General features: G+C 39.5%; 1 protein-coding gene and 1 long non-coding RNA gene across 6 annotated transcripts; both read right to left on the bottom strand.

The window, feature by feature from the left end:
* Window positions 1-21822: 21822 nt before the first annotated feature.
* Window positions 21823-70890, bottom strand: LOC134137991 (uncharacterized). Of its 5 annotated transcripts, XR_009957791.1 has the most exons (10): window positions 67846-68184; window positions 54498-54582; window positions 53952-54005; window positions 53362-53698; window positions 47073-47195; window positions 46216-46321; window positions 40768-40859; window positions 31436-31532; window positions 26348-26501; window positions 21823-21993 (listed from the first exon to the last, which is right to left on the bottom strand). It is a non-coding gene; the product is annotated as an uncharacterized LOC134137991 (long non-coding RNA). The 5 variants fall into 5 exon arrangements; XR_009957790.1 differs by lacking the exon at window positions 21823-21993 and having other exon boundaries at window positions 25341-26501; XR_009957793.1 differs by lacking the exons at window positions 21823-21993; window positions 26348-26501 and adding an exon at window positions 30018-30069.
* Window positions 70891-72549: 1659 nt separating this feature from the next.
* On the bottom strand, window positions 72550-81112 carry OSR1 (odd-skipped related transcription factor 1). Its single transcript, XM_062571174.1, has 3 exons — window positions 80737-81112; window positions 74283-74975; window positions 72550-73722 (listed from the first exon to the last, which is right to left on the bottom strand). The coding sequence occupies exons 2-3, from the start codon at window positions 74927-74929 to the stop codon at window positions 73587-73589; spliced, it is 783 nt and encodes a 260-aa protein (XP_062427158.1). The 5' UTR covers window positions 74930-74975; window positions 80737-81112; the 3' UTR covers window positions 72550-73586.
* Between the last annotated feature and the right edge of the window lie 63067 nt (window positions 81113-144179).

Raw genomic sequence — 144179 nt, forward strand, 5'->3', positions numbered from 1 at the left:
TGTTTCAATGATCTTTGTTTCCAAGAGACTTTTTCTTAAAATGTGTGAATCAGCAGATGTATTGGAGGACATGAACTTTATACCAGTGGACTCCTTCCCCTTAGGACCCAGTTCTCTTTCTGTGATGGTTAGTCAAAACATTCCCTCTGGGTAGTGAGTAACTTCCACAGCTGTGCAGACCAAATGGCACAGATGCATCCCTGGGCTCTGCATCCATAGAAACAATAATGAACCAGATATGCTAGAAGATTAGATGTTAGCATCGTGTATTGGATATAAAACATACAGTTTGACTGTCATTCACATACTGCCTCTCTAAAGAAAACCTCAATTTATTGTCAGTGGTTGGTTGGTTTCTTCACTTTTCAGCTGACTAAACACAATAATTTACTATTTCAAATGGAAAAAGAAAATCATTATTTTGATCACCTGATTTGTATTTTCCTTTCTTTAGATTTGGGCTCCAGCAGGAAGCAAATTTAAAGCTACTGTCTGAATTTATTTACTTTAGAGTAAATTCAATAGGACAAAGACCAGAAAATAATCCTTGTTCTATGAAGGGAAATGATTGCCAAATAAAGTGATAATTTATTTGCAGTGAGGCCCAGGTGCCAGAGTTATAAGGTGACAGAGGGTATACACATTATACATTGAAGCAGTTGGGCAGATAGAGCACTGGAAAGCTGTCTTGAATGGATTCAGCCACAATCATGTCAAGAGATCAAAATCCTTGCACGGCTATTGGAGAGGTTTATAACCTCCTGCATTCACTCTCTTCCTATGAAATCATTTATGGACTATCACATTCAAATATCACGTCCAAACTAATATGTAATCAGATGTTACAACAAGCCCTCAGCCCTATTCACTGAGATTTTGTTTGGTGTCTTCTCCTTTTCTGTCCTTCTTGCCACAAGATTATGAGTGTCAGTGCCCCAGATGATTAATCCAGGCTTAATTCTGCCCCCAGAACAAAATTAGGCATATTTTGAAGAAAATGGCCTTAAAATCCAAAATGCAAAGAGAACCTAAGAGGAGATGCTCTAACACATTCTTGCACATATTTAGCCTACATAATATCCTGTGATCATGTTTCATCATTTTTAACCTGTTTTATTGTCCAGATTACACATTCACTCTACAATGTGTTAATATGATGTTCACTTGGTCAGCACAAACAATGTCCCTGTAATTGGCTGAGGTAAGAGGATTTGAAAATCATAGATCCACTTCAACAATTTGGAAAAACAGAAGTCAATTTAGCAGAAATGTATTATCATAAAAAGAATCAAAGGCATGTCAGTGACACATCTCAGCCAGGAAACTGTAAGAATAACTGAAAAATGTAAGGTTAAAATTATGTTTAATACAAGTATTGAAACCAAGGTTCAGCTTTAAACACTATTGCCAATATTATACTCTCCACCTGAGTATTAACCAAAGAGCAATGCAAATAGGTAACAATTTCCAAAATGTTTAAATGCCTTAGAACCTTTTGTAAATGTTATCCAGAGTCCAAGAACTGAAGCAGGTCAGAAATACAAGATGAGTGTGACATTTTGGAGGGCATTCACAAAGACTCACTTTATCCTCACAAGTTTTATCTCTGTAGACATCCTCTATAGTGAGTGGAGCAAGATGGGCTTCCCCAGAGGGCCTTTGGGAGTGACTTTATTAGACTAAGCTAACCTTTTTGAATACTCCCTTTCAGTATAAAACAAATACCTTATTTGGATTACCTACCCTCCTTTTCAGACCAGCTCCAGCCATAAATATGAATGCAATTCACAATGCAAGTTGTGTCACAGTACCTCTGTCTTGGCTTGAGCCCAGCAGCTCCATCCTAAGCAGTTGTTTAAGTGCTTTGCTGGAGCAGAGCCATATTGCTCAGCACCTTACAGGATGCAGCCTCAGATGGGTACGTATATATCTGCACATACAGGCACATCTCTGAGGTTAACAAGGAGTTAAAATTAGACTGTCCACCTACCACAGCCTTTTGAGCTGTGATACTACCAAATTTTACAAGCTAAACAGAATCAGGTTAATCAAGAAAAACCCTAGGCACCAGGAGAAGCTGGGGGCTGACCTGCTGGAGAGCAGCTCTGCAGAGAAGGACTTGGGAGTGCTGGTGGGTGACAAGTTGACCATGAGCCAGCAATGTGCCCTTGTGGCCAAGAAAGCCAATGGTATCCTTGAATGCATTAGGAAGAGTGTTGCCAGCAGGTGGAGGGAGGTGATCCTGCCCCTCTCCTCAGCCCTGGGGAGGCCTCATCTCGAGTCCTGTGTTCAGTTCTGGGCTCCCCAGGACAACAGAGACATGGAGCTACTGGGGAGAGTCCAGCGTAGGGCTACAAAGATGATCAGAGGGCTGGAGCACCTGCCCTATGAGGAACAACTGCGAGAGCTGGGCCTCTTCAGCCTGGGGAAGAGAAGCCTGAGGGGGGATCTTATCAAAGTGTACAAGTACCTGAAGGGAGGGTGTCAAGGGGACGTGGACAAACTCTTTTCAGTTGTCGTGTGTGACAGGACAAGAGGCAATGGGCATAAATTGAAGCACAGGAAGTTCCACCTGAACATGAGGGGGAATTTCTTTGTGAGAGTGACAGAGCACTGGCACAGGTTTCTCAGAGAGGTTTTGGAGTCTGCTTCTCCGGAGATCTTCAAGGCCCGCCTGTCTCCCATGCTCTAGGTGACCCTACCTGAGCAGGGAGGTTGGACTAGATGATCTCCAGAGGTCCCTTCCAACCTTACTGATTCTAGGATTCTATGATTCTAAGTTTGTTCCTGTACAAATCAGAGATATTTATGGATCCATAGAGGCAGCAGGAAATTATATTAATAATTCAAGAGGTGGCACTTTTTCTCAGTGCACTAACATTGAACCACAAGTCAGATCCCCCAACTACTTGTAATCAGAAAAAAACCCACTAAACTCTTGAGGGAGTGGGAAAAGAGAGAACAAAAATATGTCGGTTTTCATGTCCTAGCAGAATTCTGTTATAGGTAATTACTACAGCTAGCCAAAAAAAAAAAAAAAAAAAAAAAAAAAGTAAAGATTTGCTATCAAAATTTAAAAATAATTGAATGCCTTTCATTTTTTTTTCAAAAGAAAGAAAAAGAGGATGCTTTCTAATTTCTCTATGATCTTTCCAAAATTATGCTGTCTTTAAACAAAAAAAAATCAGAAAGCTATGTTTTTAGTTGAAGATCTGAAAAATATAAGCAAAATGAAATGTCCTCATTCATTCGTTTCAGGGAGGAGGAAAAGTCGATACTCATTCATGCATTTTTCAATAACTCCTGTGATGGTGATACACACCTATACTGCCAAATAGCTTCAATGAAACAAACATAATCAAACCTTTTGTCCCCAAGTAGTTTGCACGATTCTGTTGTGCTCTCTTCAATTATTGAGTTTTTGGTGGGAATGAGGAGGAGAACTGGGTTTTTTTTGAAACTGACTGCCTTTCAGTTTTTAGGAGCATGAGTGTCCCACATAATTTAGCAGGCTGCAAGATGTCTGGGCATAGTACCTCCTGAAAAACACTCATGCAGAGAGCTTTGTTGTAATACAGTACAATTCAATGTAGCTATACATTTGATCAGAATTTATTCCGCCACAAGAGACCTGATATTTTGTGCTATTTATATTTATTTTTTAGGCAAGCAGAACAGCAAGATGAGCAAAACTGACAGGTCTAAGGGACGGACCCAAAGGTTCATTAGCCAACACAGAGCCATTTGATTCGTGTAGGAGAACAGCACCACCAGCATAGGAGAACAGCAGGTTTCCTAACCCAGGTCTTGACCACAGGAAGCGTGCAGATCACCCAGGCAAAGCATGTGCTCCAAAATTTCAACTCAAACCCAAACGACCAGGAAGCTGATATCACAGCAGGGAGGCAACTTGTATGCTCCTCCTGACATCTCTTCCAACAACAGCCTTCAATTGGAGACAAGAGCAGAGCAGTGCTCAAAATGTGTGCAACCGAGACCGTAGGTACCAGCGCCATCTGGTGATGTCTGCCACCTCTCTCCTCCCTGCTGTATCGCCCAGTCCACAGCTTCTGGACTGTTTTTCTCCATGGATATGACAGAATTGAGAATAGATTTTATTACATTAAGTTCTACTCCTAGAGCAGACCTAAATGAATGAAGCTGGCTGGGTGTCAGATCTGCTGCTACTATTTTCTTTGGTACTACTTTTCACAATATTTTGCACCAGGAAAATAGTGTTGACAATGTATTACCTGCAAACTAGCAAAAGGAATAGATGATGGAAATGCATTAATGTCAAAAAGAAGCCTGGCATAAATTAATAGCAGCTTCCTTTTTCCTTTGACTGGGAAAAAAAGAAACCCAAATGGTTGCCTAATTCACTCTTTAACATGGGAAGAAAGAGAAAGAAAAAAGAAAAAAAAATCAAAGACATTTATAGTTGACTGTCAAGCAACAGATGAGAAGGCCAAATATATCATCACCCTGGGACTAGATCAGGCACCCACTGCAAAGGAAAACATCCAGCCACTGATGTCAGTGGGAGTTCCTTGCATTCAATCTCTGCCTATCTGATCAGTTGGTGTTTGCCACAACACAGGATGGATGGAGCTGGGCATGAACATCCATGTCTCCCTACAGGAAAAAGAAAGCAAGATTTGACTTTGCAGAAAAATTGGGTGATGAATTGAATGAGGATTATATTATATTAACAGTAAGAGTTGAATTTCATAAAATCATCAGTTCATAAGTTCATGGTTTAAAACAAGGCTGTTCAGTGTACCCCTGATACAAATCCAAAATGAGCACTAAGAAAAGGGCAGGATCTTTATATCTCTGCATTTTTGTCTCTCCATTAATAAAGATTGGTATGTGAAACATAAATCCAGGAGGAAAACAATCGCAAAAACACAACTGCAAAAGTAGTTTCTTAAAAGCATTTATCCACCTGGTATACACATAATAAAATTCAACTCAGTAGAGTAAATGCATTTTAAAACAATCTTTCTGTACATTCAGATGTATTACAAGCTGCCTCAGATACATGAAGGAAGAGATCTGGAATGAGGAGATGAAGACTTGCTACTTGAAAAAAATCAAAAGATATCATGGAAAAGAAAATAATCCTCTTTAATTAATTCAAGAAGCCATAAGAGTAATTATATTTATCAGTGGGATTTTGTTACAGAAACAGACACTAAAACCAAAAACAATCACTGGAGTATTGCCTAAATAAGTCCACTCAGGTCTTCTAACATTTTAGTGCATTTAGTGCATTTTAGTGACATTCAAAGTCAAGCAACTCCCCAAAAAATTTACAGAGAGAACTGAAAAGTATAGGTCTTTAACATTTAACGAACATATAAACCAGGTCCTAGTGTAGAACTGAAAGTTGGAAATCTAAGTCAGTTCACCTAAAATAAGCCCTGAACTTCTATCTAAATTTTCTGGGTCTAGTAAGCCAGTCTTCCAAGAGTAAAGTCTTATTTTTCTTGTGGGTACCTAAGTCACACAGGCAGGATCTCCCTCTAGAGGCATTCAAATGCAACCACTGACTGTACTGAGAACTTAGGCATTTCTGTTAAGAGGATTAGCTATCTCAAATTTAGGAACAAGTTAGCTGACAGAGTTAAGAAAACCATGTAGAGCAGTGGCAGAAGCTTCCCATAGAGATAAACCCTCACTTTATTGTGTATTCTGTAGTTTTGTTACTGTGCTCTCATCCCACGGTGTTGGACAAACAGTGGTTCATCTGCTTTGCCCTCTCACTGCAAAGATATCTCCTCTGTAACCTCATGCAACACATGGGAGTGAGGATTTTACACAGTTGCACGGGACTATGGGGCATGCATGGCGGTAGGTGTTACTGTACATTCCCTCATGAACGCATCCTAACTCTTTTTAAAGATCTTTTGAAGAAGGTGAGATGACAAAAGCAAAGTATTAATTTCATTCCTTTAGTTTTGGCTGAGGTTGTTCTACTGGAGTGAAGTTGATTTTGACTTCATATAAAATTTGTGTAGCTGGTTTGTGGAAAATCAAAGACTCTAGTTGCTTCCCAGTCTGACCTTTGACGTTAGTGCTTCTCCAGTCCTGGCTTTCTCCAGTTTTCTAAGGCATCCAGGAATATTTCTGCCTGCCTTTCTCAGTTAAATACAAAGAAAATTAGATTCTTGCTCTTGCCTGTTTTAGCAGAAAACAATTACCGCTCATAATAATAAATATTTAACTTTAAAATATTTTTTCTGTGTATCAAATATTTTCTAAAAGTTTTTCACTTATCTTAGTATTGATTTGATATTTTATTCTATCAAATTTCTATCAATTTTATTCTATCAAATACCATAAGTGTATCTCTCCCAGGCTTCTCCTCATCATTGAACTAGTCATCTTGGAGAAGAAGAAGGGTAGTCATGGAAGAAAACCTATGAGACATCTAAGATGCATGAAAATCCACAATCGCCCTTCCACCTTCTTCTGCATCTCTGTGTGACTGCAACCTATAGATTGTGTAGAACTGTCCTGCATTACCACCATAACATGGATGAATCTACACATGTGAGTGGATCTACTTCAATCCAATCTATATGGGAAAAAAAGATACAATGAATATCCCAATGTGAGAAAAAATACATTGTTAGACATCACAGGCTCCTCAGAGAAAAGAATACTGCATTTTCTAGCAACTAATTAAGAGCACACCTCAAATAAAGCTTTCATCTGGCGTCTCATCAAAGTCGAGTTGCACCACATGCTTTCCTTCAGCAGGCATTAATATGGCCTCTTTCCTTTACTGTCTTTTTTCACAGTACATACTAGAATTTAATATCTGAAAGAGATATAAAGTGTGGTTGAAACTAGTCAGTAGATTACCAGAGGGGATCAACAGTTATGCACAGAGGCATTTGGTTCTAGGTTTAGGCAAACCTAAAGTAGTTGCTTAGCTTACCTAGGCTGTTAATGGAGAAAAGCAGGAGTCACCAAGACTTTCAAGGAAGACCTAATCTGTGCAACCTTCTTGCTTTGCTCTATCACTCCACTGACTAGACAGGGAACTCAGATTTTGACTTTTTTTCTTAGACCTTGTAAAATTCAGTAACCTTCCTGTCTCCATCCAAGGTGTTAGTTACAATTCTAACCACTGTCCTGGACCTGAAACTGGATCAGTGCATAGAGAATCACTAAGTAACATCTCCTAGCAGCAGACATCTCTGGCCATGCATGAGCAATAAAACTTGCAAAGTTACTATGGAACTTTTCAGTAATGAAGAAAAGCACCTACTATTTTTAGATGCCTGAGATGTAAGCAAGAGTTAAATAGACTGAATTCAGCCCTAATCCCCAAAGGAAATCTGGGGCTAAAAGTAACATTGAAATCCATATTTTCCATGCATAAACAGCATTTATCTGTCAAATGAAAAACTACCAAGAAATGAAGGATTTTTTTAGAACAGGAATTACAAGTACAGAGACTAATCTGACACTAGCTAAGGCCACATCTATGCTATTGTAGATCAGCATGGTTCATAGGATAATTAACAGACTGCTAAATCCAGTTGGCATCTAGAACTGGATTTCCCTTCAAGTGCTGAATGAATTCATTGCACAAAAGAAATTAAGTGACAGAGGTCCAGTGACAAAACATAAATACAGGCTAAGTATTTTGGCTTAAGTATTTTGACATTTAAGAACCCAGAGAGAGATTATTTTTTATGATTCCCAAATTTCTGTTGTACAGTTGCACTTAGGTAATCTCTTTCTAAATGTACACCTTTTGTTTAAAATGGTCTATGCCTAATTCATATTGATTCACAGAAGATTTGACTGAAGAGAGTGAGTAAAGCTGGAGAAATCTTACAGATTCAATGGCTGGAGTTATTTTTTTCCTTTCCTTTCCTTTCCTTTCCTTTCCTTTCCTTTCCTTTCCTTTCCTTTCCTTTCCTTTCCTTTCCTTTCCTTTCCTTTCCTTTCCTTTCCTTTCCTTTCCTTTCCTTTCCTTTCCTTCTGGTTTCCAGGGCAAAGGTTTCCATTATTTGTTTGTATGATAATCTATCTGGAACAGCAGAAAGTGTTTCCAATGAATGAACCACCTGTACAATGTTATAGGAAACCGAAGGAAGGTAGCTTTCAGCATTAACTATTTGTATAGATGCAAAAACAAACAAACAAAAAAGCCTGCTTATCTCTTAGGTCATTTTATGAATTTGTGGCCTTTCTATGAATCATTTGGGAATACTGAACAGAGCTATAGTACATCGTTTGCCTCTCCATGTGCACACAAAATATCAGTAAGCAAATTTAATTAGATGTTCTGTGAGAAAATGTTGAGTCTTCAAGCAATCACACTGTCCCTACCACTGAAAGCTCTGGTGATTTAATGCTCTTGTTTGTATACTCTGTTAGATCACTGTTACAGCCCAGCATAAACACATTCCAAAAGCCTAAAGATTTAATTGCTCCCTTTTTCCTCTGTAACTTCCTTTCTCACCTTCTGTTCCTCTTTCTCTTCAGTTCTGCCCTTACATTGATGGGAAGAAATAATTCAAATCTTCTGATGATTCCTTTAAATGAGTAAGCAGGCATATCATCAGTAGAATTCTATGTAGAGTGGAGAGGGGGACTCAGGGGAATTGGATCAGTCACTTTAGAACAAGCCAAAATGAAACTTTTCAGGAATTTGGTAAAAAGATAATTTTTAAAACTTGTATGTGACTTTTTCCCTTAAAAAACAAACAAATTTAAAATGAAAATGTAATTTAAGAGTAAAAAGTCGGCACTTTTTAAAAACACAAAAAATAAAAGAAATTAAATGTGTAATCCCTGTCATACCTGAAAGTGTATTAAAAAACTCAGTTTTGCAAATAGTTTTAGTTATCCACAATTTTTTATGAATTTATTCCCATGTCTACCCTCTCCCCAACATCAGGTGCTTACTTGTGGCTTACTCATCCCTTAATACATCTATCACGTGGGGTTTTATTCCTACTATAACTTAGTGAAGTCCTGAGCCTCCTGAAGTCAAAACAGAGTTCTGTTGCTTTTAATATACCCAGGAGCTGACATGTCATATCTAAATCTTTGAAAAAAATCTGACTGTTGTAACTCTACTCCTTTTCCTTCAAAAATAAATAATGTATAAAGCACTTGCGAGTCCTATGCAAGGTGAAAAAGTTGTCCATTGCTCTGTTACATTCCTCCCTTTTTAGGCAGAGTGCATATAGTGGTATCATTTCCACGGAGTCGTTACTGTAATGCAGTCATTTCTGGTGAAGCATTCAGGTCGTGAGCTCCAGTCAGTGTTACTACTGCTATGTATTGGTCTAGCGGCCAGCGCTTGTGCTGGAGAAATGAAGGGAGGAGACAAGAAACCATGGTACATATCCCCCAGTAGTATATGACTATGCTCCTCTGAGTGCTTAAGTATGTCAAAGATGAAAACAGCAAGGGAGTGGAGCATAAAGCTCATCTCAAATGCAACCAGGAAGGTTGCAGTTGACTTTTTTGCAGTTACTTCTGATTTGCTCAAGTGTCAACTGGAGAAGGACCACAGCCCATGCTTTAAAATGTTTTTATATGCTCCTCTGAGTACAAAACTTGGAAAACTTTGTGAAAACAAGCTACTGTTGCTAGTTTGCCAGGTAGGCAACCTCTCTGAGCTCTGGTTGAGAGCTGGTCCAAATAAAATGTTTCTCACAGCTATGACTGCATTGCACTAATTCAACTTGTATCAACAATTACATCAGAAGAATGTGTTTACTTTGGTTCTGGGCCACAGAAACTGGGCCCAAATGTGATGTAGAACATATGCCTGTTATTGCTTATAGGGACAAATAATTTTACAGGTGGACCTCAACTTTCCCTTCTTTTGCTAAATCTGCTGCTCCTGGCAAAGAACCTGGAATGCAGCACTTATTATTTGTGGAATTATATTTAAACTTATTTACTTAAGTAGACAATATAAACATTAACTCTGAGATTAAAAGCGATCAGACTAAGATTTTATTTCTGTCTTTATTTAGAGGTACACAACCTTGATCCTCTCATTAAAATTGTGTCTGTTTATACCAGCAAGAATTGAGATCCTGGCTTCTGGGTAATTTTGCTTACATACATGTAAATCAGAAGTAAAGTGACTGAAGTCAATAGAATTACACTCATGTAAAATTAGCGTGATGAAGATTACAATCAGTCTTGTTCTTTGTTAGTTAACTCATCAAAGAATTTATCTACAGAGCCAAAAGTGAAGGAAAAGACTCTATTTAGCCAGACTGTTGGTTCAGATGTCATACAATATCATTTCAGTCTAGAAATTTCATCTTTACTGCCAAGGAAATTAAACAGAAATGTTACATGATTTTTATTTGCCATCTTTTTCCAGTATAGAGGTAGAGGAATTGCAAGTTGGAGTTTCATTTAAAAATGCTTGATTTAAACTATCTGAGAGTGCAGGTCCTTGGTTTATTGGTAAACTTTCTGTCATTAACAGAGGTGAATATAAACCATCTGTAAGGGATACATTTTACCGAATGAATATAAATGATAAATAAATAATAAATCGTAAATCGTAAATAAATAAAAAGAGGATACATCTGAATAAGGTATAACATGCACTTAAGCTGTTATAGTACAGCAGCTTTTATTCATACAAAATAACAAACTGCATGATCTCTGAAGCTGCAACTTAGAAAATGGAATCAATGATTTAACACTGAGCAAAAGTGAATCTGCCCATGTTTCTCCAAGCTTGAGGTTTATTCTCACCCAGAGTGTGCTGTTTCATACATCAAGCAGACATAATAAGAAGTGTGCAAATTTAAGCCATATCAAAATTGCATTTGCCTTTTAGTTTGGGAGTACCTCCGTTATAGAGCAACAACTACAAATGTTACCAGCCAATATAATGAAGCAATAAGTGGACATTTAAGTGAGAGAGCTTATCAGGCCAAACTGGATGAAATAGGTGCACTTCTGAACTTTCTTCTAGAGTCTTAAGTTTAAACCAGAATCTTTCTTGAAGTTCCAAAATTGCCAGTAGAGCAGCTGGAAGCAGAATTATGAAATGTTGAGAGAGTAGCTCCTTACATTTCCTTCTACCCATCTGACCTCTTATGAGAACACTGTCAAGAGGTTGCAATCCAACTGTACAGGGAAAGGCAAATAATTCACATAAGCATTTATGCTTTTGAGATTTACTCACCTCTGCCACATTTGTAGATCCCTTATGTTTAATTCACTTACAGCACACAGTAAGATCTTAATGAAGTCACTATCATCATGAAGGCAAAAGGAGAAAGTCATTAAAGATCTCAGAGTGAATTTTGTAATAGTAGAGATATTTACCCTTCTTCTGCCCAGGCTGAATTTTAATTTGGGTCATTAAACTGTACCTATCCTTCATTCCCCAAGCAGTTGCATTTCTCTATGGCATGCTTTTAAAATTCTTTCCACAAACTGCTGTGCAGCATTTCAGTGCTTGTTGAAACTGGTGAGGCAATGGTGAGGGTTTTGTAGATCTGATAACCAGCTAACATAACAGGAATATGAATTTTCCATTAATTTTGAATGCTCTGATTTCTGTTTACTTAATTTTGAGATGGACAGGACTGATTTTTCAGCGAAAAAGAGCTGAATGCTTCATGAGAACATAAAAGTTTTGAGTCTCTTGCTATGAAAATCAGAAATGTGCAGTCTCCAGGTGTGGAGTAAAATAAGTCCTAGCATGAATGGACGCTTCTGAGAATGTTTTTCTTCCCAACAGAAAGTGGATGGAGATGTTTCAATGTAAAGCACCAGAGAAATCCAATGTTTTTATACTTCGTCTGCCACCTAAACTACCCTTTTTTTAATTTTACTAATGGCAAAATAACTAAAGGTATTACTGATAGCCTTTTCATTTTATACACTCAGGATAAAATTATAGTAAATTGTATTCATTTGTTTTTATTAACCCTTGAACTGCTGCTGAGCAATGTATGTATTTGAACAAATGTTGAAAAGCTATTAAAATATTTGCTTAAATACTCTACTACAGTCTAAGGATTGAGCTCTAAAGCCTCTGGGATTTGGAAATGCATAGGCAGGTTAGCTGAAGGAGGCCTGGGAGAGGTAAATGAGCTCAAGCACACTCCTGCAAAATCTTCCCTCTGTTTTATCAGTTTTAATAAACTTGACTCCTACCTTCCACTCTTTAAATTCAAGGACACACACAAAGAATTCACAACTATGTAGGCTGTGTTCAAAGTAATCTCATCTTTGCCATATAAACGTAGAATCAGTTAAATTTCTAAACAGTTTTGAGCTTATTTGTCATTGATTTACTCTAGTTTTACAGTTTCAGAGTCTGCTGCTTTCTCTGCTGCTTTCTTTCTCTGTTCGTACTACACAAAAAGCAAGTCACCTACAATATTGTGTTAAAACCATATTAACTAGGAAGATACATTATCTCTGTTTAATTATATTCAAGTGAAATTTTTTTCCTCCTATGAGACATATATTTTCCCTTCTTTCTTTTTTATTTTTGTGTTTCATACATTTCATACATGATTTCTCTCATACAAAATAGTTAAACATTCTCAGAGAACTGACTGTAATCCAGTTCACCCAGCTCTCCATTTTCCTATGGTATAATGTCCTTAATCGCTGTTGTTCAAATGTCAGAGTCCTAGCTGGTTTCTCTTTCTGGTTCAATAAATATTTTATTCTTTTGGCCTGGCAGAGCATCTACAGCAAGAGGGACAGGGTCCGTTCTCCGCCTTCGGCAGTCAAGATCAGGATTCTCCAATGGAAGGTAAGAGATATGCTTTCAGAAGCCCACAGGTGGAAGGGGAACCTGACCCCCATCTGCCGGGGGGGACAGTGCCTGCTGTATACCAGGTAGGGGCCTTTGTTGGGGGTTTTGGAAGAAGGCAGCCACAGTAATACATTGCGAAGAGCCTTCACTTGTTGGAGCACGTTGGGGTCCTCTAGAGGCCATCAGCATTACAATTCCCAAAGGATTTAAGGAGAGGAACACTTTGCTTCTGGAGCCTAGTTGAGCAGGGTTGGCACAAGCTGCTCAATATTGTCAAAACTCAGCTAGATCTCTGTGTAAAACCAGCCGTAACACAAGCAGTGGGATTCAATTCGCCCAAATTTAGACCTCTGCAATGCAGAAATCAGCGCATCAGCCAATCTCCCTCAGAATCCCTCTATTGCCAATAGAGACTGCTCTGGCCTTGTTCAGACATTTACTTCAGGATGAGATGCCAGTCACCAGATGGACTGTTTCCCTCCGTGGACTAAAAAGGGAGTGTAGGCATTGAGCTCAGCTATAGATTTATGCACTGCAGATGACTATATTTGGTCAGATGAACCCCACTTCTGTGCCTAGAGAATGTTCATGTAAATAATGAATGTATTTGGGGGCTACATGCCAGCCACTTTTTGAATCCTACTTGTGGACTTCAGGTTTTAATCCTCTATGGAACATAAAACCTGACTTTCACTAAAGTCAGAAAATCTTAAGCACCTTTGAAAATATTAACTTTCTTTTGTTATGGTAGGAGTCACCAGGTGGTTATGTTAAATATAATCTTACACATTCCTTTTCTTATTCTATGAGGAATACATGCACTTTCAAGGAATGCTGTATTGTTAGTTTTCTGGTGATTCTGGTTTATGAGGGACCTTTTGTAAACAACCAGAGAGTTCACTCTATCGTATGCTCTCTGATTAGATTCAATTCTTGGTGAGAATTACTTCCTGAGAACTGGAAAGTGACTTTTGGGTTAAGATTTCTAAATAAGGTTTTGCCTGCATGTAGTCAATGACCACCTATGTTCAGTGGCTGTTGTACACAGTATAAATAAATGATTCTAAGATATTCTGTGTTGCTGATTTCTCCCCTGATAGGAAGCTGACTTGCAAGCCTTCCAAATCCATCACAGACAAGCAATAGTATTACATTTTGGGGTCTATCCTTCCTTTTGCAAATGTGCACAACTGCCATTAATTTTCATTGGAATTACTTGCACTCAGATACAAAGTAGATGTTACTTTGGGATACAGTCATTTAATATATGAGAACTTTCTGAGTCTTAGAATGAATTTGGGTTGTGGGTGGGTTACTTGTTTGTTTATTTAATCTTTAATTTATAAAAGGGATGACGGTCCACCCAGTGGAATTTTCCCATCAAAAATAGTATGAAACAGAATAATGGAATGCAAGATTGATTAGATGGTGTGCTTGTTGGCAATGGGTACACGTACTTCTTAATCTTAATGGATCATAAAAAAAATCCTTTCATACTTACCATAATGCATGTGCTAAATTATGGGTTCTTGGCCAATGCAAAGAAATATTCTATGATTTCCAGAGATGCAAAGTGAGAATTTCATACAGTGCATAAGTGGGGATCCTGTTTAAATGCTTAAAGATAATTTCTTAATTATGACAGTGATACTCATTAAAAAGCTTTCCAACAGTACATGGAGTTCCCACACTGGTCTCTCTCCCACTGTCTGATAGACAGACAGCTTGGTTACACATGCTCAGAAAGGAGGGTGGAGACCCAGATTCTTGGCCGTCTTGAAGTAGCCACATCCTGCCATCTGCAGAATCCTTATCCTGTTGGCTAACCCAAGGAAGAATGTTTCTGAGGTGTCTTAAAGGATTCTGCACCTCTGCAAGAATGTTTTATGTAAGGAGAAGTATCTAAATGTTTTTAAGAAGATAGAAATCAATTGAAAATAAAAAAAAAAAATGAAAACGTGAAAAGATGTGCCATGAAGTCTCATCCTGATGGAAAGCCAATGACTAGACTTTATCACATTGTGGTTGATCGGAGGAATATATAAAAGGAAATTAACTCTTTGGGATCCTTATAAAATTCGTAATACAAGAAAATTTCATAATTTTCATGGTTAAAAAAAGAACTCCTCCTTGGCTCACTTTTTACTACCGCAATCAAAATAACTGTATAAATTTTGAGAGACATTTGGTTACCTGTATATTTAACTGAGAATTTCACAATATTGCCTCATTTTCCTACATTCTTTCTTTGGCTCTTAAAAAAAAAAAAAAAAAAAAAAAAAAAAAAAAGAAAAGGTCTCTTCAATAAACTTGTTAATTAAGAATTCATGTGTATGTTTAATACAGCTTCATCTCACCTGCCCATCTCACCCTCTTCTTCTTTTATTGTCTCTTAGTATAAAGATTTTTGCTCTCTGTAGCAAAATGCTCATGATAGTCTGTAAGTGGCCAGATAATGGACAGGAGAAAATAAAAATAGATGCCTTTTTTGGCAGCTGAATATCTTGCTTTTGCAATCCACTCAGTCTTAGGCCTGAATCTGTTAGCTGATGTCTCTTACCTGAAGAATGTCTGGGAAACAGCAGTGTAAAGAATTTAAATTTGCCTGACCAAAAATCTATAGATAATTTTGGCCTCCAAATTAAAGTTTGTGTGCCATTTTTTCCTGGGAAAGATTTCTTCAGAGAACAGTCCTTCATCATTTCAAAAGCTAGTCTGCAACATTTTTTTAAATTCAGAGCTAAAGTTCTAACTATGTAAAATTTGAGCATTTCATTTTGATCAAGCAAAATATCTTCTGAAATAAATGATAGCTTTGCTTCAATAAATACTTTCAAACTAGGCCCTTAATTAATCATTACTGACATTTACAAGAATCACTGGTGTCTGGTATACCAAAGAGCTTGAGTTCACTACCCAAGGGGAGAAGACATAAACCTATTTCATAGATTTTTGCCTTTTAGTTTTAGTTTTGCCTTTTGCCATAAGGACTTATGATGGAAACTATTCTCTGTAATTTTTATGGAAAAATACCATGGAGCAAGGAAATGGGCTACAACTAGTAGAAAATGCAACCTTTAACAATTATTCTCTCTCTCTATGGAGCATTAAAGTTCACAGAGCTATTTTCCATTTTTTTAAATGTGTGCACCTATTTTGGACTTCCGTCACCGCTGCTGGTGTAACATCTGTTTTAATGATGTCCAATCAGACAACCTGGGGTCCTTTTTGCAATTCTTTTACTGAATTACAGTATTTTTTCTTTTAGTACTAAGATGTTTCTGTGAGAATAAAAGCATGTACAGATTCCCTTATGTTGGTGAAAGGGAAGTAAATAAAAGCTGCCTCATCCAAAGTGCTTAGTTTGAAATGATCTCTGGTCTGTGCTGAGCTTCAGACTGTATTTAGGCATCTCTTAGAATAGTGCTAGCTGGTCTCATCCAAAACTATGCCAGGGAGTACGCTAACAATTTCATAGTAAAAAGTAAAGCCAGTGATTGTCATAGCAAATGGACAAGGCCAAGCAGAACGTTTGCTCTTCAATTCTAGTTTTGAAAAGAAATATAGCCTTGTCTATAGGGAAGAAAATGGGTTGATTCATGTCATTAACTTTCTCTTCTACAACTGCATGGGGAGGGTCATAGACAGCCTCCATGACCTGGGCTATCGAAGAACTAGAGAACCCCAAAGGGACAATCTCTCTGCAGATTAGGAGATTGGAGCCTGGATTTTTCTCGGTCTTGACTTTCACATCTCTCTGTAGTTCCATCAGCTGCCAAAACTTCATTCCCATCAGGAGGATTCTTATAAACTGCAGGCTGTTCAGGCTGCCAAATTCTGGGACAAATTGTTCCCTTCAGAGAACTTACGGACAGGACAGAAACATAGGAACCATGATGTATAATTATATTATGAAATAATAAGAACAGTTTCTTAGTTTTTCAGGCCAATAGGGGGAAAATGAGACTACTGGAAAAGTGTACAAAATCTGAATTACACCTTTTTCAAGAATCGTCAGCGAAAAGTTAGGTGCATTGCAAAGGGCTGTGAAAAGAATTAAAAACCTTTGGGATTAAGGAACATCTTTCTTTCTCACTCATACTCCAGTGTATAGTTCAAAATCCAGTGATATTGTGGATGCTTCTTTGTTTGCAGCTGCCGATACGCTGTCAGCCAGACAATATATCCTGTGGGGTCCTGTAGTCTGTGTGAATTGCACTCCAGCTGCAAAGTTCATCCCTTTTCATCTAGATGGATTTTTAACAATGATCTCTGCTATCCCCATTGCCCAAACAGAAATATCTGTAAATGGCAAACTCCTTTCCTCTCCCTCCAAAACCCTGAGGTAGCTGAATGAGTGCAGCACACATGGTGCTAAGTGTTTTAGAGCAAAAACATGCCTAATACATGCAAATACCAACATTAACCATTATGAACAGACATGATTTATGTGCCTGTCAGCAAGACATCAATCATGACAACAGAGAGTCAGCAGCAATATCAACAACAGTAGCAGGAGTGGAGGGTCAGAGCCAAGATGGGATGGTCCTTCTCAGCCACCCAGGGGGAAGAGAAAGAGATGGATGAAATAGTAGGAATCCCCATACGTTGTCTTTTATAGAAAGCGATGCTAAATTTTAAAACATCCCTCGAGTCCAGTTAATGTCCGGCACTGTTTCTTTGCTAGGTGTGTAAGAAAAAGATAACCAGTAGGGACATTTGGAAATGCCATCAGACAAGGGATCTGGACATAACAAAAAGAACATAGAGTTTTACAAATATGATATCAAAAGTATTTAAAGGGATCTTCACAGGAGACATTTTGAACAATAGGATCTATGATTTACTCTACAGTACACATGGCAAGTGTATTTAACTGTTAAACTATTCTTTACCACTGACATAGAAACTGGAGCCAAGAAAAAAACTGAATCAGAGCTATGCTTGTGCAGATTGATTGTATAGCTCAGAGTACATAATACTTGAGGCCATTCCTTGATAACTAACTCAAATTCCAAGTATTCTAGAAAATATCAGTTCACGCTAAGAATAGAGGTGGGAACTTGTTGTGTTTGAATTTTTTGGCCTTTTGTAGCTGGCAGGAGAAGGATGAGAAAGAAAAAATGTTGGCAGAGATGAAAGTAAAAACAGTGATGGCTTATTTAACTATCTCAGACACCCATTGCAGTTGGCTGAATAGAGATGCTTAGATTTTACTGACAAATTGATAGCGAAGGAAATTGTCAACCTTGAAAAAAAATCTACCAAAGAAAAGCAAAAAGGTGAAATCTCATCCCAAGACTGAGTGAAATATAGCAGATCAAATGATGAATAAACCCTTTGAAAGGAATCGCAAAATTACTACTGACAAGAATGATGGCATAATTTTAAACACTTTTTTTTCTCTCTTGCATTATGACCAATGTTGTTTTAAAGGCACTTTTCTTTGCATATCCAAAGAGCACCACCTTAGAGTTACTGCAAAAGCTGTCGAAATTCTTCTCTAGTGTCTCAATAGACTAGTGACACTAGACTAGTGACACTAGAAGCATCCTAAATGGGTTGTACTCTGTTTGCAGACATATAAATGATGTAGATATGAAGAGGAAGAGAATGAATTAATTACAAAGGAAGGAACACCAATACAATTGAAATTCCCCTTTTTAAGAGCAGAATATCCAAATTCTGTTCTAAATAGTTGAAAACATTTTAAGAAATCTGAGCAAGTGTAAGAAATAATACAAAGCAAGAGGAAATTCTGATTAAGTCACATTATGCCAAAGAGCTAAAAACATGTGCTACTGTATAGTGCCAAATATTTTAGGAATTGTTTGTTTGTTTCTTCAATAAATATTGTAAACTGTTACTGATTTTCTGAGTTTGTTCTAACCCTGATAAAAGTAGAGCATTTCATGATACTGGATGACAGAAATCTACAAAGTTCAACTACATTGTTTACACATAGTGTCCACTTGGCTTATACTGTTCTACAACCCTTTAAGATTTAAATTCATCCATATCAATACAAAATAAAGTCAACAATCTCTGTTTCTGCATTCCAGCGCCGAACTGCTCTAGATTGATGAAGCACATCTTGATGATTACCAATGGTAAGATCCAAGATTTTTAAGCCTACATTTTTTGTTTGACCTTATGTTATTTTCTGAGTAACTTCTGTTTCTGTTAGTCTGTGTCTTATAGTCATCCGGTCATGATATGAAGACTCCTAGTGATGAAGAATTGATGAAACTCCTGTGTAAATTTGTTCAGGTGATTAACTGCCTTCACGGTTAAGTCATGTGCACCTTATTTATAGCCTGATTTGGCTATAGAACTTCTGAGGCATGGTTATCTACAAACAGGATCACCTTTTTTTTTTTCTTTCTTTCTTTTTTTTTTTTTTTTGCCCCAGTCTATACCTACAGTATAGTGTTCACAAACTAATTAAAACTGAAAAGTAGTTTCCACTACTTTCAATTTCAGGATTTTTTTTTTTCAAACTTTCTGGCAATATTATTATTAATCAGCTAGCACACCCTGACAGAGTTCAGGAAACCCTATCAAAATAAAATGTCCTTTTTACACATGTGTTCCCCTCAGAAATTTGGCCCAGCTAAAATAAATGAGAAGTGAACTCATTTTTACCCCAAGCTAAGTTTCTTCTTTAGATCAGAAATAAACCACATGCAAAGGAAATTTGTTCAGCTCTTTGGACAACATGAAAATTGAACTTTTTTTTTCATGTGTGCATAGCAAGATTTTCTGTTAGGCTTGATAGTTGATCTACGATTTAACACTCTGGAATCTCATGGGCAGCAAACCTTGGTATTTCTGCTTGTTGAAAAGGAGCATTGAATATCAAGAGGCACAGTGAGGTGTTCTAGTGTAATAAAAACTTTCTAGAACACTGGAAGCACATCAGGTCCTGAGAAAATTCAGGTCATTTTAATAGCGATCATGAGAGAGTATTCTTCCACCAGTTTTCATGCCCCAAAGAAACAAGGAGGGATCAGAAAAGCAAAACTCCTGAAGGTATGTCTCTGCCTCCACTGTAGTGTTAAGATACTACCCAAAGATAGCATTAAATGAGATGTTGGATCCATTTGTCATTTCACAGTTCTGGTTTAGACCCAAAACGCAGTTCAGCCATGGCTCAAGACCCAACCCAGAAGCCTGAGTTCTCAAGAGCAATGATTAGGCAAGGCTGGACGATACAGCTATAATGGTTATATAATAAGCTAATCACTAATTCATGGATCTCCACACCATGATCTGTTTTGTGGACTAAGCAGCTAGGCCAAATGTTACCACAGATCAGACTTGGTTTCTTTCTCTTTTTAGGCTTGAAAAACAAACAAAACCTAAACATCATTATCTCCATCTTACCTTTAAGATAGGAGCCAGAAATCCAGTGAATAAATAAATAGGTAACGTGAAGAATTTAAATACTCAGTGAGCACCCACTTGGTTTTGGTCTATCATAAGTTGAAGAGACATCTAAACTTAGCACTAACAAATCTGTTAGGTTGTGAATTCCCAAGATTTTTGTAGCTGAATCTCATTTATTAATATATCCATTATCCATTGTTTCCACATTGTTCCACTTTCTTTCTTTCTTTTTTTTTTTTTTTTTTTTTTTTTTTTTTTTTTTTTTGTTCTCTTTCATAACCACTGGTCTTCTAGAATGTATTTACAGCTCACTGGAGAGGCCTGTCTCATAGGAGCTATTTCTTGGGTTGCACTTTTCCTAAGCATGTCAGTTAGTATGTCTTGGGAGACAAAAAAATATGCATTGCACGGTAAGTATTTCCAACTACAGTAGCTAAATGAATGCAATCAGTTGAGCTTTTTCACCAAAAAGTTGTAAACCTGTGCCACATATACTAGTCTTAACATGTCTTCCTCTTTGGTGATGAAAGATCCTCTGAGGGCTTAAACTGTCAGTGGAAGCTGTGGAGATGGAAAGAAATACACATACCTTCTTATTCTATGACTCTATGATTCTGTGATTTTAGAAAAAAAATAGGTAGGCACATTTGTCTATGATGGATAACCACACCATAACTTAATTTGCATAAAGGCAACCGTGTGAGGCACATAGGAAATACAGACCAAGACTCTTAAGAAGATTTTGCCTATACCCTGTCTTCACAACAATTAAACTCATTGTTCAGGAGTTTTAATGATAAACTCTTCTGGCAAATCCTCTCACATATACTTTGAGACTGTGTCTAATAAGCTGCAGATTTTTACAAGGAGATTTTCTCTTTACTCAGCATGTATGAGCATTAGCCCTTGTCTACACATAACAAGTTTTCCTGATATAGATTAACTGGTAGAAATATATCAGCAAGTCTGCTTAAAGAATAAGTGTTTTGTAATAACTTAGCTGAATTTTCTTGCTCAGATTATGCTCTTAAAGCAAAATGCAAGGTTTGTCAGTATAACTGCATCCAGGAGACAAAAAATGTCTATCTCACTGTTGCAATTTTTAAGCATAAAAAAGACTTGTTCATAAAAATAGAAATACCAATAATTAATGAATATTTCTGTTCTCAGGTCAATGTAAAGTCTGAGCACTGATATCCATTAGTACTGATAGCTATAGCTGAGTCATATGTTTTCATCTGAATATTGTTATCAAAGAGGTGAAATTGAGCTTGAAAATGCTCTAACTGTTCCTTAATATGTTTCTTTTATATGTTTTAGGCATCTCAAAACTAAGGCTCAGTTTGTCTTCAGAGGTTTCAGGCTTGGACTTCACTCGTTATTTTGTCAAAAAAAAAGTATATAGGTAGAGTCAAAACAAAAAAAGGTGTGTGTGTGTGTGTTTGGAGATGTTTCCTCAGTCTGAATCTTTATATATCTTGTACACTCAGATAGATTAAAAGCTGTGAAAAATGAAGATCCTCCAGTAATGGTAATTATAGATTAAAACATGTTAAGAATAGCGTTCATACAAGCACTTGCAATAGACCAATTTGAAATCTTTCCACAAACACAGGGTCTAATCTGTAACAGAATTGCTTCTCAGGAAGTGCAGCTTAGATGAGTGGACAATGAGGTGGATTGAAAATTGGCTGAAAGGCAGAGCTCAGAGGGTTGTGATCAGCAGTGCAGAGTCTAGTTGCAGGCCTGTAGCTAGTGGTGTTTCCCAGGAGTCAGTACTGGGTCCAGATTTGTTCAACTTATTCATCAGGGACCTGGATAAAGAAACAGAGTGCCTCTTCAGCAAGTCTGATGATGATATCAAACTGGGAGGAGTGGTTGATACATCAGAGGGCTATGCTGCCATTCAGAGAAACCTAGAGAGGCTGAAGAGCTGGGCAGAGAGGAACTTCATGAGGTACAACAATGGCGCATGCCCGGTCCTGCACCCAGGGACAAATAACCATCATCTTTGAAAGGTCCTGGAGAACTGGAGAGGTGCCTGAGGACTGGAAGAAAGCCAGTGTCACTCCAGCCTTCCAAAAGGGCAAGAAGGAGGACCCAGGAAACTACAGGCCGCTCACCCTCACCTCCATCCCTGGAAAGGGGATGGAACAACTCATTCTGGATGTCATCTCCAGGCATATGGAGGAAAAGAAGGTGATCAGGAGTAGCCAGCATGGATTCACCAAGGGGAAATCCTGCTTAACCAATCTGAGAGCCTTCTCTGATGGAATGACTGGCTGCGTAGATGAGGGGGCGTTGTGTACCTTGACTTCAGCAGGGCTTTTGACACTGCCTCCCATAGCATCCTCCTAGAGAAGTTCTGCAAGTGTGTGTTAGACGAGTGGACAGTGAGGTGGATGGAGAATGGGCTGAAAGGCAGAGCTCAGAGGGTCGTCATCAGTGACATGGGGTCTAGTTGGAGGCCTGTGGCTAGTGGCGTCCCCCAAGAGCTCAGGACTGGGTCCCATCCTGTCCAACTTCTTCATCAATGATCTGGAGGAGGGGACAGAGTGCCTCCTCAGCAAGTTTGCTGATGATACGAAGCTGGGAGGAGTGGCTGACACACCCGAGGGCTGTGCTGCCATTCAGAGAGAGCTGGAGAGCTGGGCAGAGAGGAACCTCATGAGGTTCAGCAAGGACAAGTGCAGAGTCCTGCACCTAGGGAGAAATAACCCTGGGCACCAGTACAAGGTGGGGGCTGACCTTCTGGAGAGCAGCTCTGCAGAGAAGGACCTGGGAGTGCTGGTGGATGACAAGTTGACCGTGAGCCAGCAACATGCCCTTATGGCCAGGAACGCCAATGGTCTCCTGGGCTGCATTGGGAAGAGGGTGGCCAGTGGGTCGAGGGAGGTGATCCTGCCCCTCTCCTCAGCCCTGGGGAGGCCTCATCTCGAGTCCTCTGTCCAGTCCTGGGCTCCCCCGTACAAGAGAGACATTGAGCTACTGGTCCAGGGTAGGGCTAGGTAGGTGATTAGGGAGCTGGAACATCTCTCTTATGAGAAAAGACTGCAAAAGCTGGACCTATTTAGCCTGGAGAAGAGAAGACTGAGAGGGCATCTTACCAATGTCCACAAATACCATAAGGGAGGGTGTCAAGAGGGTAGGGTCAGACTATTTTCAGTGGTGCCAAGTGGCAGGACAATAAGCAACGGAAACAAACTGACACATAGGAAGCTCCACCTGAATATGAAGAAAAAATTCCCTGCTGTGAGGGTGACCAGGGCACTGGAACAGGTTGCCCAGTGAGGCTGTAGAGTCTCCTTCTCTGGAGATATCCAAAACCTGCCTGGAAACAATCCTGGGCAACATGCTCTAAGTGTCCATGCTTGAGCAGGGAGGTTGGACTAGATGATCTCCAGAGGTCCCTTCCAACCTCAACCATTCTCTGATTCTGTGATCTTATATGCAGAAAGATCTTGAACATTTCAGCTAACATCTGTACTAGTAAACTAAGCAATGCCAAGCCCTGCATGCTAGTCAAGCAACACAGTTTGGCCAGTTAAGGTCCCGGACTTCAACAGCAACTCTATCCAGACTACTTCCTGGGAATGGTCCCCACCCATACAAACTCCTGTATATTGTCTGGGAATGCTTGGATGCTAGTTGGAGAGGGTCAAACAAGGCCAGGGATGATGCTAACAATTTAACAGTACAGGGTTGAGCTTCATTGCCTGGGAATGATTCCAGTTACTCTTTAATTGTTACAGAGACAGTTTCAGAGCTCCAAAAGTTGAGATTAAGATGATACCTAGCTAAACCTTCTCCCATATTTCTTCTTCTAGCATGGTTTCTTTTCTACTGCAGAACAGGGGGGAAGAGAGAAAAAGAGAGAATTTTAGTGCTGTAATATAAGTATTTTGACACGATTCCTAGGTGGACATGAAAACTGAAGGAATTCTGTGATTTTCCACAGGTTAGCAGCTGTGAATTCAGTTTTCTCCAGAGGGAAGATAAGTGAATGATAGAACAATGTTATACAATAGACTACTTTGTTCATAAATTTAATATTTTAAAACCTTGAGATCATATAAATGAAACAATGAATGTTTGCATTTGTATTTTTCATTACAATAGCAAAATTGAATATGATTGGTTGAAATTTATATGTATATATAAATTGTATATGTGTATATGTGCTTAGCATACTGTATATGTATTGTATATGTGTATATATTTACTGTTTCCAGTTCTGGGCTCCCTGGGACAAGAGAGACATGGAGCTGCTGGAGAAAGCCCAGAGGATGATCAGAGGGCTGGAGCATCTGCCCTATGAGGAACAGCTGCGAGAGTTGGGCCTCTTCAGCCTGGGGAAGAGCGGACTGAGGGGGGATCTTATCAATGTGTATAAGTACCTGAAGGGAGGGTGTCAAGGGGATGGGGACAAACTCTTTTCAGTTGTCCCACACAAACAGGACAAGAGGCAATGGGCAGAAATTGAAGCACAAGAAGTTCCGCCCAACTGTGAGGGGTAATTTCTTCCCTGTGAGAGTGACGGAGCACTGGCACAGGTTGCCCAGAGAGGTTGTGGAGTCTCCTTCTCTGGAGATCTTCAATGCCCGCCTGGATGCAACCCTATCTCCCATGCACTAGGTGACCCTGCTGAGTGGGGAGGTTGGACTAGATGATCTCCAGAGGCCCCTTCCAACCTTACTGATTCTATGATTCTATGAAAAATAACTGATATATTCTTAAATGACTGGTAATGTAATCTGAGAAGAGGAAGAAGGAATGCAAAGTGACAAATCTAAGATAGCAGACTCTTTAGGCATGAGGCTGAAGGTAATAGAAAAACTTATTTCCATATTATGGAAGTCTGTTAACTTTTAAAGCAGTTGGCTGTGGCCGAACCACTTACTAGGAATGAAGCCTGGTACTTGCTAACTCCCACAGTGTGCTTGGGAATTGTTCAGAGATGCTAGATATGCTGGACAACTCAATCCAAAATGTTCTTATCCTATCAATGATAAAATATTAATAAAAAGACAGAGCTCTTGTTTAGAATCGGGAGGACATACCTGATCTTTGTGACCAGTATAAAGTGTCATCCAAAATTTCTTGTATACTAATACAATTTATTTCTATTTCTAAAATGAATCTTCTTATTTTATTGTATGGAAATGCCTGAAAAGCAGACAAAATCAAGTTAAGAAGACAGGAACTTAACCTGCTTGATCAGCTCCTCTACAGATGATGCTGGCAACTTTTATTGAACTATATTGTCCACAACTGATTGAAGTTAAAAGCAACAAGCCTTAATGATGAGCTAGACCTCCTTCTGCATTGAACTATCTGCCTGAACCATGTTAAGCCTTGGAACTGTTTACCATAGCTGAATCTACAGTATGCTAAGCAGTAAGATGCTGGCACAGTGTTCACAGTCTGGTATGAACACTAGGAAGCCGTAGCAATATTGGTCAGTTCTTCATAACTTTATTTCCCAAATGTTCATAATTAAACAATTTTTATTTAAGTAATCAGCATGAAATCCTTAGCTTTGTTTTTGCAACCGGTATTGTGTTTATGGAGCCAAATATTGAAAACTTTGATACTGAATACCTTGTATGTGTTAATTTTGGCAACCTCTAAAGATTCTGTAGATGCCTTGCTATGTTACCACCACCCACTCTTCAACCCCCCTGGCCATCAGTCACTCCAAACCACTGAGACATGTTTCTCTTTTAATACTTTCTTACAGTATTTCTCATGAAAATCACAGGGAATCGTGTGTGATTTCAGCAGAGTGAAACTTGATCTCAAAGTGTCTGTAGGACCAGAAGTTTTTAAAGAAAACATTTCTTAAATCTTGTGTTCACTGCTGCTTCAGCAGGCCAATTAGACTTGATGGGAATTCTAGAAAGCTGTCGCCAGGCATTGCAGCAGGAATAGCAAACAAGGCCCAAAGCAAATAAACGAATGGGTAAAGTGTGGCCATCCTCAGAACCTCCTAGCTGATGACCTTCTCGTCTTTGCAAAGGGATGGTAGAGGTACTGGATGAAGGGACTCCAGGTTAATTAGATTTGACATTAGTTAACAGCAGCAATTACTAGAGAGTAATTAATCAGGGAAAGTCTCCAAACAGAAGGAGAATAAATAAACGGGCAGTAACATTCTGATCCATTTACCCCCTTAGATAAGGATGTGCCCCAGGTGTCAGGCTGAGGTGGGACTAATCCATCTTGCTCAATTTCTCCCTGGAACTTGGGTGACTCTTCACACATCCATCTTCCCTCACATGGAGGCAAACAAGCATTTGCAAAGCCATTAACAGCGCAGTTCCTATAAAAAGTCAGGACAAAAAAACATTAAAATTCTTCTGATCTCCCCACCTCTTTCGTCAACCTCTTTTTTGTAGGAGCTCTTCAACAAAGCTTTAATAATGCAAGAAAAATCACCTTTCTTTTTTACATTAAGCTAGAATCATTTCCATATTGCAGCAGTGGAGGTTTCTGAGTCCACAACCAGCAGTTTTGCACAGCAGCCGATAACAAAGAACTTCAACTACCTAATCTGCAAATAGCAAATTCCCTCTTTTTTCTTGTCATGTTGGCCAACGGGAGAGTAAGTTATGTGGCACCTCCTGAAAACCTGCAGTGAGCAACATCAACTAATTTAGCCATCAGCTCTGGCTTTGCCGCAAGCATGGAATATAGTTACATTGCCCCGGGGGCAAACTGCTAGACTGTGACTCAGTTGTAATGCAGTCGCTGATCCCCCTGCACTAATCTGCACTAGTCCTGCTCCTGGCACAAGTTGTTTCCACTCCTGTGTGCCAGCTCATGGCTGGTGCAGTGTGAGGAACAGATCCAAAGCTCTGAACGATCCCACCTACACAGATCAGGGCTAACACTACAGAGCGTGCTCTTTCTCCATACAGACAGCTAATAGGTATGAATAACGCTTGCAAGAGAGGGTATTTGCTACCACTTTCTGCCTTGGTTGAGCATGAACTGAATTCTAGTCCTATCCATTCTGTTTATAAAGACATTTTTGCCCATAGCGTATTGCAGAATGTCAAAGAGTTGAAGAGGGAAAAATAAAGCTTGTGCAATATTAAAGGCATAATCTTCATAAAAAGAGATATTCCATTCAGTTGCTTTACTCAGAAGGTCTGACTTTCTCCCAGTAAAATATTAAGAATGATGTTGGGATTGTTTCCATGCATATGTCCACATCTTTCTCATAAAAAAATCCCCAAAATATTAAAACCAAACAAAAATGCTGCTCTGTTAGTCTAATATTATGGGCTATACAACTTTGATGTAAGTCTATCTACAGACCATATTCTTTTCTATGAAGATAGATTTAAACAACTCTAATGCAATGCTCCTCTTAAATAACTACAGAAAATCACAATTAAATAAATATCCCTTGATAGTTTAGCTTTTACTTAGCTGCCAACATGTTTGTGGGGAAGAAACGAGTAAAACTTTAATTATAAAAGTATGGCTATTTCCAAATATTTTACTGAAAGAAGGTAAATTTATAAAACTTTATAGAAGTGGCAAAAGCCACTGTGGAAAAGAAAAAAGGAAGAAAGGAAAAGAGGACTTGGTCAAAAATAAACATAGAAGAACAAGTTACGAAAATGAAGAGTAATACATCTAAATCACTGCACTCTGATTTCCAGTTAGCTTTGGAGCATACTTTATACCACTAAATTAAAAATGGGCAATGCACCCTTGTGGAAAATGAGAACACAATGCATAGAAAGTCTGTTGGTGAAACCCTGGCTCCACTGAAGCCAAAGGCAAAATTCCCATTGACCTGAGCGATGCTGGAGTTTTTCTCTACACACAAAAACTCCCATTGACTTTGAGAAGCAGGTCTGAAACCCCTATTAATCTTTCATATTTTCTTTTTAGAATGTTTTTCATCATCAGAAACATATATTGTATGGTGAATATAGTAATTTAACAATGGATATGAAAAGAGTATGAAAGACATGAAGTTTTGTTCAAAGGTTGACTAGTATGCACTAAGTCTGTGTAACCTAGTAAGATATTTTCAAAATACTAGATGGAACTCCTGCCAAGGACTGCAGGAGAGCAATGCAAGATTTACCCATGTTTTGAACAAGTACGGGATTTGCTCTGTAAGCTGACACACCTTTATTCCCTGGCAGGTAGGAGAGACAGGAAATGCTGAACTGAAAATGGGGACAAGGTAGTTGCAGAGTCTAATGTGGACTGGCATATTATCCAAATTATTTAGGACCTGATGTTCTATATGTCACTGGAAGGAAATAGGAGTGTTTAAGATAGATGTTTCAGGTTACATAAGTGACTGCACCTGTGATCATGGGCAAGTCACTTAATTTTTCTGTCCCTAAATTCCTCACTTCTAACAAGGGCTAACAGCATTCCTTACCTGTGAGGAATTCAGGTTATTATAAATACAGCAAAAAAGGTTTTAAGAAACTGCAGTAATAACAACCATAAAAGTAGACTAGATGATGGCTTATTGCAGATACAGAGGCATCCCTGGGCTCTGTACACTTTGGTGGGAATGTGGGGGAGTGCAACACAGTGACAGTCCTGCTGTTTTTCAGAGCAGATCCCTGCATTTATACAGAGCTACACTGAGAGAAAAAGCTCTCAGAGAACTTCAAAGAGGCTTGGTCACAGCAAGGCATGAACATGGCTGTCCTCCTTTTGGATTCCTGTCAATATACCAGCAGGATGCTGCGTCGCACAGAGAGACTTTACTGACTTCCATTTCCACAAGCACAGGCGTATATGCACCACACTCCACTGCAAATGTTGACATGCTCTTCAGTTTAAGGAATGAGTGACCAGAAATTTTAGGTATAAAGAGCATTGTGAAACAGAGGACTTTGAGATTTCTTTGGGATATCTCTAAATATCGTAAAATATATTTTCTTTCTATTTTTAAGTGCACTATAATGAAAGAAAAATGATCTTTCCTTTTGTAACAGCAGTGCAAGTTGACACTAGACAAAAACACAAAGCTTGGTTTGTTGTTGTTTAAACTTCTTTAATCCTGACTACTGGTGCTTGTGGAGAAGGGAGGCATAGTTGGAGAGAAGCCATATTTTTTTCAAATTGATTAAAAACACCTTCTGAACAGTAAATAACTTTAGGGAGCTGACCTCTGAATCAAACAATACTCCGGAGTTCTGCAGTATAAAATAAGATTCTTTTTCCCAGCATTTTTGAAGGCTGGCTTGTCAAGCATTCTTTTTGACAAGCTTCCGGATTAAAGATCTGTTATTTGCTCCTTGTCAAACAAGTATGCTTCTAGTAGACTTTATAGGTCAAAAATATTCAAGAGAAACCAGCATATCTTTGCTCAGTGTGTGGGTAACTTCATTACTGTTTGATCACATATAGATAGCACTGGAGAAATTGCTGGCATTGTTTCATGTCATCTGATAAAATAGAGCAATAAATTTTACTGCAAGTTGGCAGCAGGAAGAGCTGCTGCAGGTCAGGTCTAAGGTGACTGGTGCTTTTACAAGGGCTGAAGGAGAGACTCAAAATGTAGTCAAAATGTAGTAAGCAGAGACAGCATTAAGCCAAGGAGTTTGGCCCCAGCTTGGTATTTCTGAAAGACTGGCTTCAAAACCTGTAGTTGAAATGGTTTTGTATTTTTCTTGATCTGGCTCCACAAATGGTGCCATCCACATTCAATCCACAACGCCTGTCAATCATCATTAAAAATATCTCCAAATAGCTCAGAAAAGTAGACAGGAAAGCAGGAAAGTGACATATATGAACAATGAGGAAGGTATTTGATATGCAGATATAAGAGTTTACGCTATGAAATGAACTCGCTCTGCAGGGATCACACTTGTTTGAAAGGCTTGGCTCCCTAAATGAGGACTCTGCAAATGAAAAATATTGTTATTTTCGCACATGTCCCTGGGCTGCAAGTGTTTACCTACTGTTAACCCAGATGTCTGCCCAGTTCTGCTTCCTTCTCCTTTTTTTTCAGCTGCAAATAAACTGATAAAAAGTTCTCCTAGGAGAAAGATTTCAACGTTATTTTCCCTCAGTCCTAATGTATCACATTTCTATCACCCTTCTTCCTCAGAGGCTGAGTGGCCAGGCTACTTCAGCTCATCTCCAGGAAAAAGTTTGCTGCAGCTTTTGTATTTCCCCAGACATGTCACTTCAGCAAACAGCCTCCATTACCAAGCCTATTACACTGTAGGGTGAAGAAAGGAGGGACCTTTCATGTTTTTGATGAATTTCCAAATTTCCAATTTGTAAATGAAAGCATCAGTTAGCACTGAGGCCTATTCTGCCTCAGCTATAGATGAGAACACCAGAACCACAAATGTCTTCCATGGGTTCCACTGCAGTTTACAAAGAAAACACAAACATCATTAAAGCAAAGTATTTTCTTCCAAACTGTTTATTCAAGCTCCCAAGAGCTTTAAAGACATCACAGAGAATCTGAATTTCAAAGTCAAAGCATATGAATTCTAGCCTAAGCACTTGAGTGCTGCAATAGACCCATTGCTTCTTGTAAGAAATACCATTTCACAGAAATTAGAGAGTCTATTTGGCATTTTGAATAGGACTTATTAATACCTTGATAAGTATTATGTCCTCTAAATAGGATATAAGCTTATTAAAAGTCAGGTAGAAATATAAATTTTATATCAGCTTTTGTCTGTAAGGCATGAAGCAAAAATGAATTAAGCCTTGAGTTTAAGGCTCATTCATCATGTTACATTAATTCTCCATGCCATGTAGTGAAGGACAGAGAAAAAATAACTAAGAACTTATTGGTTTACTAATTGCTAAAACCGTAATTTTTACAAACTTAGATTGAATAATATATCTCCTCTTCCAGCAAAAGAGAATATATAAACCCAAGCAAATGTGATGCATCCTGGAGTGCAACACTACAGGAAACAGGGCAAAGATGCATTATCCTGGTACTTGCCCCCTGTGATGCTGATACTGGACCTCTTCAGTTCTTGGCATAAACAAGCAGCATCTTCTTGCATAGGTAATTAAAGCACTTAGAATGGACACTGAAAAATGTTTAAACTACACTGGGTAATTTTGCATTGAAGTAAATTTCCAGCAGAGCAGAAATACCAGCTATAGGAAGGTAACATTTTATACTACCATAGTCATTTTTTATCAACAGGTGGCCATTCCAGAAAATTTGAACAACTTTGATGGTCCCCCGTTACTATGTCTAGAGTGACACAGGCTTTGCATCTGACCACTTACCAGAATCCTTTAAATTCAGGTATGTGGATGCCGGATAGGTCCACAATGCAAGAGAATTCTTCGGATAGCTCTTACACCAATCTTACATTTTGTATTACTAAAAGGAAGCAAAAAAATAAAACAATAAAAAGGAATAAGATCTTCTGAATTTCTTTTTATTCAAAGACATACAGTTTGTCGAAAAATGCAGTAGTAACTTTTTCAATTATCAAAATTTTAGGTGCATTTTCAGGTTTTCTGAAAGATAAGCATTTACAATCACCAAAAGTAAAATTCTTATTGGAATATTTTAAATTTTACTGTGTGGGGGGTTATATGTCAAAATAGATAATTTCAATGAAAAAATAGAACTTTCTTTTTTCTTCTGATTTAAAATATTTCAGATCACTATTTCTAGAAAGCTTGCATTCTGATAAAAAGAGATTCTGTCTTTATAAAAAAATTACAGGTCGTCTTCTGTCTGTAAACTTGGAAAGGTAGTAAAAGCTCTGGTATGCTGAACAATTAACAACTGAGCTTCAGTAAAAAGGGTATTCTTCTAGAAAATTGTCATATATATTATTTCTAATTTAACCGGCTTTAATCTTCATCTTCTTGAGCTAAAGAGCATTTTGTTCCATTTCATTGCACAAGCAAGGCCTTTCCTTAAGCCATGACTCAGATACATCAACACTACGAATAATGCAAGTAGAACAGCATTTGTAGAAGCAATACACTTTATTCTGCAAAGCTAATATGAGACAACTCTAATTTGAATGTGGAAAAAATAATAATTTTCATACCTAGAAATAGAGGGTGTTTCTATCTCCATGTGTTTTGTTATCTACAAGGTCTGCTAGTGAGAAGTAAACAAATTATTTATTAAGAGAAGTTAATTCAGTGTATTTGGAGACTTTTCTGTTCTCAAACTGTAAGTGAATTACCTTTTTTTTAAAAAAAAAAAAAAAGACTTTTTCTATAATTAGTTTTAAGGACTAAAGGTTAGTTGTGTAACCTTTGAAAAATTCACACATTCAGAGTGATCAACCTGTTGTTTGGTGGTCCTGTGGCAAGGCATTAGGCCAAGGTTGGTGAGGACCAGGAGGGCTGCCAAAAGCATAGACATTTTCACTGGGAGGAAGCATCCAGATGGGCAGCTTTATTTCTAAGGAACTGACATGGTACAGTTTCCATCTATACCGTAGTATTATTTTACTACTATTAACCACCGTTTTAAACTTTGTCTGCTCAAAGGCTTTTCTAGATGACACAAGTTGACCACACAGGTGACACTCAACTTCTAACAGATACATAGACTCAAACCAAGCCATATTAAGGCAATAAAGCTGCCTGCCTCTAAGTTGGGCAAAGTTTAACCTGTATAAAAATACTTATACTGTATTATAAGTATATATATACTTTCTATAAGTATAAGAGCTTTTTTATGGTAAAACTAAGATAATTTTAGTAATGAACAGCTTTGCTATTTTAAGAACAGTAGAAAAACTGCTTACATCCCTATCTAACTTCACCATTCCTCAAGTGTCAATAACCTGGACATTCTAAATAAAGCTGGCCAGGAAATAGATCTACTTTTTCACAGATTAAAAATAAACAAATAAATAAATACATTTATATGAAATTAAATTATCTAGGAAATTATATTCTAAAGCAATTAGATTTATCTTTCAAAGAATAATAAAGAAAATTCTATAATACAAAATATATTTAAAATAAGTGGCATTTTAAAAAATAAATTGTTTTATTTGTAAAACAGTAAAATGCATAGCTTGTATTTATTAAAATCATTGTTTATTTTTCTTTTTAAAATAATTTCACTAAAAGCAATGTCCTTCTGTAAAATATGATGATTTCAGTGAATCAGCTATTTTCCAGAGGAAAAATATTCCGTGGGAAATTTTCCAAGAAGCTCTAGCTGTGAATATTATGAATTTTGAGGTACTTGAACACAATAGCCAGGAGTATGTGAGATTATACATATATACCTAAGTAATATACAACCTCCTTGAATTTCTTTAACCAGGACTTGGAGGCAAAAGAAGTATTTTATTCATTTTTTTCAGTAGAATATTAGTTGAATTCATGTAAAGTATGCCCTTTTTGTTAACTACTAATATTTTTACAAACTTCTCTTTTTTAATAAAAGGTGTGGGCATATTTCAGGAACCCTTGGGCTACTATATATTTATAAAAGTGTTAGTAAAATATCTGTTCATATTTTCCCGCTTGACAAGGCTGGGAATCATCTATTCTTTCTCACACACACACACACATGCAAACAGACACAATCATGAGTTTGGTAGCAAATCTTTGACCGCAAACAAATAATGAGTGTTGTTGGGAAAATACACAGAGATTTACTTAGGCAAAGTATCATATGAAAGCTAGCTGGCATTATAATAATGGTGTTCAAAATAAATTTTTCATGAGAAAATTGAATAAGCTGAAAAGTACTGGCATGAAACAATTTTCAATAATGAGAAACTTCTTTTAAAAGTAGCATCTTTACAGGAAAAAAAAAGAATCAATGTATTCAACATTTTTTTCCTACAAGTAGGTCAACCAACTGTAACAAGCACCAACATGTTCATTTTTCAAAGGCCACAACACGCACTGCTCGGAGCAGCTAACAGCTTTTGATCGCTCCCAAATTGGAAATACCTGAACTTAGCTTCCTCATACATATCTAGTCCCACAAGCTTCCTGGTGTCTTTATTTTTGCCCATTTTGTAAATCCTTTAAACAAAAATAGAAATGAGGAAACAAGTCCAAAGATGTGAGAACACCACTACGGGGAGGGAAGGGGTTTTAACAAGTTTTTGAGCCAGACACATGTTGCCACATGTTTCACATTACAGAGTAGCGTATTAAGAGTAGACCACCACAACACGCAGGTGGAAGTGTGAGTCTGGGAGCCATTGAAGTTTGAATACTGAGAATTTTCCCAGTGTATCACAATTACAGAAACATCTGTGCTAAATAGCTTTGTGCTGATCTTCTGTGAAAATTTAGTGTTCAACAGCCCTCAACATTTCTAATTTCTTTCTTGTTATGGGGTGGTCTTGTGTAACATATTGTGGTCACTGGTTTCAGAAACATGAAATGGTTTCTTTTTCACACCTTCATTTTGTGTGTATGTTTATCAATTCAGAATTCTGTATTTTCATATATAACTCTTTATGTTTTCATATATAACTTTTAAAAGAAAGTGGAAATAAATTAAGTCTGAAGAATCACAACTTAAAAAATCTATGTGAGAGACAGATCCTGTGCTGGGCTGGAGAGCAATGCACATTCATACCAGCTAAAAATAGTAACCTCAGGGTTAGAAGCCAATCATAGTTCTGAACTGATCAAGCACTGAATGAGGGAGTGAATCTGTGACAAAGACCAAAACAGGTTTTTAAATGATAAGAGTTCAGAAGTTGTAAAATATCATGAAGTGACTTTTCTTATATAATAACGGTGTTTAAGTGATGGCTCTCACTCCCACCTAGGAGTAGCATGGAGCAAGGCTGTGCCAGCCTGGTTATTTTTAGCTGTACAATAAACAGCACTAGCAGGACATCTCTGACTTCAAGAGCAGGTTCCACCTGGAATGAGGCAGAAACAAGAAGAAAGTTTCCCTGAGACTCAATATAGATAGAACCTGCTCCTAGGAAGGTGAAGAGTACCTAGCTTCTCCTCATGTCACCTCTCCCACTCCAGGAACACTTCCGGTAAAAGGCATAACGTAGCCCTGCTTTCGTGGTCATTAAAAAGGATCATTTAATAAACTACTGGATCTGAGCAACATATTTGGTAGGTTGTATCTGAATAGTGTTGGTGACAGTGAAATTGGTCCTCAATTTGTCTCACTTGCCTTTAATGGTATGAGAGGTAGGTGTGAACAGTTGACAAGGATATCTCCAAACCTGCTGAAATGAGAAAAGCACTTCCAGAGCACAGTTTGTCCCATCTCATAATCACCATCTAAGAGGCAGGATACATCACCATCCAGAAGGACTTGTCCTTCTCCACTGACTACAGAATGAACCTCAGCAACCAATTTAAACAAGTTAGCTAACTCCTGAATGGTTAAAGTCAAGGCTAAAGGATTTCATCCTCAATAATTTTGATGGTCAGAATGCATGACAGTTTCTCTGAGGCCCTGCTTCAGCTGTGCTTCAACACAAATTTTCTCATTATTAGAGTGCTAGTCTTTTACTGACAGGCGATTTGTAAAACCTATAATCTACATTAAGGATTAGCTCCTCCCTTTTCCTTCTTACATTCACTACAGTTTCAGCCATTGATTTAAGCACAAAAAGAGGAACAGTTTTTCTAGGATAAGTGATGCTAAGAGTATATCTGGGGCAAGATCAAACCATTAGGCTTGCTTGGTTACATTCCTTTCAAAAGGGGGATCTGCCTATTTACATTATATGTGCAATTATATGTTCAGTCAAATCCAACACAGATGTCAATAAATGTGCAGATGTTGAATAAAGCAAAAAAAAAAAAAAAGGTAGCAGAAGTGGAAAATTCTTTGGGTGGTGGAAGAATAAAATGCATTATAACCTTAAATAATGAACTGTCAGCCAAAAGAAAGCTAAGATTTCAGATCTTAGGTCAAAAGTAGCATTTTGGATTAAGATAGATACCAAAGCAAAATATAAATAATTTATATCAATTATTTATAAAAAGAAAACACAGAATCATAGAATGTTTGAGGTTGGAAGGGGCCTCTGGAGATCGTCTAGTCCAACCACCCTGTTCGAGCAGAGTCACCTAGAGCACACTGCACAGAAACGCCTCCAGATGGGTTTTGATTGTGTCCAAAAATGGAGATTCCACAGCCTCTCTGAGAACCTGTTCCAGTGCTCTGTCACATTCACAGTAGGGAAATTTGTCCTCATATTCAGGTGGAGCTTCCTGTGTGTCAATTTGTACCCATTGCCTCTTGTCCATTGGACACCAATGAGAAGAGTCTGGCCCCATCCTCTACATCCTCTCTTCAGATACTTATATATACTAATAAGATGCCCTCCAGTCTTCTCTTCTCCAAGCTAAGCAGGTCCAGTGCTTGCAGCCTTTCCTCATAAGAGAAATACTCCAGTCCCCTAATCACCTTCCTAGCCCTACGCTGCACTCTCTTCAGTAGTTCCGTGACTCTCTTGTACGGGGGAGCCCAGAACTGGACACAGTACTTGAGATGAGGCCTCCCCAGGGCTGAGGAGAGGGGCAGGATCACCTCCCTTGATCTGCTGGCAACACTCTTCCTAATGCACCCTGGGAGACCATTGGCCTTCTTGGCCACAAGGGCACAGTGCTGGCTCAGTGCTAACTTATCCACTGGGACTCCCAGGTCCTTCTCTGCAGAGCTGCTTAACAATAGATCAGCTCCTTGCCTGTACTGGTGCATGGAGTTATTCTTCCCCAGGTGCAGGACTTGGCACTTCCCTCTGTTGAACTTCATGAGGTTTCTCTCTGCCCATCTTTCCAGCCTGACAAGGTTCCTCTGAACGGCAGCACAGTCTTTTGGTGTATCAGCCACTCCTCCCAGTTTGGCATTCTCAGCAAATTTGCTGAGGAGATACTCTGTCCCTTCATCTAGGTTGTTGATGAATAAGTTGAACAGAATTCGACTCAGTATTGACTGCTGGGGTACAGTGCTAGCCACTCGCCTCCAATTAGATTTTACACCACTGATCACAACGCTCTGAGCTCTACTATTCAGCTAGTTCTCAATCCACCTCATTGTCCACTTATCTAACCAGCACTAGCTTTACTGAGATCAAGACAGATAACATCCAGTGCTCTTCCCTTGTCTCCTGAGCCAATCATGCCATCTTAGAAGGCTGTCAGATTGATTAAACATGATTTTCTCTTGATGAATCCGTGTTGACTATTCCTGATCACATCCTGATCTTTCACATGCTTAGAGATGGCAGCCAGGATGAGCTGTTGCATCACCTTTCCTGGGATCGAGTGAGGCTGACTGGCCTGTAGTTCCCTCTATCCTCCTTTTTGACCTTTTTGATGATGAGTGACATTGTCTTTCTTTCAGTCCTCAGGCATTTCTCCAGTTCTCCATGACTTTTCAAAGATGATGGAGAGCAGCCTAGCAATGACATCAACCAGCTCCCTCAGCACTCAGGAGTGCATCCCATTAGGGCCCATGGACTTCTCAATGTCAGGTTTGCTTAAGTGATCTCTAACTCAATCCTCCTCTAGTAAGGGAAAGTCTTCCTTTCTCCCTGATTTCCAGAGTCCTGGATTTCTGAGGGCCAGTCTTAGTAGTAAAGACCAAAGCAAAGAAGGCATTCAGTAACTCTGCCTTCTCTGTATCCTTTGTCACCAAAGCCCCCCATCCCATTCAGCAGCGGGTTCACATTTTCACTAGTCTTCCTCTTGCTACTGATGTATTTGAAGAAGCCCTTCTTGTTGTCCTTCACATCCCTTGCCAGATTTAATTCCAAATGGTCCGTAGCCTTCCTCATTGCATCCCTGCATACTCCTCCCAAGTGGCCTGTCCCCTCTTCCACATTCTATGTACTTCTTCTGTTTGAGTTTTGCCAGGAGTTCCTTGCTCATTCACGCAGGTCTCCTGTCCTTTACTGGACTTCTTACTTATAGGGATGCACCTCTTGGGCCTGGAGGAAGTAATTTTGAATATCAACCAGCTCCCTTGGACCTGTCTTCCTTCTAGGGCCCTAACCCATGGGATGCTTCCAATACAGTAATTGAAGATGTCAAAGTTAGCTCTCCTGAAGTCAAGGGTTGTGATCCCACTTTTTGCCCTTTTTCCTTCTCAAAGGATCCTGAACTTCACCATCTCATGGTCATTGCAGCCAGGACTGCTCCAGCTTTAGCATTTCCAACCAGCCCTTCCTTGTTAGTACAAGGTCCAGCAGCACACTCCTCCTCTTTAGATCCTCTATCATTTGTCTCAGAAGATTATCCAGGAACCTCTCTTATTGCTTGTGCTTTGCTGTGTTGTCTCTCCAGCAGATAAATCTTGTCAGAGATGAGTTTTAGTGAAGTTGGATGCCATGAGTGTCAAAGTCTTGCTTATCTTATGAACTTTGTGAAGGCAAAACTTTTTCTTAACCCACACAAATTTCCAAAATGTTCCTCACTCACTGTACAGATATATCATCTGTTCACTGCATGACAGCTCAGCTATACACAAGAAATCTACTTCAGAAAGAACTCAGTTTCTAAAGGTTCACATTTTGGTCAAAAACAGCCAACGTTTACCAAATCACTTCTCCTCCAAAGAAGCTTTTTCCAAAGCCAGATGGACCTGCACATGAAAATGACCACAAATCCCAGTTTTCCTACTGACATTTTCCCATTTATACTAAGAAAATATTTGGCTCTTCATTCTTCTCCTGAAGCTATTTTAATGAAAGCTGACATAAAAGACAGATTTTTTTAGTTATACTTTTTATGGGAAAAAATAATGATTTTGTGGGATTGTTTTGTTTTTTTTGTTTTGTTTTGTTTTGTTTTGTTTTAGAGGGTTTTTTTTCATTCTCAAGAATTGCTGAAACTTTTTTGCATAGATTTCCACCAAAAATCTCTTTCAGATAGAAACTATTAATATGAACTTTGGGAATTAATAGAGATCAATTAAGAAAACTATGAGAGAATTAAAAAGAGGATAGAATGGGAGAGTTATGCAACTTTAATTTTATTTGTCATTGGTCTTCCAACTATCAGCATCACTAAGAAAAAAGTAAACTACAAATCCTTTTAACATTAATTTATATTGTTGCTCCATATTAGTTTTGTTTGGCTCAATGGAATAAAAGGCAAATACATAAGAAAGTGTTTGTGTTTGAAATGTTGGTTATTTCAAATCAGTCTATTATCAACCCATGAATACTGACCCAATAGAGAAATTAGTTTGATATTTACAGTCATTAGCTTCACGATATCCATTTTGGTTTATATGTATTCCGAAAATGTTCTAAAGGGATTTTTAGGACATAATATACAAAAGCTGACATAATAATGGATTGAATAAATGGTAGGAAAATGCATAAGAGAGCAAATGAAGTCCTGTGCTTTAGGCCTAACATTTCACTAGCTTGCGTCTTGCATTCTAATTTATAAGATTAACACGAACAAAAGATCAGCACAAGATTTGCATTCTAAGATGAAAATTCAGGACAAAGTATGAGAACAACAAAATTATTTAAGCAAAATAGGAGCAAAAATATATTCTTGTGTGTCTTCTTAAGTGAAAAATCAAGGAGAGCAAAAAAACAAACTTTCTTAGCCAATCCCTGGATGGACTGTGTTGTTATTTCTTTGCAATTTGACTTATGAAGGGTAATATAGGTTTCACCCACAGCGTAACTAAGGATCAGTGGGAATGCTGTGGTGTAAAGACCCAATTTCACACTGCGAAATACCTGGAGCCTTACAGAGAGGCACTCATGCAACCTTCACTGCCAAACAACATGGCATGATTCTCATACACACAGCTAAACTTGTCTTCTCCCCATATCAGCATAGCCACATCTAGGTGCCAGACCTTGCCAGGCATTGTCCAGAGACTGTTACTTGACCTGGGCCAAAAACACATCAAAGGCCACGCTAGCAATTTAACAGCAATTGCACGCAAGTGCTCTGGCCTGTGCCCTGGCCTTATTTTGTTCACTAGCACTGACACAGCCACGGGGAACTGATTTGAGGAGCAGTGGTGGAAGAAGACTTGTGCAGAGAAATCCAATGCAGTGACCGTAAAGAGAACTTTTGTCCATAAGCTTTTGTTATTCAGCTTAAAGGCCTACTTCCAGGGCAAAGCTGTACATATTTCAATAGATCAAGTCTCACCAAGGGTTGCCTGAGTTCTTACTGTCTAATAAAGAGTCAGCAAATTTATGTTGTAGTAAAAACAACTGGGAGTAAAATTCCTTTAAAAAAATATTCCATTCATCTGACTACAAAGTAAGTTGCAATAAATACAGTATTGAGAAACAGAGCAGCTTAGCAGGGTTTTAAGTAGTCTCTGCATTCTCACTGCTTCCTTACTGCTGCTCCCACATACACACACGCACACACAGAGTCACATACGCTTCATCGTGCTGCTTAAAGCAAACAGTGGATATGACGAACAAACATTGTAAGCACAGATGTGTCCATTATAACCAGCATGAACTATGCTCATGAGGAGCGCTGTCACTTCTGAAAATCCAAGTGTCTCCGGCTGCGAAAAAGCAGTGGGGTGTGAGAACAAAAGAAAGAGATGTTGTGATTAAGGCAGGGCTAATGGTTCATTAACAATATCCAAGGTCTAGCTCTCCAGCTTAGAAGTTAAGGATTTATTTCAAAATTACCTTTTGGCATTTTTTTGTTGTTGTTCCTTTCTTTTCTCTGCCTTTTGAAAAGGATTTTTAGCTTCATCTCCTGCCCTTTTGTCTGATGGCTCCTAAAATATGAAGCAAATGAAAACATAGATCTAGTGAAAACAACTTTTTTTTCCCTTTCTCATCTCTTTTTTCAAATCTCTCTCTAATTCATGAGTCCAAGAAAAGGATGGAGGGGAGAGGCAGCATTCCTCGCTTCAAGGATGGCCTTTCTTGTGTCCAGCTTGTCAAGCTCAGAGCAACTTTCAGAGCAGGTAGCAGTACTGCTGCAAGCTTGTTCAGGCCTCACCTCACGGCACAGACCTAGAAGCTCAAGTCTGGAAGTAGTTTAACTGCACATACTGAGGGTCTAAAAGTTTCTGAGGTCTGCTGAAAGGAAGGGAGATTGATTTTACTCTAAAGCCATACATCCTGTTTAGATGGAGACCATAACTGTACTGCCTTGGGCTGAACTGATTCAAGTTGAGATTCGATCTTTACAGTAAAATCTGACTTCTGAGCAACCACAGTAATCAAGTGGTCTTATAAACTACATTACACAGTCTATGCCATCATATCAAATGCACTTGTACCAGTAACCTGGGCTACACCAGTGCCTGTTCTCTGGCCTAACACCAAGTAAGAGGGTCTCACCATGGTCACACCATTAAAGTCTCTTCTCCAGCAAAATAGTGTGGTCCATCTGAATTTCCTATTGGAGGTTATCCTGTCCCCATTCTAATTCCTGAACTATGTCCAAAATTGTTTGGAAAAGTGCTAATTGAAAAAAAAAGTGAAGTGAAAAGCACTTTGAAAAAGTGCTAGTATGAACAAGAACACAACCAAGAGGTCAATGGAAGTGATTTTCCCATTTATTCAGCCCTCATTAGATGACATTTAGATACTGAGTCCAATTTAAACCACCCAGTACAAAAAAGACATTGATAAACTGGAATGAGTTTAGCAAAGGGCCACAAGAATGACCTGGGATTGAAGCACTTGAGCTATGAGGAGATGCTGAGGGAGCTGGGCTGGTTCAGCCTAGAGAAGAGGTGGTTTGGGGAGGATCTAACAGCAGCCTGCTAGTGCCTACAAGGAGATTATCAAGAAGATGGAGTCAGGATTTCCATGGCAGGAGGATGATAGACATAGGACATAAATTGAAACAAAAGAAGTTCTGACCTGGTAAGAAGAAAAAAATGTTTTCACTTTTAGGACACTTACGTTTTGGAATAGGTTGATCAGAGAGTCTGTTCAGTTTCTATCCTCAGATGTTTCCAAGATTGGACTGGATGAAGCCCTGAGCAACCTTTGTCTGATCCCAGAACTGACCCAGATGTGAGCAGGAGGTTGGACTAGAGATCTCCTGAGGTCCCTTCTGATCTGGGTTTACTGACAATCCTATGATCTAAAACTTGGATATGTAAGTCACTCTGTGTTCTCAATGGAGAGAAACAGGCATCTCTAAAGGATTATTCAGCTGACCTAACTTAAACCTCTAACCTGAAATGAATTGACTTGCCTGTGAAAGTGCTTATTTCAATCTATAAACAGAACCTAGGGAAAATAATTTAAATATAGACATCAAACATATAAATAGCTACAGTTTTGTGGGAAGCATCTCAGTCTTGTATTCTATCTCCTTTTTTACCTGCTAAGATTCGAACTTTCCTCTCTAGTGACAGTGTCCTTGGTTACTCCTGGAGGCCAAAGGACAGCAGTAGGACACCTTGCACAGATAGCTGCTATATACATGTCTATATTAGAAAATAAAATGGGGAGAATGTGCTGGCTAAAGAAGTGCACCATAATTGCCCGAACTATTTTAACTGTTAACACCCTCTTTGTCACAGTTGTAGCTCTTGCCAGATAACACTCTCAGACATAAATCTCAGCACAGTTTGGGGACTATTTCCAATAAGCAGTATGAATATCTTATTTGGGACAAGATATCCAAATGAGGGTCTTGCTGTGTGGGTGCAAACCGTGCTGTGCCAAGCAGGGGACACTCCCTGTCCCAGACAGTCCTGCTGCCCTAGTCCTAGCCAGTGGACAGTCTTGAACAAAACTGGTAGGAGTGTAACCCCTTCATGATCACCAGACTTCAGTTTATAAAACCTGCTTTATTTTCCTAATAACTAAATGACCTTCCTGTGCTAGCTTCATGACTGGAGATTAATACACTCTGGGATCACTGCCCAGTCACTTCTGCCAACACAGGAGCCATTCCAGGAGACATGTTCCTTCGACTCCCTGGTTAGATTTCAGTATATTTCAATTTTCCATTTGTAGATTATAATTTTTTCCAGCCCATGCTCTTCTAGTAATGTACTAGGTCTATTGAAAGTAGAATCAACAACAGTTTCCCATGCTAATTCATCTGCCACTGTGGCAGTAACTAAATGTCCACTCGAAATCTTTCTGGATAAATAAATCTTCCCTCATCCTAGTGAGTTATGCAGTAGTTTTCTCTTTGCATCATCCTACTTTAAATATTACACTAAGGTTGTTTGTTAGAGAAAATCTCCATAGTAAAACCCTACAGTTCAGTAATCTGCATCAAAAAATTAATCACAAATGTGAATAATACATCAGTTCGACTCTGATCCTGCCCAATTCTTCATGTATTTTCAACCTGAAGTTCCTATGGGAATGCCCACAAGTTATTTTACAATACTCTAGAACAAATTAATTCCAGACACAGGCAGCAAATCTGCAAGCACTTCCTAGGCATGCCTGGAGGCCACTCTCTCAACTGAGTGGAGCCCTTTAAGCTGCAGAGAAAACACCTCACAACTTAATGTAAGGAAACCACTAAGTGGTATAATGGATCAGGAAATCTCTAGCCTTGCCTGGACAAGCGGTAAGTGGCTTTCTGAGCATCATCTCCCACCAGTCTTCTACTCTAGATGCCTTTTTAACAAACATAATGATATACTCCATAATTTTCATGGTATGTTAGACATTTGGGGAATGTTAGTGTCATAGAAATCTTGCAAAATTAGGAATTCAGTCATCATCTTGGACACCATTTACTTCAAAAGCAGTAATGACGTCATGACTTTCCCTCGGTTGAGGAGGATAGGATTAGAGACCTTCTGGGCAGGCTAGACATCCACAAATGCATGGGCCCAAATGGGATGCACCCACGGGTACTAAGGGAGCTGGCGGATGTTATTGCCAGGCCGCTCTCCATCATCTTTGAGACGTCCTGGAGAACTGGAGAGGTGAATGAGGACTGGAAGAAAGCCAATGTCACTCCAGTCTTCCAAAAGGGCAAGAAGGAGAACCCAGGCAACTCTAGGCCAGTCAGGGTCACCTCCATCCCTGGAAAGGGGATGGAACAACTCATTCTGGATGTCATCTCCAGGCATATGGAGGAAAAGAAGGTGATCAGGAGTAGCCAGCATGGATTCACCAAGGGGAAATCCTGCTTAACCAATCTGAGAGCCTTCTCTGATGGAATGACTGGCTGCGTAGATGAGGGGGCGTTGTGTACCTTGACTTCAGCAAGGTTTTTGACACTGCCTACCATAGCATCCTCCTAGAGAAGTTCTGCAAGTGTGTGTTAGACGAGTGGACAGTGAGGTGGATGGAGAATGGGCTGAAAGGCAGAGCTCAGAGGGTCGTCATCAGTGACATGGGGTCTAGTTGGAGGCCTGTGGCTAGTGGCGTCCCCCAAGGGCTCAGGACTGGGTCCCATCCTGTCCAACTTCTTCATCAATGATCTGGAGGAGGGGACAGAGTGCCTCCTCAGCAAGTTTGCTGATGATACGAAGCTGGGAGGAGTGGCTGACACACCCGAGGGCTGTGCTGCCATTCAGGGAGGCCTGGAGAGGCTGGAGAGTTGGGCAGAGAGGAACCTCCTGAGGTTCAACAAGGGCAAGTGCAGAGTGCCGCACCTAGGGAAAAATAACCCTGGGCACCAGTACAAGGTGGGGGCTGACCTTCTGGAGAGCAGCTCTGCAGAGAAGGACCTGGGAGTGCTGGTGGATGACAAGTTGACCATGAGCCAGCAACATGCCCTTGTGGCCAGGAAGGCCAATGGTCTCCTGGGCTGCATTGGGAAGAGGGTGGCCAGTGGGTCGAGGGAGGTGATCCTGCCCCTCTACTCAGCCCTGGGGAGGCCTCATCTCGAGTCCTGTGTCCAGTTCTGGGCTCCCCAGCACAAGAGAGACATGGAGCTCCTGGAAAGAGTCCAGCATAGGGCTCCGAGGATGATCAGAGGGCTGGAGCATCTGCCCTACGAGGAACGGCTGTGAGAGCTGGGCCTCTTCTGCCTGGGGAAGAGAAGACTGAGGGGGGATCTTATCAATGTGTATAAGTACCTGAAGGGAGGGTGTCAAGGGGATGGGGACAAACTCTTTTCAGTTGTCCCACACAACAGGACAAGAGGCAATGGGCAGAAATTGAAGCACAGGAAGTTCCACCTGACCGTGAGGGGGAATTTCTTCCCTGTGAGAGTGACGGAGCACTGGCACAGGTTGCCCAGAGATGTTGTGGAGTCTTCTTCTCTGGAGATCTTCAAGGTCTGCCTGGATGTAACCCTGTCTACCATGCACCAGGTGATCCTGCTGAGAGGGGAGGTTGGACTAGATGATCTCTGGAGGTCCCTTCCAACCTTACTGATTCTATTATTCTGTGATTCTATAACCAAACTGTTCATACCAGAGGTTCCCAAATCAAAATATATGGGCCTTTAAACTGTACTAGCACTCAAGTCTGCCTATGTGCAATATTTTATAAGGACAGTGCAATAAGTGCTTCAGTGATCCTGTGAGAAACTGCACCTCTGCAGAGCAAAGAGCTATGACTTCCCATTCATTACATACAAATAACATTGGAGCTGCCCCTGAAGCTGCCAGTTGGCATTAACGCCCCATTTTGCACTCTGTGAGCAGGACTACTGCTCCTGGACCAACACTGGCACAGATGTGTGGTTCCATAAGGTAAGCTGTATGGGAAGGGGACAGTGTCACAAGCCTGTATACCAGAAGGGTGTTAGGATCCTGGGGTAGTGTGTCATGCCAGATGCATGGAGTTAAATGAAGGAATACATGTAGGATACAGGCTAAAGGCTTAAAAGAGTTTGGGAGAAAGGTCATCAAGGCAAGGGGTGTGGAACTGGAGTCCTACTATGCGGAAGTTAGAATATAGAAGTCAGAAACCAGGAGCTGCTCCTGTGCTCTTCAAACAAACCTAGTTTGAGAAAACCCTGGTTCATTTAGCACTCTGGTTTATTTAGCACCCATCCTCTGAAAAGATCCCACTGTTGTACATAGACCAGAGCATCAATCATACAAGCTCTCAATTACAAATCTAGGAATGACCTTGCTAACAGCAGTGGGATTGATTGTATGAGTGACATTAAACATGTGTGTTCAATTTGGTGCTACTGTAATATATAATAAATAATAACAAATATAAAAGGAGACTTACCTTTTAGCTGCCATATCTCATCTGTATCTGTAGATCCACAGTCATAAATGCAATAAATATAGCTGACGTTATCCAATATGTATTGAATGTAGATATTCCAGGATGCCTATAAAACACATTGAAAAATGTGAATTGATTACATAAGCAGCTTTTTTAATGAATGAGGCCTATAGATTTTATAGTGTTTCTCTCTCTAGAATCTTGTAAAATACATGGAAGTCTTAATTATGGCTGAAGATATCTGAACTATGTTGGCCTTTGATTTTATAATACAATATGTAATTCCTGTTGGCATAATAAACCAATAAGTTTAGTATTTGTTATAAATGAGTTTAAATTTATAAGTCTATCAAAATACCTCCTGGTTCCTGTTAATGTTTAGGAAATATTTCAGAAATGTTTCAGGTTTCTGGCTGAAAGAATTGCCTTACTCTTTGCTGAGCTTCTGTTGGTCCAGTGTCTTGAAGCAATCAACAGTTATATGTATTATATGAGTAACATGCACACAAACGTTATGTATGGAGGTAAGAGAGATCCAGAAGGAAATGAAGAAAAATAGAAACTAGTTTGTGTGTGTAAGTGCTTCCTCCAGTAAGATGTTTGGATGTAAGAGGACTGTCCTGGGCTAGCTATAAATCACATGCTGCTTTAGAAGGTATGAAATGGAAGGGTTGCCTTTCACACTGCACTTGAAATTCTTGCAGCTCTTGGCCAGGGACTTTCACTTTGGTAAGGGACAATCAGCTAATGAATTTGTACAGTATCACTGTCATGTGCTTAACTGCTGCTTTATGCTGAGATCTCAATTCTTGCTTTTGGGTCATCAGAACTCCTGCAAAATGAGTATGACTTCTCACCCATGGATCCCAGCAGAATGCGCTATCAGCCAGGTGCTGTAGCTGAACATGGTTAAAAAACTGCTCCTTGTCCTTCCTGGATTTTATGCTCCTGGAAAAATCTGAAGCTGTAAACAATGAAACCTATTGTGGGAAGGACAGTAAAAGAAGCAGAGACTTGATCACTGATATTATCTAGTTAAATATGTAATACTAAGAAGCTTTCAATTCTACTTTTAGAATTCAAATTTAGAGCATGTACTAGCACATTCTAGTAATAGTCTATGACAGAAAACTAGTAAAATCTTTTTGTCAAAATACTAAATACCACATAAAGGAGTTATAGATGCTGTATTTAGGTAGATTAGCTAAAGCATGGTACAAACCAGAGTTTCTTGAAATTCTATCCCCAAGACAAAACTAAAATATTCTATGGTTGTTATTTTTTCTATTCTTCAACAAAAATAGATCTTAAAATATGATGCAAATAAAGTGTTCTGCTTCTAAATTATGATGACTTTTGGCTAGCTACATGTTTTCTGTTGAAGTTCACACCATAATTTGAGACATGTTAATTTAGAGTAGGCGTCTACTCCGTCAGCTGTTCAGTAAAACATATATACACTCAAGGCTTTGGAAGCCTGAGGAACATTGTGGATATTGGCTATTCAGCACTAAAACTAGTCAGCTTTTGGTAGCATTTTCTCATTTCAGTTTCTGCAGGTCCAAACCACAATGATCCATAGGGGATTAAAGCACACATATTAATGAGCTTTTTTGCCCCTGTAGATTTCTCCTTCTAATTTGCCAAAATTTTATGTACCCCCTTTTTGACCCTAGAAGATATATTTTCTTCCATCTGGAATGATTGTTTCATGTTAATATGTTGGTCTGAATATAAAACATAGGAATGTTGGTTAGCACAATACCTAATGAAGGCTCTGCGGTTTTTTGATTTTTTGGGATTTTTTTCCCCCTTAAAGAAACTCTCTGCTCATTTGTTCAGGCCAAGAATGTAAAATTTCAGATGTTACTCATGCATATCTAACACAAAATACAAACATTAAGCAAAAAATCTATGTTTAGATACTTAAATAAGCAGTCTGATTTGACACATTTACATTCTGGTAAAAGTCTGTTTTATTTCCTGACCTCTGCTGTCTGAATTAAATAAGACTTATTAAGCATTGAAGCCCTGTCTTGGAAGAGGGACCTGTTAGAGGGACTAACTCATGTTACCACCGTTATGAAAGTAAAATTGGTCATGGATTCCAGAAAAAGTCAGAACTGAACAAGCAGATGACATTTTATTTAGGTCATTTGTCCTGGATAGCAGTTTCTATCTAGAATGGCCAATCCAAAATGGACCTATATCACCTACTGGAGAAAAATCCAGCTGTTGCAGTTACCCATATGACTTCCTTTGTAAAGGCATTGGTAGCTAAGTACATCTTTGAGGGCAGAATTTGGCTGCAATGTTCTCTCACTGAGAATTGCCATTTGCTTGATTTTTTCCCTCTTCCATATGTTCTATTTATTCTGAAGTACAAGTGTATATTTGCTCTTTGTATAAATGAAAACTCAACAATCTTTAGATCCACTGAATTATTAACTAAGCAGTTCTGCTAGAATGAAAAGGAAAAAATACGCACATGGTAAACACAAAACTGCTTAAGTAGATACCCATATACGGTAATACGTATGGGTTAAATACTAACATATTGGGAGAAACGCATGACAAGAATCCTTGTCCAGAGCCAAAGCCTCATAGGCAAAGGTCAGAATTTACCATGAGCTTCCCTATCTCAACTGCACACAAAGTACATTTATTTTCTGGATACATCTGGACCATCACCCATTATGCATTCCATATGACACACATCTCAATGAGGTTTAATTCACCTCCTTTCATGAAATGACCCTTATTCTTCTTGCTCTCATATAATAAGAATGTTTGCTACTGAGTATTAAAATGTGCTGCAACATGTGGCAGGCATCTGTGGTAGGCTGCCATTGCACTTGACTCTCACACAACAAAGTGAGCCAGCTCGCCTTCCAAAATCAACTGTACCTCCCTTCAAAATACATCTTATTTCAGAAACACAGGTGCAAAGCACCACACTTCAGCAAACACTGGACACATAAAGAGCTTCAAAGAGGTTTTGTTTCCCTCTATTTTGCTTAGACATGCCATGGAATAGCATATAAGAAGGAATCAGTTTTCACTTGGTCAGTTTTCATTCAACTGGATTTTTTTTTCTTCATTTTGTTTTCACTTGCTCCTTTTCACCAGAATTTAAAATTATCATTAAGAATGCAGGTCACTGAGAGTGAAAGGGATTTTCATGGCCCAGACATACAGTGTACCACACCAAAAGAAGTTTCCACCCATCAGCTGAGACGTGGCAATGACTGTATATTCTTTACAGTGAATGTGGCATAAAATGCATTAATTTATTTCTCCATAAGAGAGGTTTAAATTACTACATCTTACTTCACATTTACAAAGGTCTAAGTATGTGCACAATCTGAAACTTTTGCAGCATATATACTTTTGAGGATCAAAGCAAGATAAATATAATTGAGGTCTCTTTCCATTTGAACTGGAGGATTCCTGAAGCTTTTTAGTTTTCTTTACCTAATCTACTTCAACTGCTAATTCACATTGGCTCTCTTGAGCATCTGTATGTTGGCAAGTTCTGGCTTGTGGATATGGAAAGTGGAAATTTTTCTGCTACTTTCAGACTGCACCCACAGGAGATGTTCATGCAAATGTCAAGACTCTCATGCCCAAATATTGGCATGTGCTGCATCGGATCATATAGCCTTGGTGTAATCACTTTTATCTGTGCAACATAAGCTCAAAATTTAGGGACTGCACTCTTATTTACTGCCTGGCAATATAAAGGGGCATGAAATCACAATTTCTTTAAGGCCATTCTAACATACCAGGTAGTATAAGAGGATACTGTAAGGCCTCTCCCTCATCCAGCACCTATTGTTGTGGTGGTACACTTGCTTCAAACATGCATAATCACCTCAGTGCCTGAGGTGCAAGACTCTGGAAAACCAGACCCACTTTGCACAGAAGCCAAACATTTGTCTTATGTTACTTTCCTACATTGTATTGTATGAGAAATGCTTTTGTTCATCAGCTATTAATACGTAAATGAAAAGGTATTCATAATTTATTCATCTTGCGTGAGGATAAAAATGATCATGAGAGAAACTCAAAACAGACTGGGGAATTTTAGAATTCTTTCTGAGGGAAAAGAAAAAAAAAATCCAACACATAAGGCTTTCCCAGATGCAGGTAATCGGTCTTCTGCCATCTGCAGTGGATAACTTAGACAAGCAAACTGCTCATTTCTCTGGCATAACTGCAGCTATAGTACTATCACCTTAATGTAACCCTATGTAACTTCTGTTACTGAAAGAAAAGGTGATGCTCCGACTCTTTGCGAACAAGAATAGGAGCCAGGTGTGTGAGCACTGTGTGCCACAAGGCCTGTTTCTATACAAAAGACTGATGCACATAGATACGTAAGCAAAAATACGTGTGTCCTTTAAAATATTAATGAAAGAATTCCTGGCATTCACCACTATACCTGGGTCTGCAATGATTACAACTGTGAGCCATGTCATAGGTGTTTCAGGCATGAAACGTTTGCAATGCATCAAGACAGCATACTGCCATTATTAAATGAATGCAGTGATTCAAAGCAATCTTGACTGAAAAAGACCTCATTTTAATTCACAGTCAGGGCTCTTTCTTCAGAAAAGTCATCATAACATAGTCAGATACAATCTAAAATTACAATACTTCATCTTGTATTTTATCTCTCTTTATCTCTTATTTTACTAAGCAAGGAAGATGCCATTTGTCTGAGTTGAAGACATAGCTGCAGGTGGTGTCACCTATATCAGAGTAAATCAGGAATAACTTCATTGAAGCGACCAGAGTCAGACAGACAGAGGAATAAGGGAAGTGAAATGTGAATTCAGCTCAAGAGTCCAGTTTCATTCATTTTTTCTTGTCTCAACTGATGTGTGTAGAGAGTGAATGATCCTTGGCAGCAGACCAGGATGAAGGATACTGAGATCAAAGGAGTACCAGCACACCACTGTACTTCACAGAATTGTGTGTTTTTGGCACAGAAACATCTCTGATAAGCATTAAAAATACCTTCTTAATGGATATTTTATTTTCTTGACAGAGACCATTTAAGATTTGAAAGTGACACAGAAGTAATTTATCCTCACATATAAAAACGCACTTAGTGGATAGAGAAATCGTATTAGTTTTACTCATTCATGTAACACTCCAAAAACTAATCTTAGGTTCCTCCCTGAACGCTGTGGAAAGCAAAAATTAATTGATTTGGGTACAAGGAAAGAAATTAATCTGCATTTGCTTTACTTTAAGGTTTTACTTTTAGAGTAGCAAACCTAGGTCATCTACAAACAGTTTGTTTTCTACTTCAAATTCCACTTCACATTTGGGCTTAATTTGTTGATTTTCTGATTAACACATTTGTTTGCTAATGTTCTGTTTAATAGCACACTCTATTGTCTGTCGTATTAATGTTTTTAATTTCTCAGATCATCCAACATACAGTACATAATATGTTGGATGGGAATGATCTCATATTTATACACTGTCTTTCAAGCAGAAGAATCGCAGAGCAGATTCATAAACTACCTTCTGTTAATAGGTTTATAAACAATGGTTTAGGGCAAATGTAATTACAGGTCTGTTATTCCTTTGTATACATATTTCCAACTATTCTTTTTTAACTGGGAGTATATTTCAGATCTGTCATAATATTGGCCATTTAATCCTTATTTTTCTTGCTAATCAGGAAGTTTCTTTACCTCTTCACCACTTTGAGCTATTTGCTGATTAACCCTGGTGTTCTTATCAGGATTCTGATACATGGAAAACTAGCAAAAAAATTCCAAAATAAGGAAGGAAGTTCAGAAGTGAAGACTATAGGACAGAACATTGTATGAGTTCATTGCAATTCTTTATTGCACCAGAAACAAAAAGGAGGCCTGTCTTTGAAAACAGAAGACTCCTCAAAGAAAGTAAATTATAGCTCAGACATAACAAAGGCAGAAGAGTGTTAGAGTTAAATATTGACCATGTGCCAAATATCAAGAGCTATTTGCATAGCACTATGAATTACCTAAGTCTCATGAAGGCAAATGAGAAGTCTCTCTATAATTTATTCCCTAGTCTTAAAGATTTTCAAGCACAGAGCACAAAACAGCATATTTTTGTCAGCTCGAGAAAGAACAGATCTATCATTCAGAGAAAAGACAAGGCAACTTTGCTTAGAAGTCAGAATGGCAACTCAAGTTCAGCCTTAGGGTCATAAGTATTTTAATAAATTGAAATGCATCCACACATCCATACTCCATTTTTTTTGTTTGGTTGTTTGAAGAGGGTTTTTTTTTTTTTTTTTTTTTTTTTGGGGGGGGGGGGGGAGGAGGAGAGAGGGGTTGATCTTTTTTACTGGTATGCTTAAAGACAGGACTTTTTTTTCCAGGAAGGAGATCATATAACATGTGTTCTCCTTGAAATGAATAGACAATATTTTGAGGGAAGGATTCCCTTTGGAAAATGCTAAGGAAAACAAACAGTTTTTCATCTCATTTTTCAGTGGAAACTAAGCAGTCAGAAACAAAATACAATTTCATAAAAAAAATGCTGCAATGCAATTTCATTTGCTCAGAAAAATTATATTTTTTCTGAAGTCTTTTTCTGTGGCTCAACCCAGTTAATGCCTGCCATCCTCCTCAGACTCCAGGATCAGCCTGAATCTTTTATTATAGCCCCTTATTTCCTCTCATCGCTAAACCACAGATTCCCATGTGCCGTCATCAAGGGAACCTACCTCTTAGCACCTACCTCAGCAACATTTAACATTTTTCTCTGCTTCCTATTCTACTCTTTAAAAGAAAAAATACCATATTATATGGAAAACCAACACTTTCTGTTACATTTAGAACCTAAAGATGTGAAAGTATCAGTCTGTGAAGCATTTGAAGAACAAAGCAGGATGAAGTCCATCAGAAATAACCAAGTCTTTCTCGACTAAACTTTGGACTGTATTCTGCGAGACAATTAGTTTGGTAGTCAGCTGGAGACAATCACATACATTCCCTTCCACTTCCTTTATTGATATCACTGCCACTATATGGACTAGTTCATGCACTTCATCCACATTTCTGAAAAAAAGGGTCATAGTGCAGAAGCAAGCACTGTCTTATTATTGTCTCTGCCCTTAAATTGCTAGGACATTACCTGGCACAGGCTTGGATGGTGAGGTGTTGTGTTCCTCCAGGCAATACCACAAAAAGACTTGGAAACAGCATGCACACTCCCAGCAGGCAGCCCAGAGATAGACACCATCTTCTGCAGGACAAGGCAGGTTGGCCACAGGCATGGGAGTTATGTGCTGGCACTTAGCTTCTGGCCAGAGATTCAGCCCTCATCAGTTTTCTTTAATAGTACAGAAGTAGCCATAGTAATTAAATACTGACACCAGAGCAGCATCTCCCATTTTATCTAAGTAGAGCTCTTTTGGGTTGTCTGATCTGTGTATCCCATGTGAAGTCACTGAGAACTGCAAGACAGCCACCTATAGGTTAAAGATAAGTAAAATAGCCGGCAATGACACACACTTGGTTAAGGGTTCCAGCACAGCAATGAGATTACTATCATTTTAATTCTAGACAGGTTCTCCAGGTACTAGTTGGGATCTCAGGCATCAGTTTGGAGGTTTGGTTTTTGACATGTTTCAGTTGTCTTCAGTGACATTCCTTGTGAAACCAAGCATGAGGCTGATCACTTTGCATGGATGGAGACATGGAGATTTAAAAACATCTGCTTACCCTGATCCTTCTGATAATACGGAGGGAATTCTTCTCCAAAGCTATACAGGCTCTCTAGGAACACAAAATCAGAAACGGTGTTGAATTGGCAATCAAATAATGAAGTGTATCCTGTTTTTTCCACCAAGCTTTCACATCACAATTAAGAAGAATTTTCCTGGGAGTCTGATGTTTTTAGGTCACCGTTTTTCATTCTCCCAGATAAACTACATGTCTCCACAGTACAAATTTTATTGAAGAATATGAGTCTATAATTAACAGATACTAGAAAGCCTTGGCTCTTCACTTCATATTTTTAGTTCTAGAGGTCCTCAATTTAATCCCAAGTGTGTCAGGCAGAATGACAGCTGTCACATTAGTATCTTAATATTCAGCTCCTGAGATCAAGGTCTTACATCACTGTTAATTGGTGAGATGGAGTGTCCTGGCTTTCTAATCTCATAAGGATGTGGTTTCTTGCACAGTAAATTATGAGATATTCATATATATATATTCATGTGCTATGTAAAAAGATCACAAAATATTATTTAATGACACTTTATTTACCTTAAGTTACATGACTACTTAAAATTAGTCACTCTTACTACTGACTTCATCAGTTATGCACATGTCCATTCAATATCAAAATGTCCTGAAACACATAAAAGTTCATGTTAGTAAGACTGAATGTCAGTAAGATTGGTTCCATCACTAATATTGAATGAGGTTCATCGTAGATGCACAGAACTTCAAAGCATATTTATAAGACTCACTGACTTCCATGGCCTTTTGATGAGGCTTGGACCTTTACTTCAAGTCAAACTTGTTCTGAAGTACTTTTCTGAGCAGAAGTGGACTTATGCACATCCCTCAATGGTCTGCTGAACCAGCAATTCTAACACTAATTAGTATCAGCATTAAAACCCCTACCAAGACATGACACTCTCAAATTCAGCAAAGACTGGATAAAATTGCAGCATGCATTCTTTAAATATTTATACAGTACATCAAAACAAATGAAACTGGAGATTCCATTTCCAGCATGAGCTGCAACATTGCTAGAATGGGGTCTACTGTGTCATGCCACTTATTTTCATTTCTTTGATATTTTTTTTACTACTCTTCTGCTGAATTAATAATCAGGGACAAGGGACAGAGTCATACTGTTTTAACTCTTCAATATTCCTAAGAGTAAACAGACATCCAGTGAAGCAAGTTAGAGAGGTCTTTAACTTTATGAATTATTTTAAGAGCATGAAAGTCACTTTCACAGATCAAGTTTATCACAGTATTGAAAAGATGTAAGTATTTGCAATTATATTAAGTTGTACACTTCAAAGAAAAATGACTAAGAAAAAATCCTATACTATAATATAAATTCTCCACTTAGCTGATCAGGTCTGACTGTGTATAGAGATACACAGATTCTCCAGGGAGTTGTTCCTATCTCTACAGAAAAAAAAAAGAAAAAGAAAAAAAAAAGCTGTAATATTTAATAAGAACTATTTCTGAAGATTCCACTTAAAAATATTGTTTTGCTTTTTTTCTCTATTTTGGTGCAAAATTAACTTAGTGACAGATCAGCTCTAGTTATTTTATCAGTGGCTTTCAAGTAACTATGACATTTACCTAATGTTTGATGAACTAATTGACTAAAATGTTGAACAGCAAACAATATTCCTACCAGGCTGCTCTTTTACCAGCTTCTGATCAGTTGTTGCACAGAGCCCTGGACTCCAGTTCAGTGCAGTGGTCTGCATGGACGAAAGACTTATTCTTTTAATGCAGTCTTTTTTCCATTGCTTATATGACATATGATTTCTTTTACTAAACATGGAATGGAATAGCTTGAGAAAGATATGACTCCAAATATAAACTAGGGCTTCATCTACCCCCCCCCAAAAAAAAAGAAAAAAAAAAGAAAAAGAAAAAAGGAAAGAAAGAATAACATAATAACACATTAAAATACAAAAGCCTGCTGCAAAGAAAAAATGGACTTATGCTTCCTGTCCAGGTTGAACAGACTAAGAGATAACGCAACTGAAGCATACAAGAGTCATCTTGGGTCTTAGGATAACACATTCAAAAAGAAGTAGAATATCTGGGGAAGTTGTAGACTTTCCATCAGTAGAGGTCTCTACAGCAGGTTAGACTGACATCTGTCCGAAATGATAGAATTACATCCCTGATAGGCAAGAAGGTGATTTCTTGAAATCTCTCAAATCTGTATGACTCTGTGAACCCTTAATGTGTTAATATTTGGAGAAGGAAAAGGGATGATCTAATCTTCCCCCTTACAATGTGGTCTAGAAAATCTGCCTAACTGCATATTGGAGAAAATGTCACTGTCATTTTTCATTAAAGAGCTGCAAAGTGTTGGCCAAGAATTTTTATCTTAGGTCCCTAAAAGTATAGGATCAAAACACTATCATCCAACATTTTGATTAGTGGTGCTTTCTGCATGAGAACAACTGCTGTACTCAGTCAACCAAGCATCCATCTAGTTCAGTATACTGACTCCAGTAGAAGCCAACAGGCAGATGCGCAGAGGATGTATAAGAACAGAACGAGCATATGTAGAATAGACAGTGAGCAGTCATTCCTTTTTCACTCTTTCCTCACTTCACAACATTTAAAGACCTTTTCATCTGTATTTAGTTTCTTTCACTGTAGTACATCATACTGACTCATGTTGAGAGAGGGAAGGGGAGAAATGATGGCCCATTGTCTCATCCTTTTTGGTATGTATTGAACACTTTCAATGATAGTAAGATACTTAACTGTTGTAAATTAATATCCCTCACTACATGTTCAGAACATTTTACACCGAGGCACTGAGGTCATGGCTCTCATCGTTTCTTTGCATGGAGGGGGGAGTCTTAGGTTCTGTCTTAATTTAACAGTTTACAGTCTAAGGGCAGGCCTGTGAACAAGGTATGTGGCACAGGAGAACTGTTCTCTGAGTTATGCAGCCAATAAATGAGATGACATATTTTAGGCCTAGGTTAGAAAAGATTAATCATCTAGTAACTTATGGGAGCAAAAGCAAATAGTTTCTTCTAATTTTGTTGATACAGTTACGGTCCATACACATATGATCTAGACTTATGCTGAGCTGGAAATAAAATTTCAAAATCATCTCTCAGATGAACAGTATTTTAACAACAAAAGTGTCTTGTGTAGACCTGGGATCTCAATTCACTAAGCAGAAAATCTAAAATCTCTAAAGTCCCTGGGCTGAACTCAGCTGTGGTGCAAATTCAATTGAAATGTGTTTTTACCTTTCCAAGAACCTTGTAAAACTGCATAGATTTTCTTTAATTTTTTGTTAGTTTGTCCATTTATTACAGAGAATTTCAACTTCCAGAAACCTCCCCCTACAAACCCAGAGCTAAACCAAATCCATCAGGAAAATTTTTGTTTATATTTGTTTCTGTATATGTTTCATTGATTTATTAATTAGTCTCTTCCTGTGCTTCAATTTTTGCCCATTGTCTCTTGTCCTGAATAAGTAATGCAAATGAGCTTTGCCTATCTGTTACTCTGTTACGCAAAAGTCACAAGAGAAGGTGTTTTGCACTTTCCCAGTCTTTCTTATGTGCACACAGCCAGGCATAATTAGCTGTTTCTAACCTAATAAAAAGCCAGATATTTCAGTCCTTGTACAAGAGAATCTTTGCCTGATATAAGTAAGGCTGGGTGAAGTTGCTGCTCTGCTGATCCTTATGGCAATTATTGATCTCAAAATGCCCAGAATTTCCTCATGGGTTAATATAAATAAGGCCTGTAGAAAGTTATCTGAAAGCATCTAGAGGTGCTTGATAGATGAAATAGAATTTGAAGAGCATATATGATGTTTTCAGTTATTTTCAAACCTGCATATTCATATTCTAGATTGAAACAACATGAAAAAGAAATCCACTTATATGCCTATGTTGCTTTTTTTAATAATGAATTTCTATATATCAAATACAAATATAGCTTTCTGGTGTCTTTTTTTTTTCCCCCTAGGAGCTGCATCAACAACCTATGATGGTTAGTCAGCATTTGAAGCCTTTCATCTGCATTTATATTTAGTGACTTACAGGAGCAACTGATTGCTGCATTTATAGTGATTTATGTGGAAATGGAAGCATATTCCTATTAAGCATATAATGAGGGCCATGGAACATTAGTTTACATTTTGCTGGCAGTCACAGTTGCTTTGGCAATGGATTTTAAATGACCTTAACATTCACGTCTAAAACATATGCGATAACTAGCCTCAGCCCTCACCCTACCATTGATCTTGGGAAACAGTGAATATAAGATAAAGATCTGTTGTGGTTCTCTTCTCAGTTCTCCATAACATTTCATAAATAGGTCAATTCTAGCATGTTTATATAAATTGATTCCCCTTCTGGGAATGCTGGGCTGTGATAAACAGTTCTTTCCAATTAGTTTGTTTTTTTAAAAAAATAGTTGGGGATTACTATTATAGCTAAAAATATTTTAAATATAAGTATCTTCTAAGTCAAGAAAATGTTTTTTTGTCTGTTACTGACAGATGAACTGCAAATGCCTACTCCTGTTCACTTTAAGATCAGTATTGCAGTCTCTACACGTGTGGACTTTGTTTTGACAATACACAGCAAAATGAGAAGCTAGCCCTGTAACACTGTGCCCACTACCACAAGTCATTTTATCCATAAGGGAGGAACAACTGAGGCCAATGGAACTCTTTTGGTTAGTAATCCCTCCACTCAACAGATGTCTACAGGATCAGACTCTGTTTTGTCATATTTGCTTTAGAAGTCATTCTGTTGGCTTACAGATTTATACATTCCTTTAGACGCCAGATGTCCTTTTAATTCTCATTAATAATCCATTTTATTTGTTTTTGTCAGGCCCATTTCTAGAAACAATTTGCATAGCAAGTCAGGTCAACTGATGAATCTGTTGGCCAGTAACCTCCCTCAGCTGTGAATAGCACTAGATACATCAGAAGAAGTTGTAAGAAACAGTGATAAATCATCATGTGAGACAAAGAGGACTTCTAGTTTTCGTTATTATTACTCATCCTGATGATCATGCTCATCCTGATGATAATATCTTTCTTCAGATATAATCAGAATTTCAAAATTAAAAGAATGATGGTGACAAATCTGGCACCCTTGATCCTCACTATTTCATATCATCTGCAGTTTTAGAGAAGAGATTGAGGCAATTACGTGTGCAATGTGTAATTCATACTCTTACCAGCCTACATAGACATTGTGGCTACAGAACACTAATAAAAAATAAAATAGAATAATTTATATTTATGTATAACATAGATGAACACATAAACATATGTATATATAAAACTGTGAAAGCTGATATTGAAAATTCCATCAATATTAAAGCATTTTATCTCTTATTTTCGAATTGTTCTTTGGAACAAAAGCCTGGGTGGGGACGTTGACTTAAAAAAAAATAAACATTCTGAAACATTTAAGACTTGACTTTGTACCCTTCAGCAGGATGATGATTTTTATTTCTGAGTATACGGATATTTATCTGACCCTTGCGAGGCACCTTCTGATCAGTGTCTGGATATAAAGAAAAAGCATAAGACATGTGTCTTCTGATTTACTGACATGAGCAACCAAACACCAGCTAGCCAGTATATGAGTACGAGGAACTAAGCTTCACCACTGCTGCTAACTCTGACTCTAAATGCTACACTTCTCCCTGCCAAAAGACTCCTTTCCACAAGACCTCAGTTTCACAAGAATAAGGGCAAGCTGCAAACTATGTTCAAGTCCAACTTAAATCTGACACAGCTGGAATATGAGAAGAGAATAAGCTGCCACCTACATATAGTTTGCAAACAGGAAATGAAAAATTGGTTTATTTATGTATATTTATGTCTTTATAAGTATCTGCATTGTCTATCACCATGAGTGTTTGTGTGTTACTCTGAGAGAAAACAGTGCAATTTATTTTGAATAGATTTATCCTTTCGCCTAATTCATTAATTAATATTTTTGAGCCACATGAGTTTGCTGGCACAAAGCATTCAGAGACAATATATTTGAAGGTCACATATGCAAGTATTCATGGAACCCAGAAATGCAAAAATATTCACTGGAAGTACTACTCAAGTATCTAATCAGGAAAAAGAAATAGGGCCAAGTAGGCAGTCTAGCCAATGACAGTTTGTAAGGCAAATATTAGCTCTCCTAAAACAATTTGTATAGCAGAGATCATCTATGCAGTATAAACACTTAATACTTTTAAATAGCCAATATTTGTTCATTAATTTGACTAATTTTTTATTATGCTTTAAGCAAACATTCTGAACGTATTTTTATTTTCCTGACTCTCACCAAACTTTGGCTGCAAATTGATGCATGTAAGTCACAGAAGTAAACTCTAGGCCGAATAATGCATAGTTTGATATGCTATGGGTATAGAAACATGAGTTATAAGTGAAAAGAGTGGCCAGATTGAATAAAGTTTTCCAATTCATCCTGGATCTCAAATACTGCTGATGTTGATACCTCTTCAGGATACTATATGTAGAACACTGTCCTCAAGTGGGCAGATATGTGACTGTCAAATTGTCACTGCAAACTGTTTCTATGGCAAAAACTTCTAAAATAAAAGAAAACAAGGAAAGGTTCCCAGTTTGAAGTATTGTGAGGTGGCATATACTATGAAGCGGTCAAACAAATCTTCAGTCCTATAAACTGCCCTAACTATTTATTTGAAAGATATCTCCCATATTGCAGCAAATTCCTCTCCAGCAAATCTCTTCACACCAGAAGAAAATGAAGAAGAGTTAAATCCCAGACTACTTCCTTCATGTAGTTTGACAGTATTGTGAGAGATTAATCCTTCTCAAGATCCTAAGAATTCTAAAGCTCTTCTTTAGATAATTGAGGAAACCATAAGCTCTGACATCTACACCAGGAGTTTCCAACAGCCAGATACTATCATGGATTCCAGTAGACAAAACAAAAAAACAAACAAACAAACAAAAAAGTACATGAATGCAACTAAAGAGCCATGCATATGCATATTCATATGTATGTGCACATGTAAAAATTTCTGCTGTCACCAACAGTTGTTTCAAAGACAGTGTGTAAGCTCAACAGGACTTGGTTACTCTTACTCCTAACAGCAGCAGTATAAAATAAACCAGAGGTAGATGCAAATTATTTTGAAAATTAAAGGCTCTAGTTTCAACAATGTTGCTGAGTTCACGGGCTAATAGTCCTACTTAAATTAAAAAAAAAAAAAAAAAAAAAGACATTTAATTGACACTTTTCTGCTTGTTCAAAGATAACTAGTATTTTAGGACTTAATTTGATCATTTATTAAAACCCCAGTTGGGTATAATTTGACCATGGCTACATTACAGCCTGTTGTGCAGATATTTTCTTCTTTTTTTTTCCTTGTATCTAAATACACATAAGCCTTCCCTTCCAAGCTTGCAGAGCTCTGATAACCACAGCAGATCTGTCTTGCATTCTCATAAAGTCCAACAAGATAATGTACAATGTTATTACTATCACCATCTGGTAGGGACAAAGGGTAAGTGACTAGATTTAAGGAGAAAATTAAACTTTTAAAAAAATATATCAGAAGTATATACAGCCAGTTTATAAATTCAGGATGAGCTTATCAAAAAGTTCTTTGTATGTCTAAAGAAAAGGTGCTACAGTATTTTGCATAATGTTCTAGTCACCATATGAGGTGACTAATTTCAATATAAATACATTTAAGCTAAGTTTCTGCATATGCTGTTATTCATTTATGTTATGCCTTTTTGTTTCCATAAATATACAAGCTGTTCACACAAAGATATTTCAATCTTTGAACTTTCTGCAGACTGTTCTCTTTAGATCTGTTACATAAAATGTTACCGGTGTTCTAATAAGTTATTGACTCTAAATCAGGAAAGCAGCTTTCTTAGGATTAAATTTGTTGATGACATTAAATCAATAGGTTTTAACTGTGTAATTTTCTGCTTTCATACCTGGATAGCAAAAAAAAAAAAAAAAAAAAAAAAAAAGTAAGAAAGAAAAATAGGGAATCTCCCACGAAGATCCCCATGTACCACACAAGATATAAAATAGCATTTATACTAAACACCACTGTCTTTTGGGGTCCACTGAGATTTTCCATAACCAATGTGAACTGACAGTAAGTAAGCTTTCCTTCCTCAAAACAGGAGATAGTATGTGGCAGAAAAGAGTATCTGTGATCTGTCTTTTAATTATGCAGCCAGTTTGATTTTTGCCTGTGTTACTGAAGAGTACAGAAGAATACATCAGCATTGTAATGACAGTAAGATATAAAACTTTCCACATCTTGGTCTAATTTCTGATTTTTTTAATCAGTTTAAAACCCAAATGTAGAAAGTCAAAATGCAACGTAAATGACTTATCTCACTCCCACTAAAAATCAAAGCCTACTGAATTTTTGTGATACTGCATCTTTCCTTCTCTAGAGTTAGATTTTCATTATAGCAATTATGTTACACTGACTGGTAGAGCTAAATGGTTGAATGAGGATTAGAGCCAAATGCGGAGCTGCTGCGCTACACCTCCCTCAGCAGAGCAGCGAATTATTCTGAATGTTTGGCCACTTTAATATTAGCCAATCTACAGCATTCAATTATTCATTAAAAGACTGTGCTGTAGACGAAGTTTGCTTGTTAAATTAGTAGAAGTTGGAGAACCTAAAAAGAAAATCCTAGAGGGGTTTCATTTCTGTGCCTACTTGGTTGGATCAGGAATTTCTTTTATTTTCATTTCCTTTCTCCTGGCCGCATGACTGGATGAATTTGGTTTAGATTATTTTCCTATTAACTAAAATTTCCCAGAGGTTCCTGGTATTTGCATTCAGATATTTCAGTACCAGATATAGCGCTGCACTGAATACACCATCTACTGAAACGATGAAGTTGTAAGGAAATCACACACATTTTCCTTACAGATGTTTAACCCAAGGCATATCAGAGTTGCCAAATCCACCTTTGGGTCACACTTTTCTCCATCAGGAGACCTACAAGCCTTGGACCAAATACAAGCAGTGATTTATAAACTGGGTAGCCTTACTAAAGTCAACTAGCAATCTTGAATTCAAGTGCCAGAACCAACGCTGTAAATGCTAATAACTTGCACCCAGCAAAGATTATTTGAGACTTTCTGGCACTCCTCATCTCCAAATATTGGGACACCATGAGTTTGCTGTTTACATGTAAATTTAGAAGCTTTGAGTTTAGCTTTGGAGTTCTGAATATTAAAACGCACCTCTAAGTTTAACCACTACTCTCATGATATTTTGTCTTACATTTTCTCCGTAGTGGTAGGGATGAGTCAGAGTATTACACCAGGGTGTTCAAACTGCTGCACACACTTGTGCCAGTGCATCTGTGTGGTTGCTTGGCCATGAGACTGCATGCAGATTGGCATTCCTAGCAAATAGGCTTATTCTCTTTTTTTTCAATCTTTTCTCCTACATCTCATTGCTGTCACAGGACTGCCAGTAGTAATAAGAGCTTTTCTCTCATGATCAGCTTTAACCAAATTCCTTCTACTTTAACAAGATCTCCTTCTGAGGGAACCTACCAGCTGTACCTTAAGAGCACAGGACAACATGTGCTGCCCACGTAGAAAAGGATCATATGAAGTCTGGCTCAGTAATATGACAGCCAGCCATACAACAGTTGTTCCTCCCTCATGCTTACACTAGAAGCCACAAAATTCCCAACTTTAGTCACCTTACAGTTCACACAAGATCTCAGTATAAAAGATCAGAAGTCTTAAAATTATAATGCACCAGAGGAACAGAGCAGAAGACCTCAATGGCCACAAGAACTCTGATTAAATGGCGCTAAACAGTGAGGTCTCCCTTGTGACTGTTTTACACTGAGTGAAATCTTTGCAAAATGCTAGTGCTGTTTCCACAATTTCCAGATGATATCAGTTCAGTGGAAAAGGTGATAGTGCTGTTCAGAGATATTAACCACTCCATCCGTTTGTCCCTTCCATTTCCCCAGTATCCCCAACTGATAAAATTGTTTTTTATTATGTTTTACATGATTCATATATTTGATTAGGCACATTGGGAAGTTAAGGTACTCCAAGTCATTCATCTAAATGTCTCCCTTGTGCTGCAGGAAGAAGGGAGTTTGATGAAAACCCTGTGTCTAATCTCTTCCTTTCCCATTTTGAAAATCTAGTTTTCCTTTTTGCAGCACTTTGAAATAGGATTATTAATCCACTGAGGGAAATAAACAGCTGGAAGTAAACATTTCCCAACTGCTGGAGAAACACTAGCTGTTTCCTAAGCCACATGCAATTGGTCACCAAACAAATGCATAAGGGAAAAACCAATTCTTGGTCTGGACCTATGCCTGTGCTAATGAACAAATCAACAGTGGAAGGCTAGCTGAGTCATTCTTCCTTAGGGATCATCAAATATGTAGCTTCTTAATTATTTATTGGTTACTAGGATCAGCAGCCAACACTGTGCTCAATGCTGTACATGGCAGCCTATGCCCCACAATCTAAATTTGGCATACCAACAGCATCCAGCAATTAATTGAACGTTTAGTAGACAACCAGCAATGAACTTCATAGGTGGTGCAAGCCAGGGCTATTTGTAAAGTGTTAGAGTAAGTAATTTTCCAATAGAACTACATTTTAAGGAAGAATCCAAAAAGTAGTACACAATAGGCACCACAAGAATTGATAGGCAGTTCCAAGGAAAATAGTATAAGACACTCTTGAAGGTCTGCAGGAAGGATGATACGTTGAATACTCATTCTGCCACAGATGATGCTATTTTTTGCATGCTTTTCAAAAATATTCACATGAACAAAAGTTCGTGCATGTAAAGAAACCGTTAAGAAGAAAAATCTGTAAGCCCATAGCCAATACAGTTTTACTCATAATACAAAATTTGCCATGTAAGAGAGAAAAATCATACTGGATACAATATGGAATTTCTATAAAGCTCAGATAAGACAGTTATGAAACAAAAATAAGAGTGTGTAATTAGCTGTCCGGTTACCATGCTCAATTAAAATTAAACTCCTCCTATATGAAAAGAAAAAAAAAAGGTTTCATGACAGTGTGGCCTGCCGCATCAACAGATCATAGTCAAATCAGCTGAGTATCAGACTGGATACTCAGAGATACTCTGGATACTCCAGAGTCACTGGAGCCCAGCTGCAGGTGATCTTTATACATAACTGAGACAACTCACACAGAGAAAAATCAGCAGGAGAGAGAAGCCTGTGACCTGCCCTAGAGCACTGAATTAAAGTGCCCTCAGGCCTCAGCAGCATATGTAAGCTTGGGAGGAAACACAGGCATTTGATATTCATGAAGTTTGATAGTGGGACAACCTCACATGAAGAAAGGGCTTGGAAAAGACTTTCCCAGGGCAGAAGAAGATGCCAACAGCCCTGCACAGTTACGTGCTGCAGGCATTCTACCTCAGCCTCTGTGGAGCTTAGCAAGGACCTTCCTCTGTGCGTGTGTCTGACCGCGATTGCAGCAGGGGGAGGAGGGACAGTAGGATCACGGACACACTTATCATTACCTGTTAACTCTCTAAAGACAGCATCTAGCATACAGACATCTGCTTCCTAGAGTAGCTGCAGCTGAGATACTCTCTTACCTACCTTTAATGTTTATGTATTGAGAGTTTTTTCTCCTCTGTTTTCTGAAACCTTACCTGAGATTTTTCTGTAGCCCTGTGCTGAACTTCTGGGAAATAAATAGATAAAGAAACATCCTCAGAAGACTTTACAAGACATATATAAGCTGAAATGTCTTCACACACATTTGGAAGGAAGGCATTTTGGGTCTGGACAACCCTTGAATGGAAAAACTTGTAAAATAGATTAATCCTTTAGCTGTAACAAGCAATCTAAACAGCCCCAATTTGAAACCAAAGGGCCAGAAGGGAGAAAAGCGACCTGATGAAAGAAGGTTGGTAATTATGTGGTTGTTTGAAACAAGAGAAAGAAGAGGATGAAGAGGGGAACAAATCAGAGACTCAGAGAAAGAAAGATTTGTGGTGAGATTCACTGTGGAAGACAATAGCTTAAACATGATGTAGAAGGCAAAAGGGAAGCCAAATAAAGTTGGGTTGGGATGGGGTCGACAGGCCCAATGAAGGGACAGTAAGATTGCAATTGTAGCAGCATTTAGGTAAACTAAAATGGAGCTGGATAAGACACAGAAATAAAAATTATGAAGTGAGATTCGCAGGGTAAGAACTCTAGCAATAGTGAGGAAATGGAATATGGGAAGAAGTGATAACACTTAGTGAAGAAAGCAATATTGCTTGGGAAATGAGGATTGAAGAAGAGAAAAAGAGGAAAACTAGATATAAGTTCTCTGGCACAGTTGTTTCCCTTCACATTTCCATAGTATGAGATACAGGCAAACAAGGAGAGAAGACAAAAGCAGCAAAATAAAACTTGGGAAAATACAGAGAAAATAAGGTTTTAAAAATACAGATTTTAGTGTTTGTAGAAAAAAACAGCAGCAGGCCTAACTTTCTTCTCATAACTTCTACTGCAAAACTAGAATAATTCCACTTAATTCAGACAAGTCACATTTTTATAAAAGAGATGAACAAGCCAATAAACCCAGATGTCATTACATATATCAAGTAGAAATATTGAAACTTTAATGCAAGTTACTGAACCAAAGAACTAGGAAAGACAGAAAACAATTTAGAAAACAGAACAAGAGATTTTCCCTTGGAAAATAAATGAGGAAGATAAATATTACCAGAGCACACATTCTGCTGCTCTAGCTTAACTATATAGTTCTTTAACTGTTAAAGCTGAGTCACTCTTTAGAAGAAAAATCAGAAAGTAGAATCAATACAGCCTGCAGGTCTTTTACCTGATTAGTCGTGTAAAGATTTGTGGACAAACTTTGGATAATTGCTGTGACTGATTAGACTTGTTTTGTTTTATTTTTTTTTTCAATAGCTGCTGTGTCAATAATAATATTATCAATATTAACATTTTTGAATACATGGTGCAATATCAGACTCCAGTAAAATTACTGCAGCCAAAAAATCCAGACACATTTTTCAAACTGTGGATTTGACTGATAAAATGAAAGCATGCTGATAAATAACATTTCTCAATTATATAGTGATTCTGGAATTAGGAAAACTGTGAAAAGGTAAATGTGTGTGTACACATACATATTTCAAATTCTGACATAGTTCTTTAGACTTACGCACCAAGTCCCCAGTATTATCCATGTAAATACCTCCTCGACTTTTCCATCTTAACTCTGATTCCAAAATGACCATAGAATAAAGCATTAAAAATGTGTTGGGAAGAATGTATGAGAAAGAATACACTCAGAGAAGTACTCTCAGATGATCAGTTTAATTTGGATATATACAGATCTGTATGAGAAATAGGATACAATCTCTTAATATCATGACAGTGACCATCACTGAAAGGCTTTACCAAAAGAAATAGGAACCTTATTGTCACTTGGATCTTGTAAATCAAGAAAAAAAAATCTCTGCAAAATTCTGCTCAGAGGCAAACACAAATTTTAGTGTTCTCTCACAGAAAAGGAAAAATCTGATGCCTTTCACTATACAAACTATGTGGCAAAAGCCTGGATATTTACAAATTACTGGCATGTATTATACAGAAGATCAAGGCTATTTTGTTGCTCACAGTGGAATAGTTAAGTAATCAATAGTTCTGTTACTTTAATAATTTTCCCTGATTTGCCCTTTGCCTGTGGTCATGTCCCATTCAAAGTTGCAGTATTGGTGACAATTAAATGCTAAAGAAAATAGAATCAGTATATACTAAAAGGCCTTAAACTGTAAGCCAAGTAATGGATATGTTTGAAAAGGTCACATGCAGAAAAATTGGTCTTACCTCATATGAGTCATCTAAGGCTTCAGCAGCTGATCTAAGCAGGTCTAAGTTCTTTGTATGGTCAACAGAGAGAAAGCTCCTCTAGAGGAAGATCTGAGCTTGCTGCAAACCAGTTCCTTCGGATAGGTCAGACAGATTACTTCCCAAATTCAGCTCCTTGCTTCACTAACAGGAGTACTAGCACCAGCACAAGGGATCAAGGGAGAGTGAGCACCAGCCGCTAAGGGTAACAAGGGGAGGAAGGAAAATTTCCCTTGGTGATAGCCCATGTTTTCATCAGGTATAACTGAAATATAGTCCCAGATAGCTGTCTAAAGGGAGATATGAGCATGACACCAATTCTGGAATAACTACGCCTTATAAAGGGTAGAGCTAAACAGCTCTGTGCACAGCAGAACACTGTGCTGAGGCCACTATTCTGCTTGCAGGCTTCATGCCAATGTTCCTGCAGAGTGCTGCCCTGTGTCACGTAAACATGTCTGCTGGGTATTCATGGCATGGTGCTACTCAGAACGGCATGGACAAATGCAAAGTTTCATCTAAAGCTATAAGCATTTTGAGGCAACTGAGGTCTTTTCTGTGCTCTGATGGGTGCTGAGCACACTTCAGCTGCTCCTTGAGCTTAAATAAGGTAAACTTGACTGTGTAAAACAGGTCAATGGCTTAACTTGTCTCTTCCAGCCTAAGAAATAATTTGAAGACAAAGAAATCTTCCTTTGCTGCTGCAGCTCTCTGAGCAGTTTAATTCGTGTGTGCCCAAATTCAGTCCTCATAAAACCCAATTGACTTCATTCAAAAAGCTCCTGTAAAGATGACTGATGTCATTGAAGTCTCACCACGGCTGAATTTGGCCCATGCCATTCCTGCTGTTTAGTCATCAGATAGGAATGTAGGGAAAAAATGCATGCTGGGCTCTAGGGCTCCATCTCTCAACAGATTTGCTAGAGATTAAAAAGAATTACACATGAATACAAACTTGTCTTATACACTCTATTAAACCTCCTAGATTGGCCACTGCTCTCAGCTGCCCAGGTGTGAATCTGAATAGCTTATTTCACTACAGTAGAACAGGACTCACTGTATCCAGCAGCAGTTTATGCACATGAGTGCTCCAGTCCTCTGGGGAGGAAAAGCAGCAGCATTATTCCCATTTTACAAATGAAGAAACCAAAACAGGGAGCTGATGTGATTTGTTTCATATGGTGGCAGAAGCAGAGGAGGTACTGAAACTCAAGCACTTATGACTTGCAGCCAGGAAGGCCATGTATTCCTGTAATATCTTTATAATTTCCCTCTCTGTTCATCATCTCACTTCTCCCTGCCCCAACCATATCAGCATTGTCTGTAGCCATACTGGGAAGCTGGGCTTAATCAATTCCCGGGGAAACGGGGATTAATATACTACTCATGCAGATCCTTAAAAAAAAATGATTTCTGATCCTTCTTCAAAGGCACATGTAATCCACAGCTGAGAAGTAACCATTTGTTGTTCCAGTATACAGTCTCAGGGAGGCTTTTGCTCTGCTTCTCGGATGTTCGCTGAAGACCCCATCTGACAGGACTTCTTCCCGCATACAACAAAAAAACAGCCTGAGCAGGCTGTGCAGAATCAGGCTCTTTTAGAGTATTAACATTTTATGGGAGAAAAAGAATGACTGGAATGCAAAGGAAAAGAGAGAGAGAGAGAGAGATGACAAGACATCTTTACATTTTCTCCTGTGACTGGAAATGGCTTTTTTAAAAAAAAAAGTAAAAAAAAAAAAAAAAAAATCCTTGTAAATCTTTTTAGAAATAGACAACTGGAGTCAGGTGTCCTGGTTTTTACACCTACATTCTCATTCAGTGATATTTTTATGATGAAAATATAAAATTTAAAGCAACTGCGAAAACAGAATCAACTCTCAACTGGCAGAGAGGGGCCTAAGTAAGTTTTATTCACTACATGAATGTCAGATTAACACATATGCAAAAAGAGAAAAAGAAAGAGAAAAAGAGAAAAAGAGAAAAAGAAAGAGAAAAAGAGAAAAAGAGAAAAAGAAAGAGAGAGAAAAAGAAAGAGAAAAAGAAAGAGAAAAACGTTAATTATTTAAATTATTTACAATCCTGATTGGAAATGGTACATTTCCTATCTGAGTCCCTTCATTTATTTGGGGGATAATAAGGCTTATCTCCTCTGACTGACATAATTTCATCTCTTCTTTGCTTTCCTTGGAATCACCACCCTGACACTGCCTAGCAAAATAAAAAAAAAAATCAAAAAATAAATAAAAGGAGCGAACAGGCGAACTATTCACCAGTGCAGAGCTTACAGCACGATCAGAGCGATATCCTTTGTTTGCAAGGGGAATAAAGTGGCCTTCTTGTGAGAGGAAATACATGCACATATAGATAAACATATATATATAGTATAAACGACGTTAAGAGGCTGTGTGTGCCCTCCCGTGCTCCTTATTCCCACTTGGTTTTAATACATCTGTAATTCCGATTGTGTCAGTTCTGTTTTGTTTTTTGTTTCATATAAGGGTATATGTTCAGGGAAATTCTTGGCAGGCAGATCACCAGGCTTCAGTCCTATAAATGAAACGCATTTCATGCCCAACTGGGAGGAGAGGTTTCTCCACCTTCACGACCCTGCGGTTATAATGGTTCCCAGGAACCGATGACCGACGCGATTTCTTACCTCGCCACGGGTGTTTCGTTATCGCGGTGATAAGGAGATGGTGAAGCGACCGTGGGAACTCCTCAGTGGAATGACCTACCCTACACCACTAACCCCCCTCCCCCCCCGCCCCGCTCCTCCCCGCTTTGGATCCACCTCGTAGTCACGACCCTTAAAAAATCACTGGCTCCAAGCGACACAGCCTTTCGCCTCCCCGCTCCGCGACCAGACACCGCGAGCATCCCTGTTCACTTACTCTGCCGTGAACGACGTGAGGAGGCTGCGGGAGAGGTTTCCCTGGGATTTTCTCTGCGGCTCCTTTTATAAAAAAGGCAACGCGAGGAGGCAGCCAGCCGGTCCTTGGACCGGCAGCAAGCGCCATGTCAGTGCCGGGCGGCGGGTGCCTCGGCGGAGAGGCGCGGGGCGCGGTGCCCCCGCCGCGGCCGCGTGCGCCGGCGGCGGCAGCCGGGGCGGCCCCGCGCGCTGCCGGGGGCGGGCGGCCTTCTCCGCGGAGAGCGGCTCTGGCAGCGGCCCGCGCCGGCCGCCTCGCTGGGTTTGCGCAGGGCGGTGCAGCCAAGCGGGGGGGACCCTCAGAGGCAGCAAAAAAATGCCCCCCCCCCCTCCCGAGAGGGGCCGACAGGCAAACGCAGCCCAGTTTGGCTCCGCAACGCGACGCCAGCGCCTGGAAAGGCTTCTGCTTGCTCCGGCGGGCTCTGCGCGGAGCTCCGCGCCAGCCGCTGTCGAGGTGCGAAGGTTCAGTCCAGCCTTCCTATAGGCTTGGGCAATTTCCCCCCACTCCTTACTTATCCCGAGACAGTTCTCAGATGCCTTTTAACACACAACCAAAAGTCTTTACGCTGAGAGGAAGGAGAGTAGGGGGATGGGAAGCAAAGTAAAACCAAGCCACCTTCAAACTCTGTCGCTTTCCTCAGCCTCCGGAGCTGGGTGCGTCATCCTAGCACCCTGCGCTCTCCAAGGTGAAGGTAGACTCTACAACCCGGCCGGCAAGTGCCTTTAATTACCTACGATGCGCTCGAATTCGTGTCCAATAAATAGAGGGAGAGAGGTTTCTCCCCCCGCCATCCTTATATTAATAACTGCATCGCTCTTTCTCCTGCCACTCATAGGATTTCTTGACCAAATAAAGAAGTGTTTTCTAAAAGCAGAGCTAGAAAGAGGGAAAGGAACCGCTTTGGACCGATTGGCTTGCGGAGCCAAGCATCCACATTTTAGAAACGCAAGTGCCGCGGGGTTATGTCCCCTCTTATTTCGGATGTGTCGCACTGCAGGAGGCTTTCACGCCGGAGCACTGACTTGTCATGGGGGAAGAGGGTTTGGGGTTTGCCGAGAAGACTAGAAAAGAAAGCAAGAGGAGCTTCAAAGCCTCAGGCGGATCCCCCCGCTCCGAGCTCTCTCCCCCGTCTCGATCCAAGGCGGTTTCTCAGTGGAATAAACATCTCTGATCTAAGACAGCTGCCGGGAATCAAAGGCCGCCCAGATCAGCGCTGAACTGGGCGAAGATGCGATTGATAAATACACACTCCTGACAAGCGAAGAGAAGGGGGTGCGAAAGCGGCTTCTCCTGCAGTGCCTTCGGGCTGTGAGAACAGCAACAGTTTGCCCATTAGTCATCTGATTTGTTTTATAACACTTCTGACACCTAATCTTATCTGCTAATACCCAAGATTTAGTTACCCAAGACGATTTTTTTTCCACACTAGCAACAAAATTATTTGATTCCCTGCAGATCTGTTTACTTTTGTCAGCCTTAAAAAAGAAAAAAACATATATAAAAAAAGAGAAAAGAAATTAAAAGAAAAAGGAAAAGGGAGAAGGGAGCCTATAGATAAAGGATAGAACTGGATTTTTCAAGGTTGGTTAAAAAAAAGCACTGAGGAAACACTAAGTAAATTCGAAAAAAAAGTTCTGAAAATTGACGGAGAAGATTTACTAGAGAAGATATCAGAAAACAAATGAGCACATGTAGTCCACGCAGACTTGCCTGTAAAATAACAATTTATTTTAATACTTTAAAAAACACACACAATCCAGTGATAAATGTCAATTACCAATAATCAGCATAAAGTGCCAAACAGCCATACAACTTTTTTTTTAATAAACAAAAATTATTGGAATGTCTCTTAATTTGAATACACTGTTCAGAAAGCCAGCTTAAAAAAAAAAAAAAAAAAAAAAAAACAAAACTCTCAGGTTGAGATTTGTTCTCTCTCATGAGGACACACGCAGATTTTAAAGTACCACTAAAATCACTTTGTGCATACCATCAATCTGATGTATTGCCATATTTTTTTTCCTTTTTTTTTTTTAATAAATCCACAAGTTACAGACAAACCTTCTTCCAGCACACTAGACCACAAGGCAAAAACAAGGTCTCCATGTCCCACGAGCACTGATTTGTCCCTGTGTGTGTATTTATCAATATAGGGGACCTGCAGATCTAAGATTTAGATGTGTTTTCTAGCGCACAGTAGGACTCCCAACTTGAGAGATTTAGGTCATTTCCAAAACTTATTTTTCTTCTCCTTTTAAGACACCAAACTAGCAAAAAAATTTGCGAGTTGCCTTTCTCCTTGTCCTAATGGTGCCGGGACGAGAAACCACCATTTCAGTTCTTAATCGTCTTCTGGAACTCTCTGTATTTCCTGAAGTTTAAAAGTAAGAAGCTTTATACAGTCAAAAAAAAAGTATAAAATAAGAGATTTTTTAAAAAGTAATACTTTCAGAAGCTACAATTTTGAGTTTTTTTCTTGGGATGTTGGGGGGTGGTATTTTTTTTTTTAATGAGATTCCTGTCCAACACGTGAGCACCACCTTTTGGCATAAAATTTATCAAAGCCACACAAGTCATCTAGCACTTCCATGTCATTCATGTATGTTTTAAACACAAAATATTTTTTCACCCACAACTTAAGACAATAGTTGCTTGGCGGGATTTTGCTCATTTTTAAGTACAAACGAAAATAGAACACAAAGTTCAATGCTCCCATCCTGGCAGTTTTGTTTCTGTTCTAGTTTTGGTATAAAATCTGAAGAGGAAGAAATGTTCATAGAAGCTGGAGATTCAACACTTAAGCTTGGCAGGTTTCAGTTCCTTTACTTGCGTGTGCAGTGTCTTGTGGACGGCTAGCGTTCTGGACTGGCAAAATCCTTTCCCGCATTCTTGACACTTAAAAGGCTTTTCTTTAGAATGTATGTATCTAGAGAGAAAAATAAAATGGAAATGTCAAAATAACCAGCCTGAATTCAACAGTGATCTACCTGCCCAGGGACTTACTCGGACCACCCTAGAGCCTTTCACACCAGTTCCTAAGGCCAAGACTACTGGAGGGTGACACTCCAGCAATCATTTGTGTGTGTGAGAGAGAGAGAGAGAGAGCAAGAAGAGAAGAGGATGTAGGAAGCTTACAAGAGTGCTGTTCACAGAAATAAAGGGTTAGAGAACCTCATGGTCAGTAGGCCACATGTCTTCATGACAGTTCTGAACAATCACAAGGGCAGCCCAAGCAAGATGGTGCAAACTGAGGTTGAAAATGTCTATATAAGCTAGTAGCCCATGCAAGCTGTTTTCAGGGTGGGTGAATTCAACAAGCTTATCTTCCAAAGTGAGTTAACTGGGCAAAAGAAAGCCTGAAGGGAACATCTCCTGCTGACTCGGGACATGACCTTTCTTATAAGCACCTTCATGACAGTAGCTTGGCAACTGAGAGAGTACAGATTCATGACAAAGAAGGGACAGGGGGGGGAAAAGAATGGTTACCTGTGATCTCTTAGGTGATCTTGTCTTCTGAAGGCCTTGTGGCAAATGTCACATGTGTAAGGCCGTTCATCAGTGTGGGTTCTTTCATGGATCAAAAGGTTGTAGGACTTGGTGAAGTGCCTACCACAGAATTTACACACAAATTCCTTCTTGGTTTTGGATGGTAACCTTCCCCGTGTGGGTTTCTTCTCTGGAGAGAGTTTAGTTACCTCAAGCAAAGAGCCCAGCCCTGGTGGGGAGCCCTGGCTGTCCACTTGTCCCAGTTTAGAGTGGTCCTCTTGTGTGGCGGCCACTGCTAAGTTGGCAAAGTCGAAGCGGGGCTTAGCTTTGAGGGTCACATTGGTAGCCTCTTGCTTGGGCTGGATGACATGTGGGAAAAGTGGGAAGGTGGGCAGCTGGAACCGTGCATCCACCAGGCTTGACACACTGGGCACCTTGGAGAAGGAGGAACGTGGCAGATGCATGGCTGGGTACCCCAAAGTCCACTGATGCAGGTGTACGGCGTGCAAGGCACTGAAGCCATAGAGGTTGGAGAGGTGGTCAGAGGGCACGGCAGGCAGCCCGTTGAACGCTTGCAAGAAAGAGTAGTTGGTGAGCTGGAGGGAAGGGTGGATAGGCACTGGGGCCGGCAGGGTCTTACTTCCCATGGTGGCTGCTCAGAAGGAATATCTTGGGAGCAGGGGAGGAAAAGATCTGGAAAAAAAAATGATGGAGGGGCAGAAGAGGGAGAGGTGGATTTATAGAGAGACACAAGCAAAGGAAATTTCTCATCTCATCCCTCCCTAGTCCACCTCTCCAATGCCATGGAAGGAGACTGCCTTTTACTTGGAAGGGTACCCCACAAGCTTCCAGATCCTCCTTCTTCTCCTCTCCCCCCACACAGCATATACTTCATCAACAACCATTCACAACAACCATTCACTCTTCCAACAGCATCCCTGTGCTGTACAGGCCTCTGATTACCCTTTGTGCAGGAACAGTATGAGACATTATTTTGGATCTCAAAGCTCAGGGCTCTCCCAGGCAGTTTAAGATCCTTCTCTGTATGGATATGCAGCTTTTTCAAAATGGTAGGCCACTGCCCACTGGTTCTTTCTGCTGAAACCACCTTCAGCCCTGACCTTTGAGGTGATGCAGGGAGGGAATGTGTAGGTCTTGCTGTCCCTGGGTTGCACACCTCCCTGGGGCCTGGGCTTAGCTATGCTTCTGCCTCTTGGATCGTGGGGGAATTGGGTACTCAGAGCTGCTCGTCCTCCCTCTTTCAAAAAAAGCAAGAAAAAGAAAAAGAAAAAGAAAAAGAAAAAGAAAAAGAAAAAGAAAAAGAAAAAAAGAAAAAGAAAAGGAAAAGGAAAAGGAAAAGGAAAAGGAAAAGGAAAAGGAAAAAGAAAAAGAAAAAGAAAAAGAAAAAGAAAAAAAAAGAAAAAGAAAAAGAAAAAGAAAAAGAAAAAGAAAAAGAAAAAGAAAAAGAAAAAGAAAAAGAAAAAGAAAAAGAAAAAGAAAAAAAAGAAAAAGAAAAAGTTAGATGGGGGGGATGTCATTCTTTACTGCAAAAAGAAGGGGAAAATGCTGAGCTTCATGACAAATTTGAAGTGCCATTTGCTTACCCCAGGAGGAAGCATCTGGCTTCAAGCCCGTGTCCCAATCTAGGCAACCGCTTAATTAGAGCTCTTCAAAAGGGAAAAAGGCAAGGTCTGGGGAGACTCTTCCCACAAGGACACTCAGCCCATCAGCCAGAGAAGCCAAGTCCTTCAGGGCCCGATGCGGCAAGTAGGGGCCACAGGGCCACAGCCCTTCACTGGGCCAGGCACCATTGCTTTGCTGTGTTTCAGGGTTCTGCCAAGCCCTCAGCCTCCCCTTGGGGCTAGATTCCCCCATCAAGGTGGAGGAAGAGTGTTGCCGAAGAGCAGGACATGGAGGTGTATCTGATCCTGCCCACAAATTCAGCCCTCAACACCACCCTGGCTGCTGTTAACCATTTGGCAGGAAATGCTTCTTGAAGGCTGGTAGCAGGGAGGCAGACCTCCCTTTTTGTAGGTGTCAGAGAGCACCCACAGAGTTTGGAGGCACTGCAACCCTGCACCCCAGGGAGCCTCCTCCTTCCTCTATGGCCCACAGCATGTAACATGCTTGCCCTTAGCAATCTGTGAGGTTTGCCCCCATTTGGCTCCTTCTCCCCAAGAACCATGCAGGAACCATGTAGGATTCCAACAAGATCCCCACAGAGTTCCTTCAGGATCCTTGCAGGGTCCTCATAGGGGCCCTGTAAGATCCTTGCAGGTTTCCCACAGGATCTCTTCAAGATGCCCTCAGCATATCCACAAAGTTCCCCACAGAATCACCACAGGGCCTCCTTAGGATCCCCATAAGATCCCCACAAGATCTCCATGGGGTCCCCCAATGCTCGGCCTGGGTGTTCAGGGTGTTTTTCCACATTAAGAGTAAAGCCCTTTTTGGAGAAAAGGAGGTAGCAAAGTGCTACAGATCAGTAATTGTTCCTCTAGACCAAGGGTGAGGGGGAAAAACTGGTGGTGGAAGAGCCCTAATGACCAGAGAAACAAATCTGATTTATCTGTGGGCTGCTGCCTGGACTGAAGAGCTGTGGCCAAGAGGGTGTGAGAAGGAGAAACTCACTCTGAGCAGCTCTACACACCAGTCCACCTTTCACACTGTTTTACATAAATCAGCAGCAGGAAGAGAGACCCAAAACTTAGAGAAATTCCATCGCAATGACCCAGAATAAGAGAGTGTGACATTTTGCCTTTTTTAATTGGACACATTTTGAATAGTGGCTGATTGAAAAATGCACACATTACATTCCCCTCCTTCTCCTTTTCTTTTCTTTTTTTCTTTTTCTTTTTGTTTTTTAACTGTTTATGGGCCGATCAACCAACCAGATTGTTTTGTTCTTTGACTGGAGAAATACTTTTTATTTTGTTGGTGCTGCCCATACACTAGGCGTGACCATTCCACAGCACAAATACCTCGATCGATGACCCCAAGAACAAACAATGCAGAAAATACTCTTGTCCAGATACCTGAAATGTCTGTTTCAGTATGTCACAACGACTACATGTCTATTAGGTATTCCTAGATCTTTGAAGCATGAAACATGCTACTGCAAACTGAGTTCATTTCTGGGGTTATCCCTCCCTACTTCTTCAGATCCTTAGACATTTTATTTGGTATATAGAACCATTACTCTACCACGAAAATTTGGGGGGAAAATGGTTGATAAAGTTTAAAAAATTCTGTTTCGATTTTCCAAATGAAAAGGGGGACAGAAAAGAAGGAGAAATGTAACTGGCTCGTAATAACATTCATTGTCCCTGTTGGTTTTTTGCTAGAGCAGTTTCGTCTTTTTTTCAAAAATAATAAAAAATAAAAAATAGAAAAGAAAGCAGGAAAAAAAACAGGAAAATAGAAGAAGAAAAAGAAAAGGGGGAGGTGAGAGCAGAGTGCTCACGTTACTACAAGTTTCTTGGCAGTTTTCCAGAAATGTAAGCTACACTTCTGCTCTGTACGACTGGGATAGTCAAAAATATATATGAAGAGCAGAGTATTTCACAGCGAAGTCCCCTCTCTTCAGGACATCAAAGCGAACGAGTATTTCACAGTGCAGTAACTCTCCCCTCTCCTGCTTGCCTGCAGAGAGATCAATGTTTCTTTGATTTCGGTGTCACCTCCACCTTTAATTCTGCTTCATGTAAACAGATCGTTATCGGGGTTTCTTTATTTTTATTTTTATTTTTTCAAAGAAGAAGACCCCGTGAGTTCTCTGCTTGAATTCCCCCATCACAATAAAACTGTGCGAGATTTTCTTTTTTAACATAAACTTGCTCGCTGAGTAATTAAGAACAAATCACTCGTGTTCTGACTGAAACAAAACCCACTCATGCCAAGATAAATTTACCCTGCAAAATAGGATCATAAACTTGAAAGACTACATCTGTCTCCAGCTTTCTTACCCTTTGTCCTGTTCGAAGATATGGTAATGCTATTGTCCAGTTGCCATTGTTTTAAGACCGTTGTAATCTTAACCTTCCAGATTATGTTCTATCTCCATTATATACCAGAAAAGAAAAACCTAGCCAATGTGTTGCCGATAGTATAGCATGAAGAGAAATTAAACGGATTTTTAAGTAATCCTGTGAGTAGTAGGTATTTTTCTTTTCTACCTTGAATTATCAATTTCCGATGTGTCCTTTGAAAGGCATATTTGTTACATTAAATACCTGACTCATAAATAATGAGGTTTGCTAATTAGTTCCACATGGGAGAATGGAGGAGCTAAATTACCCTGTGAACGCTGCTTATTTTTACAAACATGATAAAGTAGCGGGCATAAAAAGCTGCATTCTTGGGATAGCCTCAAACTGCAGCAATCAGGTTCATCTGTCAAAAAAAGTCCCCCTGTTTTATTCTGAATCCTTTAAAGTCTGGTATCCGTCTCCTTTCTAGTGCATCTCATCAGTCTGTAACTTTTCGCTCCCAGATCGGCTACTTATTTTGTCCCCTTTGCGGGAAGGAGATTTTCTACCAGTTTAAGCAAGGAAATAGAGCTTATAATTCATCTATGTTTGAGAAACTGACTGCAAAGAGAATAAAATTGACCTTTTGCTCGCTCCGCATTATTCGGGCGTGATGCTCTTGAGGAATAAACTGTTCAACATTGTTCAACATGGATTTATTCAAAGTATTAATGAAGTGTGCAGAATCTATTAAAGCCGGTTTATTCGGGACTAATTGAGCGTGAAAGAGTTAATTGCTAACATTAATGAGGACTGGAAGGACTCAGTCAGCATGTGCCTTGGATATCTCCACTCAATCCTTATAAAATCATCATTCACATTTTATCATGAAATCAGTGTTGACAAGTTTCGCCAGACCACCATTGCGAATGCTGATGAATGCGGCGGACTTTAGCTTCGGAATAATAACAATAACCCGGGTTCAGCTGCAGCTATACTACTTGGGGCAGCCTTTGTTCCCAAAAAATCAAAAAAAAAAAAAAAAAATCCCTGGGTTCGGATCCCAGTGGGACAGCGGCCACGAGAGCCGTGGAGAGAGCGCAACCCCGGCGCTGGGCTCGCTGCGAGGGAGCCGAGCGCGGGTGAGTCCGGCGGGGGCGGTCGGAAGCGGCCAGGCTCTACCAACCGCCCCCTGGAGAAGTTTTCAGGTTGGTCTGGGAGTTTGCTTTCTTTCTTTTAATTTTTATTATTTTTTTATCCTCCTGAGTGTTGAAAGGCCCCCGAATATAGGATTCATTCTCGATTTATACCCCGAGAAATCCCAGGTGCCTCCACTGCACCCGGATAAATCACCCTTCCTAAGGGCGATTCCCGGCTGCAGGGAGGGTTTCTCTCCTGGGTACCCCTCGGCTTCCCACAGCCACATCTCGCACAGATCGTGAGCGAGGGGCGCAGCCGGGAGGCGCCTTGCGCCGGTCCCTCTCCGGGCGCGCAGGGCTGCGAGGCGCATCGCGGCCCTGGCGGCCCGAGCGCAGCCGCGGCGGCCACCGCGCACCCGGCCCCAGGGAGGCGAGACCGCGTCGCAGCGGCCTCCCGAGCCGGTCTCTGTTTTAGGAACTGGCCCTTTTTTCTCCGTTGGCTTCATATACACTAAACTGGGCTCGCTGTGCACCTGTCCGGGACACGGCTCTCACCGTCCTTCTCCGCCTGCAGCTTATCGGACAGTTCTCGCGGCTTTACGCTCCTCTCCAAACGTTCGGTTTTTATAGCTCCCCTCCCAAAAGCCAGAAATAACAACTATACCCTAATCTTCGACTTTGCACTGACACTTTATAGGCTCAGCCTCGAGAGAAGCCCTGTTTCTCCCTACACTAAAAATATGTTGCTCCATTCAGACAAATACAAACATCAGATTCATTTCTGTTATGGCCTTGGGAGAAAACAGACAAGGCTACCTGGACCTTAAACACGACAAATGGAGTATAAAATGGAGTAGAAAGAAAGAAGGAAAGAAAGAAAGAGAAAAATAAGAAAGAAATGTAAGTAAAGAAAAAGAAGGGAAAGAAAGGGAGAGTAAAGAGCTGAACGTTCAACTCCTCAAAGGACATTCAGGCTTCTTGTTGCAGCTCGTATGTGTCATTTTTAGCTCGGTTAAAAGCACAGCTCCTCCGCAAGGGAGGATAAGCAACTTTAAAAGGGGAAGACAAATCTTTAAATAGCATCAAAATATCCAAGCCCCATGTGAAGACTTCCCTCGGCCTTCCGCCCTCCCCAAGGAGGATAGCCCTCCTCACGTGAACCAGAATTCCCCCACTTCTGCGCCGTCCAGAAGATAGTGGGAGGAATAGGAGGAGAGGAAGAAAGGAGAGAGCGAAAAGGAGGCGTTTGGATCGATAACCCCAACCCCCGAGGCTTGGCAAAACAAAACAAAACAAAAAAAAAAAAAAAAAAAAAAACAAACAAAATGAGTTGTTCTTTTTATTTACCTAATCCCGATCTGTGCTCCACCGCTGGCAGTAGTTAAAAGATCCTGGGCTAAATTGGAGCTGGTAAAATAAAATAAAATAATAAAATAAAATAATAAAAAATAATAAAATAATAATAAAAAGGTTGCGCTAGGTCAGTGTCTCTGCTGGCCCGGGCGGGGGGGGGGGGGTGGCCCGGCTCTGTCCCCACCCCGCCCCACTGCTCCTCCGGCCTGGGGCAGGCAGATCCGAGCGAGCCGCGGGGCCAGGTGTCCAGGTGCCTCGCTGCTGGGCGCGGAGGTGCCGTCCCCGCCGCTGCTGCCGCCCGCGCGGTGCGGCTGCGGCTGCGGCTGCGGTGCGGCTGCCGGAGCGCAAACGCGCCCTACAGTAGCCGCGCTCCGACTGAACCGATCCCTTCCCTCCAGCCTCCTCCTTATTTCAACCCCCCCTCCCAGCTCCCCCCTTCAACCTCCCACCAGACGCCGGGCATGCGCACGCAGCGAGAAAGTTTCTGGCTGGGAAGAACCAACTTTTCAATCCGCTTCTCCTGCCGCCGCGGCAGCCAACAACTCGCAGCCCGCAAACGTGTGATCTCGCCCCCCTCTTTCCCCCCCACCCGCCCCGCTCTCCTTCGCCTCTGGAGCCCGCAGCCTCTCCCGGGCAACTCCCCCGCGGCGGAGCGGCCCCCCGGGCGGCCCCCAGCCCCTCTGCGCGGCCGCGCTGCCTGCGCCGGCCCGGCCCGCCGCAGCGCAGGGCAGCACCGCCCGCCCCCGGCGGCTTCGCTGCGCCCCTCCCCGCCGAAATGCGGGGAAGGGGCCGAGGCCCCCAGGCAGGACTCACCGGGGGCTGCCAGGGAGGGAGAGAGCGGGCGGGGAGATAGAAAGAAAGAAAAGGAAAAAGAAGGAAAGGAAGAAAGAAAAGGGGAAGAAGAAAAAGGAGGGGATGTGAAGGGAGGGATCTACTCCCTCTGGTAGGATTCAGGGGGGTCGGAAATTGTCCGGCTCTCTGGAGCCGTCCCCGAGAGTACCCCGGGATCCGCATGCTTGTGAGGAGTCTGGACCGGACCCGCTCCCCCCACCTCAGCATCCCCGCCGGGCTCCGCGCCCGGGCGCCGCTGGCCGTCCCGGCTCCCCCGAGCTCGCTCCTGTCCTCCCCCGCCCCAGGACGGGCTTTCCGCGGGTGCGGCTTTCCGCGGGTGCGGAGTCCCGCGGATCCCCCGAGTGTCAGGAGCCGCGGAGCCGTGTGCGGAGCCCTGCGCAGATCCGGGGGGGGGGGGGGGGGTGGAGGGAGGACGGGGGGGAGGGTCAGACCACTTGGGTGAACCAGGCAAAGCAAAACAGCCCTCGAAAGAGTAAAACATGCTTTATAATTAATCCTGAGACCATAATCTCCTTGCTTATTTGTTTTTCTATTCATCTATCCATTCACACTCTTTTAGATCCTTGAAGAGGTAAAAAATTGCTTGGGTCTATCACATTGTCCTGAAGAACCAGGGTAATATAATACGCTGGCGGAGACAGATCCATCAGGATAACATGGTACCGTGCTCAGCGGTACGCATGTTATTTTTATTGTTCATGTCACTGCTGTTGTTACACTGATTTTTTCCCCTTCTCCAGAGAAACAAACAAACAAACAAACAAAAGAGAAACAAGAAAGCAACTGCCTATCGCGTTATCAGTCTGGAGAATAAGTGTTCATGAGCACAACGGCAGCGCGGCGAAATAAACCTAAGCACTGACATTTCATCCCAAGAACATCACTATTTCGGGGAAGAGTCTGGGGTCCAACGTTTTTTCACTAGCAGCGCTGGGCGGACGAGCAGATTTTCATTCTCTTCTTTTGCAAAAGAAGAGCGGCATTTTTAAGAGGCAGAGGCGAAGCAAAGACATTCTTCCATCACAGCTTCTTCATTTCTCTCTCTTTTCATATTGTTTCTTTTTTCTTTTCTTTTATTCTATTCTCTCCTCCCCCTAAAAGCTAATAGCTTTATTCCTATTTTAGGGGCAGAAATGTCAAGACTGTGATCCTGTGGCCGACGCTGTAAGCCGATGCCTTCGAATAAATTTGCCTTTTCAAAAGTAGTTTTCAAGTTCTGTTGTCAGAACACGAATATAGGATCTCCTAAGCCAAGAAACAGACCGGAGATATATTCTTCTAACCAGAGATTTCTGTGTTCCCAAAGGAAGAATCTCTCTCTTTGTATGGCTGGGGATGGGTGCGTGTATTAATAAACCAAAAATTGCTGTTCTCTTTGGAAATACAGTAGATTAGTTGAGATGGTAAATATAGCAACAACAATGATACCTGCACGTGCTCTGTTTAAGAGAATTTTAAAAAAATGCACTTCTAGTTACAGAGACCATCATTCCTGAATAAATACTTAAACGTATAAATAAAGGGCAGTAAAAGATCTCAACGTCTGGCGGGGAGGGAGACACAATAAATGATTCCCAAGCGAAATAGTTTAAAATCAAAGCAGGTCGTTGGGATACAATTCTATCCCAGAGCATAACTCGATGGTGTAGTTGAAGGCTGCCTGGATAATGTATTGTCTGATATTTACGTATTTCTTAAAAATAAATATATTTGCACTTGTCAACCCACTGGCGATTGAACTGAAGTTTCAGGTTAACTGCCTTGTTAAATGCATTTGGTTTAAATATCTGGTGTTTAAGTTACAGGGATAATGCTCTTCCAAAACCTTTATCCTCGGATTTTTTTTTTTTTTTTTTTTTTTTTTTTTTTTTTTTTATGATGTCCCTTGCTAATTTGCATCATGTCAACTTGTAACGGTGGGGAACCTAATACCAATAACGGGATACAAAACCACTGTTAGCACTGACACGCAGGGGATACACTGCGCTATTCCACAGTGGAGATCTGCTGTCGATTAGGAATGTTACAACTTCAAGAGACTCGTAAAAAAGTAAAGGCATCTGCTCCCAAAGACAGCCACGTTTGTAGGATTTAAGCGCGACAGCGAAACCCAATTCGTTTCAAGGAGTTCTGCAGGGTGCTTTAAGAGACCCCATCCCTTTTCTCGTCCTCATCCCCATTCCCGTCTCCACGCCGATACCCGCCTCCATCCTCCCCCCAGGGGTCTGCAAGGCGGGGGGCTGCCCGGGCCCCGGGAGCATCATCCCGGCGAGCAGCGGCCGCCCCGCCGGGGCCGGCTCCCCGCCGCCGCCGCCGCCGCGGCCGCGCCGCAGCCCCGCCGCCGCCGCCGCCGCCCGGGCGGGCCACTTCGAGCCTCACCTGCGAGAAGACCCGGGCATGGGCACTTCCCTTCCCGCCGTGCGGAGCCCTCTGCGCCTGTCACCTCGTCTCCAACGAGTTCTGGGCTCAGGGGCTAATTCTGCCCAGCGCAGGTATGAAGGCTCGCTCCTCCTCTGGTTTAAGCTTGTGCGAATGCCAAGCATCCCTGGATTTACCTACACATGTGCTGGGAGAGGGCTGCACAGCCCGACTGGTGTTCCTCTTCCCTCCCTTAGCTAGGGCACCCGGCTTCACCTACGGGACCCACTTAACCTTTTGCAAAATAACGACTCCCGGCCCCATGTAGTAGCCATGTGCAGGAAAAACTCCATTTTGCTTCTTTGGGACTTTCTCCCCACTGGGGAACCGTGCTTGTCCCTTGCAAAAACTTTTATTGAGGGAAACAACCATGCCACTTGCGAAGCATCAGCCGCAGGCGCCTTGCCGGGATTGCAAGGAGCAGCGGGCTCCGGCGGGGCAGGGTGGGGATGTCTCTTTGCTCGGAGGGTTTCAAGGGCTGCTTCGCAACCCGGAGTCCAGCAAACATCTTGCCCCCCGCAACGAGGCAGGGGGTGGGGGGTGGCTGCCTCCGGTCGGCAGCTCTGCAGTTCCCCAGGCTCCGGGGGGAAGGGAGCGGGGAGCAGGGCAGAGCAGCCGGCTGAGCTCGGCGACTTTTCCAAAACCTCCCCGCGCCAGCAGCTTCGCTGCGAGCGATGAAGCCAACCCTGGAGAGACCCGCAGGAAAGAGTAGGCACAAGTGCAGCGGAGCGTCCCCCCTCACCCCCATCCCTCCCTGGGCAAGGTGTTCCCCTGCAGCAAATCCCTGGTTTTCAGTGGCAGCCCGGTGGTGAGGTTTTTCCTTTCTTTCTTTCTTTCCTTTTTCTTCTACTCTTTTTTTTTTTTTTTTTTTTTTCAATTCGCTTTGCCTGATTTTTTCCCCTTGTTGCGGTTTTGGTGTTGACCGCGGTGAACGATTAGGAAGTGCGGGCTGTGACTACCGCCGGGAAACACCGGGCTCAGGCGGAGCCGGCAGAGCCGCTGGAGATCCGCCCGCCGCGGCTGAGCCCGCAGCGCGCTGGAGCGCGGGCGAGCAGCGCGGGGGCGGCGAGTGCGCGGAGCCGAGCCCAGCAGCCCCGCTTTCCAAAGCTGCCCCCCCCCTCCACCCCGCGCTCCCGGCACCCCGGTCAGTGCGCAACTCGATTTCCATTTAGTCTTTCTATTTTAATGGTTGATAATGACAAGACGCGGAAGATTAGCAGCAAGCAACAAGGGTGGAAATTTCTCGCAGTGCGAGGAAATACTCCCCTCTGACAGCACCCTCCGCCCCCGACCCCACTAAAAATAAATAAATAAAAAGAATCACAGAGAGATGCATAAAACATTCCTCTGACAAGTTTTGTCATAAAAAAAAACTTCCATTTCTAAGACTCCTTGAAAATAAAGACAAATTAGGGAGCATCTCCATTTTGTTAGCAACGAGGAATTTGATTTTTAGCCCGATGCTGAGATCTGACTCAACGCGTGAATATATTGCTGCCCTCCGCTAAAGAGCTACTGCAGAGGGTTAGCGCCCACCAGCACGCAAGCGGGCTCCCTCCTAAAGTCAATGGGGTGTCTGCACAAGGAGTTATGGCATGGGATGGCCCCGCGCACTCTTCCCCACTGTGGGCTGATCGCCCAGCAAAGACAGACTTCTGCCAGCTCCTTTTGCAGACTGGAAAGAAAATTCGGAGCACGGAATAGAATGATAGGGAATTTGACATCTTCAAGAATTACAATAGACTTTGCAAAGAACTAACTAATTGCAAGGATCTCCCCTCCCCGCCCCCCTCTCCTTTGCAAAGTGGTGTGAAGTCGGTTTTGTAAATGATTCCACTTTAACTTCCAGCCCCTTTAGATCACTAATAATGCCGTGATGGTGCTGCTTACACTGCTGCAGTGAGAGTCAGCATTTCCATTATAATTTCCTATTTTCAGGAGTTTTTACAGTGGTCATAAAAATTCAATCCAGGCTCAAACTTGGCATCCTAGGGCTCCTCCCAGGAGTCATTTCTTTTTGTTGTATTTGAAAGAGGAAACCATTTATCTGTTTTTACATTACAAGAGAGCAACAAAAGGAAGCGAAAGCAGAGTTTGGAGAACATTTCTGTATTTTATATCGCTTGCTTTTGCTCAGCTTTACTGTATCTGCCATAGATGTTAAAGGAGTGCAGTACACAATAATTAATAACACATGAAAAATCATCAGATTATAGAGAAGCCAGAGTCCGCAATTGGAACTAGTCATATAAAACCTTCTTTATCATTCTAAAGCTTTTTGCATTCTAGAATGATAACTTGCTAGCCATGCACCCAAAGTGTAATTTGATGCTGGGGGTTGTTTTGATTTAAAATGGACTAATATTTTGGAAATCTGAGAAAGTTTATGTACGTGCTCATATTTAACAAGAATTTTCTAAAAGGACAGATGTTTTCACTGCAGATTTGAGGGGTCTACCCTCTAGTCCCCTTAGTGCAAGAATATGTATAACAGTCAAATAATCTTTGGATTTAGGTGTCCCTAAGTATTCATTTATATGATGGATTGTAATGGCTATATGGTTCCCTTGAAACCATTATATTCTATCAGGTTAAACTCAGCTTTTTAAAAAAGTTCATTTAATACAAGGGTGGCTAGAATGATTTGTGTACATTGCATTTGTTCACATGCAATTCCCATATCTGCTGGAAATTGAGCAAAGATTTAATGACCCCATAGCATTCAAAGGTTTTGGTGACTTGAGCTTGGAATAGGCCCATGAGACAAAGTCCAGTGTGAATTGGGACGCTCAAGTGGAATGCCAGCAGAGCCTGGACATCGCATCATGTTGCTGTGTGTTATGCCTATGCCACATGTTTTACAGAAAAGTCCTTTCTCTGCTGATGAAAAATATGCATTTCTGCTAGTCTGGAAACCTGGTAGGGGTATCATCTTATTCCTTCACCTTAGGTTGGGCTAGAAGAAAAGATCAGAAAGAATGGTATGTCACAGAGGTGAAAGCTATTTCTAGACGGAAAAAGAAACATGCATGGAATTATATATATACATATATATATGTGTGTGTACACATAGAGAAACAAATTAACTTCATATATATACAGAAGTAGATTAAGACAGATGTCTTATAATACACATGATATGGTCCACATGACAAATTAGGGGTATGTGTATACTGATTCAAGGAATGTCAGCCACCTTTTTCTTTGGACATTTTTGGAATGATATAAGTATCTGATAAGGCTTATGTTAGGCTTGATACTGATATTGATACCAATATTGATAAGGCTTACTAAACCTATTAGGTATTGTAAAGTTAATAGGAGGACACTAGACCTCCTTGGGAATAAGAGCAACATTTTCCTGTTGTGGTCAGTCAAACCTGGGATTGGAATGAGGATCACAAAAGGTTTTTCTTCTATCTAGCTATTTTATCACAGTGAAGATCACTACTAATCTATAGCTGATCCAATACTTCCTCAGGCCAGGGAAAACTCATTGTCTGGTCTCGCTGATACCTGTATTTTATTTTAGGTATGTTCCTCTTACAGTTAATTTGATATGCCTAATTTAAGAACATTAACCCCCTAGATTCTCCAGAATGGAGTCAGTCCAGATACTTTGAGATCTGATTCACATTTCAAATAAACTTTTCATTTTTGATTGGCCATACAGAGAGATACACACACACAGATAATATATCCCTATTTTAGGCATCTCAATTCAGTATCTGAAGTGGGATGGATAAGAGTCTTTTCTGTTACTGTGTTCATACTAGGCTTTATTCTCAGCAGTAATAAAGTGTATACCTGAAGTAACTGGTCGATCATAAGACAGGAATCTTACTACGACTGAAAAGTGAGATCTTTTCTGTGCAAGAACAGTTGTATCGGAAAAGCTTTTCCTAGGCCCTGTCACAGCAATGCTTCATGGCAGAAATTCAGCATCACTGCAGCTCCCTTGAGATTAGCAAGACTAGAGATTGCAATACAAACAAGACTCTGCATTTTATATCCTAATCACTTGGGATCTTTTTCTGGCTATTTTCACTGCACACACTCTGGGATAAGTTGTGAAATAGGGCTCTATGTTCAACCAGTTGCCAGTATTCACATCTCCTCACCTTGATAGTCAAGGGTCTGGAGCCCAAAGGCAATGGCACATTCAGTGCATTTGTAACAGCATGAGACTGGTGTCTGTGCCACAGAATTTCCACTCTCTCTGCCCAGGGTTGTGAGCATTGTGGCATTTTGTTTTTATGTCCTTGCTGCTGTGCCTGTTTCATACAGAAGGCAGAGCAACACAATGTACAGTAGTGAAGGCTGTGAATCCATTCTGTGGCCTTGGATAGGCTTCTGGGGAAGCTCCGCTGGGTCAGATGTGTTGGCTGATAATCTTCAGCTAAGAAATGTGGATGGCATTTTAAATATCCTGGTCCCAGGCCTTGGAAAGTTTTGAAGGGGATTAGACATATTGAGCATTGCCCAATAGTCAGTAGGGGCCAATGTTAAAAACAGGTTTGGCGTGTTCACTAATTTACAGCTGTTTCAATTCCTTTACAGTGAAAGGGCTGGCTGAGGAATCCACTACAGGACTGCAAGATATGTACACTGGAGTCTTCTTTCCCTGCTGTACACACATACGTTGTCAGGAGTCGATATCTGAAGGGAGAATATAGAGAGGATGGGGCCAAACCTTTTTCGGTGGTACTCAGTGATACAAGAGGCAATGGTCACAAACTGAAACACAGGAAGGTCCATCTGAACATAAGGGAAAACTGTTTCACTCTGAGAATGACCAAGCTCTGGAACAGGTTGCCCAGAGAAGTTGTGAAGTCTTCATGCTCAGAGATATTCAAAAGTCATCTAGACATGGTTCTGAGTAACCTGCTCTAGGTTGAGCAGAGGTTGTACTTGAGCAGGGGTACTGGACTAAATGATTTTTAAAGGTCCCATCCACCTCAATTGTTTTGGGATTCTGTGAGTCGTGACCAGGTATGGACCTGTCACCACTTCATGTTTTGTGGCTGTGGCTGTGCAGTTAGTTGACTGACTCTACTGGCACTCACAATGGCCAAATCCCACAGTGGACAAGGATGTTTTTACTCCAGTGATGTCAGTTCCCAGTTCTCTAAATCTCTCTCCTCTATAATACCATGATCATAGCTATAGTGCTCAGCTGATCTTTAGTCAGATGCACTATTGACATGATTGCATGACTTTGAAGCAGTTGAGAGGTTCCATTTTTTTTTTCTTCATAGGAATCTATAAGAGTTTTTACAATTGACTCAGTGACAGTAATAGCTAACCACTGCAGCATTGTGTCACTGCAGATTTAGTTTCTTGGTTTGTACTCAGTGGAAAGGTGTTTTTTAGAATAAAATACTATTGTTATTAACACATAGCTATTAACTAGTATCTGGCTAAAGGACATAGTTAAGCTGACTCGGCAATAATTTATTTAGAATTATCCTAAATTAGGGTTTGTTGAGGATGATACATAAGAAATCTGCATTTTAATTATATAATTACTATAAAAAATACAACACTCTTCCTGTTTTTAACACTTTCTAAATATATATCAACGCTATAGAAGAATAATGGAGTTCCTTTTGTTTTTCTTTTTTTCTTTTTTTCTAGGTTAAACATTCTAAAAGGATGCTGAAAACTACATGGAAATAAAGCTGAGAGATCAGCTAAAAGTCACAAAAGCAAAGGAAGTTAAAAGTCAAGTTGGAAAGACCATTTTCTATCATACCCAGCTATGCTGAAGTGTTAGAGATAAAGGTCATCTAGAGAGGGGGGGGTTGCACCATCAGGTGATCCTAAATACCAAATGTGCTGTAATTCCTCGGCCCAAGGGAAAGGTTAAGTACTGACAGAATTTCAGCCCTAACCGAGAATTTCCTGCTATTTGTGGTTTAAGGTCATACCCTTAAGGTTATTTTGAGATAGGCTTTTGTATGCAAAACTGTAGGAATATTACAGCTGGAGTATTATCCAACAGAAGGGATCATAAAATCTTTTCTGAAAGTGCAATCCTGAAGAAAACTCGCCACCTGCTGGTCAAAATCGTTCTTGTTCTGCGCTTTTCTAAACAACATTTGCTAAAATAATTTATTTATTGGTTTACAGCAGTTGAAATCATTCAGAACCCACACCTTCTATCCATTTAAAGCATTGATTTGGAAGATCTTATGCCTTAGTGAAGAAAAAACATCCACAAATCTCCATATGGCATGATTTTGCCTTGAAATTTAAAATTAATGTTAATAAAACATTTCAGCATGAATAATCATCTCTCAAGGCTTAAATGCTTTTTTTGTGTGTGTGTGAGTTTTCTCATATGCTATTATAACGTGTATATATCCTTATTCATTCCCTTATGATTGTATCAGTGATCTTTATGGTTTCCTTTGTGATGTTTGTGTTTCTACTGAGTCTTTTATTTACTATTCTATTGTTACAAAATATTAAGTGGAGATTCCAGTATCTCATTAGATATTTCTCATTCCTATGATGGGAAAGGGAACGCTTCTAAAGGTCACCGTCTTATGATTTATCTTTTTATTTTGATAGACTGTTTAGTAAATAATAGTAGACTAGGTAGCAGAGATAGCAGAGATAGCAGAGGTTTTTTTTGTTTTTTTGTTTTTTTTTTTTTTTTTTTTTTTTTTGTCAATGAAATGAGTCAGGTAAATAACGTTGCCTTTTTTTTCTTAGTGCCTGATCCAAAATCAGCTTTGCCAAATGAAAGATCCCATTGACTTCAGTCAGCTTTGAACAGACCATTATAAAATAACACAAATCAGAATGTGTACATTCTTCAGAGCTAATCTTAGGTTTATAAATTGTTGGTGTAGATTACAAATGCACAAGTTACAGAAGATTCACACAATATTCATATTAAAGTATATCAGGGCTTAAGGTAGAAGATAGGACACAGAAATCAGTTATGAGCCAAGTTGTCCCACATTGGCCAGCTGCTTTGTAGCAATTACTTATATGAATGATTTAACTTGCTGCAAAGGGAAACTTTATCTTTCCATTTCTAACTTGTGTGTTTTTACTTACAGCATAGCCATATATGTCATGAAGCACAAGAAAGAACCATATGGAGAAGCAGAGCTGCAAAACAGCAGCTGCTGTAAACTCACGTCCTTGAGGTAACTTTCTCATTTGTGTCTTAATCCTATCTACATTAAAATGCTAAAGAAAGAAATCCAAGAGTGGGCAATAGTGAAGGTGCTAGGACATATTGTCCTTATTCAAGTCTTCAGTCTTACTCCAGCAGACTTTATTTCAAGCTTCCTTGACGTAAATACTGCTCCTGATTATTATCCCTCCCAAAGGAGAGAGGCAAAGCTGGAATGAAGTGATACTGATTTTCTCACCTGTGGATAGTTATCTAAAAGAGTGGATGGTTATCTAGAAGAGAGGTCTATGCTTACAGCTCTTCAGAAGTTGCAGAAGCATTAGAGAGGCTGTCTTATAAATCATGACTCAGCGTAATCCTTAGGGCAGGAAAATAACTTAAGGTACAATTGTGCCCCATAGTTATGGGAATGGACTAAGGTTAGAAATGGGACTTGAATGGTACTTCTGAGTCAAGGCAGTTTAGTTCTCTCCTCTTTGGACATTCACTTTTGTATTATCCCCTCATTAATTTCTTATACATCATTGTAAAGCTGCTGAGACTGCTTTCGGCAATTTGTTTGTTTATCGCTATTGCAAAGCTATTGTAGACTCCTACATCTCCCATCTTACATATCATGGCCAGTTTATCATACCCACGTATTCCTGAGGCAACTTAAATTCTTTCTCTTGCTTGATATTCATCCCCCTTGCTTTTGTAAGCTAAGGAAAACAAGCCCTGTTCAGAAAGATCAGTGCCTCGTATACAGTTTTCTTCTGATAGACCTTTGCTGCATCTGTTTCATTTTGAATTTGTACATATGCAAATGATATGCATTACAGCAGATAAGGTCTTACTGGTGTCTTTTACAACAATTTAAGTGCCAATAAATGTGTTCATTAGGGTATTCAATGTTTATATGTACAATGATATTCATAAAAATAGGCCTGTCTAACAAATGCCATTTGAAATATAGTCATCTTTGGAGAAAGGCAGTGCACAACCAAGCACAACAAAGACAAGCACAACCAAGACAGTTATACATTTTAGCTATTTTTTTTTCAATTCAATTGACTTAAACAATGTTGTTGATGATGAATCTGTCTTCTGAACAGATACATCCTGTCAGTGTACACTCAAAACCTTACAGTGTATTGTCCAGCTGAGTTTCCTTCCTCTTCAGTAAAGGTCTTCTTGAGGCTTTCTCATCTCTCTCTGTCTGACTCAAAGGGACACACCCTACTGCAAAAAGGCATAGAATAGAAAGGGTTATGATCTTCAAAGATTAGATTCTTATTATTGCTGACAGTACCCATTTCTTCTGTTGAAATCAAGACAAAGAACATGGGAACCTCCTGACTAGTGTTTGGACTAGTCATATGTCCATTTGGGGGCCAGTAGCATCCTCCAGTAAAGTCCACCTTGAATGGTGTAAGGCTAGTTCTAACCAAGAGGACAACTGCACCTGATTCCTCTCAGCTGATAGGGCAGCTGAGGATCCAGATGTTTTTAGCTGTGTTTGAGTTTAGAAGTTTTCCATCTGTTTCTCACAGGAACTAACAACATTGCATTTATTGCATTCCAGGTCTAGCTTCCTATCTTACAGGACTACAGTATCCTTTCCACTTTTTGTCATTGTCAAGGGCCATTATATTTCTTTTTCAGCAGCAAATATTTTTTTGCATAAAGACCGAGTCTGTATTTTCCTGTTCTTACCTACATCCTTTAGACTTTTAAAAGTGAGTATTTAAGTCAGCTATGGTCAGAATTAGGTGAACTATGCTATTAATAAATATAGCTTACAGAGGAAGGGAATAACCAATCAAATTTTTCACATTTGATTTTAAGTTTTCAGACCAAATGGACTTCTTATATATCACATGTGATGGCATTTAATCTGTCTTTTTTTTTTTTTTTTTTTTTTGAATTGAGCTTCTTCCTAATTGGTCTTTATTCTCAATTATTTGGTGGATATCATATTAAAGTGTCTGGCTGGAAATGAATTGCTTGTAAGTTTTTTTTTGTAAGTTTGCAGTGGGGACTGATTTGTATTTTCACACATTGATCATACAATGATCATACATTATTATTCCAGTCTGACTCAAAACAGTGTGCTAGACCTTTCAGCATGAGCATTTAAGCTGTAGGCATTTTGCAGCACCGTAATTTTTCCCAAATTTCCATGCAAATAAAATTTCTTTCTCCTAACTATTACAGAATTAAATGACAAAAAGAAGGCAATTACAAAGAAATAAGGATCTTTAGCGTGTTTTCTTCTCAAGAGCTTTCTGTCAATCTATATTGCTTGATGAGGATGGACATTGAATTGTATTGGACTTAAGATCAATATCTATTGGAATCTGCAGATATACAGTGAGCTTTCCCCACTCTGGTACATGCACCAGATTTCATATAGTTCAAAAAAAAATGGATGAAGCAGAGAAATTATTCAAAAGAGTTTTTTTTTGATTTTTTTTTCCATTTATTTTTGTTACTAGGAGAGTGGTCACTGGCAATCACTAGCAATCATGACTGACTTAACTTAGTTTTCTGAGGACACAGTGCATAAAACAACAGGGATGACCATCTTCTCATTCAACTTTAGAAATCTATAGTGTGGAAGATGGCCTCTGAACTAGCTTGCCTTGGAATAAGTGGGAAGAAACAGGCAATTCAAGAGTGTTACTCATCTAACCCATTTTAGACCTCATTCCTTTAGCATCTGCTGCACATGAATACACCCCTGCTACTTAGCATAGAACCACTTTCTCAGACAGCTTGCAGCCTTCAGGCATCAAGCCTTCAGGATATAGGGTGGTAAAAAAGATAGCTCCATTCTGTCTTCATTAGAGCTATGGTTTCTCTGATGATACTTCCAGCAAGTCTTGCCAATTAATACCAGTGAGTGGGTGTAGCCTTTGCAATGCACAATCCTGTGTGGTAAGAATTGGCCTGAACCCACCAAATTTGTTGATTTCCTACTTAGTTAAATGAAGGTGGCATTATGACTCTGTGACTTCTGTTAACCATATTTTTTCCAAATAACATATGAGCATGCTTGAGCCTTTTAAGTTAAAGAGTAATCATTTGAAGGGGTTTTCTTTTTGGCAAGGAGAGCATCCACCATTTATTCATCATGAAAACAGAACTAATCAGTACAAGAGCAGAATGTACAGGATTCATTCTTGAAAGGAGTATATGCTGGGGAAGGGAGGATGAATCGTTCTTGCTAACTTTCTTTACTAGCTCTCATAGCCAAGAGAAAAAGATGTCCAAGTCAGATTTCCTTCCTGTGCCATCTGTTTATTGATTATGCAGTTTCATTTAAGAAGGTACAGATTTCCTGGGGGGATGGAGCTGGAGACTCCTTTCATATGAGCCCTGTCTGCTGTTCCCTGCTGCAGCATTAGGCACTTCCTTCATTCCCAAAGCACTGGGAACATAAGTCTTGCCATCACCGTTATAAAAGAGGAAAAAAGGTTAGGGAGGAAGAAGTCTCTTGCTGTATTCATGTCAAGTGGGAGCAGCCTCAGTGGATCAACCGGCTGTGGCCATGGTTGATATTTGGAGTACTAGCCTTGGCCAGTGCTGCTTTTGACAGATCTGGATTGAGGATATACATGTCCCAGTGTATGATTCATTATCCTAGTCCCATGCCATTCAGTTAGGGACTGTATTTTATTCCATTAAATGTCACTGGATAGCATTCCTTCAAGTGTTAAAAGCAAGGATGAAAAGTATGGATTTTTATAGATCTCAGGTGATGGTCATAATACAAGGTGTCATGATTAGGCATCATTTGTGGCTGAACAGAGATAAGCTCCAACAGGATATTTGCATGTGCATGAGAAAATAACATGTTCTACTTTCTTTCGTTGGTAGTCTGATACTTTGAGTACTTTTCTACAAGATGGGAACAGAAAGCTCAAATTTCTTATGGCTGAGGAGGGTCTGAACCAGTGTCCCAACTACAAGCAATATTAGAAGAGGTTTAAGAAGAATGGGTGTGCATTGAATGAAATGTCTATGCTCAGACTGCCTCCCCTTTCAAGTCCTAGACATTGTGTATGAGGTTAACAATGCTTAGGCCAGACTCGACACTCAATTGTCCTATTTAGGATGTCTTGGTTACCTATAGAGGTACTTCAAAATCAAAACACAAATTTTACATGACTCCAGGAATTAAGAGAGCTGCAATCATTCTCTGAAACTGCGACTGTTTAGTTGGGACCTAGGCAGCTGCAGTCAGTCTGAATCGCATCCTTACTTGCTGCAGTAATAAGAGGTAAACCTTTTCCTAAAGTCTAGATCTGTTCAGATTTCTATTACTTTTGTTCTTTGCACCATCACATCATGCTTGATAACCCATAACAATTATTTTCTATCTTGCTGTTTACCTTCAATGGGCTATCTTTGGCAAAAGGTTTCTGCTAAGGCATTGAAGAAACTGAGGACCTGCTGAGGAAACTGTCTATGATGGAAGCAGAGTCAAAGGCAATTAAAAGGAGAGAGATTTGTGTAGAAATTTTGTAGCCAAGTTTTGTCAGTAAAAGCTTTTACAAGGTGAATTCTCTCCATTGGACCAGGATAAGTTCCCCACATAACTGCATGCGCTAGAGAGAGAGAAGGAATTTTTGTGTTTTAGGCTGTTAACACAGGAGTTAGCACACTCACCAGGGCTGATGGATTGTGTGGACAAATTATGACAATCTTCTCTCGTAGGCTGTGTCGTTGGACAGGACCTGGGATGGAGGGTGGCCCTTATGTACATATTATATCATGGCTGAGGAGTGTATAAACGCAGCAGACCAAAATCTATGATCTCAGAAGACAGGTTCAGTGAAAAGCTCTTCAGCTGCCAGCACTAAAGTTTATAGGTTTCTTTTTCTTGGGTCAGAGGCTTTACTAAGGCCTGAAATATCGAAGGGCGAGTATTCTTTAACTTACTGCCAGCTGTTAAGGATATGCTTATTTGTAGCATGTAGATTTTCCAGTAAGAGTGGAAATTCAAGAGAAAATGTGAGGAAAAGGAGTAATGAATAATCCAGAAAAGGAGCTAGGTGTCTAACTGTCACTTTAGGCACTTAAATCCAGCTGTAACTCCAAGGCACTGGCTTGGGTGAATCCTGGAGACATTCAACTTTTTGTCAGTAAAGTGTCTCCATACTTGCATGTCTTCCCTGCACAAAAGTGCAGCTCTGAGCCATTTTTTACAGTATTTGCTTTGAGGATGGTCTGGGTTCCACTTTTTTTTTCAAACATATCCGCAGGCTTCAACCAAAACCATAGCTTTTTATCAAGAAAGCTAGACAAAGAACCACAGTTCATGCTCACCTACAGAGCAAAGGTGCTTCCTCTTTCAAAGGAGGAATTATCTATTATAAATCAGGTAGAGGAGGATATGGATCTCTCATATACCAAATAAGTAGTCTAATCTCCGCCTTACTGGTCATAGCGCTAATGAGGTTATTCTTTGTGAGAAAGGCAACAACTGCATTAAACATATAACTTCAGGGGAGGAATCATGCCCTTGAAGCCAGAGGCTGGCTCTGTTTGATGAGAAGACAGCTGTTTAGTCAGTAGTTGAAGGCTGTAAACTGACAAAAAAGCTATGGCCACTCAACCTACTTTATCTATGGCAGAGTCCTCAGAAGCCAGGCTGTTACGGATGGTCAGGCAGTGGAAGGTGTGCCTCTTTATGACTCCTGCCCCTTGCCTCAATGGCAGAGAGCCCAGACATCATCCCTTCCGTTTCGTATCCAATTCCCTTTATCCCCTTCCATAGCAGAGCAGCCCAGTTTTATCTCTGAAACAGCACATCATGTTTTAAATAAACTTCTAAGAAGTTTCTGATAGGTTCTGTACTATAGACGGAGGCTATAATTGCCTGATGTGGTAGAAAGAGAAGCTACCTACTTGGCTTTTCTTTTTCCTTAGTTCAGACAAATAAATACAGAAGATGGTGTTCTCTTAGTCACTTTTTTTATATGTATAGGGTCTCCTGGGCTCTTCTTGCAGCTAAGGGTTCCACAGAAAACCAGATTATGTATGGCCTGCCTGGATGCAACCCTGTCTAACATGCTCTAGGTAACCCTGCTAGAGCAGGGGGGTTGGACTAGACGATCTCCAGAGGTCCCTTCCAACCTTACTGATTCTATGATTCTATGATTCTATGATTAAGGTGTTACAATGCTCAATACCCAGTATTACCCAGAAGAAATACAGCTCATCAAATATAAAAATGGAGTAATAACAAAGTCCCCCAGTATCTGAGATCCAAGAGCGATGGAGAATCAATACATTCATTTACTTTTATGATATATCCTTTATTATCTTAGCTCTGCTGCTGAGGAAACCTCTTAAAAGCTGTAAGAAAGTCCATGAATGAGGAATCTAAAGCAAGGAACTAAGCAAATCATAAGCCTGTATTAGTAAATTAAGCAAGGAATGTCCACTCTTTTTTCCCTCTTCCCTCACCTGCCTGCCCGACAGCTCTGCACACAAATTGCTGTTTGACTGCAGGTTACTTCTTCTTCCACTTATCATCTGGCCTGTTTACTCAGAGGATAAACTCCTGATAAACCTTATCTCTTAATACTGGTTTGGGCAGTGCCTAGCACAGTGAAAAGGACCTAATCCTAACTGGGAATTTAATGTGACACTTAGGAGACTAAGACAAAATATTTACAAATAAAACATCTGCAGAAACATTTTGTTCATTTAGGGTCCAAATAAAATAATCTCTATATATCCATATATAGAGAATATTGATTGCTCTTTCAGTCTTATGCAAGCAAGTGTTGATATTAAAAAAATATGATTACCTTTCCAGTATAATTCAAGAACTACTGAGGAAAGATTTTTCGATATACTTTTCAAGAGTGTGGCAAGGGACATTTTAGGACTAAAGGAAATCCTGTTCATATTCAGGTTCCTTTAACAGTCAGACTCTGATATTTGAAAAATTTCCTCCAGACACTTGTCTCTTGTCTATCCTTGCAGATATTGTCCTTCCCTTCCCTTCCCTTCCCTTCCCTTCCCTTCCCTTCCCTTCCTTTCCCTTCCCTTCCCTTCCCTTCCCTTCCCGCTCTGTCCCATTCCATTCCGTTCCATTCCCTTCCATTCCATTAACATATGGGTCATATCCCATACGTTAATTCTTCTCCAGGTAAAATCTAAATGAATTTAATCTGGTTCAACATAACAGAAAAGTGGACAAAAGTTTAACTGTGTATGTCCTATCCTCATCTAAGCATCCTCAGTTCTGAGGCACGTCAGCTTGTTTTTGCTATTTGTCCTACAATAATCCTGCTCTGGGGCCTCGAGATTCCCTGTCAAGGTGCTGTCTCTTTCTCTTCTGTTAGCACGGGTGAGGTTTCCTGCTTTCTTCTGTTGAAATAAGAGTTTCTAGGCCTTGAGGCTCTACCCATTTAGAAAGCGAGCTTATTAACTGGGAAGGCAGTCATAATTAAATTAAATATACAAAAGCATATATATGAGCATTTATAAAGCTCCCTTCTTGTTTTTACTTGCTATGGGCCCCTCAGTCTCTTTCAAATGAGAGTTATTCTCAAAATGCTCAAACAACAAGCTAGTTTCATTGCTGACCGCCTCCATGACATTTTTGACTTTAACCTTTCTGTCTCTTATTTTGCTCTGCTGTAAAACAAAGGTAATATTATTTTTTTTCCCTAAGATTAATGTGAGATATTGTAATTAACAGAACAGTTCTAGTTCCCCTGAGCTACAAATGTTCTGGCCAAACGGGATGTGTGATTTTCGGAGGTGCTTGCCCAACAATTTCTACATCTTGGACTCCTGTGAGGCGTACCTTGTTAAGTACCACAACATGGACACATATTGACATTCAAAACTTGGAAAATTTTTTGTTTTTGTCATTCTTTCTAGATGTTTTAAAAGAAGGCATGTTTGAAACATTAACAAGTAGAAATTTTCTCCTGTATCATGAGACCTGATATTAAGTCTGTTCTTTAACTGCTGAAATTAATGCAAAATAATTGATCCTTGCATAGACTAAATACTGCATCCTTCCCTTCAGAATGCATAAATTACACATGCTGCCAACTATGCTGCAACAAAGCTCTCATTGATAAGGTATCTTTTTAATTGAATATACCCTGTCAGAGAGAATTTTCATTAACAGGCAACCAGTGAGAACTGCTGGTATAAGAAATGGTTAAAAGAGGCAGAAGTGCTATAAGACAGAATCAGAGAACGCACATTATCCCAGCTTGATGCAATTACACTAACATGAATTTAAAATAAAATTAAAGTTAACAGTTTAAACTGATGTTTGAGGGGTTTTAAAAAGATTTAGTTTCCCTTGGAACCGCTATGTTATTTGAGCCACTGTAATCTCAGAGCATGCTGCTCATAACTTCTCTCAAGCACTGTTACTACTAGATTATGCCCACAGGTTAAGTTACAAATGTCTAAAAACCTTAAAATTATTAAACCTAGATTAAAGTGTTCAGAGAATATGGTGTTATTTTAGTCTCCTGCCATATCCTACATTTACTATAAAACTGTTATATTGGCATTCTAATAAAATGTCATAAAGCAAGTATGTGAGGAGGTGTTTTGGGTTTGTTGCAGTCCGATGGAAGCCAAGTTAACATGGCAACCAAAATGTGTAACAGAAACACTTAAATGTTTTTCATAAACTGCAAACCTTGTAAGAGCCTAAGAGCACATTGACTACTGGGCAGCATGTAACTGAAGATTATTGTCTTGATGCTTCATTTTAGATCATTTGTACACAAGTTGAAACTTAACTATCTGAAGTGCATGACTTTTACTTTATTTCAGTCACACTCTTACCCACCAGAGATCACAAGTGTCCCATTGACTCCCGTAGCCATATTTAAAGAGGAAGAAACTGTTACTTGAATGTTTATGAGTGAAGTTATCATACTCTGACCCACAGATTTAGAAATTTTAGAGGCCAGAAGGGACCTACGGGATTCTGTGGGCTGGTCTGCTTTTCTTTACAACCCTCACACCTTGAAGTATATCTATACCTTATCTTGATCCACACACATAAGATATACAAGGTTAACAAAGTCTATAACGTCTGTAATGCCTTGATAACAGAAAAGCCTTCTGTATTTTTTCCTGACTGCAATGCACTTGTTCTTTGTTCTGGTACACAGATTTTCCAGAGATCTTTATTTAACTCAATAATACAAAAAAAGTCTCATTATGAGGCCTCAATTGCTATTCACAGAAATAGCAAGCCCCTGTGACATCTGTACTGTAGCTTAAAATTCGACCTCAGAAGAACTGAAGGCCTATTTACAAGGAGCATAGAGACAGTCCACCTTGCCTAGCAAGTCAGATTTCAGGTTTTATACACCTAAGCCAGCATATTATTCTTACTATCATGGAATAAACAAAGGTTCAGTTCTGAGAAAGAGAAAGCAACTCTGTGAATTTCTTTTCTAGTCTAATGGGCTCCAGATGAATGCCTTAAAAGTAGTTACCTGCACCATAGTGATTTTCTTTTCCTCAGTACTGTTGCCCACTGAGAGTATGAGTAGCCAAAAAATATGTCAGCATACAGTACAGCAGCTCAGAATAGGAAGCTACATGGAGGCATGGAGGAGCAGACAAGGAAGAGAGCTCTGTGAGGGACATATGCTAATATTGTTTGGGGAGGGGGTGTCTTATGTTCCCTTTAGCTGATTGAGGAGGAAAGAACAAAGTTACTCTATTGCAAGAGTCAGTGTGGTCACTTACGGACCTATCAAAGATGTGTATGATAAAAAATGACACGTATCTGACTAGTGGATCATGCAGTACACTTCGCATTGGCCACGAAGCTTTGGCTAGCCTGGAGAAAACAGTGCTAAAAACATTGCATGGAGGCAGACACGTCTGTGATCCGTAACAAGAAATCTTGAACAACAGAAGGAGGTCTAGAATCTCAAAATAAAATAAAATAAAATAAAATAAAATAATAAAAAAGAGAGAATAAATTAATCAAAATCATTGAAAAATGCAGCTCAGAATAAATTTAATTCTAATTATTTTCAGCATAAAGCAGAAAAAAGATGTTAAAACTAGTATCTGCAAGCCGATCACATCAGCAAAATAGAAGTAGCCTTAACAGTACTGCTAGAGGAAACACATTCTATAGAGAAAGGAGAGTCTTCTTCCCACAAAACCTACTCTATTTGTTTCCAGTCAAGTAGTAGTAAAGATCGTTTGGAGTCCTAGCTGTGCCTCATATAGTCTTCTGGAAATTAGCAATGAATGTGAAGTATACATCAAAGCTTGTAAGACTCTACTAAAGAAGGCAAGCTTGCTAGATAGTGCTGATGGACCTAATTCATTCTCTGGAGCATTAATAGTTAAAGTGTGTTTCACTTGAATGTCATGGACATTACTATTTCTGTTGGTACAGCTGGCAAAACCTGTAAGACTCCTTATTGTCAAAATATCTTAATTTCATGAACCATGAACCCTCTGCTGATATAGCTGGTAGAACTCACCATGAGATAAGTGATTATGGTCTACGATGCTTGAAAGGTCTTTTAGCACAAGACGTCATCATTCCTAAGAGAGAAGCTGTTATGGGTCAAAGTAATTTCAACGTTTTGCTGGCTCATAGGACAGACAGTATAAGTGCCATGGTGCTTAGCAGCTATGGTTCATGACACGTTGAACATTATAGTTGAGAGTGCTTACAAAACCTGGTAGCATGGATAGTAGAGGCAAATAAGAAAAGGGCTTTGAGTAGATTACAAATAAAAGTGTTACTGTCAAAATTTGCAATCTTTGTGATGGAAGTTTGATTTAAAAATTTGATTAAAAGTTGATTAAAAGGCAAACAGAAAATGAATTTTATAGAAACCTGACCAAAAATGTGAATCAGTTTTGCATAGAGCTGGAAGAGAAATGATTCTATCCAACAGGACAAATTTTTAGATATCAGAAATCCTGGCGCCTGCTCCAGGATGAACTTGAGCTCTTCAATGTTTACATAATTAAGAGAACTTTTCCACAGATTCTCGTAGACTGGAAGTTCGAAATACAATTTCCTTTTTCTGAAAGAGATGGAAAGTGGATTTCCCCGTATCCTTCAGGCTCCTTGTGACAGTGTTATTTACCTTTATAGGTTCATAGGAAAATTGTTAACATGAAAAACTTTCTAAGAAAGTTTCATGAAAATGGTTATGCTTCTAAAGACAAGCTTTTATTTTGACATATCAATGTTTTCCAGTAGGATAAGAATGGCCAGGTGGAATATTCTCAGTCTACTCTCATATAGATGACTTTAGTCTTTGACATCAACCAAAAGGAATAGATACTGTCATGAAGGTGGGGTCTTGAAACCAGTGAGTTTTCTTTACACAGAGAATGTGTGAAACATGTGTGGGTAATGTCTATTATTTTTAGTGAATATAGTATTACACACTTTGATTAGAAAAATTTAACTGGAACAAAAAGGATTGGGTAAAGGTTGTTAATTCCACAGTCTAGATAATTCTCCAAGAAAATTCTGTCTTCTCCTATTCTTATACCTGAAGAGCAAGACTATATACCAACCTTCATCCCAACATACAAACAACTTTTGATGGAATAATATGCTTTCAGCTGTATTTTGAAGTGAGGGAAATGTACTTTTAGTGAAGTGTGATTATAGAATCATACAGCTTGAAGAGACTTCAGGCAGTCATCTAATACATACTTCTGCCCAAAGCAGGATCGTCTATACCTATGTTACTCTTGAAGATATGCAGTGATGGAGACTTTGTAATATTTTCTGGGTAAGAAACACTAATATAGCCATTTTTTTACTCCCTCTAACACAAGATTGTAAATATGTTTATATTTGTTTTCTAACATGTGAAAAGGCAAATACATATCTCATTCTTTTGTGACCTGTATTTTATTGGAAAGATCAATATAGATCATGGTCCAAGTCTGGACTTTCAGAGGCAAAATTTTATATCCTGGCTCAGCTCCCCCTTTTCAGTATGATTTTTGCTAACTCACTTTATCTCTACAGAGTTTTATTTCCTCATAAATATAATTAAATATCACCTCACTGTCCCAGGATATAACCAGGATGTTATGAGATAAAAACATATAAACAATTATCTGATACTAAAAATTACTTCAGCAAAGACTATAAAAGACCATGGACAGATTTTTCGCTTTTCTCTCTTTGCCTGTACAGAAAATCTTCTCCTTCTTCTCCAGGACCTGAATGTCTTTCCTGTAAGGAAGCTTTTTTCCATCAATAATCTTTCCTTCACTTATTATTCCAGAATGCAATTTCAGTAGTAGCTGGGTTAGTAATAGTTAGCATGAGGTTTAACTTAGGTTATGAAATCACATTTCTAAGGTTGAGCAATGCAAATAGCAACTGTAGTTAGATAAGGCGAAACCCAGAATATAACAACAGGCTTCAGAATGAGGGCTTCTAACTTAGGTTCAGACCCAGTTTGACATACTAGTTTTGAATTCTTACATGAACAGAGACATTTTGCAATAGATAACTTTATAGCGCACACACTGCGGAGGGCCTTTCACATAAAAGTCTTGGCAGCACCCTCATTAAACCTGAGAGTTACCAACTCAGATTCCTCCCCTTATATCAACTTTTAAAGCACTGTTGCATGGGGAAAGAAAGCCAGTCTCTCAGGTAACCAATTCCCAAACCACTTAGGTCTTTATAGGTTAAAACCAACACCTTGAACTCAGTCCAGAAATTTATTGGCAGCCATTTCAGATTTTGGAAACTTTTTTTTATGTCCTCTCTGCATGATGCTCCACTTAATAAACAGGTGGTTGAATTGTACGCAAGAGATTCAGTTGCCAAATGGTCTCAAGATGTAGCCTCACACGGAGTGCATTACAGCAATCTAACTCTGTGGTAAGAAAAGTATGATAACTTGAGCTGGGACCACATGTGACAGGAAAGGTTGTGCTCTTCTTGCCAAACACAGCTGGGAAAAAAACCCTCTTGGCTGGCTGCATCTGCTACCACAGCATCAACAAGCTGCCCAAGATCTTCTGTATGCTCCAGGACCTGCATGCTCGATGGGATGCTGGACCTGAGTTCTGAAATAAGGGCTTGGATTTGCCAGTGTTCTGGAGCAGGAGACTGGAAATTATGTGACAGATTCACTTAAATTGAATAATAGAAGTTTTCATGACTACAAGTAAAATGAACAATGTAGTCTGTAATGCAGTCCTCGTGTTATTTATTCTGATACTAAACATAATTTTATGCTGTTCCTACAATTTCCATTTGGAATGTGGTTAGTATTTTGAATTTGTAAGAGTACAAGTTCATCACAGAAGTGGGAATGTGAGGTATGGGAAAATGGATGTGGGCTGCTGAGGACTGGGAGAACGGTGTTGGCAATTGTGATATTACTCTACTAACAGATAGCTTCTGCTAAATTAGTCAGCAATGGAATAGTTAAAATGTTAACACCTAAATTGTCTCCTTGACATTTCAGAACTCACACACAGTCTAAGTGAGGTAGTTATATTAGAAAACAGCATTGCATCCATGCAATTCTTCAACATTTATCCACCACTCCAAAAGCTGGAAGTCTCATGAGAACAAAGATCTGGTCTGGTGGGAGAAATTCAGATTCTTCAGCAGGCTATATTGCTAAAGCATCATGAGATGTTTAAATCCTAAGTTATCACAAAGCTATGAATAGAGGCTCTATTGATTATCATTATCAAAAAAAAAAAGGTAAAATCCTGAAATCGGTAGAATCATCCACTCACATATAGCCTTGCTCATCTCTTTGGCAGGTTCTTGCAGGTTGCACTTCATCTCATTTTTGTGTATGTGTCAGCTTCCAATAACAAATTCCTCTTGCAACTTCCTTCTGACTGTCTTGAATAAATAAAAATATAAAAATAAATAGATTTTTACCAAATACAAATTTAAACTGTCTCAAACACTGCAGTATCACTGCATTATTTTTAGATTATGTCTATACATATATGTCAATATACAAGCAGTCATACAAAACCTTACAAACAAAAAGAACATCCATATTCATAGAGCAGAGGGAGTATTTGCTAAAATATCTAACAATGTAGGAATGTACATTTTTTTGCCTAAGTCATTTAAGTATCCACATGCCTATGTCCTATTGTCTGTGCTGCTGTGCTTTGTATAGTCTGTACTCTAAAAAATAAATCTGCAAAACATGATCTCTACTTTATTTTAATCAAAATTCACTGAAAAGGGGGACTACTACAAAAAGTATTGCATAAAGCCCGATACAGTAACATAAATTATTGGTTTTGTCAGTTAACTGCTTTTATCCACACAGATAACAGTGTGGCAGATGTGCAGGTCTCTGTTTGTCCAAGAAACTATCTGTCCAAGGAATTGTTTTATAGATATTACTGTAGCATTTCCTCCACTCCCGAGAAATCCCTTCCTTTGAAAGAAAGATATTTTTGTATTAGTGAAGGTTTCTTCAACTTCTGTACTTGCTCTTAGTGTGGATGGCAGCTGAAATTGCCATCCGGAGAGTTAACTGCAGGGTGCTTTGATAATCTCAGTTTATTCTTTTATTGCTTTAAGCATCGTAGTGAAAACAGGATTTGCATGTCATTTTTATTATAATTTGGTTTCCTGTTAAGGCCAGAATAGCTTTTGAAAACTGCAGTTTATCCACTCGTGAACTAGAACAACGTCTTGTAAAACTGTGCTGGGTTTACACTAGTTTCCCTTATTTGAAACATATGCAGAAGCTTATGGTTGTGATCTAGGATTAATATTGTTATAGGCTGGGTTAAATCTAGTTGGAACTGCTGGGTGTGACCGTCACTCTTCATTTAAGATAGTAGAAACAGGCTCATTTATTTTGTGATAGCAATATTCAAACTGAAACAAAGGCACACCCAAGGCCACAAAGGAATTTGAACTGTCTTGGAGGAAGGCTTTACTGGATATTTTTTAGAAGGTTATGTGTGTACATGAATCTGCGTTTTAGAGAAAGAGGGAAAAAAAAAACAATCAAAGTGCTGAGAAGCTTACATGGTGAAGCATCTTGTGTCAAAATGAGGGTAAAAGGTGCCTCTCTCTTTCTCTCTTGTTCCATCTGCTTGCTCCCCTCCACAGATCCTCTTCCCTCCTCTGGGCTTGATCAATTATTTGATTTTGCTATTGAAGCTGCGTGGCTGTGTTCTCAGGCATACCAGTAAATTATCTTGTTTTAAAGAAAAAAAATATTTGTAATTTTTTTTCCCAAAATCAGATGATTTCCATGATTGAAAGCTTTGTGAGAGTCTGTTGTGCTGGCATAAAGGAATAGATGGGAATTTTCGCCAGGGACAGCCAGGTAGCAGAGAACTACTTGAGCTGCCAGGAATAGGAGAGATCTGGCGTGAAAGTCTCATTCTAAAGGACTCAGAATTACACCTTTGGGGCAAACCTGACTGCCTTACGAAAAGATAAAGGAGCTACATCATATGATTCAGTCTTTTTAGATGCCCTGGTAATCTCCAGAAACACCTAGAGAAAGAAGTTCCTGCACATTGGCCTTTCCAGGAGGTAGCTGAATATGGTTTGTTCACACTCTCTGTTATATCTTGCTTCCCGTGCAGCCAGCTAGTGTCTGCTCTCTCCCCTTCACCAGTGCTATCCATACCAACATACCAAAAGGCTTCTCTGTTCCCTTTCCTTCTCTGCCTGCTCTAGCTTGGAGCTGGAAATCTTTGCACTCCATAAGGAGGAAGCCCTCTCCTTGGTGGTCTTCTCTGAATGAGCAGATGTAGAAAGATCAGCAAAAACCTAAGAGAAGATCTAGAGATAACTTTGGAGGATGTCTCACTGAAAGCATCATGCAGGTGGGAGTATGTACTCTTTCCTCGACTTCCCTTTGGTATTCAGAAAAGACAGGCTTCATGCAGTCTTATAATAACTCAGAATTACAACACAAATACTGGACTGCCAAAAGTTGCTTCTCCTAACTAGCAGGACTAGCTATCCATTCAAGTAACAAGGGGTAACATTTACACTCCACAGGTATTTCCAAACGTTAGCCTAATTGCTAAGCACTAATACCTCCTATGCAGAGTTCCTGTTAAGGACAAGGTGAAAACTTGGTGACAGAAGATGTCTTCTTTGCTCTAAGCTGTTCTAGTCAAGCTGAATTCACTACTGGTCTGTTAACCAGAACCCAGGGTGCTCTGGCAGTAGGGTCACTCTGTAGAATGGGCTTAATTTTGATTACTGTCCACTTATGCATTTGTCATTCTGAGTTTGCTTTAAGTCTGCAAACACACTGGAGCAAAATAAATATGGATAACTCTTGCCAATTTCAAGAGTGGGCATGTACCCAGTTCTTGGGGCAGATAATTAGGAGTATATCTCAGAAAATAACACTGATGTCGAGAACTTCAGACATTACAAATAGCAAAATAATGAACAACTCACTTGTTGACTCAGAGAGTAAAACATCAATAAGCTTTATTCAAATCATTTTTGTTTGAACTAGAAAAACTTTGCATCAAAAGGTAACATTTTCCAGGAATAGAGCAACCCAAATGAAACCTGCAAGTTCTTTCAGTGATCAATTAACCCATAAGAGACTATCCACCTTATTTCAAAGCCAAATTTGACTGTTTTTCTATTCAGCCACTGGGTCTTATATAGGGTTTTCCTGATAAATTGAAGAATCTTTCACTAAAAAGTGTCTGTTCATCTAGTCACATGTCAAACCTGATTCTTGCCAACTTTTTCCTTCACAAATTTGCCAAATAAAGTAGGAACTATGAGTATTTGCTGTACGATATCTTTCACTATCCTATGATTTTATCTCTGACTTTTTCCTATCTTCACAATATCCTATAGGTCTTTAGGATACCGATTTAGAGCACAGTATGCAGTTAGAGGTTTCCATCAGCACATATAGAGATAATGTAAAATCCTCCAGATTCCAAATCAAAGATATAGAAGAGTTCATATATCATTTTTTGCCTCATTGCTGGGAATTTGTACTCAGCTGTTTATTCTTTATAACTCACTGGCAGAGGTACTTCTTCCATATTCTGTAAATATGGTTGGCTTGCACTGAAATCCATTTCATTTGCCTGCAGTTGACCAAAGAATCCAAATTATTCAGTGTAACTGAATTATTCTTTTAATTATTAGCATTCTCCTCTGCCTTCTCTCTCGTCTCCTCCACACTATTTTCCTCCAGGTAAGAGACAATTCTATTAAGCAGATAACCAACAATTAAAGCTTTTAAGACTCCATCAAATAAATCTCACAAGTGAGTTGTTCATTATTCTGTGTTTTCTTAACCAGTTCTTCATTTAACGGAACAACACTTTGAATCTACAAAAAATTTTTCTTGGTCAAAGTAGAAGGTAATACCATGTCAGATACCCTACAGAAGTCTATAATGTCAACACTATTAGCACTGAAACTTTTAATTTCATCAAAAAAGTATGAAAAAACAGACAAGACCTATTTTCATTAACCTGTGCGCACTGACATTCGTTATACCATTCTTTCTTTTTTTTATTAAACAAGTTATAGATGATCCACTACAGTATTTTGCCAGGCTCATACGTTTATAGTTAACCTTTCACAGTATTACCACAACTTTAACTTTTCTTCAAACCTCTGAAATTTCTTCAGTATTCCAGACTCAGACATGAGTATCCTCACCTATTGATTTAACATCCTCCTGCATTGCGATAGAACTGGAAATCATTCTAGCACGATCCCTTGATAAGAATGGGTCCTCTGGCTGTTTTCTGAATACAAAGCAGAAATACTCTTTGAACACTTTGCTTTCTCTGTGTTAGTAGTTTTAACATTCCCAGCTGCGTAATGGCATGAACACTGACAGATTTTGTTTGGTGCTACTATAGTTCTCTGATTTTGCAAATTTTTGTTCCTTCTTGTATCCTTTGGCTCCTTTCATCATCTTTACCACAATTCCTTATCTAATACATATGCTTTACTGCTAGTTTTTTCTCTGTTCCTCATCCTTACAATTATTTATGTATTTATAATATTGCCATCATTTCTCCTCCCTATTAAATCTCTTTATTTTACCATCCTTGACATTTTATGCCTTCTGGGCCTGTGAATTTAGGATAAGAAAGAAAAAGACTTTTTAAACGCTTCCTCATTATCTCTCCTTTTTTTTTTGAAAATTATTTTCTACAATAGATTTACACTTATTATTTTTGCCAACTTTGTGAAATTAACCCTCCTGAAGTCAGATACACTAGCAGCATGCATTTTAATCTCTCACCACATCACAAAGGAAAGAAATCATGAATTTTTGCTCCTAGATTTGCTCAGATTTTACCTCTTCAATTCCTTGATTTTCTTATGCTAAGATGAGAACTAGGTAATTATCTTCTGTTGGCTGCAAGATCTTTTGGTTAGTCATATTTTACTTTCAGAAATTCTGAGAGTTTTTTTTAAAGTAGAGGTTTACAAGTCATTTATATTAAAATTCTCCAGGATAATACAGCTTATTTTTTTCTGGCACAAAATAGACAGCAAAGAAACACATCACTCAGTTTCCGATGTGAATTGTATACTATATTTTGTGATTTTTCTATAAGAACATGGATTTAGTAGCCTGTAGGATTATTTTCTTATGTAGCATAGAAACAGGTGAGTGAATATCAGGACCTCCTCTTCCTTTCGGCTCACTAATCCATTCTGAGTACATTAGTAACTTTTGAGCTATCTTAAACCTGGACATTCCTGGATATGTCTTTCTGCCAGAAAATTTTATCTGGGAAGATTTTGAGGGTTTTATAAATTTGTCTAGGATTTTCAAATGGCTAGTAGTCCTGACTAGTTTGGACACCTCTAACTCAGATACTGTATATCCAGAAATATATGTGACGCTGAAACGTGAACATTTCACTTTAGGAAGGGCTGAGTTTAATGTAAAATGGCTCCAGAGCCCTTATTTATCTGTGCAGTAGGTTCACTCCTTCTTGGAAATATCTGTCCTTTGCAAGCATCCTGTGTGCACATTGTCATGAAATATCAAAATAAGGACAGTATAAAAGGCGCTTTTTGGTTGGAAAATCTCTTCATTTCGGTATCTTGCTTCTGACAGTAGGGAATGAGAAAGTGCAGGGCAACATGAAGTACATTTTTCCCAGTAAGCCTCCCTCAATTCCAGCCATCAGAGCATTAGGAAATTCCCAAATTAGAGGTAATACCCTTGTGTCCAACAGCCCTTGGAGTACTTCTCTTCAGTGGATGAGCTTCACCAGTTTTTGAGCCCTCCTCCATTTCTGGCCTGTCTAGCATCCTGTGACAGTGAGTTCCACAGTTACACTGTGAGTTGTATGAAAAGTATTTCACTATATTTATCTTGAATCTCCTCCCTGATGGTTTCACTTGATATCTATATTTCTTATATACTGAGATGCAATTAGAAATAATTCCTTTTTCGTAGCACTCATGATTTTATATACCTATATTTTGCATAGACACAATTTTATGTCTTTCTTCACTATTTTTTTCTAGGCTTTTTAGTCTTTTTTTCCTAGTTTAAATTTTCATCATACGGGTGCTGTACCATGTCTTTAATCATTTTTGCTGCTCTTCTCTGTATTTCCATTAGTTCTTTTATAGCCTTTTGGAGATTCAGGACCAGACCTAAACACAGTTCAAGATGTGGGTGTGCTGCATTTATTCAGAGTTATACAGAGGTTTAGTGTTTTGCTTCGCTTATTTTTACCCTGACTGTCACAATTTCATTTTTAGTAAGTTATAGCTTGATCCTCCTCTCCCTTTAGCTCTCAGTTTGGTGTTCTCCTTACTTACCTGAAGAGCATGTCCTCTCTGTTTTTTCCTTTCCTCCCAAGCACACAGATCTTTTTCGCCCTGGCTGTAGCTGGCTCTGCTTTTAGTTCTGAGACAGCAGTGCTGAGATGCCTTGGGTGGACCTGCCTGACTGCAGAGTTACTCACATCATTTCCAGTACTAGAAGCAGGGTGCAGAGATACTCAGGCAGATCCTGGAGAGAAATAGCACCAGTCTAACAAAGCTTTTCCCTCTGAGCTCCCTGCCATACCTCTCAGTAACAGGATCCCCTTCACTGGGCAGGAATCACTAACCTGGAAGCTTGATTCTGCAGAGCCACTCTGGTGTGACTGTTGCTAAAATACATAATAAGTATTAAGCTTTGCATTCAAATTTTGGAATATTTTGCTTTAATTCTCACCCTAGTGATTTTGGCTTACCCATCATCAAGACCACCATAGAGAAATAATGATTAGGAATTGAAATACGTGCCAGGAAAGCATTGCATTATTAACCTCATATGTTCTGGGCAAATTCCAGGTCAGATAATTACATTCCACGCACCATAAATTCTCCCTGTGATTCCATGTAGGTATGTGTTAAGGGCCAAAATCATGCTGATGATTTAGGTGATTATTATTTTTTAAAAAATTTTAGCCAAATGGATTATCTGGGTTTGGAAAGCAGTTGTGTAGATTATTCACAACTTCTATTACTTGGTATGAGGTTATACACATCCCATGTGATTCGGATCAAAGGCACTTTAAGAATGATATAATTAGAGGTCTTTCTTTTTTCTTTTTTCTTTTTTTTTTCCCAGAAAAATGTCCCAGACTAGCTCTGTCAGTAACGATCTATCCTCTAACACACAGTGTGTTCTCAGTTCTCAGAGGCCTGTGCTGGCTCCCAGTTGATGGCTAATACAATTATCATTTATTCTATTTGGATATTAGCACTAAAGAAGTGTATTTTTATTTGTCATTTTATTTCACAACAGTTTTGCGTATGTTCTACATTAACATTCCAGGGCTACCCAGTAAAAATAGTTGGCCATCTGCCCACTTTTTAAAGTAAATTTTTGGTTTACTATTTTTTAAATTTGGATTTCTAATTATAGTTAGCTCTTCATAAATAGTTTAGCAGAGCTGAGGAGAGTGTTAAGCGCCGCTTTTCTGAACCTTTCCTCCCTAATAAGTAACCGTAACCTGGCTCTGACACACCTCAGCTATCCAAATTCCTACAAAATCCAATATATTTTTGTAATTTCCCCTTCTTTGTTCTGCAGTCTTAGGTTTTCTCCCTGAACTTTCTAAGAGGAAACATTCCTCTTACCCTTGACCCTGGCAGCAAATCTTTGTCCTTCTCTCACTTCCCACCAAATCTGCTAGTGTCTTCAGCTGGACCTGTGGGCCATCAGCTGGAGAACTGCAGGTACTATGTCATCAGAGAGCTATTCTTTGATGATGTGGTCAGCCTTGCTATGGTTTCCAGCAAGCCAGTCTTGGCAGGTTCATCTTGCCAACGCGCCAGCTCATACAGCTGTAATTATAATTGAATCCACAAAGCTGGATTTAGTCTTCCAAGTTCATATATCAGTCCTGGTTGCTGTAGTTTTCTGCTACTTAAGCATATTTAATTTACAAACTACTGTGCACATTATATTTCCAGTGGCTTTTGAGAGGTGTGGAAGGGTGGGTTAGGAGCAGAGATCTAAAAATCGAGCAACCACATACATAAAAGAGAGGGAAAAAAGAAAGGAAGGAAGGAAGGAAGGATGGAAGGAATTATGAGAGCGTGAATAGTATATGAGGAAGTAAGAGTCTTAGGCACTAACTTTTCAAATGACTACATCACCACTGCTTGGGATCCTTCATTCCACAGGCCAGGTACATCTGTATAACTACAGCTAATTTGCTAGGGTAAATACTGCTCTTCCTAGGGGTGACAATAGTGTGAAAGTACAATAACATGTGGTGGTGAATCACATCTTGAAGCTTTTCTTTGGGGCATAAATGCTTTTGTGTGATCAGTAGAGACCCCCCCCCCAAAAAAAAAAAAAAAAAAAAAAAAAAAGAAGAAGAAGAAGAAGAAGAAGAAACATACCAAAACAAAACAAAAAAAAAACCCCAAACAAAGCAATGATCCAGAACTACTTTTTTTTTTTTTTTTTTTTTTTTTTTTTTTTTTTTTTTTTTTTTTTTGCCATTGGCCCTCCCTTGAAGTTTTACACTGATATCCCTGTTGAGGAAGCTTATTCCTTATTCATAGCTTTCAACAGATCATTGGGGAACATGTCTTGCTATTCACTGGTCTTATGCATTTTCTTTGAAGTCAGTGCACGATTGCTCACTAGTTTATTTTGTGATCACTCTTACTTTATAGTACTGAACCCATACTGAGCGTTTATAGAAAATACAGCTTTTCCCAGTGCCTAAAAGTCAGTCCAGTTAATTTGTTTCAGTTAATTTCTCTTTGTTCTTTAGAGTTTAAAATTATTACCCAAATCACACACACATATGTACATATATACTTTTTTATATATATATATATATAAATTCTGAAAGTGCCTATTGTTCCTACCATTTCCTGAAAATCTGTCATTTATCATAACCTGTGAGTTCACAAGAACAGGGACTTTCCTTTCATGTGTATCCAGAAAGCTTTGGTTGTTATTCAGAATATAGAGACAAGTAGTCAAAAAAACAGGTCTTGTGAGAAGATTATATGGGGGATGAGAGAGGGGGCAGATAGAGAAGAAGAAAAGAGGGTACATGTGAAATTATCTGGCCAAAATCTGACATGAACAGATTTTGGAATATTTGATTCAGCTATTTTGATACGTTCTCTCATTGCAGCTGGAAGGCTTCAAATATCCATTCTCTTCTATATGGTGAACCCTCAGTCAAGATAGCACTTCCTATGATGTCCTAGGCCCAAGGATTCCCGTAGGACACCTTGTTCATGCATCATGAAAGATGTTATGGTTCTTCATGAAGAATGTAGCTTAACCAAAGATTAAATTTTTAACTTAAATATAGGTTTAACTAAGACTGACAGAGCAAATGTGGGAATCTAGGCAATCACATGAGGGAGTAGGATAACATTTTGGAAACTTATATTTCTTTGATGTTTCATCTGCGATTTCCTTTTATAAATATTTTCCGACTACCCCAACTTTTACTGCTACTGCTATCACTTTTCAAAGACCTTCATAAGGAATCAGATGAATAGAAGGAGGAGGAGAATATAACTGCAAACAAACAGTAGTTGTTCAAATTTTGACACTCAGAGTGGAAACCAAATGCAACTCTACAACCAACCTTCTAATAAATAAATTTAAAAGAATTATAACAAATAAATAAATAAAGCAAATAAAAAGGTCAGAGGTGACATCATAAAACCTATGCCACTACCATCTGAAATCCTGGCAACATGTTTCAGAAAATAATTTTTTCTTTAACAGAAGTAACAAGTCACTGCTTAACTCCATTCTGGTAGGACATGATAGCTAGCATGCTGTGTGGAGGCAAACTGAAATGACTATTAAAAAAAAAACCTATTAAAATGAAGGATGAATTATCAGCTATACTGCGGGACTTTTTCCTGGACTCTGAATTAGTAATTTCAAAAGGAATTAGAATGAGCTTATTTAAACTAACCTACCACCTTTTTGTATAACATAAATAAAAGTACTTTCACCTGTTTACTAATTAATAGATCAGACACGAACCATAAAATTCTATTTGAAGTTATATGTAAAATAACTTCACAGTAATATATAGGTGCCTGTTGCTCCTCTCCTTTCTTTAAATTCTGCCTATCTTCAGTTGGCAGCTCTTCTAGGGAGGGAATCTCTTTTCATGAATGCTGAAAAGCATCTGCTATCAACTCTAACAACAAAGATGATGAGCTGAAAACTAGTTTTGATGGAGAATTGGGAGCACTTTAGGGGAGAGAAGTGGGAGAGAAAATAAAAGAAGAAAATAAAAACATACTAAGTTTCTTCCCTTTCCTAATCCACCATCTAAAAATCTTGAAGAAAGCTTTAAGATTAATGATTTTAGATACATATGCTAAATTAGTTGTGTTAATATGTAAATGTACAAGTCTGATAAAAAGGATAGAAGAAAATTACAGTGTTAGACTCAGGATCTGAGGCATACAGAGGGATGGAGACTTTGCTCGTACCTCTCAGTATCATTTAGAGGCAGGAAGCTACCAGGATTTCCTGTCATCCTTTGCTCTCCCAGTCTTAATCATCTGAATTATTCTAACCTAATATATTCCTGATCCTAGCAGGTTTCTTTGATCTGCCTTAATGCACCACAACGCTGTCCAAAATCTTCTAACATCATCAGAAGATTAGAACATCAGATATATTTTCCTCTCGCTTCCCTCCCTGCATATTGCACTGCTCCTTAGCACAGGCTTCTCACTGCACATTCAAGGGCCCATGGAGGAAAATCTCACGATCTGTCCCACAGAGGCTGATGGTCTCCTTCCGTGTGAACTACAGCACCCAAGTGTCCCATCCATCACTTAAGTCTTCTTTGTCCACTGAAAGGAAGCCACGCTGGGAGCAAGGATCTCAGTCTAAATATTTTGCTTATTAAATTTGTTCAGAAAGTGTAGGACAGAGCAGCAGTCATATTTCTTCTAACTATTCAGCCTTAAAAGACAGTAAAAGGTGGCCTTTTCATTCCACAAATGGGCAATGACTTGTGAATATCCCTGTTGATTGATCCATTTTTAATGAATTTTCATTGTCACTTTTATTCACGTGACAATTTCATTGTCACGATTCTCCGTTGTTAAAATTTTGTCCATATTGTATTATGTTTTAACTATGCCAAATTTAGTATATTTGCAGGTTTAGAGCAAATATAGACACATTTCAAATGGTAAAAGTTTTTCATCTTTCCTGCCTTAAACTCTCACTCAGCTCTGTCAGATATCAAGCTGTTGTTTTGATTATTTTTCTTTAACATACATCTGACTTGCTCTAGTTTTGTAACAGATGAAGTGTACTTATAAACCTCGGTACCTGCACAACTGTAATGTCTTAGCAATTTCATAATGAAATTCATATGGAATTTAGCAACCCAAGCCAGATTTGTGTCAGAATCTTTAACATGTTCCAGTTGCATGAAATACTAATTAAAGGCACTCATTGTTAACTGATATAAATAGTCCCCACTTAGCCCATTATAGGTATGGGTTGTAAAACAAACAATTATGTGACAGATGATACATGTTAACACAGAGAAATTCTGTAATGACATTTCTGTAACACTGTAACCTCTTCAACCACCATGTGTTCTACATTATAGGCTAAAGGGGGTGCTGATTGCAAAGGTGACGTACTTTCCAGTTTGTGACTTTTCTTCTAAGAATAGAAATGCCTTAGAGCACCTCTGAATGATTTACATTACAAATTTAGTTCAGGCAATGAAATCATTAATGCAGACTTGATTTTAATGGCTACATATGTTTGCTATTCCATGTACTGGTGCCAAAGTGTTGAATATACCTACCTACCAAAGAGTACCCTACCTCAAAACTGGGTAATCCAAGCAAAGGATTGTCTCCTATTTAGCATTTCTTTCATCCAATATCCATTTCCCATCATTCTGCACTAAGAATAAAATTATTTGGACCAAACAGGAAATTGACTTTGAAATGTATATATATATATATATATATATATATATATGAAAAATATGCCATTAAAGCTCCCAGCTAATCATGGGATAGAGGCAATCTCCTGGAATTTGGATAAGATACACAGATTATTCAATTAGTGAAAAATGGTGTCTGCCTTTCCACTAGCCAACATATTCCTGTAACATTAGAAGCAGGTGGCCTCCCTATTCAAAGTACAAACATGCAAAAGTTGCCTAGTGCATTTGCCCTGCCAAAAAGTATGTATTCTTGCACCTGTGAAAGTACAATCCTATGCTTAACCCTTGCAGCTATGGCAGCCCAAGAAAAAATGACCAAGGTACATATCTCATCAGATGGCTGCTAATGAAGAAAAGATGATCAAACTCTATGGACAGGACTATGTGCTATTTCAGCCATGACTTTCATAAGGAACTGCTAAAGGTGGGCTTGGGATAACTGACCAGTAAAAAAATCAATATAATTATTTAAATGCTTGTTTAGGACTCAGAAAGCTCCCCTTTTGACATTTACTTTTAAAAATCTTGGCTTTTGCGAACAAGACCAAACAACCTGGTAGCAGACATCTGCCTCCAGAACAAAACTCTTCCAGTAACATATGTTTCATCAGGACCAAACCCAGCTGAGCTATAACGTGTACAAGACAAAGCTAAAATTTTGTTATTATTGTAATGATTTATTTGCTGCAGAAAATGAAAAAAAATAAAAGCAATAGAAAATGAATGATGCAAAACTTACACACTAAGGGAAATATTCTTGTCTTACATCACAGCTAGAAATTGGCCTGGATGAAAACCCTCAAGCTCGTCAAACTTGTCCTGCGAGGAACTTTTTATCTAGATCTGGATCCAATTTTTTGGCTTAAGGCTACTTTCTGATAAAAGTGCGGAAAGTCCTTTGTGGGACCTCACCCAGAGCACAGTGATTTAAAAGCTTTCCAAGTCCACTGGGCTGTCCTTTCTGACTGTACAGACTCCACCTATTCAATTCTAGCAGAGACCAAAAAATAACATTTGAGTTCATGTTCTAAAGTCAAAAATAAGACAACTTAAGGCAAAGCTTGTGCAATAACTGCAATATCAAAAAGTACGAAGTGAGCACATAAGGAGGTTGCTATTCACATAGTGCTCTTGAAAAACTGTGAATAACACTAATATCTCTATAGCTAATGTGAAAAAAAGGTAGCACTATTAATCCCATTTTAACCCTTGCTTAATCTACCAACCTCAAGCAGACCAACCTGAAATTTTACCTAGTCATCAGCAGTCTAATCCCAGTATGCACATTTGCTTCTGGAACATTTGAAGCCACTTGGATAGGACATTTGGATGACATTATTGTCCAAAAATGGGGATGTTCTCACTCTTTGGACTTTTTCCTAACTCTCTTTTTGGTTTTTAAAACACAAAAATGATTTACCCTAGAAATGTCAAACTTGATTCAATGCTTGCTTGGCAAAAAGACATGCCTTTGGAGCCTGTTAGAGGGCTTAGGTGGGTAATTGTAAAGTTATTGTTAGTTTTTTCCACATTCATGGCATACAGCACATGGCCAACTCCTGTTAATAAATACCTGTTGGGTAGATGTGTGGTTTATAAAGGCTTGATCCAAAGCCCGTAGAAGTCAATGAAAAGACTTCCCTGGCTATAAACAGGCTCGGAGTCAGACTGTAAATGTAAATGACAGGATGGAAGAGAATCTGTCATGGGAAAAACAGAGCAGGAGAATCATGTCTCCTGCAGCAGTTTAAGTCTTCATAGGCAGACGGAGCAGGGAAGAGAATGGGAGGACACTCATTGTCTGTGGAGCTCAAGTATGCCATGGTCCAAAGGGCAGAAAGGAGAAAGGAGGTCTTGGGAAAGAGGAAATGCTAGGGTCACAGTGGAGCTCAAAAAACATAGTTTAACAGTAAAAGTTAATGCTAATTATATCTGCTATGCTTACTGCAGCAATGAAAATAAGTATCGTATCATCCATTTCTGACACTCCATACATGTGCACAAGCAGAAACACATCCACATCTCTTGTACGTAATCTCTATAAAGTCATACCCTTGTATAATTAACCTATAGGTGTTCAATTGCTCTTGAGCAATATGTGTGCGTTTTCCAGGCTGGATCTGTCTCACATGCATGTGCATGTTGATATGGGGACTCTCTGATAATCACAGTACCCATCTGTGGAAGGAAATGAGCTGCAGCAGCAGGTCACCTGCAAATCCAGCTGCATACCCAGCCCAGCCTCATCCTGCAATAGCATACTCGAACCCCTGGGAGCCCTTGTCATCACCTGCCTGCAAACTATTCCCAGGGCCTCCTTCCTTCAGCTCTCTGAGACGTTCCTATGCATCTCATGGATCTTGACTGTAAGAAGATTTTGGTAGGCAGCTGAGAGGGTCAGGAAGGCTGAGTACCCACTATTGAAAGCACACATTTGCTCTAGTGTTTGGAGCAAGGCAGAAGTCTGCAGAATTAGGCTATGAGAAATCTCCACTGTAAGACAAAAATCTCTTCAATCTCATCCATCTCTTTGCAAAGCAGGAACACTTCTACATGGAGCCTAAGCTTGGAGTCTAGCTCTTTACATATGTATATATCAATAAATATATATCTTTACTCACTGTTTATCAATGTACCAATAGGCAGTAATATCTCCAGCTAAGTTCATTTTTTTTCCCTCTCTCTCTCTCTGCTTCTGAATGCTTCTTTTAGGGATGAGACAGAGACCTTCCTGGGCAATTTTTGTTTTGCTGTGGGTGTGTGAAGTCCAGCAGTAGCTGGTTGGTAGTTTGCCACTCGGAGTTGAAAGTTCAGCAGCCACCTGTGTCACATCTCTCCCTTTTTTGGATTGAATGGATGTTGTAGGAAAGGTGTGTTTGCTTTGTCTTTTTTGGTAGGACTAAAAATGGAAGGGAGCGTTGTCTGTGAGAAACTTGTTTCCTAGTGTAGTGAAGTAGCCAGATGGCAGCCAGATGGCCTGAAGCCATCAGGAGGTCGAAGGCCATTGGACAACTGTGTGGGATTTGTTTCTCACTCAATGTGTTTGGTTTTAAAATCTTTTATTTCTGGAGTAAGTCATAGATATGGAAAGGGTTTTACCTAGGGGACGGTTGTTTCCCCATCCAGTTGAAACCACAAACAGACAGAAAGCTGGTTGCTGGCCAAAGTGAAAGCCAAAGGCAAATTGTCCCATATTTATCCTTTACTGGGTCAAAACTCAAAAGCTGGACACTGATGGCAGTTCATAAATATTTCACTGCTCCAATCAACACATGAGATAGAAGGACATTGCATGTCAAGAAATTTGTTGACTCTTGCAGAGAAAATAGCCAGCTGGCATGAACACCGTTATTGCCCTGTCTCAGAGCTGAAAGGCTGGAGAGTAATGGTGCCAGATTTGTTCCTGGTTTAGCTAAAACAACACAGGAATCGTGTTTATATTTTGATCCTGCTATGGCGTTGCCTGTGATCCTCCACTGGCCATGTGATCCTGGCCTGTTAGTGAGAGGAGACTGAACTCTCCAGAGAGAAATGCTGCCTGAAGGTTTACAATTCCTATTTCATTCAGGCTTCCCATTCATCTCATATATTTTATCCTCTCTTCTGTTTGCAGGTGCTCTGGGAGTCACCAAGAAAGATTTTTTTCATTGTGTATGGGATCTGATCCCACACTGTCAGTTCTGGAGAACTGTTGGTCAGGCTCTATGTAAATATTGACAAGTAAAATTCTCAAAGATTGGTGAAAACAAGCCCTTGTATATCATGCAGCTGAGGACTACATCCTGATGAGCTAAGTTTCCTTTCTTAGACAGGAGCAGTGGACCAGACAACATGTTCAGAGATGGTCAATGAATGTCTGTGTTACCTCCTTGTGTACATATGGAAGGGTTAAAACTTCAAATGTCTCCCTCTTGTTTGGGATAGGAGATAAACAGCCAAGAAAGAATCAGCTATATGCTTTCCACAGAACATGCCAGTAGACAACCTTCTGGCTCTTGGTCCTTGGGGTGGCTCACTGCCCAGCATCCTTAGTGATCCAGAAACACAATGTTTTCATAATACCTGAAGCAGTACAGTTAAATTCAGATTCTGATCTACCTGGCAGACTGCCTGTATGAGAGCAAAGGGTTATGAGCATGCCAGCTGGTCTCCTGTGACCAGCTCCTACTTCTGGAAGGCAGATTTGATTCCAGAAAGCATAGATCCTCTGAGAAGATGAATTGGTAAGGCAGGAGGGGTTTCACTTACACAAGAGAGTATGACAAAAACAGTCTCCCTGCAGATGCTTTACAGCTCTGTTCCAGGGTTACTCAGACACAGGGTGCTTCCAAATGCACTGTGGTGGTCCATTTCAGAATAGCTTAAGAAGTCATCCTCTTCAGCTCTCTATCCCCAGTCCTCTGCTGGAGGTATCCTTCCAAGCAGCAATGGTAGCAACAGAATAGTTGGTGTATTTGGTTCCCCAGCAACTTCCATTGACTGTCTGGTATATCAATTTAAGTCACAGTTGAGTTCAGTTTGTGTTAATGAGTCTGATGATCTGTGAATTCTGGTAGCTGAGGAAGCTGCTCTGCAGTTACTGTTTGGGCGGGAGCAGCCACCGGCAGTTCAGAAAGGCAGACAGGTAGGAGACAGAACATTTCTATTCAGCCCAGCCCATTTGCCACAGTCTAGAAGAGACCAAAGGCTCCTTCAAGCTTCATGAGGTTCTTGCTTGATTTTTTTTTTTTTTTTAATGTGAGCAAGTGAGCAGGAAGTAAAAGAAAGGAAGGTGGGTAGGCACGGGTTCCCGTTCTTGCTGGCTAGAGTGGCTCTGTGGAAGTGCAGCTGGAAATAAGTTGCTTTGTTCAAGAATTTGAAGTAAAGTAGAGCCACTCAGAGAAAGAAGATGTGGAGGAGAACATAGTAATTCCCTTCTGTCATCTCTTGCTCTCAACACGGGGTGTATTATCACCTTGCAGTTTATGTTACCTTATCTATACTGTTGTTGGTCTGAAGTTTTGTTTGTTTGTTTGTTTTTCTAGTATTATCAGGATCTTTGAAATGGACAAAAAGCTATGTCTCCTTTCAGTTCTGACATGCAAAATCACTATCTGGTCTAGTTTTGTACATGTCCTGAGCTGAAAGTAAAGACGGATCTCCAATTTTTAATACCTTATTGACTTGAAAAATGTGACTTGATTAAACCTCAGAGCCAAGAAATAACATATGTATTGAAGAAGATTGTTAATGAATCTGCTCCACTTGTAATGTCAGATCAATTTTGAACTCAAACTTTCAATCCATACAGAATAAGAGTCCAAGAGTACAATGCATTAATGCAAACTACAGCCCTGAACTTCCTCTCATGGGACAACTGGAGTCGGATTCTTGTCTAAAGTAAGGACAAGAACAGCTACAAAACATAGTAAAATTGGGACCCCAACCCTTAAGCATCTCAGGTCCTACAGATAAGTAGCAAAGATAAACTGACTGATTAATGCATTGATCTCCTTTCTTCAGAAAAAAAGCCTGTTCTTTTGTAGTTTCTTTGTACGCCACTTTACATTTTGCATCAGATGAAGGTAATAAGATTTTCTGTCTAACAGGTATGTGTTAGACATAACTGTGATGGTAAATCAGTAAGTATATGGAATTCTTGAGAACAGGAAGCAGCAGTACTGGAGGATAAAGTGACCGGTAGAGATTCAGGTGTTACCACAGGATTTATATTTATGAATTGCTACAAATTATTCTGAACAAAAACACTAGACATAGTTCCTTCTCCCTGCTGCCTGAAACTGCATCAGCTTTGGGATTGCACTGAGACATAGACTTGGACCGTAATTCAAGAATAAAAGTTGTGGCTTGGATCTATACCCATACATACCCAGAGAAGGACTGAACCTTGTGTATCCACAAGTGAGTGGTGCTTACATTCTACCGGTCAGTGTCTTCCTCATACTCTCTACTATCTCTGTCAGTTTCCTCTGGCTTGAATGCACAGCACACTCTCATGTCATTTAAATCAACAAAAAAATAGTAGATTTATTTTTTTCACTCAAACGTGCACAGATATTGTGAAAACATCCTTTTTATAAACAGGAACATGAATTGCTGTTTTACAGACTAGAAACCACAGTTGCAGGCAAGACACTATATGCTACCTGAACTTTGGTTACTAATCAGTTAAAAATAGATATTCATTCCTTCTGTGTTTACTTAAGTTTTCTCTCTATTAGCTAATGTGTATTGATGGAATCTCATCAGGTTTTTCATGACCATTTTGAGATGTGTGCTTGCCAAAAGTGTTAAACTACATTCTTGCTCTCAGAACTGATGTACAGCTGAGCTAAAAATGTCATGTGCTGGCTTTAAAACAAAGCAAAAATGAAAATTGAGTTTTGCTGCTGCATTCATTTCAGATCTCAGGATAACTTCCATAAAGAGTATTGGCCAGTTTCTCAGCACATTGAAAACTACATAGATCCACTGATTCCCATGAAGCTACATTGATTTACAGCAGCTGAGAATCTGGCCCCAAAGCTTGGGGCTATATATCTATTCTCTGTTATGTTAAAGTCCCTTGACCTCTTACTTGATTGCCTTGTTCCAGTGTGTGATGCTAAGGTAGGTAAATTACACCTCTGCTGGTCGCTAAGCTTGCTGTTCTAGCAACATTAATAACCTCAAGGCTTCTAATATTCTTACCAATGCTTACTAGACCCCCTATGCAAGTCTCTGGGGCTGCTCTGACAATAATCCCAATATATTTTGTTTTCAATGAAAATAAACTTTATTGCAACTTGTGCTGGAGGCAGACCCATGAGCCTACGCTCTAGAATGCCTAGTAGGCAGCTGTGTAATCATTAGCAATACTATAGGGAACAGAACTAGGATCAGTTCAGAAGGGCTCTTCATCCAGCTGGGACTATAACTTACAATGCCACCATCACTACGATAACAAGGTAGCAGAGGGAAAGCATGCTGGAAGGGGTGGCAGTGAAATTCAGTCGTCGCAAGGTGTGGTCTTTGGGGCAAACCTTTAATAGGCAGAACATTAACTAACTATTCTGGTAACCTTTCTTTAAACTTAAATCCATAACCAAAATCAGCTTGCAAAGACATCTATGTAGAAAGACCCAGCAAGCAACATCTCATCTTTCCACACAGAATCAGAGAGACTCTGATGTCCTGGACCCTTTTCTCATCAGGTCCTCCTTGCCATTCCTGTCCTATCATCCTGCTCACTCCGCCACACTGGACCAGTTTTGTTATAATCATTAGAGTCTGGCCACACAGGTCACCACTGGTCATTTCTGTCAAAAAGACTAAATATAGAGTAACCTGAAGTTACAGCTAAAAATAGATATTCATTCCTTCTGTGTTTGCTTAAGTAAGTCTGTGAGTTTGTTTAGTTCTGCTAGTGACCTGAAGCTTGGCTTTGGCTTTGGCAAAGGCACTTGACCGCTCTATATCAGAAGTATCAGGGACACAAGGGAGACAGTCTGAATTTCTTCAAGCAGATGAAACCCAAAGTTTTCATGTCAATTACCAGGTGTTAAACAAACTCTTCAGTAACAGGAAAACATTTGCCATATAGATCTTCTTATTATGCTTTTTGGAAATGCACATACTCATAGAAAAGGTATTCAAACTTACAAATAGTATTCATGACTAAGTCATTCTCACCAGCCTTGAGGGAATCTATGGAGAAATATGGTGTCCTAACTTTTTAGAGGTTTCCAGGCAATGTCATAATATAAATGGTGTATACACTAGATATAGCCAACACTATGTTGATTGTAACTAACTAATCAGAGTAAATACAAGTAAATCTTGGTTATACTGTTCTGATGACTTCTGCTTCAATTCTATTTGGATCAATTATTTAAAAACGGATGTTAAGTTTATTATCATGCTAAAAATAGCACTTTCTAGTCAAGGCAAAACTTAGAGGAATGCTTTGCCAACTAATAGAAAAGCAGCTTACAGGGTTTGGATTATGAAATCAATGTGTACTTGGCCCTACAGAGTTTATTCATTTCTAGCATAAGTTTTTCATTAGCCCAGATTTTTTCCTAGTTGAGTCTTATTTGATTTTTATGACCTGGGGTCTACTCACATGTAAAATGGGGAAGTGATATAGTCTTGCTTTTGTCTACTGAAATCTGAGATAAAGTACTGTATAGTCAGTGTGCCTTTAGCGCGCCTTGGATTTTGAAGTTAGATTGCTACAGTTTATGCCTTGTCATACATTTAACAAATGTCACAAACAAGATGGCTAGATCCAAGATCCAATGAACAGATATCTGAAAGGGATTGGCAATAATCTCTATTGCATCCATGTATGCAACAAAATTATAAATAAAGTAATATAGACTAATAACTATGCAATTGCCTGAACTACAGCAAGAAGAAGCCTGAAAGAGAACTTTGCAATCCTCTCTGTTACCTATGAATAGACCTGTCATCTGTCCCAAAGGATTGGTGTTCAGCTCAAAACTCATGCTTAGCTATGTCAATCACTAGCTCCTACATATATTCTGTTAAGAAAATCTGTTTTGACTGATGTCCATATGTTGTTCTTTCTTGAAAAGGAAGGGATACAGTGAGGAACTTGTTGACTGATTGACTGATTCCAGGGCTAATCAAATGTTTTGACTACGTGAGATAAGCTCTTCAGGGCAGATCTGAATTGCAATGTTGAGGGCTGAACAAACACAATGCAAAATCACCTTAGAAATATTAACCCCACATTAGCCACATCTACATAAACATGTCATTAGGGCCCAGTCATTACATGTGTCATTATCGCATATGGCTTTTCTCTCTGTCTCTCATCTTCATCTCATCAATCATATTAATCCTTAAGCTTGGCTATGTCTTTAACTTTCAAAATGTTCGGGTCTTATCATTTTCTACAACCTCTCTAGTGAGAAAGTAATCCCATCTTGAGGCTCTTGAGTTCTCTTATGTGTGTGATGTGGCTGGTGGGAGCCTCAGAAACTCCTGCATTCAACAAGGTCTTTCATTAATTTTTAGCTAAGATCAAGGTCCATTGCTTCTTGGCTCAAATAGATCCCTGTTTGTACAAGTACTTCCCTTGTTTCTCAATCCTGTATGAATTCAGGCAGCTCAGTCTAAACAGCAGGAAGGATAGAGCCATGAAGGTCTGCTTGCACCAGACTCAGCTGCTTCTGGAGCTTGCCTGTACAAGTGCTCTTCTTTTACTCCAGTGTTACTGATCTAACCTTACCCGCTTGATGGTAAAAATTAATTTTAGGACACCTATAACCTTTCAGCTGAGACAAATGCTCATTAACAAACAGACCCTTGTAAACCACACACAGAAAAGAAAAAGGAAGGGGGACCCATGCCAGCAGTGACTTGAGGAAGTCGGGTATCTTGGGTCTGATGCTTTAAGTGCTTGTGCTCCAGTCTGCTTTGCATCTCTTCTGACCTCAGTTGATCTGTTTGATTTAACACTGCAGTGAAACACTTACCCTGACAGGTGTTAATCTGAGCTCAGAGGCATTAAAAAAAAAATGTGATTGCCATCTCTCAGTTAAATTTAGTCATTTGGAATAAGATCCATCTTAAAAAATGTAAACGTCTACATCTGAGCTAGCCACTCTATAGGCAATGAAGAGAAACAGGTGTTTTTAAGGTGCTTTTCATCTCCGTGTCATGCGGACACCTAAAATAGATCAGATGGATCACATCGTTCATCAAAAATATCTGAACTGAGGGGAGATGAATCTCTCCTTGCTCATGTAAACTCTTTCCCTATTTTGTTGCGTCAGTAATTTAAGCTATCTGATTGTGTATTACCTAGCACAGAACAGCAATGCCAGGTCTGAGTCAAAGGTGCAAAGCAGGACTTCCATGGAAACATCTCGTTGTTTTTTTTTCACTTTTTATTATCATCTGTCTTGAATCAGTTCCTTGTGGGGAACTTCAGCTACCAGCGCTAATTGTATTACTCATAAGAATTGCCATTGATGCCAACACAACATGGATCAACATTTTTTTTGTTGTTGTTAAAATATAAAAGTTCCAAGATGTGTGTGAGCAAGACTGCATTTAAACTTTACTTTACTGTTTTCATAACAAGAGTGACCTGGTGGACCTTTAAAGAAAAGCTAAAATTAATACATTTGGAAACCCAAGCAATAGTTTCAATAAGGAGAAAATGGAGAAAAGCAGGTGAAAGTTAACTCCAATACCAGCACAAATAGTAAAACACAATAGTCCAGTTCTATTTACTTGTTTCAACATCTGGAAAGGTTTGGCAGATTCCAAAAAAAAAAAAAAAAATGTATTTAATATTCGATTTCCACTCTGCCTCATTTGCACTTCTATATTTAGAAGTTTACATAGTTCCTTACTGGCTCAATTATATTTCTAAAAAGCTTTCTTTTCTGAGATGGTGTGGAGGCTGTGTCTAGAAAGATATTCAGAAGACATTCTGCATCTTATTTCTCTTGCTGTCCTTCATCCCAAGGCAAAAGACAATGAGTTAATCTGGCATCACAGATAATTTCTCTGTAGCTTACCCCTTGCCAAAGAAACCTCTCATTAACATAAGACAAATCTAAAGAAGGAAACAAAAGTGTCCTAGCAGCAGTGAGATAAATTCCTCACTGCAAAATTGGAAACAAAATGAAATATGAAAACAGAAATTTAAAGTATATCTAACTAAAATTCCCTTTTAGCTGTTCCAGTATGTTGGCTACAGTGAGTGCAAAGATCTGGCAATATAACCTCTCTCCCTTTCTCTTCTTCCCTCATTTCCCCTTCTTTCTTCAAAGCTTGGTCTCACCTTAGAAAGCTTGCTGAGCAACCAGTTAATCTTTCCTTGTAGTTCAAGACACATTCTGCTCCTTTTCTCTCCCTTTGTTTTATTCTTAACTTGGTGCAAACTGGCATTCAAAATTCAAGGACATTAAATTGGTCCTTCCCCTCCCATTGGGAGTTTTTTGAAGAATGTCTATCTGTTTTGGTCTTTACACACTACCTCCCTTCTGAGTTTACAGAGTCTCTTTCGGTGGCAACGTTTGGGGATTGTCCTGACATTTTATAAGTCATCTATTGAACTGGAATAATCCAATGTACCTTTATGACTTATGGTGAGCTCTTCACAAACCACAATATGAATAATAGAAATGATGGTTTCCATCACAAAAGCACTTTATATCCCTTCTCCTCTTCATGCCTCTGAGTAAACTTTCTGGCCAAGTAACAACCTGTCAGACATGAAGAATGGAATGAGATGAAGGAAAGAAGAAAAAAAGAAAGAAGAAGGAGGTGGTGCATTTTTTTTTTTTTTTTTTTGATTTTCTCCCCACCAGCTGAAAGTTATTTTTCACACCATTGTCTCATTAGTTTAAAACAGTTAATATTACCGGGAAGCTGACCATATGAATTTTCTCTTTTGCCATAGTGGATGTTTTTATGTGAATAACTATTCACTCACCTAAATGAGTCAGACTGAAATTCTTCGTAGTATCATAGCTTCATAGAGCTCTTCCTGCCACAGGTCAGAGCTGTGTTTCCTTGAGGTGCAAATGCTTTCCCTTTTATGTCAATGCAGAAGCAATAATGTACATAACAGTGAGAGAATGCAGCACAGGCCTTCTCATTTATTTTCTTTCCTGCTACCATTTTAATGCATGAACCTTTAGAAGGCTCTTGATCTTATTCCTCAACTCAGCCAAAGAGTCATTTACATCAATATAGCTAGTGTTTTGAGACTGCTTATAATCTGTTTCTTCATGATACCTGTAGTGTTGCCATGTTTAAGCTTCTGAAATGCTTTGAGATTCTGAAGACAAGAATTAAATTAAATTAAATTAAATTAATTAAACCATTCCTTAAATTTTGCATACGAATGATGCACATCAGAAAACTCAGTTAATTCCTGTGAAACTATAACTAACTATTAACATTTTTTTGAATTATTTCTTCTCACTAGTGCTCTTCAATTCCTTTAGAAATCTGGCAGCTCTAGAAGAAATCTCCTGAAGATTTCCTCTGCCAGACTGCACATCATTTATTCACCCTACATTTTTTATCTGAGGCATAAAATTATTACTATTTTGATCCTGAAATCTATAAAAACATCTGGAGCTGTTGAACTGTATTTAAAGAAAAGGACAATCAGAAACAAATATAAAGTCAAATGACATACTGGTTTATGACATACTGGATGAGGCTTGGAATAAAGTAGGACATTCATCATTTGACCAGCAAGCTTTTCTCTTTTTTTTTTTTTTTGTAATGGACCTCTGAGAACAAGAATAAAGTGCTAGAGGCTGCTCAAAAATATATAGAAAAGAAGTTGGTCAGTTTAGTTTAGGTTATATTGCATAATGGATCATCAGAACCGTTATCTTTAGTGACAGTTCAATGCACCATTATGGGCAATTGCAGCCAAAACGACAAAAGGGATGATCCATTGGCATAAATGGAAATACACTCATAAACTGTAACTGATTGAAATTAGACATAAAATCTACGTATCCATGTAAATTCTTTTATCCTTGAGCAGGAAATAATTCAATTTCCCTTGAGCAGGAAATTTTCACTCTTTTAATCTCTTTACCTCTACTTGTACACTTTTTTATGCCTGTGATACTGTAAAACTAAAAACTTCATTCCAAATGTCATACCTCTCTAGCACGATGTAAGCTTACTGGAAAGATCGGAAAGCTAATATTAATACATAGCTTCACTTTGTCTGGTGCAGAACTTTCCAGACTGGTACATGTGCTGCAGATAAAGTGATAGTCAAGAACAGTAGCTGCCAGCTGTGTCTAGGTGGAGGTATTTAGTAGAGTTGCAGGCAGACCCTTCAGCTAAATACTTGAGTTCAGAAACATCTTGGCTCCCCAGTCTCTGCCAGAACCCAGCTATTTTCAAGACTTGTATTCCTGGCTGAGGATGTGGGAACAGGATCAAGAGGCAGAAAGCCTCTTGGAAGTAAAAGCTAGCTGTGGTGAAGCATGCCCAAGATTAGGAGATGGATTTGAGCTAGTGCCGTTAGTGGTACACGGCAAGAAGATGAGGACATTGGTGTAGGGATGTAGTTGGGTTCTCAGCAAGCAAAAGCTCTGCCTTTTTGTCTCAGAATAGGGAATAGATAATTGAGAGAAAAATATAGAAATGTGTCTTCTGGTGCCCATGAAGTCTGGAGCTGCAAATTATTGCTCTCTCTTGGGGTGCTTCTGGTCACTGAGGCTGGTGGTCCTGGAACATGTATTTATCTCATTTAATTTTAACATCTATGTGTCACAATTATATGAAACACCATTGTTTATTTTTATGAAAGGCTGGGTCACTATTTTCTTCAGATTCTTTCTGAGTGGGTTTACATCTATAGGCTTTGCTATGGATTTCAGATCCAAATAAACTCAAAAACTCAAAATGAAACACAGTCAGAACTGCCAAGGTTTATCTAGTTCCTCATCAAAATCATGTGAGAATGCAAAGTATAAATCAGCCAAAGTTAACTTGAAACTAGGCTTAAAGTTCACTTCAGAAAACCTAATGCGTTACATTACATGCAATCATGTGAGTTTTGCACAATTTGGAGTAATGTAGAATATGTTCCTTGTGGTCCCATAAACCTCATTTTAGCACTTCCTTCATCATTTTATCTGACATTCAGTCTCATTTATCCTGTCTAGACCAAACCCAAACTTCCACTGAACTTGGTGATAATTTGATTAAATTCTAAGTATCAGCTTCAGAGTTGGATACGCTGGGCCAACTAGGCAGAATAAAATCTACTTGCTTGATCTCAAATCCCTCTCCACAAGTGCTCCATCTCTCTTAGGCTGGAAAAGCAAATGAATCAACATCATCAACAACAAAAAAAAAATTATATATTCTTTTTTTAATCTTTCTTCCTCATACCCACCATCCCTGCAGTTATTGTATCTTAAAAGAGAATCTTAAAAGAGAAGTATCTAGAGAACATGTTTAATTATGTTACATGTATAAGACACTTTTGCTGTATAATATATCAAATAGTCATTGCTCTGTCACATGCATAATTTAATTGTTGAGTATGCAGCAACATATGTTCTGATAAACATACAGTAAACTGATGGACACTCCAAAACAGTGTGAAATGAGAAGGAAGCGCCACTTGATAAGCTCCTCACCTATGCTCTTTCTTGAACCGACAGTGAGAAGTAAATAGGCTTTTCCAGCACGCAGCTCATTTCATCCTAAAAATACATGTCTGAAACATGGGCAATCTCTTGTCCTGTGTCTCTGTGTGCATCTCTCTCTTCACTGACTTCAGAGGGAGTCAGAACGATTGGCTTACATCAAACAGCTCCTCAGGGATGAGTAATGTTACAGAGATATGTCAGGTCAAAATATACCCCTCATGGTTCTCCCTATCAGCAAAACATATATTTGCACCTAAACCTGCATTTTAACCAGCTCTAGACCTCCCAGAAGAATTCTGGGTAAAAGTCTATTTTAAGTCTTCTATTTCAATGTCTTTCCCTTTTATACGTTTTCTGAAATCCACAGTGGAATAGAATAACAGGGGGAGAATACTTACAGTTTTGTTTAAGCTAGCATTTGAGGGTGAAATAGTTATTTTTCTCTACTGTTGTGTGTAAATTTTCTGTAATAAGAAGTAACTCACATGTAGAAACACTGGAGTTACTGAGAACATTTAATATGATGACTGATTATTTAAAATATGCTGTGAAACACTTTGGATTTAGAAATACTTATGCCCTGAAGACTATCTTGAAGAATGGCTGCATTCCACAGCTAGAACAAGGTTTGGAAGCCTTAGCTCACTCCAGTCTACGCACAATGATGATAAATTGCATGAATTGTACAGTGTGTGAGCAGTTTTTATGCAGGTGTTTTTGTTTGGATTTTTACTCCAAAAAGAAACTCTTGCTTTTTTCCCACTAAGAACATTACAGTTCATTCCTTTGCTATTACAGCTCCCAAAGTACAAGCAGTAACTACATCAGTTTTGCAAGAGGAATGGAAATCCTAGAGATTTTTTTGATCTGTTCTGTTCCTAAGTATCCTGTTATGGAATGAAATGAAGAAAACTCCAGAACTACTTTGGCCCTAATGGTCACCATGTTAACTCAGCTGTCTGTGTGCTGCCCTTTGCCTCTTCCACTGAATAAGAGGAAGGAAGCAAAACTGTGTCAGTGTGTGCTCTTGATAGGTCAGATTGTAGCTTCCAGGATCTTCCATTTACTGGGAGCTGAACCAACGAGCAACAATCACTTTCTTGTTCATGCCTCTTTTGGTGAAAACTGATTTCAAGATTACAAGACTTGTTAGTAAAGTCAAAGTCTTCTGTGATAGAGTTCTCGATGGGAGCAGCTTTAGGAAGGACTGAGGTAGATGAATGACCACGTGTTCCTCTCCCTCCTTTTCCTCATTCCTAGAACACTTCCTTTGTTCACATAGAAGTAATGATAGAGAAGAGCAAGGTAGGATCATCCATACCAGCCCATCAACCCTGGCCATCATCATAAAACCAGTTTTGGCCACTATTTGCTCATCTGTTTAAACATAGTTCTTCCTACTCAAATATGTTCAGACAGGGAAGAGTGTTAAGTGAGGGTCTCCAACATCAGAGATGAGGCTCTTATCACCTATTGAAGAGCTAAAAGTGAATTTTATCTTCTATCTTTTAGAAAACTAATTAGTAATAAGCATTTAATTGAACAATTCATTTGAAATGAATTGTTTATTATTGTTACTATTAATTGTCATGAGTCTGGTTATAAGGATTTCTCAACAGTAGGGAGGTGGGTACAACAGTACCCAGAGTGATAGGGCTTAGCTCACAGCCACTGTTCCCACCCTCCATCTCCTCAACATTTCTTCTTGACTAAAGTGGGTAGAATTCTGCTTGATATTCTGGCTTTTGAAATTCCCCTATCCCTGTACACAACAAGGTGAAGCACATGCAACAAACTTGAGGTTGTGAATTCCAGTCATCTGCCCAGCACTTGGAAATTTCCAAAGCTGCAAGACAGTGTATTATGGAGTCCAACATTGTCCTATCTTTTCCCTTTTTGTAAAGCAAAAAAAGCTCTCTACAAATTAGGCTTGTTTTGCCTTCTGCACATCTGATATGAAAAAAACACATGAATCGCCACAAAACTGTTCACTAAAATAAAATTCTGAAGACTTTAACTCAAAAAAAAAAAAAAGAGAGAGAGAGAGAGAGGATGCTTCATTTATTTTTAGCAGTTCCTAAATTCATTTCTGCATAGCACTTCTCTCGTGATACTAGCAATTTTCACAGAAATATACCTGTAGTAATGCTGATCCATGTACTATGATCAAACTGATCTATTACTGCAACATGTTTAAGAAAATGTTATTCCCCTAATAGCTGTCGCTAAGAAGATCTCCATAGACTACTTGTAGAATAAGGTACTGCTCAGCATCAGTAAGATTATCACAGCCTGGCCCTTTATGAACCCATGTAACAACAATAAAAAAAGTATTTTGAGTGAACAGGCTCTAATTCTGTCATAAGACTCTGCTTGCCATGATCAAGAAACCATCCTGACTGTCCCTCTTGTAATTTGTAAATGAACCAGAATTAACCTATTTGGAAGTACAACCCTGTAATTCAAAAATGTCTGCTATTTATTCTTTTAGAGTACTTTGTGACCTAGGTTATGGTGGGACATAACATATTTGCTGTTTAAATCACAGTCCATACAGAACGCTACTGAAGAATGGAAGCCAAACTCAGCTCAACTGACTCTGAAATAAGATTAAGCCTGCAATAGGCTTTTTTAGGAAGATCACTTTAGATGCTAAACAGAAGTACAGTGTCTCTACGAAGCTGACCTAATAAATGTGTATAAAGTGGTTCTAATTATCTGAAGATTGCTGGGTTTCTCTTTAGGTCACTTAAACATGCTTTAACTAGATAAAAAAAATATTTAATAAACTTCAGAAATGATATCAGGAAAAAAAAACACATCAACTAACTACTTCCAAACCTCCTTTAAAAATTAACAGATAACATAAAATGAAATATTGTGCATCATACTGGGATATTTATTTGTTTTGTTTAGCTTGATTGTTTAGTGAAAAAAGCTCATAGATGATGTGATTACACCAAAGGAATAGCAGCCAAACTCCTGGCATCAAAGCACTAAAATTACTCATCTCACTTTGTTCAAGGTCAGCATCATTCCCAAGGCAAATTTCATAAAAAGGGTATACCACTGGAAAACAGAGGAATGAGAATAGGATCACTAGTGACTTGGAGTCTGGCATTCAAATTCTGGGAAATTCTTTTTAAAAAGTGACAAAACTCGATGCTAAGCGAGGCTTTTCTGAGCTTTAAAGGGAATCTGTGTTATGGACATGTTATACCAGTGAGCAAAACAGATTTTTTTTATATGTGACCATTTTTTTTAATGCAGAAATTGCAAGTGGACCTTGATCTTTATTTATTTTAAAATTCAACATTTTTGCTACTCACAATGAAGAAGTGATTTGTTTGGGTTTTACATCATTCAGTTTTAACATGTACCTTGGTTAATTGTAGCTTTGGTGGACAATAAAGTCAAAGTGACTAGAAGTTAGGGCTTTTAACATGGCTGGACATGGCTATAAGACCGTAACGTTAATCTGAACTGCAAATGAAAACAAAACATGAGAAGGGTCTTGTAGACGCAGAACCTCTGGCTTTCTCCCACCCCAGGCACAAGCAGTCAGAACCCAGACGCTGAACAGCTTGGATGTTGTGTACTTTGTACAAGGTATCTCAGATATACCCACTTTAGCCCAGAGTTTCACGGAGTGTTTTTCCTCAGGCCTTCCTTGTGGAGAGCAACCTCTTAAAGAATCCCATGGGCACCTCAAAGTGCCTGCAATCCCTGGGTGCAGCTAAAACCGTCTATTACCCTAATAAAATCTCCACGTGCTGCATCTACTATGGAAAGAACAATAGCAAACCCAGAGCCTCCCCCACCATTACAGTTCAGTATCGTAAGCTGCACACAGCTCCAGGAAGTAGTGAAGGATGTGTGCTGATGGCACACATTCCTCCATCCCCGAGAGTCCTGTCAAAGGTTTAGCAAATGATGCACTAACTCTGATGAAGGCGAGCTTATGCCTGGTGGTTCTCCCTACTCTTTTGGACAAAAACTATTTCAAAGAAACACTCTCAAAAAAAGATATTGCACAAAAATACTCTCAAAAAGATTAACAAAAAAAAGGAAACAGAACCCCTGTCAGCATCCCTCACAGTAAATATTATTTAAAGAATATTAATTAATTAATTTAAAGAATAAAGTGCACTCAGGGTCTAGGCTCCTGTTACAATTAAAGGAGTCTTGAGAGCCATTAGGCTGAACAGATGCTTGTGTTTAACTTGGATGGCACCGCAACAGGCATGTACTGCCTTTCGAAACAGCGGAGGGTATCTGAGATATCTACATCAATCTGGCAGAGATGACACAAGATCTATAGGATACTTGTGCCTTTCTGGACCAGTATGCGGAGGCCAAGTCCGTGGATAGTTCAAATGGCACCTATCTTTAATGTAACTGAATGAAGCCAGAGTTCCCATGGACTATGGTGAGAGCTCAGGTGCAGACAGCTAAAATTTTCATCAGTCTAGAGCTGAATCCTGCCCCAGGAGAGTCTATAATGGTTGTATTTGTACCTGAACTAGTTATCTAGGCATTTTTTGTTTTGAATAACAAGGATCAAACTCAAAGTAGGTGCCTAAAGCTGATCAAATGAATCATAGCTCAGAGGTGTCTGTTTTTCTCCACTGAGTGTGAAGTGATGCTTGGTTGAGTATATGTCTACATTGCAAATATTTAACTTTAGGTGAATGTGAATCCCATGTCTGGGGACCTTATTCACTTGGCGTCCTGATGCAGACATGGATCTTTAGCTTGCCTGTACCTTTACTGGTTAGGGGCAGGGAGACCTGAGGTGCTAAGCCAGTGCTTAGCAGCAGCAGATGCCTAGATTTTCCATTAAGTATATGTTGAGCCCAGAGGCAGGCAAACCTGCCTCCTGGTTTAAGGAATAATTTCACTTAATCTGATGCAAGAGTAAAGGAAAGCTGAGTCAATGAAACTTTTGTGATGTAGCAGTAAGCTATGTATGTACCGTCTTAAACTAGGGTGGATAGTAATCAGCTATCCTGTAAAAATTGCTGTCCTTCATGAAAACTGAGTACAAATACTTAATAAATGGCCCTTTTGTGTAGTCCTAGGTATTAATATCTGAAATTAAAATCACATATGGTTTCACATCTGAAATTTGCCTGTAAAATATACTACCTCTGGCCTCTGATGTTGCACTTGTAGTCCAGGCTGGGAAACGATGCACAAAGAAGAAAACTTCTGGAAGGATTCATTAACAGCTAAACAAACAGCAAGCCGCATATGAGTACTAGCGTATTTTATTGCAAATGACAATGAATATTGTGTGTATATTAGGGCTTCAGAATAACGTAGCAAAAGTCAGCTTTTTCTGTCAGGGCCTGGGAGTTTCTAGCAGACGCTTTACCAGGAAGCTCTCTGAAATTCTTCATTCAGTCTTCAGCAGCCCAGGACACCAGCTTCTCTGGCTCTGCCATTGCACTGAGTTAATGAGGTGACTCTAAAAAGGAACATTTCTGAGCTGTGTCACTGAGCTGAAAACAAAATCGCTTCTTTGTGGTCTTAGGACAATGACTAGATGAGGTTTTCAGAGAACGTAGAAAAAGCCCTCAGAAGCTGGCCTGAACACTGACTAAGAAAAGTGTTGTGAATAATACACACTCCAACAGAGGCACTTGATGTCTCTTGAGATCACAGAATCACAGAATGGTTGAGGTTGGAAGGGATCTCTGGAGATCATCTAGTCCAGTTCCCCTGCTCAAGCAGGGTCACCTAGAGCACAGGGTCATGTCCAGACAAGTTTTGATTATCTCTAGAGAAGGAGACTCGACAACCTACCCTGTTCCAGTGCCAGATTACTGTATTAGATTAGTTTACCATATCTACTTAATCTTTTGGTATCCAAATATTACTTTATTCCATATGACTATTAATACCAGTGTATATGTAAAGCAGGCAGAAGGAGCAGCGGAGGCACTTTAGACTCCTGAGAAGTCCAAGAAATTCATATATGACAGGATGCGGGAGATACACCCTTCTGCAACAGCAGCTGGAGGCTAGGCAGGCCACTGGGGCACATGTAACTTCAAAAACCTTTGTTTAGGTATCTGACTTGTTCTCTTAGGTACCATGATCTAATGTATCATCTATATAATTTTAGCTGATCAAATTATATCTGTGTTTGAATCATGACTCTTACAGTGAATGTGATGATAAAACATTGAAACAGTTTTCTCTTTTTAAAAAAAAAAAAAAAAAAAAAAATCCAATCCACCCCCCAAAAAAGAAGCTTATAACTTTATGGAATGAGTCTTTGCAAGTCTTTACATTGCAAGGCCCAGTAAAGATAGCAGAGATTTTACCAGCATGTGAACAGAAAAGATCGTAAAAATAATTCTGGCATAGCTCATAAAACAAAACATTGGAATTATTTTGCCTAAGAAAAAGGAACAGTCAGAAAACAAAATGATTATTATAGTAGCAGGAAATACATACTATAGTATCACCTGTACAGTCATGTAGATTGCTTCATTCTAATAGCATATTATATTGATTTGTTCTCCTAGACTAGCAGTTACCTAAAATTATATAGTCTCATATCTCCCTTTTCAACTAAGAAAACAAGTTGTGTGTTTTTTCTGTCTGGCCATTAGTATATCTAACAATGTAAATATTTTTTCCTGACTGTCATTATTGAAAAATTATTAGAGGAATAATCTGTTGATTGTTTCTGAGACACCCACAAACTTCCTTAGAAACAGTAAAAAATGTAAAAAGCTTGCTACAATCAAATGGATGCCACTTAGATAATAGATGAGCATTTACTGCAAATAATATTAACATTCTAACTAGATAGCAATGCTAACTCTTCCTTCCAAAACATAATTCAAAATAAGATTTTTTTTTTCTGTCTGGCAACCTACATAATTCTTATGCTGTGTAATACAAAAAATTACACTGGGCATGATTTGACTTTGGCATAATTTGATCTCAAAGACTGATTACCTGTGCACCCTGAAGCTAAAATAAAATGTTTTCCAGTTATTAAAAATCACTCTGCTTACTAGGTAAAGGCTGCCCATTTGCAGTTTTTAATTCTGGAAGGATGGTAATCATTACAATGATGGAAAAAATACTCAGCGACTGAATACTGCTTATATTTCTCACACAACAAGCTATGAGCTTTATGTGATGCAATTTAAAATGATCTGATTTTTCATATGCTGATGTTTATTACCTCATTCATCAGTTCACTGAAGGTTAAGTTATATCAAAGAATTAATGACAGATTCTCTGGTCATAAACATAACTCTTATCTGAGAACACATCATGGCAAACTAGAAGAAATGGGAAAGGATTTCATTTAGTAATATACAATATTTCTCAAATATCTGACTTTAGACTTTGATTTCATCAAACAAAATTACGTTAACCCAATTCAACCACCTTTTCTTCATTCTTCAGGAAATTGTAAGTATTATTGAAAAGCTGGAATTTGATGAAAGGGGGAATATGAGAAAGTATAGTTATCTTTGCAAGAAAATTTTCATGTACTACAGATGGTTCTTTGATACATAGAACCATTTATTTCAGCTAAAACTTGGTTAAAATTAATGTATGCAATATAATCACATTCATAATTTGAAATTAATAAAGATCTGCTAAATCAAATCCACTGTGCAGGAGACCTGCATGGGTGAGCAAGGAGCTCTTGGCCAAATTCAGACAGAAGAAGAAAGTAGGTGGAAGAGGTGACAGGATACTTGGGAGACTTATAGGAATGCAGTCAGAGTATGTAGAGATGCTGCGAGGAAGGCTAAAGCTCGGTTGGAATTGAGTCTTGCAAGGAATGCTAAGGTCAACAGGAAGGGCTTCTTCCAATACATCAGCAGCAAGAGGAGGACTAGGGAAAATGTGGGCCCACTCCTGAATGGGTCGGGGTCGCTGGTGACAAGGGATACAGAGAAGGCAGAATTACTGAATGCCACCTTTGCTTCAGTCTTCACTGCTAAGGGCAGCCCCCAGGAATCCCAGAGCCTGGACGTGAGGGAGAAAGTCTGGAGAAGGGAAGAATTTCCCTAGGTTGAGGAGGAAAGGATTAGAGACCTTCTGGGCAGGCCAGACATCCACAAATCCATGGGCCCGAATGGGATGCACCCACGGGTACTGAGGGAGATGGCGGATGTTATTGCCAGGCTGCTCTCCATCATCTTGGAAAGGTCCTGGAGAACTGGAGAGGTGCCTCAGGACTAGAAGAAAGCCAATGTCACTCCAGTCTTCAAAAAGGGCAAGAAGGAGGACCCAGAAAACTACAGGCCAGTCAGCCTCACCTCCATCCCTGGAAAGGGGATGGAACAACTCATTCTGGATGTCATCTCCAGACATATGGAGGAGAAGAAGGTGACCAGGAGTAGCCAGCATGGATTCACCAAGGGGAAATCCTGCTTAACCAGTCTGATAGCCTTCTGTGATGGAATGGCTGGCTGGGTAGATGAGGGGAGAGCAGTGGACATTGTGTGCCTTGACTTCAGCAAGGCTTTTGACACTGTCTCCCATAACATCCTCCTAGAGAAGCTCAGGAAGTGTGTGTTAGATGAGTGGACAGTGAGGTGGATTGAGAACTGACTGAAAGGTAGAGCTCAGAGGGTCGTCATCAGTGGCACAGAGTCCAGTTGGAGGTCTGTGGCTAGTGGCATCCCCCAAGGGCTCAGGACTGGGTCCCATCCTGTTCAACTTCTTCATCAATGACCCGGATGAAGGGACAGAGTGCCTCCTCAGCAAGTTTGCTGATGATCCCAAGCTGGGAGGAGTGGCTGACACACCTGAAGGCTGTGCTGCCATTCAGAGAGGCCTGGACAGGCTGGAGAGCTGGGCAGAGAGGAACCTCATGAGGTTCAACAAGGGCAAGTGCAGAGTCCTGCACCCAGGGAGAAATAACCCTGGGCACCAGTACAAGCTGTGGTCTGACCTTCTGGAGAGCATCTCTGCAGAGAAGGACCTGGGAGTGCTGGTGGATGACAAGCTGACCATGAGCCAGCAACATGCCCTTGTGGCCAGGAAGGCCAATGGTCTCCTGGGGTTCATTGGGAAGAGTGTTGCCAGCAGGTGGAGGGAGGTGATCCTGCCCCTCTCCTCAGCCCTGGGGAGGCCTCATCTTGAGTCCTGTGTCCAGTTCTGGGCTCCCTAGGACAAGAGAGACATGGAGCTACTGGAGAGAGTCCAGCGCAGGGCTACAGAGATAATGAGAGGGCTGGAGCACCTGCCCCATGAGGAACGGCTGCGAGAGCTGGGCCTCTTCAGCCTGGGGAAGAGAAGACTGAGGGGGGATCTTATCAATGTGCACAAGTACCTGAAGGGAGGGTGTCAAGGGGATGGGGACAAACTCTTTTCAGTTGCCCTGTGTGACAGGACAAGAGGCAATGGACAGAAGTTGAAGCACAGGAAGTTCCACCTGAACGTGAGGGGGGAATTTCTTCACTGTGAGAGTGACGGAGCACTGGCACAGGTTGCCCAGAGAGGTTTTGGAGTCTCCTTCTGTGGAGATCTTCAAGGCCTGCCTGGATGTAACCCTGTCTACCATGCTCTAGATGACCCTGCTTGAGCAGGGAGGTCGGACTAGATGATCTCCGGAGGTCCCTTCCAACCTTACTGATTCTGTGATTCTATGATTCTTCCATGGACAGACTATTGAAGTAAACTCTCCACTGGGGGTCCCGTAGCAAATATGCCACTAAGAACTTGGCCACTGTATCTCTGTAAAGAACACTAAATGAACATGTGCTACTGAAAGTGAGTAATGATCAAAAAATCAAGTCTAAAACTCATAATGGATATTCAATATTTTGATTCTGGCCTTTAACCAAGAGATCTAGGAGATAAAATGTCAGCCATTAAAATAAAAGCTTAAATTTTATATTGCATATACCACGTTTTCGTATTTTTCTGAGTACTGTTTCCATCTTTCTGACTCATCATGATAACTTGTTTCTGGCTCTTCTATTTCTGTTGATCCAAGGGGCTCCATTAAATATCCGCTGATGGAGGGAGGAATCTTTCCATGACTTCAGTGAACTCCAGATCAAATCTCACATTTTTCTGAAACTTCCACATCCTTTGAGACCCCAGCTCTCACATTTTAACTTACACAATATTGTCTTCAAAAATTGATAATTTTTACCAGAAAAATCAGTCTTTTCTTCTTGTGGCTGAAAGTGATGCCAGGCCCATTATTTATATCACATTTAACAAACCCACAGCAGTTAAGCAAAACTGGAACCCTCCAGGAGATTGACTGCCTTGATGAGTGTAGCATAAGTCACCCAGGCTGAGGCCACTCACTCAAATATTTCCGTGTGTAAATATTAAGTTACAATATAGTGTAATGGAATTAACAGTGCACACCCCAAGTCAGGTGCAGTGAATGAACTGAAGTTTGGTATCAGTAGTTGCACACATGCATCATTCCTTGCTTTCTAAGGGACTTAGATTATCTCAGATATTTAGAACAAGTTCTCCATAATTTCCCATCCTTGGGGCACCATTGTCTTTTTCACTGTAGTCTAGACCTTATTCTGGGATTAAAACTGCTCCCAGTCTGTAAGTACTTGTGTCCATCTCTGCCACAGAAGGGACTGGACACACGGCCCTCACTAGGACCACTCACTGAAGTGCATCTGTTACTGCTGTAACTGCTGACTCTCTCAAGTTTAAAAACAGATCTATTTTCCTCTAACAGTCCTCTTTTCACCTTTTCTAGAACATTACCCAAATGTGGTTGCATTTTGTGGTTTTGGATTCTGGGAGGAGGGGGAGGTGATACAAATTATTTAGTGCATATCAGTCACCTTACAAAATTTTTGTTTCATATGGGTCACTCGATCCTGTGGACTTTGTCTGGACAGTATATGCAGTATGTCTGTGTCATCATGTAATAACCACTAGGGCAGATGGTATAAGTTTTCCTTATTACTTACCCATGTTACAGAGGAGAAAACATTGGTGATATTACTGCCACCTTCACCAGTAAGTCTCAGATGATTATCCTATCTGGCCAAGATAGAAAGGACAAAATAGAAAAGTTTAAATTAGACTCTTTTCTTAACTCTAAAACACCAATTAATTCTCCAAAGCAAAATAATTAGCAAATATACACATGAACCATTTCTCCACTCGACATCATCTGACTTATTTTTTTTTAATGTACTCAAAGCCTCTAGACCACTGAACCATCTAAGAAACTTCCAAACTTTCATTGTGGAGAGACATATTTTTCACGTAATAAATATGCAGAACAAGCTTCTGAAACCTCTTTGTGCGTGGTTCCTCTAATTTGATGTTGCCCTCAGTTAGTTACAATCATTATTTTGCCTATGTATTTTGCTTCAGTCATCATTCATCAAGTCTCAGACTAAAAGGAGTTTTTAAAGCTGGGTCATAAACCAAATCAATGGAAATGTTGATGCAGCATTAACTGTATCAGTCCTAACAGGTGTCTCTATAATAACTCTTGTAAAAGAAACACCTCTATGCAGCTCTTCAGCAGACTCCCAGGAGAGTGCTAGAAATAGGGAGCAGGGAACAATGAGTAATTACAGTTTTCACTAATCAGAAAGATAGGTTCTTTCAATTTCTGTCCATTAAGGTCACACATGTAAGTATTATGGTGATATAGATCTCAGCTGCACCCTTCCAGAAAACTCATGATATAGTATTAAGAAACAACCCAAAAGAGCAATTGCTAATCTTCCAATTACTCTGCTCATTGTATGCAACCCCATGAGCTCTGCCACACATTCATTTGCAGGTGTCTCCATAAGGTGGAATAGGAAAGAAAAAGGTGTCTGTTAGAGTGATCAGTGGAAAAAAAAATGATGCTGTCTGCTTTATTTATTATCTGAACTAAACTTAAAAAAAAAATCTTTGAGTTTCATGCTGGAAGCCCAGTCTGAGAGTTCTCAGGAGAGCAGAGCAAGAGTCCACTGCAGAGGGCCCCACCTGACCCCAAAGGAGCCTCTGGTCAACACTGAACCATCTATCAATAACATCTCTTTTGAGGCCTATACACAGAGGCACATTGTTGTAGAAAGATGGGTGAAAGCAAAAGCACCCAATCACTACTGCACTGAGACAGGCAAGAAGACATGTAAGCCCATTCTTCGGAGACTTTTTGTATGCTTTCAGTGGGAAACTTCAGATTATATGAAGGGCAGAGGCACAAGGATGCCATTTTCTAGAAGATATCCTTATCACCTGGCTATCTGTAGGCTTTTTTTTTTTTTTTTCTCTCTCTCTCACCCCTCACTTTTGCAACTACTGGCTAAACAGTGATCCAGGTCAAAGAGCAGTCAGGTATGCGACATATAAGTATCACTGTACGGCAGCATTTTCTTCAGTTTGTTTTTTTAAGGCATGAATAGGAGATGGGGACTTAAACCACATCATAGGTAGGAAAGCCCAGATGCCAATCTCCTCTTAAAATGGGACATGCATCATCCACTAGCCTGGCATAAATAAATAAAGTTGGTGCCTTTATTCCTTTTTTTTTTTCTCTCCTCTTGTAGGCATTTACCTTAAGCAGAACTAGATGTTGCAGGCAGAGGCTGGTCTCAATTATCTCTTCACTCCTCTGGTCCTTCTTGTCCTGAATGGTTGACAGTGTGCTCATCTGATCTACATACCAGAGCACCAAATCACTATGCAGTAGTACTGATGCTCTTTAGTAAGCAGAAGTAAGACAACAGCTCCCAACTCTGTAGGCTTTAGAAACAGTTTGAATAAAGCCCAGTGGTCATAAAATATTCTTATGTTAGCTTCTTTTCTAACTTTTTCATATTAGACCTTTCTTGTCAATTAAGCTCTGTATTTTCCCAATGCAACTCACAGTCAATGTCATATGAAAGCCCCCTATCAGAGAATTTGCATGCATCCCTGCAGAGCAGTAGGATCCTCCATATCCTTCGCCAACTTTATGTCTCTGTATGCTGAAAAGAAATGTAGAGCCAGAGCAAAGTTTTTCCCTCAGTGAAAGCTGAAACATCTCCTGTAGTGATTAGTCAAAGTTCTTATTAACTTTTGTATGACTCACAACTACTTAAACAGAATGATTTTTTCCATTTCTAATGATATGCTGATCAGTAACAAGAAGATATTACTTGCCATTTTTTTTTAGAAAATAAAATATAAGCGGTGCCTTTGTGCAGCAGAACTTATGGATGCAGGCATACTAGGTTTCTTGTTTTCTTAAACCGTGTCTAGTCCACAGTACTGCAGTTTATTTGAACCTTCAGAAAGTAATCTCCCCTGTAAAATATTACACAAAGTAACTTGTGAAACACAGAATACACAAGTGTACTGTCAATTTGGCAATGCTTCTCAGGAGCTTTTGTGTCCTTCTAGTCTCTTCCCAACAAAATATTTAA

Source organism: Rhea pennata, chromosome 3 (assembly GCF_028389875.1).
Source record: "Rhea pennata isolate bPtePen1 chromosome 3, bPtePen1.pri, whole genome shotgun sequence".
NCBI lineage: Eukaryota > Metazoa > Chordata > Aves > Rheiformes > Rheidae > Rhea > Rhea pennata.

Coding starts and splice junctions, on each gene's coding strand:
- OSR1 (XM_062571174.1), bottom strand. CDS start 74,929: ATGGGAAGTAAGACCCTGCCGGCCCCAGTGCCTATCCACCCTTCCCTC. Junction 73,723..74,282: donor GATCACCTAAGAGATCACAG/GTAACCATTCTT, acceptor TTTTCTCTCTAG/ATACATACATTCTAAAGAAA.